The 144,179-nt window shown below is 40.9% G+C and overlaps 3 protein-coding genes across 5 annotated transcripts; 2 read left to right on the top strand and 1 right to left on the bottom strand.

The window, feature by feature from the left end:
* Positions 1 to 33,487: 33,487 nt before the first annotated feature.
* PPP3R1 (protein phosphatase 3 regulatory subunit B, alpha) lies at positions 33,488 to 102,661 on the top strand. The gene is made up of 6 exons (XM_067565275.1): positions 33,488 to 33,743; positions 66,218 to 66,257; positions 89,526 to 89,702; positions 94,936 to 94,995; positions 96,259 to 96,443; positions 100,486 to 102,661. The coding sequence occupies exons 1-6, from the start codon at positions 33,501 to 33,503 to the stop codon at positions 100,531 to 100,533; spliced, it is 753 nt and encodes a 250-aa protein (XP_067421376.1). The 5' UTR covers positions 33,488 to 33,500; the 3' UTR covers positions 100,534 to 102,661.
* A 4,154-nt stretch (positions 102,662 to 106,815) lies between these two features.
* PNO1 (partner of NOB1 homolog) lies at positions 106,816 to 117,072 on the bottom strand. The gene is made up of 7 exons (XM_067565270.1): positions 116,747 to 117,072; positions 115,243 to 115,392; positions 111,926 to 112,009; positions 111,081 to 111,141; positions 109,383 to 109,500; positions 107,948 to 108,018; positions 106,816 to 107,229 (listed from the first exon to the last, which is right to left on the bottom strand). The coding sequence occupies exons 1-7, from the start codon at positions 117,011 to 117,013 to the stop codon at positions 107,162 to 107,164; spliced, it is 819 nt and encodes a 272-aa protein (XP_067421371.1). The 5' UTR covers positions 117,014 to 117,072; the 3' UTR covers positions 106,816 to 107,161.
* A 71-nt stretch (positions 117,073 to 117,143) lies between these two features.
* On the top strand, positions 117,144 to 133,788 carry DNAAF10 (dynein axonemal assembly factor 10). Of its 3 annotated transcripts, none has more exons than XM_067565271.1 (8): positions 117,144 to 117,451; positions 121,545 to 121,645; positions 123,328 to 123,458; positions 125,128 to 125,229; positions 129,387 to 129,502; positions 130,033 to 130,167; positions 131,777 to 131,874; positions 133,001 to 133,788. In XM_067565271.1, the coding sequence occupies exons 1-8, from the start codon at positions 117,260 to 117,262 to the stop codon at positions 133,203 to 133,205; spliced, it is 1,080 nt and encodes a 359-aa protein (XP_067421372.1). In that variant the 5' UTR covers positions 117,144 to 117,259; the 3' UTR covers positions 133,206 to 133,788. The 3 variants fall into 3 exon arrangements, with proteins under 3 accessions (XP_067421372.1, XP_067421375.1, XP_067421374.1); XM_067565274.1 differs by lacking the exon at positions 117,144 to 117,451 and adding an exon at positions 120,437 to 120,459; XM_067565273.1 differs by lacking the exon at positions 117,144 to 117,451 and adding an exon at positions 120,615 to 120,652.
* The last annotated feature ends 10,391 nt before the right edge of the window (positions 133,789 to 144,179 follow it).

Raw genomic sequence — 144,179 nt, 5'->3', positions numbered from 1 at the left:
TGAGGAGTAATTCAATTTCAAGGACTTCATTTTCATATGTAACTGAGAAGCCTAGAGAAGTAATTATGCAAAGAATTAATGTCTGAACTGAAAATATATTTGAAATGGAATAAAAAGAGAGCTCTCTTGGATAACTAGTCACCAATCGAACCTCAGGTGATGCGCAGCTTTAACTAGGATCAAACAGCTTGAAATACTTTGACAGTACAGTAATCAGCTATTGTATTCATTTTCATAATAGCTCCTCCCACTGCTGTCCCTTGGTGAATCTCTCTTTACATCTCAAAATTCAGTGATGTCAAGTCAAGAGGGAATAAGGCTTAAGCTGTACTGTTCCCAGCATCTATCAGCTAAGGGGTTTTATATTCCCTTTGGTCTAGGTTCTATTCCAATGGGTATATTCTTCTCTAATGTGGCTAATTCTCATGATCATTAATGGGAATAACACATGCACACAGAGGGAAGAATATACCCCCTGAGATTTGCTGTAGTAGTAATTTCAAAATATCAGAGTAAACATATTTTGTATGTGATGTTGAGTATGCCAAGGCACTAGGTTCCCATGTTGTTTATGAATTCATCATGAGTTTAAATATTTATGACACAGTTTGAATTCAAACTGCCAGAGCCTATAGTTTTCAGTTTTGTAAGAATTTAAAGCATGGCTCTACTCTGAATAGCAACTATGTTGTTGTTGTTCATTATTTATATATTCCCAGTCAGGAATCAAGGCCCAATTGTGCTAAGCGCTGTACAGACATGAAGTAAAAAAGACAGTCCCTGATCCAAAGATCTTACAATCTTGATTTATTACAAGTCATGTAAAAATAGCACCTTCCTACACAACAGAGCTGTTCCTTGTATGCACTCAAAGTAATAATACAAAAAATAAAAGGTTTTTTCTGCTTTTTCCTCTTATTACTTCAGAACCAAAAGGCTATGAGAAGGAGCTGGATTTGTATTATGTAGTATGTATCATCAACAGAATTGCTAACTTGGGCCATGTCTATACTAGCGCTTATGTTGGCAAGACTTTTGTCATTTAGGGGTGTGAAAAACACACCCCTGGACAACATGAGTTTTGCCAACTTAAGTGCATGTGTGCCCAGCACTGTCGGCGAGAGACACTCTCCCACCGACATCGCTACTGCCGCTCCTTGAGCTGGTTTTATTGTGTTGATGGGCAGGGCTGTTTTAAGACCTTCGCAGGCCCTAGGCACACTTGCCTTTGTAGGCCCCCCGATTGAAATAACTAATTTGATTTCAAGCTATTAATATATAGTTTTTTTAAATAAAAATAAAAAATTATATATAAAATTTTTTTTCATAGGCCCTGAAAGTTTTGTAGGTCCTAGGCACTGTGCCTATTGTGCCTAATGGATAATACGGCCCTGTTGATGGGAGAGCTCTCTCCCATCGACATAATGTGGTTAAACGAGTGCTCTTATAGCTGTATCAGTACAGCTGTGCCACTGTAAGCTTGTAAGTGTAGATATGGCCTTAGTTTCAACTGCAGGTCAAATGCTATCTTCATTTACACCTGGGTAACTGAAGGCTGGATTTGAAGTCAATACAATAGCAAAGATGCAACTAAGGGCAAAATTTGGTCTGCTGAAACTGAGTGTTGATCCATGCAACTAAGAGAACAGTTTGACTTTCAGATCTCAGGTTGGGTTTGCAATGACTAGCAATTAAAAAATGCTGGTAAACGGAATACATTTTATATAAATATAATTGAAACATATGAAAAATGGAATCTCCCAATACCATATTCAAAATCATTTTTCAGAGTAGAACTGGGTGTTTAATGTCCCATGTAATTTAGAAAACATAGAACTCAAGAGCATCTTTCCCTAATCTCTGATGATTAATGTTGCAAAATTGTCATTATGTAAAGAGAATTTAAACCGTGGCATGTTAAAAGGATACGAAAAACCAGACAAAGAGCAGACAGTATAGTTCCAGAGAAGACTGTGAGTCCATCATATGATGCTAAGCACCAAAGCAAGACTGCCTTGTTTGTATAGCTCTTAATAGGTCACAGTGGGAAAAGGACAGCTGTGTAAAGCTGTCTTGGTTATCCAATTTTTTCCCTCTATAATTACATCAGTTACTGGTATTTCATAAATTGAAATGTCCAGAGTGGCAACAGAAGCTTCAATTTGATTATTGATAAATCTTAAACATAGTGAGCATATAAAAATTCATCTTCATTTGTGGGATTCTGGCATGCAGCTGAGCCCCTAGATGAAATGTGAAATGACGCCAAGTAAAATCCAACCCCAAAAGTCCATTTTGTGAATAACACTAATTTTTTTTTAATCTGTTTGAATTGACTGAGTACAAGGACTTTAAAACAAAAATCAACATAAAGCTATCCATTTTGGCTTATGATTTACAAGGAGCTTGTTTTGCCAACACTTGCAGTTGAACCTCGAGCCCTGTTGTAGTTGGTTCAGAAGATAGAAACTAGTCAAACTGATTTTTTTCCCTACTTGAAAAACAAAGACTAGGATTTTCAAAACTGCCAAAATATCTTAGGTGGCTTTGAAAATCTCAGTCTAAAACTACAAATACTTGAGTAGATATTAACCACAAAACAGAAAAAACACGATTGAGGCATGATGTAACCTAGGACTGAGATCTGAGAATTCTTTGGTGTAATCCCAGCTCTAACATTGACTGGGCAAGTCAATTAGGACATAATGTTCAAAATTGTTGCCTAAAGTTAGGTACCTAACTTCTTGAGGTGCTGAGTATCTGCAGCTACCATTGACTTGAATAGGAACTGCAGGTATTCAGTACCTGTGAAACTCAAGCTACATATTTAGGGCATGTCACACTACAAAATTAAATCAATTTAATTTAAGTCGACATCCAGCTGCCCCAGTAATTAAGTCAGTCAGGCGTGTCCACACCATGCTCATTGTGTCGGTGGAATGCGTCCTCCCTAGCAGCGCCTTCATCGATGCACGGAACAGTGCACTGTGGGTAGCTATTCCACATTGCAACTAACTGCAGGGGGGTTTTGGGAAGGGCTTGCAATGTCTCATAGGACCAAAACATCGTAGCAGGGAGAAGGAAACATGACTGTGACCTCCCATGCTGCAGTCTCCTCCCTCTCTCACACGCTATCAACAGCAAACAACCCTTTTTGCGCCTTTTTTCGAAAGCCTGGCTTAGCCGTGCATACGCTATAGCCTGGAAAGCGTGGACCCCACTCTACTGTACACTCCTGTTGTGAGCATTACAAACACCATGTGTCTTATCCTGCAGTATTTCCAGGACCGAGGCAGGAGCCGCCACATGGAACAGTGCAATGTCATTCAAGCATCCCTGCTGCAAGTCATAGAACGAAACTATTCCCAGTTGCTGCGGGCAGTCGCACAGCAGCTGAATACAGTGGAGCACTCTTTTTAGTCCTGGTGGTGATTCTGGGCAATGTGCAGGACATACTGGATGATTTTGTCACAACGGGGTTCCTTAACAGCGCTGGGGCTATAGATGGCACACATATCCCTATCTTGGCACCAGACCATCTTGCCAAAAAGTACATAAACCAAAAGGGATATTTTTCAATGGTATTGCAAGCGCTGGTGGATCACAGAAGGCATTACATCAACATCCATGTGGGATGGTCAGGAAAGGTGCACGACGTGCGCATCTTTAGGGATACAAGTCTGTTCAGAAAGCTGCAAGCAGGAATTTTCTTGCCAGATCATAAAATAACCATTGATAATGTTGACATGCCAACAGTGATCCTAGAATACCCAGCCTACCCATTGCTCCCCGCATAGGCGTGCGCACAGGATGTGCCGGGTGTGCCCAGGCATGCCCTAATGCAGGGGCATCATACATACCTTTTTTATCCAGCCCGCAAACCTTTTTGACATGGCCCACGGTGCCGTCTCACTGTGTTTAAAGCTGCCACCGAAAGAGGGTAGGGCGCGTGATCTTTCAGTGGACGGAGCTGTGAGATTTTTCGGTGGATGGGAACACGCTGCAATCTGCTGCCGAAATACCCTCTCTTGCATCATTTCTCGGCAGAGACTATGAAGCGGAGATAATTTCGCCGGCGGGTAATTCAAATGTTGCCCGCCAGTGGAATTGAGTTTGACACCCCTGATAAAGATTCCCTAGGTGCACACCCTAAATAAAATACCCTGGGTGCACACCCTAATGAAATGTGCTGTGCATGCCTATGCTCCCCTGACTCATGAAGCCATACACTAGTCCCCAGGACAGCAATAAGAAGCAGTTCAACAATAGGCTGAACAAGTGCAGAATGGTGGTGGAATGTGCCTCTGGACATTTCAAGGGTCGTTGGCACAGTTTACTTACTAGGTTAGAGCTCTGTGAAAGCAATATCCCCATTGTTATCGCTGCCGGCTGCGTGCTCCATACTATTTGTGAGGCAAAGGGAGAGAAGTTTCCACAGGGGTGGGGCATGGGTGCGGATAGATTGGCAGCTAATTTTCCGCAGCCAGATACCAGGGCAATAAGACAAGCCCAGCAAGGAGCTCTGCGTCTCCGGGAGGTTTTGAAAACCCATTTCAGTAATGAGCCATAGTAATGTGCACTGCTTACCTGCACTGTGGCTTCCCATACCATCCCCTCCCTTGCATCAGTTTCCTTGTACCTCTTCTTCCCCCTGCTTGGAATAAAGAAAGAGTATTTCATCCTTAAAACATTGACTTTTATTGCACAAACACAAAGAAAGTGAAATAACAGGAAAATAATTTAACCTTGGGCAAACAGTGTGATAAAACTGGAGGACTGGGCCAAAAGAAATCTGATGATGTTCAGCAAGGACAAGTGCAGAGTCCTGCACTTAGGATGCAAGAATCTCATGCGCAGCTACAGTCTGGGGACCAACTGACTAGGCAGCAGTTCTGCAGAAAAAGAGCTGGGGGTTACAGTGGACAAGAAGCTGGATATAAGTCAATAATGTGCCCTTGTTGCCAAGAAGGGTAACGGCATATTGGGCTGCATTAGTAGCATTGCCAGCAGATCGAGGGAAGTGATTATTCCCCTCTATTCGGCATTGGTGAGCCTGCATTTGGAGTATTGTGTACAGTTCTGGGCCCTCCACTACAGGAATGAGGTGGACAAATTAGAAAAAGTCCAGTGGAGAACAACAAAAATGATTAGTTCCAGAGGGGTAGCCGTGTTAGTCTGTATACAGCAAAAACAACGAGAGTTCTATAGCACTTTAAAGACTAACACATTTAATTTCTGTAGGCATAAGCTTTCATGGGCTGTAACCCACTTCGTCAACTCTTGGGTTTTTTTTTTGGTTTTTTTTTTAATGATTAGGGGGCTGGGGCACATGACTTACGAGGAGAGGCTGAGGGAACTGGGCTTATTCAGTCTGCAGAAGAGAAGAATGAGGGGGGATTTGATAGCAGCCTTAACTACCTGAAGTGGGGTTCCAGGGAGGATGGAATTAGGCTGTTTTCAGTGGTGGCAGATGACAGAAGAAGGAGCAATTGTCTCACATTGCAGTGTGGGAAGTCTAGGTTGGACATTAGGAAAAACGTTTTCACTAGAAGGGTGGTGAAGCACTGGAATGCATTACCTAGGGAGGTGGTGGAATCTCCATTCTTAGAGGTCTTTTAAGTCCTGGCTTGATAAAGCTCTGGCTGAAATGATTTAGTTGGGGGTTGGGTCCTACTTTGGGCAGGGGGTTGGACTAGATGACCTCCTGAGGTCCCTTCCAACCCTAATATTCCATGATTCTAAAGCAGCTAGTCTGTGAAAGCACAGAAATCTTGTTCATCAAAGGTCTTTGCATGGCCACCTTTTGTTCTTAGTACCCTCCCCTGGTGATGAGTAGAAAGCATACTGCACCTTCCCCTCACCACCTCTTGGAACGTTTGGAGTAGGGAACTGGGAATAAAGCGAAGTTTGCAGGCCATTCTGCAAGGGCTATAGAGGAAGTCTAGCCTGAAGCTATTTTCTTGAAGCTCAACCAGATGCCTCAATGTGTCTGATTGGTCCTTCATAATCCGCAGCATCTCATCCTGCATGGCATGCTCATGATCTTTCTCTCCATTTCCATGTCCAGTTTTTCAGACAATGAAATCCTTCAGGCTCTTAGCTCCATGTCAGCTGTCCCAGAGGCGTTCATTATCTCATTGAACATGTCATCACGTTTTCTCTTTTTCCACCTTCTAACATGCAAAAGCCTCTCTCTGCTGGTGTGGAGGATGTGCTGAAGACCAAGCTTTCCACTCTAAGGCACGCAAAGCACAAGGCAACCATTTTCAGTGCATACCCTGGGTCTAGTGCATGGTTGCTATTTAAAAAATCTCTCTCCTAGTTAAACTCAAATGCAAGCCAGAACATAATCAATATCCCTAGGTATTCAGTGAACTGGTTTGCTGTTCCAGCCAGGATGAGTATGGCCCAGAGATATGGGTGACCAGCCTGGTGCTGCAGCTTGTGGGAAACCCACATCAGGAGCACAGGTGGACAATGTCCCCCTCCCCACTCGCTTAGCAACATCGACGTTGCTTTGAGACCAAGGACCAGATGGTGCACATCTTCAGCCTCCCAAATTGCAGTCTTTGTCTAAGGCGTCTCAGGGGGTGGTTGCGGCCACAAGAGAACACAGGAAGCCCATGAGAAAATGCTGCAAGCATCTGGGTACAGAGCTGGTAGATACCTGGTCCTTATGCTGCTTAGCTGTGTATTGTAATGATGCCAATACAGTTAATACTGGCGTTGTGTGGGAAAGTGTCCCACTGGCGTGGAAGAAATAATGCAGGCCTCCCCATAGTACCTCCATGGAAGTTTCCTAGAGATCTCCATGGCGGATTCCCAGGCCATCCCTCTGCACATCAACAGTCTCTTCCGGGGGTTACCCTCTGTATAGCTGGAGCGGCCATAGGGAAGCAGGTGCCCAGAACGCTTCACTTTTTCTTCATATTAAACATAAAAGCTTGTAACACCTCCAGTTTGACTGGAATTACAAACTCACCAGAGGTGCCTTCCCCATCATCACGCTTGGCCACCAGGCTGTCCTGCGACCGCCTGGACTGCTCCAGGGTTAAAAATAGCTCCTGGCTTTCAGGAGAATGGATCCCCTGCTCACCTGTCTCCCATTCTCCTCTTCCTCTTCCTCCTTGTCCATAATGTCTTCATTGTTACCTGAGGTGGCCCAGGACGCAGAATCCTGGGAGGTATCCATGCTGTATTTGGGGGCCGTAGTGGGGTCACTACTGAGAATCGCATGCAGCTCATTGGAGAAGCGGCATGTCTGTGGTGCAGAACCAGAACAAATATTTGCCTCCCTTTTCTTCTAGAACGCCTGCCAAAGTTCTTTGATTTTCACATGGCACTGCTGCATGTCCCTGGGGTAGCCCATGTCCCACAGGATCTTTTTATAATTGTCTCCGCTTCTTCAGGTGGCTCAGAGCTGTGCCTGCACAGACTCTTCTTCCCATAAACCAGTAAGATTCACCACCTCCTGTGTGCTCTAGGCTGGAGCACGTTTGGGGTGTTGAGTCACCATGATCAGCTGGGCAGGTGACCCCTCCACACTGATCAAACAGGAAATGGGAATTCAAAAGTTCCTGGGCCTTTAACAGGGGAGGGGCTGATGTGCAGCAGAGTTGAAAATGATCTCTGGAACGGTCACAGCAGAGCATTGTAGGACACCTCATGGAGGCCAATTCAGTTGACTTAGGCCTGGTCTATATTGGAGCGTTTTGTCGACAAAAGTCAGCTTTTGTCAACAAATCAGTGCTAGTGTACACACTAGTCACCCTCCTCCCCTGCTAACAAAACTGCCGTTTTATTTCACAAAATAAAACCACCTTGACGAGAGGCGTAGGGATCATGTCGGCAGAGCTAGGGCCAGGCATAGTCAGTGTAGACACTGCATCCCCTTATAGCAGTGGTGGGGCTGTCATGCTTGTCAATGTTATCACTCTGCCAGAGCGATGAAATTGACAAGAAAGCTGGAGCTGCTCCCAGCTGGGAGCTGTGGGAGAAGCCTGAGCTGCTGCAAGCCCAGGGCGGCTGGTTCCCGGGTCCCGGCTCGCAGCCAGGACACAGCAGTGGGTGGTTGCCACCCACTGCAAGCTGGGACCAGGCAGGATGCAGGTGGCTCCCAGCTGTGAGCTGGGACTGAGCGGGACGTGACAACGTGTGGCTGCCACGCGCTGCGAGCCAGGATGCGGGCAGCTGGGGCCCAGGTCCCAGCTGTGAACCAGGACCAGGGCAGCTGCCACCCAGTTGCCAGCTCTGAACCAGGACCGGGCAGAACGTGGGCAGCTGCTGCCCACGTCTGGCTGGAGCCCAGGTCTAGCCTCAGAGCCGGGAGCTATGCAGGACGTGGCTGGGACCGGGGAGTAAGGGGGCAGCCCACAGGGAGACCGGGAGCCACAGAGCTGGGTCTCTCAGCTCCCCACACACTACCCCTTAGGTTGGTGGAAGTGCTCCTGGTCAGGATGCACTCCACTGATCCAAGGAGAGCAGTGCTATTATTATAGCAGTGACTGAAAGTCAACATAACATTTGTCAACAAATTTTTATAGTGTAGATAGGACCTTACACAATGCTGCGCCTACACTGCCTCTGTGTTGACCCATACACATGGATTGAAGTGCCATGCCTCTCGCAGAGGTGGAATAATTAAGTCGACGTTACAGGCAAGAAAGGTCAGCAGAAGGGACCTAGTAGTGTTAAGTATTATTAAGTCATCATAAGGCGGCTTCTGTTGACCTAATTTTGTAGTGTAGACTAGGGCTTAGGCCTTAGGAACCCAAATTAGAAAACTGCAGTTTTAAACTCTCTACATCAGTTTCCCCACCTACACAGTGGAGATGATTCTCTTTTTCTCCATAAGGTATTTCTAAGATATCTATTACACATGGTTGAAAAATCATAATTTATTTTTCACAAGAAATTTAGGGGGAAAAATTGAAAATTTCTCCTGAAAATGTTTCAGACTAAAAACTGAAACAAACCCCCAAGTAAATAAATCCATAATTAAAAAAAATCAGTTTTCAAACATTGTTCTCAGTAAATAATTTTGGATTTCTGAAACCAAAACACAACATTTTTTACTGAAAACGAAATCAAAACATGAAATTGTTAAAACAAAAAACAGAATCTTTTACTGGAAATGTTTTGGTTTCTGATTTTTCAATTAAAAAATGGGCAACATTTTGCAAATTTTCAGCAAAAAATGTATTTTGGTTAAAAAGTCATCTTTCATTTAAAAAAAAGATTCAGAAAAAAATCAGACAAGCTCTAACGTCTATCAACTTGATATCTAAGAGCCACTCCAGATTGCTAGGGTGCCCTAGAGATAGCTGATTAATGCTAGGAAGTGCTTTGAAGAAAAGTGCTGTATAATTCTGAAGTATCTTTTTTTCACTGTATACAATTTTAAAAACATAAAAACTCCATTTGGTTTCTTTGAAAAACTCTCTTTCCCTGCCTTTTACCCTTATCCATATTCCACATCTGCAAAAACCGGTTGCTGGCAGGACCCTAAACAAACTATATATCTGTTCCTCACAAATGATCCAAAATACAAATGAATTTCTTTAAATTTGGAGAACAAGTTCCTTTGCTCCAATACAGACCCTTTCTGCTATTCTAGTATAAGAGGGTCTTGGTTCAGGGAAGAGGGTATGTCAGAGTGGTACTGTAACCCTAAATGGCATAATGATTTAACCAGTCCCTAAGAGCCCTGGTGATGTGGGGAGGGACAGGATAAAGGTGGTATACACCTACTTTTGTCTCTTCCCTGCCCCTCAATTCCCCAACTTCAGTCCTGCACCAAACAGGACTCTCTGGATCTGAGGAGGACAGCTGGATGGAGGGGAGGGATTTTGAAAAGGGGAAATAACCCCCAAAAATCAGGTTAATTTTATTAAATTCAAAGTAAACTTGAGGATATGGAGAAATGAAAGTCAACATATAGACTTCCTCAGAACATAGAGATTTGTTCGCTTTTATACATAAAATTCACATTATGCTTTAACATTATTACAACATTTATGATGCTTTGCAGTGCTTCTTATATTTTGAAACTCTCCAACCATTGAAACTGTCTAGTGGTTTTATAACCCAGTGCAACATTATTTACAGTATTTGACCAGCATGGTAAAAGAAAGTTTATACTACACTCTGTTTGAGCTTCTGCCATCCCTAGTTAATTTGCATCTGCGAAATATCAGTGTAGAGGCTAAATTATTCTGCAATTACTGTACTTTAAAATGTAACATTTACATATAAACAGAAGACAAAAAAGACTGCATGGACTAGAAAGAAACTTAAAAGTAAGTAGCTCTACAAATAGAAGACACTATTAAAATACAGGTAGAATTAACAAAGAAAAATACAATATAAAAAAATGAATGGAATGCTTTTAGGTTCTTGGTAGGCTATTGAATAAACTTGAAAATTATGTTAATCTTACAGCAGAGAGGTCAGAATTTTTTTTTCTGTTTTTTCCCCAAGAAACCCCTCGCCCATGCACACACATGTGCCTTTATGGCCTGACCCAAAGTTTGCAAAAGCCCATGGGAGTCTTTCCAATAATGTCTATAGGCTTTGAATCAACCCTCTGAAGAACAATATTGAAACAAAAAAACAGCCAAAAAGGCATTTGGTAATGAAAAAGGGCCATGCCCAGTTGATGAATGGCTTGAAATCTCATTGAGCCCTCTGGGATTTTAGAGTGCTCGGTAGATACCTTACAGGAACAGGCCCTAACTTCTATTATCTCTTAAATTCAAAGATTGCCCAGTGTGTGTTAAACCCTTCACTGTAACGTGGCAGAAACTGGGCACATTCTAACCACACCACAGGTTTTTTTTTCTTCTTTCATGCATGAAGGATTGAAGATTGTCTTGTTACTGTGCCAATGGGTGATTCTTTCCCCTCCTTTTTAAAGTATATTAAGACTCATAATAGGTGACGCTGTGATAGCATTTGAGACTGGAACTGTCTATCCACAGAACAGACACAATGACAAGGCAAGCTTAGTCACAGATCCCTGCCAGTGTGCCTTCCCTCTAATCTGGAAGGACCAGTGTAGGGGTTGGAGTGTAGTTCAGTCTCCATATCCATTCAGTTGTTTTTACACCTCCAGGCAGATGGCCAACAACAGCATGATTCTTGTTTGTCATGGGTGCCAATTGTTTGTGATGTAGAGACTTTGCCTGCTGGAGCTGAACTGAGACAACCAACTCATTTCATACGGGCTACTACAAAAAACTTACAGACACTATTTGCTTCAAACTAGTAACCTAGATGAAAAAAGATCTGTAGAGACCCATTCCCTGTATCAGTCTCACTGCTGATATTTCCTGACAGCTAAGTTTGTTACAAAAACAGGGTTCCGCAGGTAGGAAGTGTTCTTTTTTCAGTTATCTGCCCTTGGTGGCTGCTCTAATGGAACTGTGAAATATAACTGCCGCCAACAAATACTCTGATCTGCTCGTGACCCTGTAGTGTTTCGGCCCATCCTCCACTCTCTCTACCAGGCTCCTGTATAGCGCTTCAGCAAGAGTTTTAAAGTTCAGTCATGCAGTAGTACACATAACCCCAGCAATGAGTGGAAGTTTGGCAACAACTCTATTGCAAATGTAATCTGCAACACTCACAAAAGCTTCATAGCCAACAGCAATGAGAACGCCATCTGTTTTAAAACTCACACTGTACACGGTGATTTGGGACCGCAATTTGTGGGTGTGAATTGTAGAAGCAGCATGCATTGGCAATGTTAGGCAGATGTTATGTTCAGATGTCTAAGTACCTGACTGTGCTCCTAAATCATGTACTGGTACAGGGAAAACAGGCCCATAAATAAATGGGCCTACTCACAGTGCACATACTTAAGCACAGCTATAAGTCTTTGCAGGACAAGGGGCTTTGATGTTGAAATGATCTAAATTGTGCCTGAAACTAACACTGCATCATAATTCTGCAGGAGATAAAATTAAGCCCTTCCTGTTAACAGTTGAGGATAAGTATGTTTTACAAACTTAATCTGCAGAGTTTTGTTCAGTACAATGTAGTTATAACTCAGTTAAATAATGTACTATATTATGAAGTATTATGTAGTGTTATACTCAATTTAATATAGTAGCTCAGAGAAGTCTAAATCTATGACTTGCTTACAAACATGCTACAGAAATAGTTAAATACTGCAAACACCCTTCTCATAAAGGCAAGCTACATTCAAGGCTTCTTTGAAAGCAATTATTTTGTGGGTACAAGTACATAAAACACAGACAGAGTAGCAATGACTAATGAATTGAGTGAAGCAAAAGAAAACAATCTTTTGGAAGTAATGTCCTAATTAAATACTATCTGGCTATATTTCACTGTGTATCAACAGAAGCTAGATCAGAGCTTGGTTGTACTATTAAAAAAAGTATTCCTTTCTCAACAAGAAGATTTCAGACTAACCAGTGAAGTTACACAGCTCAGGAATACATATGCTGGAGTCACAGAAACTAACACTATGAAATTAACCTGTTATGATCCTCCTCTAATTCTGAAACTGAGTAAATATCTGATCTAATGCCCACTGAAGTCAGTGGGGATTTTCCATAGACTTTGATGGGTTTAAAGTCAGGCCCTGAATGATAGGCACTCAGGCCTTGATTCACCAAAGAAGGTGTTTAAGTGTTCAGCAAAGCACGCTGACTTGGGGGGTCTCATTTACTATGGCCCTGAGCTAGATTCTCTCTTCAGGAAAGGAGTTGTCCCTGTTGCAGGCAGATGTTATTCATATTTTAAACTTTGTAAATGTCAAAAACTTGTTACTTTTAAAATTATGAATGATCTTCACTCTATTACTCATTAGTAAATTAAATAAACTCACTAAAACCTAAGGCCAAATGTGGGTGTGTAAATTAGGCACCTAAGATGAAAATTGAACCATTTATATAGGTCTCCAAATATGAACTGAGATGCGTGGCTTTCTGCATCCCGTTTTTAAAATGTTGGCCTAAGAGAAAGTGTGCAAGAGATTACTGAAACTATGCTGACATTTATGCGTTTATATTTTGTTGTTTAACAAGGTTTCTACAAAAGCTAAAATAAATTCTGATACAAATAAAAGCATCACACTCTTTTATCCATGCAGTCTCTCAATTGTAGATTATCATTTGTAATATACAAGCCAAATATTTTGAAATTGTAAACTCACGCATATACTAAAGAGGAGATTCTCCAGAAACCCTAAGGGAGTTAGAGAGTCAGTGGGACTTAATCCTTTAAGATCTTTAATGATTTAGGGAGAGATTTTCCAAAGAGCTGAGGCCAGATTCTCAGCTGATGTATATTGGTGTAGCCCCACTGATTTCAATCAAACTATGTCAATTTATACCAGCTGAACATCTGGCCCACAAACTCATTTTTTCCCCCAACTGCTAATGGGTCAATAATTATAGTACAAGGAAATCTCGTTTGCCAGGCGAACCATCTACCAATAAGCTTGTATCTGGTGAATATTTTCTTCTCTTTCGGTTCTTTTACCATGCTCTTCACCGTGGTATTTGTGCACGGATTGGTTTGGCTGAATTTATTTATTTTTACAAAAATATAAGTAAATCCAGTTTGAAAACAGGACAATCTGAACCCATAAAACATTCACCAGAACTATCTAGAAATGCTTTAGTTTAGGGAACTGTTAAATTAAGATTAGACAGAGAAATGATTTCATGGGCTGAATGGCTGCAGATAGGAACTGCAGTGACAGAAATCTTATCCAATAACACTAAACTAATGTCTTTTAAGCAACAACAGGAGGAATATACATTACAAAATAAAGCTCAAATATTGCCAGCTGATGAACTGCCTCATTTCATTCCATCATGATGTCTCCTGGGCAGTCTTCTGCTGCAACTTTATTTTTTGCCAGAATGTAAGATTTCACTTAAGGCCAGATTTAGTCCTGGTTTCTAAAATGTTTCACTTAGGCATTGTTTTACCCTATGTAAACAATGTATGTAACTATGTATGTAAACAAACCACTAATGGATTCACTGTTAAAAATTTAAGGTGAAATCTTGTCCCCATTGAAGTCAATGGGGCTAGGATTTCATACTTAGTATGAAAACTGTGCATTCCTGAAGGCAAAGACGCTCTCTTCTGTGTCTTCTGTAGCACTGAATACACTGCCAGTATGGAACAGGTAATAATGAAGAACCAGTTGTACAATTTTGCACCAAGAAGTGGAATGTAATTGTGAAATTCTACAACAATATAACAAACTCTTTCAAGTGTCAGCGTTTATACAGGGCCACATTCTGGTGAGCCATTATTCAAGTTGAGTAATAGTCAAGTCATCCTAGTTTCTACGCAGAAGTAAAGTACTGCTCAGTATGAAAAAGAATGGCAATATCAGGACAATCAGAATCATGTCTACACATTTTTGGGTGCTTCAATTTTTCATTTTGTTTGACCCAAAACAAAAAATTTTGATTTTTTTCAGTTTGTCAAAAAAAAAAATTGCATTTTTTGAGTCCAACCAATTCCCCCCCCCCCCCCCCCATTTTTTGGAATTGCCAGCAAACTGAAAAATCAGTGATTTGCCCAGTTTGAGTTGTGAATTGACCATTTTAAACTCCTTATTATATCCTACAACATGGGGCAGAATCTGTGACATAAGCAGTAACACATGCAAAATTATGTATTCATCAGTCAAAATAAAGGCTTCTGTGTATTTTTCAGGCCTTCAGAACACAAAATAAGGGTGCACGTTGGGTGATGGATACATATGCAGGGATGGGTTATTGCTCTAACTTATGGATTTATTATTGGCATTGCAACAGCCTCCAAGTGCTTTGAACATTGGTATGAAAGACTCCAAGAATTGCTGTTTTGATGACAGAGAGTTTATTTTAATATCTCACTTGGGTAGCTTTCAGCCCAGGCTCTTCTCCTGTTAATAGTCTCTATTGCTTTCTAGCACTTTTTCAGGCAGCTTGATCTGCCAAGTAGCATTTCCTTTTCAAGGGGCTGTTCCCATGGCCACTCAGATCTGTGCAGGAACTGGGAGGCTTTGAAAATGATGCAGCTCAGTGATCTGGGAGGATTTTTAAAGGCTTATTATTCTCTGCAGTGGAGCCATGTCCATTTCAATGGCTCTGGCTGCCAACATTAGTTACAGACAAGCAGTTTTGGACTATACTCAAAGAGCTTTGAAAGCGTTCTCAGAGAGCAGTCCAGACGGAGACGAGAGCAGCCCCAATAGAAAATTCAGTTAAAACTGGCTCATTCCTCTCAGCCAGAATGGCATGGTTAAAGCCAGCCACAGTCCACCCAGCACTGTGTAGCCAGAGACAAATAAAGGGGGGAGAGATTCTCGCATTTCAAGCTCTGGATGAATTACAATGGAACCTATTTACAGTTAACTCAGGTATAGAGGAACTCCACCTAATGAAGTGGAATGAAAGTCCCAAATTACTTGCGACTCAGGTCCCCTCCACACAACAGCTAGAGCCATATAAATGGTTGAAGTACAACCAGCTAAATCAGTTACACAAACAGTATTTCTACCATCACTACTGTGTACTTGTCCACAGTACAGTAGCACTCTGCTTAAGCGTACCACTAGGCACAAATCCCAGAATGCAGTCTAGTTAACAATCACATGTGTACACGGGGCCTCATAATCAGACAGTTTTCATGGTTGTTTGAGGTTTTTGACCTGAGCTTAAAGATCATCTTAATCATAGTTTGGAGTCTGTCTTTCTAGGACATTTCCTGTTGAAGATCTGGAATCTAGTACAGCCCCTAAACTCCACTACATGTTAGGACAAAAGTAGATTTTTTTATGTTAATTCTTAGGCTTTTTTTATGTTAGTTGCTTAGTAACTGGAACAGCTGGCAGACTGTCTTTGAGACAAGAGCCACATACATCCTCTGAGGAAAGCAGTCTTATCAGCCAGAGACACAGGTACACACAAATACCTAATCTTCACAAGTGAACAGCCCCATCGCAAAGCTATTGGTGAAATACTCTTGGGCAAGTCAAAACAGCAGAACCTGACACAGATAGTGGTGATTTATGGCACAAACCCTGATGGTATTTCCAATAAGCAAGGCAGATTACAATATGGAAATATGCATCCTTCAAGTCCAAAGCCACAAAGAAATTCAGTGGACATAGGGAAGGAATTATGGTCATAATACATCAAAAGGACAAAAGAATGGCCATACTGGGTCAGACCAATGGTCCATATAGCCCAGTATCCTGTCTTTTAACAGTGGCCAAAGCTAGGTGCTTCAAAAGGAATGAACAGAACAGGCAATCATCAAGTGATCCATCCCACTGTCCACTCCCAGCTTCTGGCTAGCAGAGCTAGGGACACCCAGAGCATGGGCTTGCATCCCTGACTACCTTGGCTAATAGCCATTGATGGACCTATCCTCCGTGAATTTATCCAATTCTTTTTTGAACCCTGTTATAGTTTTGGCCTTCACAACATCGCCTGACAATGAGTTCCACAGATTGACTGTGCATTGTGTAAAGAAGTACTTCCTTTTGTTTGTTTTAAACCTGCTGGCTTGTAATTTCACTGTGTGACCCCTGGTTCTTGTGTTATTTGAAGGAGTAAATAACACTTTCTTATTCACTTTCTCCACACAAATCACAATTTTATACACCGTATCATATCCCTAGTCATCTTTTTTCTGAGCTGAACGGTCCCAGTCTTTTTAATCTCCTCATAAAGAAGCTGTTCCATACCCTTAATCATTTTTGTTACCCTTCTCTGCACCTTTTCCAATTCTAATATGTCTTTTTTGAGATGGGGTGACCAGAACTTCATGCAGTATTCAAGGTGTGAGCATACCATGGATTTATATAGTGGCATTATGGTACTTTCTGTCTTATTATCAACCCCTTTCCTAATGGTTCCTAACATTCTGTTAGCTTTTTTGACTGCTGCTGCACACTGAGCGGATGTTTTCAGAGAACTATACACGATGACTCCAAAATCTCTTTCTAGAGCAGTAACAATTAAGATAGACACCATCATTTTGTATGTATAGTTGAGATTTTATTTCCCAACATAAATTAGTTTGCATTTATCAACGTTGAATTTTATCTGCCATTTTGTTGCCCAGTTTTGTGAGATCCCTTTGTAACTCTTCATAGTCTGATCTGGACTTAACTAACTTGAGTAATCCATGGGGGACGCCATCATTTACCTCTCTCCATTCTGAAAACTAACCATTATTCCTATCCTTTATTTTCTTTTAACCAGTTACTGATCCTTGGGAGATCCTTCCCTTTTATCCCATGACTGCTTATTTGGTTCACAGTCTTTGGTGAGGGACCTTGTCAAAGGCTTTCTGAAAGTCCACTATATGCACTGGATCACCTTGTCCACATGCTTGCTGATCCCCTCAAAGAATTCTAATAGATTGGTGAGGCATGATTTCCTTTTTCAAAACCAGTGTTAACGCTTCCCCAACAAATTGTGTTCATCTGTGTGTCTGATAATTCTGTTCTTTACAATAGTTTCAACCAATTTGCCTGGTACTGAAGTTAGGTTTACCAGCCTGTAATTGCCAGGATCACCTCTGGAACATTTTTTAAAAATTGGTGTCACATTAGATATCCTCCAGTCATCTGGTAAAGAAGCTGATTTAAATGATCAGATACATACCACAATTAATAGTTCTGTAGTTTCATATTTGAGGTCCTTCAGAATTCTTGGGTGAATACTGGCCCTGGTGACAATTTGTTCCAAAGCCTCCTCTTCCGACATCTTGATCTGGGGCAGTTCCTCAGATTTGTCACCTAAGAAGAATGGCTCAAGTGCGGGAAACTCCCTCACATTCTCTTCAGTGAAGATCAATGCAAAGAATTTATTTAGCTTCTCCACAGGGGCCTTATTGTCCTTGTGTGCTTGATTGTCTAACGACACCATTGATTGTTTCACAGGCTTCTTGCTTCTGATATACTTAAAAAAAATTTGCTGTTAGGTTTTGAGTCTTTGGCTAGTTGCTCTTCAAATACTTTTTTGGCTGCCTAATTATACTTTTATACTTGACTTGACAGAGTTTATGCTCCTTTCTATTTTCCTCAGTAGGATTTAACTTTCAATTTTTAAAGGATGCCTTTTTGCCTCTAACCACTTCTTTTACTTTGTTGTTTAGCCATGGCGGCACATTTTTGGTCTTCTTACTGTTTTTTAAAATGGGGTATGCATTTAATCTGAGCCTGTATTATTGTGCTTTTAAAAAGTTTCCATGCAGTTTGGAGGCATTTCACTTTTGGGATTGTACCTCAATTTCCATTTCACTAGCTTCCTCATTTGCATGTAATTTCCCTTTCTGAAGTTAAATACTATTGTGGTGTCCCCTCCCAAGGATGTAAAATTTTATTATATTATGGTCGCTATTACCAAGCAGTTCAAATGGCTGAAATTTAGTATTTGTTTATGCACTTCATTTCCATTATGGCCCACAGAGCCTTTTTTCTTGTGGATATCTGGAAGACACAGATGTAGAATCTTTTACCCCTTCCTGCTCTGGGATCTCCTATGTGAAGGAGAGACAAAATTCAGCCTCTAGCAATTTTTTGCAAGAGGGATCCCTAAAAAGGCTTAAGTGACAGAGTGGACTTGGGTTAGAAAAAACTCTTCTCTATAATTTAAAACCTATTGGTCTTCAGTAATTCCATTTTATGACAGTAGGGAAAAGGAAAAGAGGAGGGAAAAGCATTCACAAGGAGAGTTAGTTTGAGGCTCCCAAACCTCAGATCTGCTGCATCCTATCAGATTTGATGATTTTCTCCAAACACTGTCTAAGTTGAACAAGCTGAGGCATAGCCCTTCCTGTGATAAAACTTGCCCTTTTGTTCAACTATGTCTGTGTCCAAGTATAATCCAAGAGTTGTCTAAAGAGTCCTTGCCTTTGGCAATGGACAATGGTAGAACATCTCTTAGCAGAGGTAGTATACAGATGTAGAAATCTTAAAGTAGCCCTTGAATCCTTTTGTTTTTGGAGTGAGTTGTCAGTTTTCCCATTAAATAGGTCTGAGCCTTAAAAATGCAGATCATCTGATAGTCTGATCATCTGATAGCCAATGCAGATAGTCTGTACCTCTGCAGGAAGAGAAGACTTCAGCCATTAAAAATCTTATCAGGATCACAGTCTTTGTCTCTGATTTTGGAAACATTTTAAGTGTCCCTAAGTAAATGTTTTGCTGCCTTGCTGGCCCCGTTACATAAAATAGCCTTGGCCTTCTTCTTGGGTCTGGTCTACACAACAAGGTTTGGTTGACATAAGTTGCCTTGTGTCAACCTATTTGTGCATAGGTTACCCCCAAATTTGTCTCCTGCTGGCATGAACGCCCCACATACAGTGACAGAGTAAGAACACCTCGCCAAATGGTGTTGAGCTGTGGTTGACGTCGTGTGGTCGATGCAGTTGGAGGTGACCACTGACAATCCTCCAGCAGCTGTCCCCTAATGACAGTGACTGCTCTGGTTATGCTTGTGAACGCCACTGCTCGAGGGTTACACAGACTAGAAGCCACCACCCTATTTCAAGCCCCTGCATATTTTTGAAAAGCTTTTTACTGATTGCCCAGTTTGGCAAACCACACCAAGCAGCTCTCTCCCTCGTTGCATGCAACTACCCAACCGACTGTTCCGGCTATGTGCTCTAGATGCACGCCTGCCTGGAGCAGACAGGAGGTATTGGATCTCCTGGGCTGGTGGGGAGAAGAGGCTGTGCAAGTACAGCTATGGATCAGTCACAGAAATGTGAACATCTATAAAAAGATTACACAGGAGATGCAGGTGAAGGGGAACGACAGGGATCAGCAGCAGTGCCACGTGAAAGCAAAGGAACAGTAGCAGGCATGCCAGAAGAGCAAGGAGGCCAACAGTCAACGTGGTGCTGTCCTGCAGACCAGCTGCTTTTACAATGAGCTGCATCACCAGCATCTCGCAGGCCACTGTGGATACCTCTCAGGAACCCAAGACACAGACTCTTGCCATAAACAGCAAGAAGGAGGAGGGACATGTGCTGGTGGGGGTCCAGCTGTGCCACAAGCTAGGATCTTATTGAGACTCCACCATAGTCTACCCCATCCTGCCCACCAAGCACAGACAAGCCCAATCCAGGGGAAGGAACTTCAGGTAAGCATGTGCAGCATTCTCTTACAACGTGTAAGTGTAAAGATGGCGCCCAGCCCAACCCCAAGTTAGCAGATACAAGTATCTACTTTCATTGTTTTGCTCGCAGGAGAAGAGGTAGTGGTCCAACAAACAAAGGTAGAGTTGTGTGCTTTTCGTTTCCCTGTAGGATTAGGCAGGAGGGGCCCTGCGGAGCAGTTTATGTACACAGGGCTGTCCCTTGTATCTTCCTGAGAGATCTTTATGAAATCTTCATGGGAACACCCTGTAATCCTCTCGCACAGGTTTCTAGGGATGGCTGCCTTATTTCTTCGTCCACCGTAGGGCACTTTCACATGCCCTTCCACAATGACTTCGGCAGGCACAATTACCGCCAACAGGCTAATGGCTTGGGTGGCTTTGGGACACCAGCTGCAGTTGTGTTCTCTGGGCCTTTGGGACCCTCAGGAGGGCGATATCAGCTAAAACCACCCCCCCCTCTGGAAAATAGTGCCAGTCCTCAGTACTATTGCATTGTACTCATAACCAGGGAAACAGGATCCTACATTTTATTTTTGTTTTATGCAACCGAACAATTCCTTCAGTTCCCTGCCCCTCGGAAGGCCATGCTCACTCTGTCTGTAGCTGGAAAGTGGTGCTATGCAGAAGCGTTCCAAAGCTGAAGTATCATTTAAGCATGCCTTATTAAAAGCTTTGCTGGAAATAAGGTAAATCTGAAACTTATCTTTCACTTTCCATTGTGACTGTAAATACAATACATCTGGCTGCTTTAGTTGTAGCTGCTGCTGTTGTAGACCCTTCCAGACCTGCAGAAACCTGACCCTGATGTTGCATCTGACCATGAACAGAAAGCCTGGAGGATAAATATAGCAGACAGGCTGGAGAAGGAAGGAGCAGACAGGAGAAGGGAACAGGAGTTTCAGCAGGGAAATGAGAGGGAAATGCACCAGAACGTAATAGGCCTTCTCAGGCACCAAACACAAATGCTTCAGACTGTTGGCCTACATGTCCAGCAGTTGCTGTCTCACCTCCCTTTGCAGTCAATGGAAAACTCCATTTCAGCAGCTCCCTACAATCCCCACTGTTTCAGGGGGCATTGTGGTTTCCATCCCTACCCCTCCACTCCAAAGGATGGTAAGGAACCATAGGATTAGAAGGTACCACAAGGTTATGTAGTCTAACTCCCTGCCAAATGCTGGATTTGTTGTGTCCAAGCCAAGGGTTCTCACAAGAAATTTTTGGGCAGCCTCCCAGTGTAGCCACCACCTCTTGCTCTTACCGACCACTCTGACAATTTTTCTTAAAATACTTAATTAATTTTAGGAAAAAAATAAATATGCACATATGTCCAAATCATTGTAATTTATTTATGTAGGGATTTTTGCAGACTCAAAAATAATGTACAGTTGTCTCTATTCTTTACTGGACCTAAACAGAATAGAAACATAAATAAGGTGATTTGCATGCTTTTGTCTTTTTGTTGTTTCTTTTGCTTTTTTGGTTGCTTTTTTTAAAGGCCTGCTGCTATGAAAAGTGATATTTGTATGTTTGTTAATATCACTTTTTGCAACAGACTTACTTTGTACCCTGGCTTGCTGTGGCTGAGTAAGTCCTGAGAGGCAGTAGGGGGCCAGGGGCAATGGATGGGGGCTGCAGGACACAGCAGAAGCCAGGGGGTGAGAGACTAGAGGGAGGGGGAGGGGTTAGGGAGGCAGCAGGGGCTAGGGGTGATGGGGGGGGAGGGGAAGGTAAACCTGGGGCTGGAGCCTGGGGCCAGTACCCAAAGCCCGGCAACTGGGGACTGGAGCCTGCCCCTACACAGCTGAGGAGGGCTGGAGGAAGCAGTGAGGGCCAGGAGTGATATGCGTGGGGGTGAGCCTAGGGCTGACTACCACCACCAGGAGGGCTGGAGGAAACAGTGAGGGCCAGGAGTGATATGGGTGGGGTGAGCCTAGGGCTGACTACCACCACCACATGGCTGAGGACCAGAGCTGGAGCCTGAAGCTCCCTGGCCAGATCCCAGGGTCCTGCCACTGCATGGCTAAAGTCTGGGGCCAGAGAAGGCAGCAGCAGCCAGGGGGGATGGGGAGAGGTGGTGAGTCTGGGGTCAGTACCTGCCACCGCATGAGGGGGGCCAGGGCTGGAGCACAAATCCCTGCAGCCAAAGGATGGAGGCCACTGCCACATGGCCAAAGCCCGGTGCTGGAGCCCAAAGCCTTATGCTCGGAGCTGGCAGCAGGGGCCAGAGGTGATGGGGCACGTTGTGAGCCCAGGGCAGGGGGCATGAAGCCCCATACCTGGAGCCTGCTGCCTGCCACCCCAGGACGGAAGTCAAAAGCCTAAGCGCCACTGCCCACAGGAAGGAGGGGAACTTCACACCGGGTGTCTGCTCCTCCAGTGTTTGTGGATCCAGAAGGGGGCAGGACCCAACACCTGCTGGCAGCTCCAGGGGAGGTGCCACAGCTTTTTGGAAATAAATTCATTTTTGTTACATCATAACATACTAAAGAATGCTTAGCCCTACTCAAAGCACCCCTTACTTGTAATAGAACTGGACCACACGACTCATAGGTTCCGTGAAAACCAGTAATAAGTTTAAATGTACAGTAAGCACTGCATAATGCATAAGTTCATTAAAAGCATGTTATATTCATAGATGTACATCAAGCACTACACAATTTTAACCCTCAAAACTTCAGGGCCAGGTAGAGCACTGTTCAGCACAGTAAATTACTGTGGCTGACTATTAAAGTTCTCTTGTGAGGCCCCCGTCAGCTGCATAACTCCACACTGAGCTCTTCTAATGCCTCTTGTGGCTGGCTGTTCAAAGGCAGCAAACAGCCGATCCACCTCAGCAGCAACTTTCCCCACTTTGCCTCGTAGATATTATGCAGGACACAAAAGGTAGCAGTAACCACTGGAATATTTTTCCTTACCGAGATCTAAATTTCGTGAGTACACATTGCCAGAATCCCTTCAATCTACCAAAAGCACATTCAACTGTCATTCTGCATCTGCTGAGCTAGTAGCTAAATATTTCCTTAGAGCTCTCAAGGTGTCCAGTGTAGAGCTTCATGAGTCAGGGGAGGAAGGAGTAGGCTGGGTCACCCAAGATCACTACTGATAGTCAACATCAGCCATCTGATGGTAATCTGCTGGTTGGGAAAAAGGGTCCCTGTCTGCAGTTTCCTGAACAGTCCTGTGTTCTTAAAGATGCAAGTGTCACATTATCCCTGATCAGCCCATACTGACATCAGTGAAGCATCCCTAGTGATCCATCAATGCTTGCATAACCATAGAAAAGTAGCCCTTTTAGCTGATGCACGCTGTGGCCAGCTGGGCTGAGGCCAAAATAAGGATGTGCATGCCACCTACAGTTTGGTAACTCCACTGCTACAAATGCATCCACCATGTCCTATACATTGCCAAGACTCACAGTCCTACATAGCAGGACACAAGTAATGGTCCTACACACTTGCATGACAAAGGCCCCTGCTGTAGATTTCCCAACTCTAAAATGATTTCCCACTGACTGGTAGCAATCCGGCGTGGCAAGCTTCCACATTGCGATTGCCACTCGCTTCTCAAATGTCGATGCAGCTCTTATTCCGGTGTTCATGCGCTAGAGGGCTGGGGCAAGCTCAACACAGACACAGGAATGTGGTATTTTGCATCCAAAAGTTCTGCAGACACTGCTCATCACCCCGAAGTGCATTACGATGCCATCTCACCACTCAGTGCTCATTTCTCAGGCTCAGAAGCAGCATTCCACTCTCTCAGCTGCTCTGTGGCCACCACCAAACAACCTTAAATTATTTTTTGCTATATCCGCTAATAAATTAAATCTTCAAAGAAATAGTCATGTCCCCTGTTGTTGCCGTACTTCATGTGGTTTTCATCCTGTGTTTGCAACATTCATGACAATAGTGCAAAGATGTACGGACTTCATACTTCTGTCAGAGATAGCAGACAATGAAAAGTACCACAGATTTGTAAGAATTTTTTTTTAAAAAGGGCAAAAAACTTAAGGGATATGGATGGCATTATGGGAATTTGACCTCTTGCTTCACATGTGTGGCTCACGTGTCCCACAATGCAGTGAAAATTCCTCAAAAGCCACCGCGCCAGAGTGTGGCTCATGACATACTGGGATACCTACCCCTGGTATACTGCACTCTGCATCAACACAAGCACTCCTGGTGAGTATGCAAAGCACCAATACAACAGCCAAGTATGCATTCACATGAACTATATATTAACTGCAGAAGCTTTAAGTTAATGTAACTTGCGTTGACCAAAGCTTGGCCTTAGCCTCTTCGGGCAACTGGTCCTACAAAGGAGTAAGTTTATCCTGGATGGTATCCGAGGAGTAGGATTTCTTGCCCAAAAGATTGTCTTTTAGAGCACAACCAGAAAAACTAGTCCACATATATATTTAATGAATTAGAGAAACTACCATAGAACCTAGGATAGGATGTGCATAAAACTAACACCTTCTTGATACATGTGGACTTCCCTCTTGGAAGTTAAATGGATTGATTCAGTGCCAACTTTGCCATGGCACCAAAATATATTTGTTGATAGTCAGAGCTACTCTCTGTGGTGGCTTGAACTGGAGAATATCAAAGAGTGTGTTCCTTCAGTCACACTGACAATTCAGCCTCCACAAACTTTGTATTTATCATAGCATCCAAAAGACACACTGCTTTGTGGCTCCTCTTCCTATGAAGCGCCAGGGAAGAACCATGGGGCCAGGAAGATAAGTCCTTTGAGGACTCCTTAGGTCTCTCACCTGAGCTTGGGGCCCTGGGCAGCATGGAATTCAGTAGCGGAGTCCACCCCTTCTGATCATCAGAGTCATCTTGGGAGAACAAGACCTGGGTATCAAAGAGCAACTTGATGGCAGCTTGCCCTTGGTGCCTGAAGCTGCCTTATGGGACCTGGATGCAGAGTCCCTCCATATTGGGCACTTCTATAGTGTTGAACCCACTTGACTCTAGGTACTGAAACTGACAGAGCAAGATTGTAATCTCAACAGAATCCACCAGGTGCTCAGCACTAAAGAATGATATCCAGATTGCTCCCACACGGTGATGAAGTTTGAGACAACTCTGAGGTCCAACAAATCTGAGTGGTGAATGCTGTACGTATGGAACATCTCTGAGACTTGTGCCTCTCTGAGGCAAAAGCAATGTCTGGCATATTCATTTATTGATTTGACCATATCTATGATGGAGTAGCACAGCTTTGAGCTGGTAGACTTAGCCTCCCCTATCCCAAGTAAGAAGAGGGACTCTGCAGAGAACAGGATCTGCAAGGACAAACAGGGCTTAAAACTTGGCAAAAAATATTAAAAATAAACTATAAAAAATAAATTCCCTGTGCTATCACCATCACCAAAAAGGGAGACTTATGGGTAGTGACAGATAGTTACTTCTGACTGTAATTACCAATAAGTAGGTAAGTGGCATTTGGGTCTATATTCCCTTACAATTCCCTGAGCTAGAACTATAAGAACATAACGGATGCACATGCAGCTCCAACATACAGTTCTATCTAGAAAGTCCCCAACTTGCACACCAGGCCTACAGTGGGGATCCCTACAAACAACATTCAAAGAACAATAGATATTATTTTCTTACCACTCATACTTTGGCCTCAAAAGTGAAATGCAAACATTACCTTTGAATATTTGCATGCTTATTACAGAAATAAGCATGATCATGTTGTGACTTTATTGTCCTTGTAATGCTTTCAAAGAAAGTGAAATACTGCATTTTTTTTTAAACGGTAAAAATGAGAATGCTGGCATAATGAATGGAGACTTGTAAACGATATGAGTGTTGAGGCCACAGCAATCAAAGTTATGGGAAAATGGAATACTAGCTTAGATTCACAGAACAGGCATGCAAATCCAGGATATTTACTCTACTATATAACAGATGGCTTTCATTAATGGGCATTCTAATATATTTCAATTTTGCTAACAATAATTGCTACTATATTACACCTAGTTAATTCCATATAAATCAAAATGCCTTTTAATATTTCTCTATTTAAGTCAATGCAGTACTTATTTTTCATGGATTTCCAATTAAGTTACCTGGCAGTGTATCTTTACTGAAGTCAACTCAATTTATTTTTTTACTAATTTCCATTACTTTGAATCAGTCCTAATCAACTACTATTCTGGGCATCATCCACAACCGCCTCGTCTCTATTTTATATTCAGAAGCATCTTTGTGAGACTGTCTATTCACTGTGTTCAGCAACTGATCACGCTGCATTATTCCCCTTCAAACATTTTCCAACCTCTCCTCCATTCCCTAGAAAGCAAAAGAAAGGTTTTCAAGTTGGTTTGCAGTCTTAATTTTCCCCTTTTGGAATAGCTTCAACTCGACTTCCATTGTATTTCACAATAAACCAAAAAACTAAATGGTTGATATTTCTCTCACTGTCTCTTCCAAACTTGGGACTGTCTGGAACCTGAATCAGTCAGTTCATACAAGTAACAGTGCCACATCCTCAAACAAGATTGCGCAAGACTGGTGAGGAGCATATACTGAAAGTCCACTAGTGGTTTGCAGTACCAGTGACCTCCCTCTGCTGTGTGGCCAGTTATTGTAGGCTAAGATTTAGTACCTTGACAAAATAAGATGAGTCTCTGCAGGTAACATGTAAGAGTCTGGCTACACTAGCCAAGTGCATTGCTGAAAGGACAAAGCGTGAACTACTGACTGCAATGTTTCTCCTATCAATTTTAGAAAAATTGATGTGTTCCTTTCCTCTGTGGTAGTACCAGGGAATTGAGACTCCCACTGTTCTTGGCACAGCTCTCCAAAACAAGTGCTTTTTGAAAATCAGCAAATTATAACTGGCTTCCCACCAAAGATGTGCAATCAATCACCTATTGTTATAAGCTGACAGGCAATTGAAGTGGTCACAATAAGCCATTATGCCACCAACAACCCAGTCTCCAGTTCCACTAAAAAACTCAATGGTTTCTCCAAAGGATTGTTTCCACTTGTTTGTTCTGTGGAACCAGCTATATATCTTGAGGTGCTCCACCCACACAGCTTTGGGAATAGAAGTGGAGGGTGGGAGGAGCACTTTTCTCCCTCAGTTGATTTTAGGCAATTTTGAAGCCGTGTTTAGGTTAGATACCTGAATTAGAAACTGGTTAAGGTTCTAAATAAAGATTCTAAAGACTTAGGACAGGAAAAGGCGGAAATGGGGGCAGCAGGATGGATTTAGTGAAAATCCTACAAAGCCAAGCCAAATAATAGTTTGTAAATACCACCATAGATGTGGAACACTATGGTCCTAGCACGTACTATGGTTAAATGAATCTGGAAGGGAAATAGATTTTCCCAATTTAAAAAAAAAAAAAAAAAAAGCCATATTAACAATGTCCCTGACAATAAAACTGGGATGTATACCAAAAGTTTGCTAGCAGACATCTTGTTGTAGATTATGGTCGTCTCATCTTTCCTCTTCCCATACTCTAAGTGGAATGGACACAACCAAAAGACATTCACAGAGCAATCAGGAAAATATTAGGATAGACTACGTTTTTATTTCTTTCTGCCAAAAAGAACAGAAAATAAAGCTGCTATTTGAGATAAGTTTGAGCTACCTTTTATTTTCAAGTCCATTTGTGGATTTAAAAATGCTGACTGAAATATATTGTGTATATAGATGTGTTTTATAATCTATTAATTTCATTTATCTAAATTGGATTTGTAGAAAAATGGCCTGTCAGTTTTGTTGACTGAATGCATGGAAGCTGCCTTCTAAGTGCACTGAGCTGTGGCTAATAGGACAGCACCAATATATATACTTTAACATTGGTGACATTTTCATTTCATTTATGCTCTATCCCTGGAAAAATGCTGCCTTATATTTTAGCTGGTAGATAAAGAACAATTTCCTTCAAAGCAGTATGCAGTAAGATGACTAATTGTTTCTTATACAATGGTAAAGGTGAACAGTAATGCTTACTAAAAATAACTATAAAAAGCTTTAAAAGCCAGTTAAGAACTTGTGTATTCCTAAAAATGACTGACATTTTAGAACATAACTGCAATGACTCAAGAGTTCACCTGCTTTGCTGGGAAAAGCTGTTTAGGGCCCTTTCAGGGTCACAAGAGAAAATCATCTAATTAGATGGAGTCCCAGGTCCTGCATTAACTGACAAGTAAATGCTCCATGACAGGCAGTTAATGGCAGTTGTGAATGAGGTGTGAAGAGACGAGATACAGGGTAAGAGAGAAGCCCTATTTTTATCCTGATTTTTGGTTTAACTGACAATCAGTAAAACCATCCAAACCACAACAAAAATAAATAAATTAGAATCATTGTCTTAACACCACAAAAATACTGAAAATATTTATTTATTTACTGCTTGTCTACACAGACCAGTAATGCACACTTTGGGGTGTGATTTCTGAAGTGCACTAACATGTTGCATATTAATTGGCCTGTGCAGACTCTGCTGGTGCACACTAAACGTTCCCAAGTGCACTTTAATGTAGTGCTGCTTGATATAATACTACATTAATGCACACTAGGGAATGTTACAAATATTGCTCATTATAGCAGTGTATATTGTAATGAGTAATATATAATATACACTACAAAGAAAAAGCTCAAAAAACCCTGATTTTTGATTTCTACATAACTCAAAATTTGCTAAGAGATAACCCTCTCCCAAAAATGAAACAAACATAAATAAGCCCAGGAGAAAAAGGATCTGATCAGAACAGAAGGACCAGTATAGACAATGGACTTTATTCAAAAAAGTTCAAAATCTAGATACTGATAATATACCCCATAGTAAGTTAATTAAGGAAAAAATTCAGTTATGTAAGAAAAAAGTAGAGCTAGATTCTAGTTAGATAAGCAGTCAGGAAGATGTATAGGGTAGCTTTAATTAAAATGAATATTCATGTTTTTCTGTTGTATAATTTATTAAGTTTAGTAGGCAATTTTTCTGCAAACCGCCTCTTTATTATTAATGTTGTTGAAGAGCCCCAATAAGCACAGAGTTAACTTTTGTATTAGCTCTGTGGATGGACATTTTGGTTAGAGGATAAAATACATAACTCAAGTTCAAACTGGAATAAGTATTATGCTGCAAAGAAAACTTACTCAGAACCAAGCAGAAAGTGGTAAGCAATGGAATTCTCTGAAGCTTGTTTTAAAAATATTTTAAAATACATTTGCAAAAATACTACCCCAGAGTAACATTCAGGTACAAAGGAACAATACAGTGAAAAATATTAATGAGTACAACTCAGTGTTTAGTACAGTGTTACAAGCACCTGCACCACAAGTAAACACTGATATTGTATTTTTAACATCTTATAAAAGAGCAGTAAATACACTATAGAAAAGCGAACCACTAAATGAACAAAAGAACTATAAGAAAGAACAAATTATAAACAGATTAAAAATAGCCAATGTGGCTCAACACACACACAACAGCAAAACAGAAAAAGATACTTCACAATTAGTTCATTTTAGCATTTGCTCCATTTGTCTTTGTGTTGAAGAGCTTGTGAACTATTAGCTATGACAACTGTACTACAGGATTAAATGATAAATTTGTAAAAAAAGGTTGAACTCTTGTTAATCTTACCCAAATAAAGTTAAGAATCTTAAAGTTAGTGTATTCCTCATTTACACCATTTGCTTATCTCTCATTCCATTCAGGTTGGGCAATAAAATTAGGACTAGACTACACTACAGAATTTTTTGGACAAAAGTCAGCTTTTGTCAAGAAAACAGTGGAGGTGCACACACTGAAATGCTCTTCCCACCAAAGTAACTCCCCTGCTATGCTGACATAATAAAACCACCTCAGTGAGAGGTGTAGGGCTTATATTGGTGTAGTTAGGGAGAGGCAGTGTCAGTGTAGACACTGTGTTTCTTACATCAGCTGTTGTCTGTCATTCTTCTCAATTTCAAGCCAGGCATCTAAAGCTCAGCTGCTCCCCTGGAGAACTAAGCAGCTGGACCTCCACCCGGCTGAGAGCCAGGCAAAAAGCCCTGGGCAGCTTCCCCCCAGTTCCTGGCAAAGAACGATGAGAGGAGAAGCCCAAGTGACTTTCACAACCTGCTAAGAGCCTGGGCAGCCATGTCAATTTCATGTGGGAGCAGGCTGGAGAGGGTGGGACAAGAAGCCCAGGCAGCTGGACCCTGCTCCCTGGGGGTCAGAAGCCTCAGGTGGCTTCCCCCAGCTCCCAGCAGGGAATGGAGAAGCCCCAGGTAGCTTCCCCTAGCTGGGAACAGGGAGTGGGGGCGGGGCGGGGCAGGGCAGCCCGCTGGGAGCCTGTGTGGCAGCCAGGCTTCTGGCAGGGAGCTGCCAGCAGAGCTGAGAGACTTCCCCACACTGCCCCTCTTAGGTCAGTGGAAGCACTCCTGGTGAGGACACGCACCACCGACCCAAGAAGGGTAGCATGGACATCAACCACCGCAGTAATTAACGTGGTGGCCGTAAGTCAACTTAAGGTAGGTCGACTTGTCTATATTAGGAAGGTAAGGCCTTAGACTAGTCAGATTAATTTTCAAATGACAGTCAGCATCTAGTCAATTTCATTTTCCTGATATTCATATACTAGGTAGAGTTGCAGCCTTTAGGGATGCAAACACAGCAGAATTTTAAGTTGAAGCTAGTTTTTTCTTTGGAATTTTAAAAGAACCATTGAAACATTTCTATTGATCTTCAGTTTTGTAAAACAAGTCTGAGGCCTAAATTTCTCAGGGGCAGCATTGCCATGTAAAACTGTATTTTGAGTAATAGCATTACTAGTAAAATTTAAGATGATTTTATTATCATCTATGTTATAGAATTTGGATTAGCTTACAAAACCACAGTTACACAAGCATACAGCATCTACTATCATGACAATCCGTGTCTGACAAAATATGAACACCGTAACTCTCATAACAGATCAGACCGGTGGTCCATCTAGTCTAGTACTGATCTTTGACAGTGACAGGGCCAAGATTCTTTAGTCATCCAGGCATTTCTTGATTGTTTGCTTGTAATTCAGAACCTAGAAATGGATGAGTTTTAAAAATCTTTTCTTCCATCAACACGGAATTTTGTTTGTCACCATACTACCCATTCACTTATCTTTGTTAGGTCCTTGTCAATTTCCCCACAGTCAACTCCGATTTAGACAAACCTCTAAACTGAGTCAGCCACATTTGCCACCACACAGTTCGCCATCTTTCTCAGAACATTAACAAATCTTAAACATCACTCCTACTATGGAACCAACAGTACCCCAGTCTTTTGCCATGTAGAAAATGGTCAATTTATTCTTACTGTCTTTTAGCCAAAAGTGTCTAATCGATGATAAAACTTCGTGTCTCCCCAAGTGATCTAGTTTCCTCAAAAATGTTAACAGACCTTTGCAAGAATAGCTGACCCTTAGTTCCTCTTTTACTGCATTTGCTCACCAACACCTGATTTCAAGATTCTAGTTACTTCTTGGAGAGTTGACAAATTGGCCTCAGGCCTAAGCAGTAAGAGTGAACACTTGGGGCCCACTGTTCCTGCATTGAGTCATAAACCAGCTCAGTCTCCCACTCAAATAGCAAGACAACAGTGGGGGACAATTCACTCCTTTGATAACAGGCTAGATGGGGAAGAAATTTACAGTCCAGTTTGGGGACCTTGCTTACAGTTATAATCCTGCAAATCATTAGTTTAGCCCTAAATTAAATGATCTCTTTAAAAAAAAAAAACCCAACACCTATCCTCCTGAATTTGATAGGATTGACTTGTATTCTCCCTGCAGGACATATGCACTGATCTGAAAGTCAGATATTATAAAACAAAACAAAAAAATCAAACACCTGCAAAATGACATCAGTGTAACTGTGTCAGCATGACTATGCTTAAGTATAATATATTACTATGTTGATATCCCTTATTTCATATCTCTACCTCATTATCAGAACCATGTCATATTGTACTGATAGGCAACACAAAATGTTTTGTTCCACAGAACAAATGCCATAAAGTGGCAGCTGTAACCTGCAGCAGCTAAAGGAATGCAAAGTAAAGCCATTTTACTTAATATTTCACTTCACCCTTCATAAAGTCTTATCTTTAAAAAGCATCAGCTGGCCTACTTACCACCTTACAGTATAAATAGGTCATTTCCTGAGGGCCAGTCTTAAGCATGCAAGTAGTCAGTCCTAAAAGCTGGCCCTGAAAGGGTTATAAAAGCTGCATTTCCTATATTATTTCACATTTATATGGCACCACTCATTGTAACTAATGTGTAAGTTCTTCAGGGCAAGGAATGTCACTTTGTAAAATGCCATATAAATGGTAGTGCTATATAAGCACTTTTAGGCATAATGCCACTAGTCATCCAGTAGCTCAGTAACATTAGTTTTGCATAATTAATTGCATTAAATATCAAAGACACACTGAAAGCAGTTGGCCAGAAATAATACAGGCAAAATATTATTTGGGTGCATTTCAGCATGAAGAATCCATTGAAGTGTTACCATAACTGGTGGCAGCCAGCATAACATAGGATTAGCTCATCCTTCTCGAATCCACACTCGGAAGGTAACCTCCACTCTCAGATCCCTCCTCATGTATACAGAAGTGGGCGGCAGCTGAGTAACTACCTCTGCACCCCCCTTAGTCCATGGATTCCCCAGGCCAAGGACGCCAGATAAACCAGCTGGGGCGGGAGAGGTGGTGATGGCTGCAGAGACCATCACTCCGTAGGGTCCAAAGATTATTATCCCCTCCCAACTAGCCAGCATCAAGAGATAAGACAGGCTTTAGCCGCCCACTCTCTTTAAGGGAGCCGGGCAGAAGCGTTGGGCGGAGCAGAGGCCAGGAAAGTCTCCCCCAAGCGAGGAGCGAGCAGAACAGCAGCACAGACCTCTGCCGCCCTCAGCCCCGCGGAGGGGCCCGGCTCCCCCAGAGATGAAATGAATCGGGGGGGGGGGGGGGGGGGAGGTCGGCTGGGTGGGTGGACGGACGGACGGAGGCCCGGGGACGTGCCGCACCGCTGGAGCTCTGCGGCACAGGCTGGGGCCAGAAGCCCGGGGGGTGGGAGGGAGGAGCGAGAGCACCAGCTCCCCACGGACCCTGGACCGGGGGATGCGGTAGGACTCGGCCGGGCAGCCACAGCCACTCCCCCGCCCCCGCGCAGCAGAGCGCCACATGCCCACCCCGCAGCCTCCATTTTATACACCCCCACGTGACCGCCCGCCCACCGCCCGCTCCGGCTGAAATACGTGCCGTCAGGCGCACTCTCTCCCCTCTTCCCCCTCCTCCTCCTCACGTATGCAAATGAGCCTGGGTGGCGGGAGGGGGGAGGTGCCCGGATGTTGGCTGCTCCGCCCTATGCTGGCGATCGCAGCTCGCTCCCTCCCTCGCTCGCTCGCTGTCTTCTTCCCTCCCGCGCGGCGAGGTTGCGGGTCAGCGCGCGAGCGCGAGCGAGCCACTGCAGCGAAACCGTCGGCGCGGCGGGACTGAGCGGGCGCGGCGCGCGCGGGCCAGCGACTGAGGCCGGCACTCGGCGGATCCAGCAGCTGCGGGCAGGCTCCCGACACCCACCCGCCACCATGGTGAGCAGCCCCCGCTTCCTCCTTCCTCCCCCGCCCGCCGGCCGGGCCCCCTGCACCGGGCCGGAGGAAAATTCCAGACCCTGCCTCCCCCCTGTGGGGCCGGGGCCGGGGCCGGGGCCGGGGCCGGGGCCGAGATCGAGCGGGAGCCCGGACCGCAACGGCCCACACCAGCCGCCTCCGCCCTGCTTCCCGCGGGACCGGGCCCTTTCTCGCTGTTTATCCCCGCCCCCTCCCCGCTCTGTGCCCGGGCCGTCTCCAGATACTCCTCCCGTCCCGTCCCCTCCCGACCCCCGTGCTCGGAGCGCTCCGGATACCGCCTGACCCGCTTGCCTCCCTTAGCCCGGGCCGCCTCCAGATTATCCTCCCCGCCCGCCCCTCCCCCCCACCCCCATGCTCGGGCCACCTCCGGATATCCCCTCCTGGTCCTCTCCCCGCCCCCGTGTCGCCTCCGGCTACCCCCCGTGCCCTTTCCCGTGCTCGGGCCGCCTCCAGCTACCCCCGCACCCGGGTCCTCCGGATACCTCCTATTCCTGCCTTGTGTCCCGGATAACCTGGAGGTGGCCACCTCCAGGTTATCCCCCTTCCTCTCCCCTCCGCTCCCCAAAACCTCCTGTCTCCTCCCCCACAGTCTTTTCCTGCCACCTTGTCAGTCAGTAACAGTCCATCCCCCCCTCACCCCCGCATCATCCCCTGTCACCTCTCCCCGGTCCCTCCACCAACACTCCTCTTTATCCCAGCCCCCCTTCCCCTCTTTATCACGTGCCAACAGCCACACACCACACTGCTCATCTACCTTTATAGCCCCCCTTCAACACCCCCAACCTCCGAGTCCTCAGGCCCCCTCCCACCTCTGGAACAGGATTGAAATCTAGGCTGCTGTTCATCTGTTTCCCAGATGTAGCCCTGCGTTTCTGTGCAGTTGCTCAGTGGTGCTGTTTGGTGGTGGTTATTTTGCAGTCTTGCAGGGTTTTTTTTTTTTTTTTTTGCGCTTTGGTGCAGCAGCGTTTGCTCTTCATGTGCAGACCGGAAGGCTGCAATGTACGTTGCCTGTGGCAGGAGACATGCCAGATAATACAGACTTTATTGCACAGGGTTGAAAATCTTACAGTAACTGTGATCTATATGTAGATTTTTGGATGTTGTAAGAAGGTTCACGATACTGTATATCATGGTGTGCATGAAGAGGGTTGTCTTTTTAAAATCATGGCGATTTAAATTTCCCTTTTACTGCCATAAAATTAATCCAGAGATTATGGTATCCAGTGCTGTAGTTTTTTACGTCGACGCTAGGGGTGTCTCCTGCTTACCGCTGATGCCAAGAAATCAACGCCCTTTTTAATAAACATTTATTTTATCCTAACTTACTCGATATCCCTGGCTGCAGCGTGACCGCCGTCAACGTTTCAGTTTTGGAACTGGGAAATTCATACAGTTTGAGCTTTTTATTCCCAGCTCTTCTGCGGTTATGTGCAAAACCAGCTGTTTATCACGATTGCATGTTAAATCTAGCAGTGTGTGTGAACCAGAAATGGATTTCCTTTTGTTTTTATTTTTAAAACCCAAGAATTTCCAACTTTCCTTTATGCAGCAAAGCTGTAGTAGAAAATGATGCTGCGTGTTTAAACTGATCTTGTAATTGTGCCTTTTCCTTCTGTTAGAAATATTTTGTTAGGGAAACTTTAGAGGGTTGCTTTATTTTGAATTGTGTTTTAAAACTAGAAAGCTGCTGGACATTTGAAATACATGGGCAACACTAAGACTATCAAATCGTTGTCCCTTTCTTGTTCTGAAAAAGTGATAGTGAAATCAGAACTTAAAAACAAAACAAGCCTTTACTACTTGAAGCCATGTTACCACTGCATTACTTCCATAACTGAACAATATGTAGCTTTCGTTACATTACAATTATATTAATGCAGTCCTTAGCAAAGATTGTATGAGAAGGATGTTCTTGAAGTTTTTTCGGATGCTTATTAATATGCACAAATTGCAAGAAAGTGTTCATGAATGATGAGCTGTATGTTAGTGTGTCTATGAAAGGTCTTCATGTGCATCTAACTTTCACTGCCTTGATAGTTCTATCTTAGGTCTGCGCTAGAAACTTTTGCCAGCATAGTAATGTTGGGTGAGGGTGCTTTTTTATGACATTTCTATACTAGTAAAAGCCTTAGTGTATAAACCATTATACTGTTTTAAAAAATGCTTTGCTGGTATAGTTTATTTTGCGGGGGAAACTAGTATAATAAGTATACTGGGCAAAAGCATTTAAAAACAAATTTTTTTTTGCCAAGATAAGCTGCATCTACACTAGCAGTCCTTGAAAACCTTTTCTTGTGTAGACTTGACCTTTAAATCTGAAATCTGGATAAAATTTAAGAATAGATTAATTTGAGACATAAAGATCAGCATAATTTAAACTGCCTTTCATTTTTAGGGGAAAAAATGAATATACTTTGTGATTTGGGTGCTTTCACTGCAAGAGACCAAAGTCTTAATTTATATAACCTAAGTTCATATTTTATTTTTCAGTTCTAACTTTTTTTTTTTTTTTTTCAATAATAGGATGATGGTTTTCAGAGTTTGAAGTAACCTTTCTCTTGTTTTCCTGCAGGACCAAAGTACTGGCAGTTATAGTGAACAAGTGGAGGTGAATGTATTGTAGTGTGTATGATAGGTAGCTTTATTCTAAGATTTCATAGATACAGCAGTGCCTTCTGGCCTTACTGATAATCTGGTCTGATCTCCTGCATAACACAGACCATAGGACTTCCCTCAATTAGTTCATGTTTGAACTAGCAGATATCTTTTAGAAAAAAATCCACTTCTGGTTTGAGATGTATTCTGAACGTAAGCATTAGTGAGAGTGAAAATAGAACTACAATTCTGAAGTACATTGAACATGTTAGTATAGCAACTTATTTAAATATTTTTCTAACAGGCACCTAAATAATGTGATGGGTGTATTACAGATTGCTTGAGGCAGTGTACACACCTATATTTATCAGAGTTCCAGACAATATGGTCTGAGGGGAAAATTGCTTTAATCAGAGGGAAACAGTACTGGGGAGTTATATAAAAGTAAACTATGTTGGTTTTGGGCAAACATGTTGTTAGGACAAGTTATACTTGATGTTTCTTGCCACAGGGACATTTTTTCTAGCTACTTTTTTGAGCTTTATAGCTGGAGAACAGGAAATGTAAGAATTATACAGAAGTCTTCCAACTGGATATAACAATATATACACATACTTTTAATGAAAAAAAATTCAGGGCATTGCAGCAGATGATTCATTTAACTCTTGATTTCTGTAAAATCTGAACCTCATGATTGTCTATCCAGAGGTTATGCCTGCCTTTCCATTGGTGGTGATGTGTCTACCATAGACCATCACTTGAAGATGCTGGCTAGCCATAGAAGAGAATCAGTCATGAAGGGGGTCTAGAGTTCACATAGTGAAAAATTGTAAGCTTAAGTTATTAAGCAAAATTACCTCTTAGACTTCTTCGGTGAAGGCTTTTGCACATTTATTAAAGGATTCTTACTTTGAATATTACCTTTAAAGGGCATATTTTCTGAGTTTTCTGACTAGAAAGTAAATTTTGCCAAGGAAAGAAAATGAGGATTATGCCCTTTACATCATGATGTCCAAAGAATATATGAAGGCTTGACTTTAAAAGAAAATAAAAAAGTCAACTTGTTTTTTATATGAGAAATATAGGTTCTATCTAGGTTGGAATATTTTAATGACCGTAGAGCTAACAAAATAACATCACAAAACCCAACAGAATAAAAGCTGAGCAGTGGAGGGGATGGAATTTTTAGTCAGCATTCAAAAATGTTAACTTTTAACACTTATTTAACTTCAATGGCTGATTAACATTTTGGATAAAGGAAATGTTTGTGATTCAAAACCCTCTTTCAGTTAAGGTGTTAGCAGGCACAGTAAACATCAGACTTCCCATAGGTTCTGCAGCAAAATTTGGGAAGGACAGCCTTAACACTCCAGATATTTTTAAGGTTCAGTGGGGGGCTATTTGATTCAGAGAGGCTTTAAAGGAGTATTCTGACAATGAGCCATAGTAATGTGTGTTTCTGTAATACGTTGAGCCAGGCATTGTTTTCTTGCACTGTAGTATGAATTTTGTAATGATTGCTCTGTGTGCAGTAAAGTAACAATGTAAGTGCACCTCTTGGCACTGTTTATGGATTTTATAAACATATCTACACTACAAAATTAAGTCAGCTTAAGTTATGTTGATGTTCATCCAACTCTGTAATTAAACTGCTGTTGCATGTCCACACAACACTCCTAGTGACGGCAGAGTCCATCCTCTGTTGGTGCTCTTGCATCGACAGAGAGAGCAGTGCACCATGGGTAGCTATCCCACTGTGCAACTTGTAAACATCTGCTGCTGGATGTTCTGCAGGTATGGGATGATGAGTAATGGCTAGCTGCAGAATGTTTGAATGTGCAAAGCCACTTTTCTGGAACTGTGTGTGGCGCTCACCCCTGCCCTCCGGCACAGGACACCAGAATGGGAGCTGCCCTACTGCTGGAGAAGCCAATGGTGATCACTGTATGGAAGCAGGCAACACCAGACAGCTATGGATCAGTTGCAAATTGGTTTGGAGTGGGGATTGCAGTGATGCAAGTGTGCATGGCCATTAATCATTACAGTCCTTCATAGTAGGAGTCTCTGGGCAATGTGTGTAAAATACTGGACGGTTTTGTGGCAATGGGATTCTCTAACCGTGGTGGGGTGATAGATGGCACACACTTCCTCATTTTGGCCCCAGACCACCTTGTGACGGAGTACATCAACAGAAAGGGCTACTTTTCTATGGTATTGCAAGTGCTGGTGGATTGTCAGGGAAGGTGCATGACACACACATCTTCAGGAACACTGGGCTGTAAAGAAAGCTGCAAGCAGGGACTTTCTTTCCAGGCCAGAAGATTTCAATTGGAGATGTGGAAATGCCAATAGTGATCCTGGGAGATCCCGTCTACCCCTTGCTTCTGTGGCTCATGAAGCTTTACACTGGCAACCGTGACTGCAGCAAGGAGTGCTTCAACAACAGACTCAGCTGGTGCAGAATGACGTTGAATGTGCCTTTGGCTGCTTAAAGGGGCACTGTTGCTGCCTCGTTGGCAGGTTAGACCTCAGTGAGGAAAATAATCCCGTGGTCAGAGCAGCCTGCTGTGCTCTGAGTAACGTTTATGATGCTAAGGGGAGAAGTTTTCCACAGGGGTGGAGTGTTGAGGTGGATCAGCTGGTTGTGCTAAATACCAGGGCTGTTGGAGGGGCTCAACAGGGAGCTATTTGAATCTGGGAGGCTTCAAAGGAGCATTTTGACAATGAGCCACAGTAATGTGTGCTTTTGTAATGCACTGAGCCATGCATTGTTTCTTGCACCGTAGTATAAACCTTGTAATGATTGCTCTGTGTGCAGTGATGTAACAGTGCAAATGCACCTATTGGCATTGTTTATGAATTCATTTTCTATAATACATTTTTATTCAACACCTATGCAAACATTTCTATCTTCTGGAAGGAACATGAAAATCATGAACACATATGCCAGTGATGCTCTTTCAGCTGGGTGTATGTCCAGCTGTCATTGTGAAACATCTCCCTCAGGGCGGTCTGTATGGGCTGCAGGGGGAGTCGAGCTTGGCTGTGTTCCACCTGAAGTTCAGTCAGGGATCTCAACATGTCTGTTTGCTCCCTGAGCAGATTTATCATTTGCTCCCGCCCCTGTCTCCTATCTTGACTATCCATCCACAGTTTGTCATTGATAATCTCTCCATGCTCTCTGCACACAATCTGAAGTACCAGAAAATTGCAGCACCGCCCGGAACACGTCTCCCTTGCTTCTCTTGATTAGTCTCCTTATCAGATTGAGTTGCTCAGCTGGTGTGCAGGAGGAGATCCTCAAGGGCGCATCTGCAGATGTTAAAGAAACAGTAGAAGCACTTTCGTAAGTGCATTCACACCCTTGATCCAAATAAGTTAGAAACACGACTTTCTCACTTTCCCTTGGCAGGCATACAACATGACGGGAGCCCCAGCCATGGTGAGTTTGGCCCACGGGAGAAAGGAGAAAGATGGGACAAAGGGTCGAGTGGTTTCAGTGGGGTATCACTACACACACTTAGGGCAACTATTCTGAATGCTGGCACAATTTTCCACAGATGGGGGTGATAGCAGCTGATATCTCGCTCCTGCGGGTAACTGAGAATGCAAGGGTGCAACTCTTGCGTGCATGTGGTTACAGACCAGGTCCGTATGCAGCTCGCATATGTGCTGCTATGATGCTTGCAGAAGTAATTGCCGATTGGCGCGGCAAAGTTTCCTATCACGGGAAGAAACAAGGCAGCCCTCCAAAGTAACTTTCGGCAGAGGATTACAGATTATTTCCAGGAAAGTTTCCTAGAGATCTCGATGGATTCCCAGGACATCCTTGTGAACATAAACAAGCTTTTCCACTGGGCCATCTCTGCCTACCTGCACAGGGGAATGAGAAGCAGTTATAAAATTTACCTATGTTGGTTATTTCAATCCCTATTCTATCCTAATTAAAAAGGCAGAACATTACCACATGTCTCTGGTTTCACTCTGCTGGTCACTGTTTCCAAACCCCGTCCCTCCCCCCCGAAGTATCCATGGGGTTTGTGCAGTTAGGGTCACCGTCAAGGATGGCATGAAACTCCTTGTAGAAACGAGATGTCTATGATGTCATACCAGAGCAACTGCTGGTCTCTCTTGTCTTCTGGTACACCTGCCTCAGCTCCTTGATACTTGCATGGCACTGCTGCATGTCCTGTTTAAAAATCCTTTGCAGGTCACTTTCAATTCATGTAGTGCAAATTTTAAAAAGAACTAAATTGTAAAGATGAAAGTTTTGTAGCTTCCATCTAACTTCAGAAGTTAATTGGATGTTTGAAGAACACTTTTTATTCAAGGGCTTATTTGTATTATGGTTGCTAGAATCCATGAAGAACAGGATTTTGTAGCTTCGGTATGCTTCACTATTAGTAAGAGAATAATTTTTTCTATGGTTACCTCCTTTGATTTGTTGAGTGTTGCTAAAGAAAATAACATTTTCTGAGAGAATACAAACATTAAGTGTAGGTGAGGGGTAAGCTTTTGATCCATTAATCAAAGTGCTTCCAGGTTTCCTTTCCAGTGAAATAGAGCAAAACTTTTATCCATAGTTAAATATTAAAACAAATGTTTAAAAGCAATGACCACAGTTCTAATTTCAGGTTCGGGTAGCCTTGAGTTCTTGATTCTCCTGACCCCTTTTCTCTCCTGGAGATCCCATTTTGTGAATTTCTCATGTTGGATAATTAGCATAATTGTTCTCTATGATCATGCTGTTCTGTGTCGTTTAGCAACGAGTTCACTTAGTGGTATGCTTCCCTATTTTTTCTACTTTTCCTCTTGTTAGTTTATGTGCATTTCTTTTTTTCCCCACACCTATTTATTTCTGTGCATTAGCTCTCTCCACAGAAAGACCCCAGAAGCAGAGGTGGTTGATTGTGTTTTGCTTCCTACACACTAATCTTTTCTCAGAAGCATCAGCAGGAACAGAGTAAGAACTACTGTTCTTGAAGCACAGCCATAATCAAACTCCTTTGCTTCTGGAGGAGTTCTGAGGGTGGAAGAAAAGATTGAAATGAAGGTTGTGGGGTACACCAAGGCGGATTTCTGTATGTTAACCTAAAGGAAGGAGGGAAACAAGTGCTGCTGCTCATTGGATGTATTGTTGAAAAAGTTGAAGCAAAATTTTGTGATGAAATAAATGGACTGTGTTAATTGCGGATTCTTGATGATAAAGGCGAAAGGATGGAAAAGAAGTATTTTAGTAGATATCACAAAAAGATTTTTATGCAGTGTAGTTGTAGCCATGCCTGTCCCAGGATATTAGAGAGAGATTACCTCACCTATCTTGTCTCTCAAAAGTTTTGATATTTATACATGTGGAATTTGAAAGATCTAATGTGTTAGACTTAGCAGCTCTATTTCTCTTACACGTACCATACAAGCTAATCTTCTAACACTTCTCTCAGTTTGGTAAGAATTGTCCTCATTTTGAGGCAGAGAGGCTAAATGAGTTGTCCAGGTACATAGAAATAACTTTTATCCTTTAGATGTTAACATTGGTATGTGATCCTGGTATTGAGATGCATTCCTGTCTCTGGGGAAAAGATAGCAAGGCTAAACCAAATGGCCCAGTAAGAATTTGAGGTCTCAGAATTTGCAAATCATTAGGGCTAAAAATCCACCTTTTGTGCCATTGGAAAGCTGCTGTTCTCTGTTGTCCAGTGGCATAAAGCATGTGACAAGCTATGAGACTATAAACTTTAAAATCGTATAATTCATACTATCATCTCGCTTTTTTCATTTTACATCCAACATGGGTGCCACGTAAAGTGGCCGCTTTCTTGAAAGATGAGATGTAGAAACTAGTGTCTCCCATTGTGTGAAAGCAATTTTGTATCCAAGTTGTCAACAGCCTAAAGAAATGATAACTTCAGCAGTTTAAGATATCTGTTTAAAATAAAAGCCTTATTGAAGTTAGGGATGTAAAAATTAGTTTAATAAAGAATCTATTTAAACGTTGTAAAAATAGAACGTTTAAATGGTTAAATGCCTGGGGGTGGGGAGATCGGTGCAGGGCTCAGCTCCTCACTGTCAAGCCAGAGCTTCCGAACTGCACTTCCCGCGCCGTCATAGCTGGACAGCTCTCAGCTCTCACTCGTGGGGAGCTGAGCCCAGCTGCGGCTTCCCCTCCCCCCACCTGCCCCGGCTCTGCACGTTCAGGGGGAGCTGCGCTGGGCTCCGTGCCTCCCCAGGAGCAAGAGCTGCCCTGCTGCAGCTCCTCCCTCCAGTTTAAACGGTAATCAGCTGTCTAAAATGTTTCAACAGCTGATTAAAGTTTAAACGTTTAGGCTTTTACATCCCTAATTGAAGTGGGGAAGAGCAGAGCTAGATGAAAGCCAAAATATGTAAATTTAAGGTCTGATGTCTTGTGATTTGTCAGAGCTAGATGTGTTTCAGTTGGACTAGTGACCTTTACTGTTGTGGACCTGGAACAATGAATGATTAGAGAATTTAAGTTTTCTGTCATAGCAGGTTTAGAATTTACCATTTCATGGCTTCCAGTCTTGTACTTGAACCACTAGGTCACACCATATATAATGGAAAATTTGTGGATTAGTTTGGTCACCAAAAGAAATTGCTATGGATGATGGCAATAGAAATACTGAATATCAAGGAAAGTTTAACTTGTATTCATTTTTATTAGTTAAAGTGCAAATATTGTACCTTTGTTTTTACCACAGTCTGTTAACATACATAATTTCCTAATTGGATTTAATTTACATTATTCTGTGCAATGAAGTGAAAACGAGCATTTTTCTAGATTACAGCCAAAAGTGTCTTCATGAATAGATCAATGTTACATTCTAGACATGGGTTGTCTGGGAGCTCTTGATGAGGAAAAAGGGCTAAAATACAGCTCATAAGAATGAAACAAGCTACCAGAAAAATAAAAAAGGAAAATATCCATGCACCTCAATATTAGTGAATTAAAATACTTAAAAAGTATTAGTTGCATAGTGTCTAAGTTGAAAAAAAATCAAAACAAGCAAACTTAAACTTTATGCATAAGAGAAGAGAATATTTGTAGATTTGAGATACTACAGTTTTCCTATTTCATTCATCCTAGCTTTAAGATCTTAGAAATTCTCCTATCCAAAATTGTCCATCTTTTTCTCCAATTTAGCTCCACAGCAGTTTCTTATATCAACTTGCTTCACACAGCTCATCTTCCTTCAGACAAGAAATGTTTTAAATCATTACGACTCTGTTCTTAACTGATCTGGAACTTCTGATATGCATAACATAAGTGTTTGCTCTCTCTCCTGAATCTCATTATCAACCACTTATTTTCTAAATTTTTCACCTTTTTGGATCATTTTATCTGTTAGTGTTTTGTTTGTGTGCAAAGTTTAATAAAAATAGTTCATCTGTTTTTGGGTAAGAATGGAAAAAATACTCCCCCTTAAAATGATTAGTTTTTTTAGCAGCTGGACAGTCAAAATGGTTGGGGGTAGAAAGCTAATTTTTGGTGTTCATGCATTTCTCAGCAAAGATAATTGCTGATTTTCATTTGACAGTTATAACACATTGAAAATTTCATACCAGGGATGCACAATAGAGTTTACACTGGACTTTTAAATGCACTTTTACACTATGCAGCTAAGGAAGGCAGTGCTGTGTGTTAATGTGGTTAACTTAAGTGTGGGTTAGGGAGGGCTATGTCTGACTTACCAATGATTTGACAGTTGTTTGATTTTGTGGTTAGTTAATGCTCTGCATCAGGAGTAGAGAAGAATCCTCACAGTTTTAAATAATACTTCAGTAACTGATAACCTTAAATAATACTTCTATAGCTCTGTTAAAGAAATCTTGGAAACCCTTTGTATGCCTTGGATAACAGGTCAGTATTGCTCCTTAATAGCCAACAAAAATCTTGGTTTCCAGACTGCAATCAGGTTATGCTACTTGGCAAATTCAAATTTGTGAAGTATTTTGTGCTGATGGTCGTTTTAAGCAAAATATTAAGTGTAGCTAAAGAGCCAGGGACTAAAAACCCAAGTTAAGTAGGCAATATGACCATTTACAAAATATTTGGCAAGGTCAATTGGAAGATTTGACACATGTAAGCATTATAGCATTGTGTCAGATAAGTAAATCAGGAACTGAAAAACTCCAATTACTGTAAGGTAAGCCACTGCCACAGAATAGGAGTTAGATAAAAATACAAGGGTGAAAGGCCCACCAGCAAGGTCCATGGGCAAATGCCTTGCTGAAAAGCCCAACTACTGGAAAAGGAAATTTTACTGGGATTTCTATCAGAATATAGTTTTGGAACTCAGTGACCCAGATGAGGGAGGTTCATCTTTTACATGCGCTTTTGGTTAGGTATGAGTATCTCTTTTAAATTTGAAACTCCACTTCCACCCCCTCACTCATGCTGGATAGGAGAAGACCTTTATCTCTTCTCCCTGCTTCCAGAACTTCCTAGCTGCTATGAGTGGGACAGACCTCTGCTACTGTATTCACTTTCCATTCTCCCCACTTCCCAATGAATAACTCCACTGTGCACCACTGATGTTTCTCTTGGCCTATTCAGATTGCTATGGCAGCAAAAGACTGACATAACACTTGACAATTTCACTCCTGACTTTAGGATTCTGAATGGCAGTACTGAAACTGATTGAGTCTAGTCAGTTGTGTTTTTTCTGGTCAGCAAAGTTATGAACAGCAGCAGCAATGAAGGAGTTGTCTTTCTAAGGTCTGGTCACCTTAGAATAACTCACTTACTCATTCTGATTTGCTAATTCACATCTTATTCATGTCTACTCCTGTGACCTCCCAAAGTCTCTTTTTTGAACTTGTCTATACTGGATATCTTCTCTCTGTCATGACAGACCTCTGCTGGCTTCCTGTCCACATAGTTACCCTTTACAAAATTCTTTGCTATGCTCTACAGAGCCTAAGTGCCTGTGTTTCTCAACTACCTCACTGATCTTCTCTTTATATAACCCTCTGTTGCTTTTTGTGATCTGCCTTTTCTAACCTACTCATGTATCCATTTTCTAATTTCCAGTTGTAGATCAGTCCTTTGCAAACACAAGACTCTATAGAGCTCCCCCTTTCAAACAGAGCTCAAAATCCACCTTTTCTCTGCCTGATGTTGGTAAGCACTCAATCATTTCCTTAAATAGACACTCATCATTATCAGCCCTTCACATCTCTTACAGTTATCCTCACCTCTTTTTATCCTCTTCTAATTGGAAAAGGTACAGAAAAAGGCAACAAAAATGATTAGGGGTGTGGAACAGCTTCCATATGAGGAGAGATTAATAAGACAGGGACTTTTCATCTTGGAAAATAGATGACTGAGGGGAAATGATGGAGGTCTATAAAATCATGACGGGTGTGGATAAAGTAAATAAGGAAGTGTGCCATGCACCTCCACTTTCTAATGGTGACTCAGACAGTGAGCCAGAGGAGATTGTCTCTCTCCACTCCTCTCATGCTCCCTATGATGCCCGTTATCAAGGGGCTCCTCAGTCAGACCCTCAGCCTGCTCCTCCACAACCAGGGTATAGCCAACCATGGGCACCACCACCGGGCTCTATCGCACCTCCCAATGGTTCTGCTGGGATCCCTGAGCAGCATGTAAACCTCACACCTCTCAGGCTTCCAGCCTGACTTGTTGTGAGCCCCTGAGACGTTCTCCTTTGGCCACGGCATTCAGAACCTCTGAACCACCATAGGACCATCACAGAGGAACAGGAGGGCGGATTAGAAGAGGAAGTGACACCAAGAACCAATGTCTCTTCCTCCTCTCCAGATTATGCAGTGACGACACCGCCACCATTCTTGGCTGATGATTTTTGGCTTTTTCCAGGACTTGGCTAAGAGGGTAGCAGGCACCCCATAGATACCCTTGGAAGAAGTATAAGATACCTATCACAAGCTCCTTGACATCTTCTCGTCCTCCAGAATTGCCCTCCTCATCAATGACCTGGACAGCAAACCCCAGCATTGGTGACACGTACTTGCAAATGGGCTGATTAAAAAAAAAAAATAGTATGTTTCAGCTAGGGAGATGTGATTCCCTTTTTTTCCCCCTCCCTCTGATTTTATTGTTGTGGATGCACTAAACTCTCAGGGCTCCCATCACTAAATGTGAGCTACCCCATATGATAGGGATTGGAAATGACTGGACCTCTTCAGGAGAGAGGCTAACTCTTCTTCCACATTGCAATTTAGAATTGCAAATTATCAAGCATTAACGACGAAATACAACTGTCAATTATACAAAGCTCAACAATTTTATTGATCAGCTTCCAGAGTCACACCGTAACTAGTTCCGAGCTATTATCCATGCGGGACAATTAGTGGCCAAAACAGTGCTCCAGTCAGCCCTTGATGTGGCCGACACAGCAGCAGTACAGTGGTTATATGACAGGTGCAATCAAGATGCTCATTTAGCTTTCCTTAGGAAGCGCAGACAACAGTAGAAGACCTTCCCTTTGAAGGCACTAAACAGTGTGCCGAAAAGACTGATGCATGCCTCCATGCACGTAAAAGATTCCAGGGCCACTCATTAGGGATCTATATTCCTGGACTAAAAAGAAAGTTTAGTCCAGGACCTCAACACAAATCCCAAACGTCACAGTTCTCAACCCAGTGCTTCTATGAGCCTCAGAGAAAGAAATCCAGGTTCTCCAGACATAAACCATCAGGCCCACAGCCTTCCATGTCACAAGCATTTACCTCAAAACCTCAGTTTTGATGTGTTGGTTGAGGCGTTGACAAACCATTTCCCTCAACTGCTGCAGCTGACTGACCCATTTGGTTGCTGACTGACCCATTTGGTTACTCACTTGCCCAGTTCTTCAGCACCTGAAAACATCAGACCGATGGATTCTGGAAATCATCCGCAGTGGGTATACCATTCACTTCACCCCATAACACCCTTCCTCGTCCCTCTTCAGGGACTCTTCTCACAAGAGTCTGTTACAACAAGAAATAGATCACCTCCTCTGATTAGGAGGCATAGGTTCCTCAACATCTGCTAGGTAAAGGTTTTTATTCTCTTTATTTCCTGATAGCCAGGAAGAGGGGAGGTTGGAGACCCATACAGGGCTCTGAACAAATTTGTCATAGCTCTGAAATTCAGGATGGCCACACTAACAGCAAAATTTGATACTGGACAGTCTGTCATAAGTTCTCACATGACCACTAATTGGAGTTAAATTCAGCAGTGCTTCATGATCTGGAGATACTGACAACAGACATGTTCGCTACTTAACTGAACAAGAAATGTCCACGCAACTGCTCCAGAGCAGGCATAGGGCAACACTCCTTGGGCGATGCTCTCCTTCTTCTGTGGGACATGGACCTTATTTATGCCTTTCCCCTGTTCTCTCTACTATTGAAAATCCTGTTAAAGGTAAAAAGAGAGAGAGCAAATGTCATCTTCATTGCTGCTACCTGGCTGAGGCAGACATAGTACGCTTACCTGGCGCAACTGGTGGCATGCCCATCGATCTCTCTCCATCCCACTTCATACCTCCCATCCTAGAATGAAGGATATGCTCTCCATCCCAGCTTGCTGATACTCCACCTCAAGGCCTGGCTCCTTCATGGTTCCAGCTCATAGAAAGATCCTGTTCTCAGGAGGTACAGGAAGTGCTACCGCACAGTAGAAAATCTACTACACATCATACTTATCTGCAAAAATAGTCCGGGTTTCAGATTAGGTGTGATTCCCAACAAACTTTGCTGATGCCCGTTTCTCTCCCAATGGTCCTAGACTATGTACTGTCTCTCAAAAAATCAGGGCTATCTCTCAGTTCATTCAAGGTTCACCTAGAGGCAATAGCAGCCTTTCTCCACCAAACAGAGGGCTACTCAGTGCTATTGCACCTGACCACAAAACGATTCCTATGGGTTATAGTAAAACTTTTCCCACAACCCCGACATTCTACTCCCTTATGGGACCAGAACTTGGTATTGAAAGGCCTGACTTAGACCACCCTTTGAACCTATGGCCACTTGCTCGCTTACACACCTTTTGATGAAGACGGCTTTCCTGATAGCAGTCATCTTGGCTAGGAGAAATAGCGGCTTTGATGGCACATCCCCCCTACCCAATTTTCTTTCTGGACAAAGTTATGCTCAGACCACATCCAAAATTTATCCGTAATCTCCCCATTCTATAGGAACCAATTGATTCACCTTCCAATTTTCTATCCCAAGCTTCACCGTGACAACAGGGAGGCTTTATTACACACATTAGATGTCAGGAGAGCCCTAGCCTTTTACCTGGATAGGACAAAGGCTTTTATGAAATCTCCTAAACGTTTCCTCTTTATTGTGGAAAGATCTAAAGGCTCAGCAATATCAGCCCAGAAATTCTCCGAGTAGGTCTCGAACTGCATTAGGAAATGTTATCAGATCTGCAACGTGGCCTCGCCAGACAGCATTTGCACACACTTCACAAGGTCGATCTCTTCATCCGTCGCCTTCTTCAAGAATGATTCTATTTCAGAAACCTGTAGAGCGGGCGACCAGGGCATCCATCCACACCTTCGCAGATCATTATGCGATCACTGGGGACTCTGCCTCCGATGCCATCTTCAGCTCTTCAATATTGTCATCTGTAGCTGACTCGACTCCGAAGCCCCAGCCCTCCAGTGGGGATACTGCTCCACAACCCACCCTCCTCCACTCTACTTCGGAGTTCTAGTCAATGACTCTGTGTTAGAGAAGGAACTGAGGGGAGTTAGCTCGTGTGTGCTGGCTGGCCTCGTGGTGTGGAATAAGGAGAGACAGTGAATGTGTGGGCCTAATGGACTTTGCTGCCAAAGTTCTCTGATCAACAGTGTAGGGATGCAAGCAAACCTAGAGTTGAGCACCCATAAGGAGACACATCTCAAAAAACTATCATTACTGCACAAGGTGGGTAACTTCTTACCATTTCTTGGAAAAATTCCAGATTATTGTACAGAAAAAAAAATCAACATGTTTATATAATGAAAGTGCCTTTCTTTACAATACCATTTCTGCTACATTGGAACAAAACCCGTAACTCATCAGAATTCCTATCTGATCTAGAGGAGTGGAGGAGAGTTTTTTCCTCTTGAAATTGAAAGTTCCTCCTGCTTTTATGTTTGCAGAATCTACCACATCCTCCCTCTGCCTCTGTTTTCATTGAGGAGAACATATGTTTTCTCTCTTGCTCTCTGTTTAGAGCCTTTGCAAAACATTTGTTTCCCCTATGAAACAGTTTTCCATTCCCCCTCTCCCCCCAGGAGCTCTGTATTTGCAATGAAGTGCTGTGTTTGAACAGACTCTTGCCACCAGAGGTTTTACCCTCCACCATCATTGTTTAGTATCCTCTTTCCTTTTCATACTGCCAACAGATTGGTGTTACTCCAAGGGGATAGCAAGACACTTAACACAGACTTGTCTCTGCTTCATCTATCCTTCATTTGTCTTCAGCACTGTGAAATTGCATCATTCCACAAAGCTTGCGTGCAAGTTCACACAGGAGGAGAACTCCTTGCATGGGTTCCTACCCAACCACCATAGGTTTCCATTTGTTCTGAAGTCAAGTTCTATATTTTCATAGGTGCTAAGCACCCATAATTGGGGTCAGATTATTAGGAGAGCTAAGATCCCATTTATGCACTAAATGAAGTGGCCAGATTTTTAAAAGTATTCAGCACCTGGTAGTCCTTATTGAGCTACTTGGTGCTGAGCACTTTTGAAAATCTGGCCCAAATTTTCTAGGATATCATGGTTACTCTAATTGAACTCATTCCTTTAATTTGCAAACTGTCATGGCCAGAGCGTGCTGTCATTCTGCCAGATAGAACTGTTTGTTATAAACTGAATTGAAGTGATAGTCTGAATACTAGTACACTTGCCTCAATAAACAGAATTCATGTTGCCCATTGAGAGTAATAGAGAAACTTGTCAGGTCCCTGCTCAAACTTAGTGAGTTACACCATGGAGTTCAGTAGAAATCTTGAATGTTTTTTGAGAAGGCAGCAGTTGCTTGCACTTAAATTAATGCTTTAGCATAGCTCTTTTTCTGCCTCCACCTACTGTTTGGCAATTATAGCACTTTTTTTTTGGATTGGGATAAAGAAATGTAGCAAATAACTATTCAGTGATCTTGGGTACTGCAAAGAATTGGGTACTGCAAAGAATTGGGTACTGTATGTAGACTAAGGATGGACAAACTAGTCCATGCAATATTTTAAAAAACTACCCAACTGTCTCCAGTCATTCAAAACCAAAACTGTTGTTGGGATCTGTTTAGATAATTAATCAGCATTTTTATACCACTTTTCATCTGAGGATTTCCTAGATCTGTACAAACACTAAGTCTTAACACTCCAGTAACTGTCCTCCTACTCCTTCTCTCTCTAATTCTGAAGGTTGAGGGTCCAACAGAAATGATTACCTCTAAGTTGGACTCAGGTCATGCTCTGCTGCTTTGGGGCTTCTTAGAATAGCTACTTGACTCAGATGACCCAAAGCCATTCAAATTTTACTTGTGTGTACAAGTAGTTTGGTGGTGGAAGAAACCCCTGAGCAGTGTGGGATGTAAATAGAGCACAGCAGAGACTACTGGTCAGCTGCCAGCCAGAGGGACTTGCAGCTTCCCTCAAGTTGGCTGCCAAATCCTGAGCATAGCCATGACTGAACTATGGATAATGACGAGAGAGAGAACTGGAGCCTGTATTTTTGGAGAAATGTTCCACAAGAGGAAAAGTAATGGCTTTATGAGGAAACCTTTTGGTCTTAATAGGTATTCTGATAGGCTATTAGAGTGATTGAAATGTGCCAAAACAGTTGACCATTCTGATAGGCTAGATGACTATCAGAATGGTCAACTGTTTTGGCACATTGCAATCACTCTAATAGATAGGTTAAAGCTAATAGTCTAGTGGAGGAAGCAGATAGTCTTGTTCTATGAAATGTGCTAAAAACAGCTGTAGTACTCTTTAGTGTACTTGCAAAGAGCAACAATACCAGAATGCTGTAACAGCTTTAACTTGACTTGACCCTGACTGTAATCCTAAATCCTGCAATCCCCTTTGCCTTGGTTCATTATCTCTGATGTCTGCAGTTTAAATGCTGTGTTCAAGAGGTATTCATCTTTAGTTGAATTCCTTCAATACTGAAGGTCACTATTAGGTGTTTCATTTATAGAGAGCATAATGAACAAATTTACGCTACTCTGAGGATTGTAACCCTTTTACAACTGAAATCTTTTACTACTAAGGATAAGTTAAAAACAAGCTTATCTTTCCTGACAAAGGTTTCCTTTATTTCCAAAAACATTTTGTGAGCTTCCTTGATTTTTTTTCTGTTGCTTAGTACTAAGAGCTGAGGTCCACATTTTCATCTGAGAGAACCTTGAAAAATAAGTGATATCTCCAAAAAAGGGAAGAAGTGAGTGTTTATATGGAATGCTATCAACAGCAAAACTGTATTTTAACCCATTCCTTGTAATATTTTAGTTGTTAGCTTGCAGTTTTGAGATAAGATTATAGATAAAATGTATCAAGTAATGAGAAGACAGTTTAACCATTTAGATTTGGGTACACTAAGAAGAAACTCAAGGGAAACTAAATTTATGAATATTACAGAAAATGTTACTGTGGTAAAAGAATATAGGGTCAAATCTTCATCAGCTCTGTGCAAGCATAGTGGAGTCTACATGTTCTTGCTTTTCTGTGCCCCAGAATGGTGTCCACTATCAAAAGTTCTGTGGGTGCATGTGGGCATGCTGACATTGCAGTCTGTCTTGGGCACATATGCAGATTTTGGTGGTCACAGAAGAGGTTAAGAGCCTTGGGTGTGCCATGCTAGTCTATTTAATCTTTTAGAAAGCCCTGGGTGGCCAGAGAGCACCAAAAGCATCCCTTAGCTCTGTTGAAATGCACTATAAATAGGTTGGACAACCATACATCTTAACTGAATAAAACTTTACTAACATAATTTTTTTAACAATTCACAAACCAAATTGTCCATTTCCCCCCAGCTCCTCCTCAAAAAAAAAAAAAAGATAAGCAGCACCTTGGGTCTCACAACTGAAAGACTAAATAGAGGAAAGAACCTTAGTTAATGTTTAAGCTAGTGACATTGTTGCTAAATAGATACGTTTTATTATGTTAAACTTCATCCTTCTACCCCCCAATGAAGAAAACATCCAGTTTACCCTCCTGTGGAGCTCTAAGTACCACTGATTCTCCTTTCTCTGTTTTCTCCAAGGACATGTACTGTCCTTGGGAAATTACTGCTACACAAGGAACAAAGAGGATGGGGAACTGGCTAGGCAAGCACCAGCTCCCTTCACAGTTTGACTCTAATCACGTCTGGATTCTAGAGGGAAACAAGATGAAAAATGTTAATGGCAAGAAAATTCTCACAGTATCCAGCTGCTTTGGACATCCTTGACCTTTGGTTTTTCTGGGCACAAACGTGGTAAAAAAAACGGTCCTTGTTGTGTTAGTTAATAATCTCCTAGTGATGGCCAGGAAACAAGTGTCCATTCTGATATTACTAGGTCTGGTAATCGCCTTCACTACTGTTGATCACAGAGTGTTGCTTACTTATTTGTGATCTTAGGAAAGAATGGATGGATCTGGTTTGGAGTGGTTTTGATTTTTTTATTTTGATTTTGAATAATCCCAAAGAATTGTATTGTAAATATCAATCTTGTGGGGTACTGCAGGATTCCAATTTATTGTCCGTCTTGTTTGAAGTATTTATGCTTTCAGTATGTCGAGCTCTGCTTTGTCACCATCTTGACTGACCCAGCAAGAGCAGCTGAAAGTCTAACCACTGTCCGATAGAGATTGATTGAGTGCTGGCTGAAGCTTAATCCAGACAAAACAGATGTATTTGGTAAACTAGAAAAAAAGAAACCCAGAAAATTTGGCAGAGTTTGTATTTGCCGCTAAGATTGATGACATTCAACTGCTATTGATAATCCAGTTTTATACCTTGGAGGGTCTGCCTAGACCAACTGCTGCCTTTAGGAGATCAGGTAGCAGCCATAGTAGAGAAGGTATTTTACCCTCTGTACCTGTCTAGAAGAATACAGCCTATCTTTGGATGCAGTTCTTGCTACCTTAATCTATGACTTTTGGACTTAACATTAGATTATTTTGACATCCTGTACTTGGAGCTACATCATGTAGGTTTAGAAGATAGAACAGATCCAGAATGTTCTTGGTAGACAGAGGAATAATGTATAGAACAAATGACATACATTTTCTGATATCTGTGTTTGTTACCTGGGAGCTTCTGAATAGATTTTAAGTTATTTTGTGTAAATATAAAGCACTAGATTGTCTGGACTATCTGAAACTTCTCTTTCCCTGTGATTATAATACTACATTTTCAGGCAGGGGGGCACTGAAGCTCGATCCTCCTTGAGATAATAGGGAGGGCGTTACTATTCTCTAAAAGGTTCTCAGGGTTCCGCTTCAAGATAGCGGATGGAAGGAAAATCTAAACTGTCTTGAGCTCTTTACAAAAACAATGTATTCCTACAACTCCTCTGTGAATTAGGGAAGTATAGTTGTCTTTTATTGATGAGAATAATCAGGTATGTAATAATGACTTGCCTGTGTCACACAGGAAATCAGTTACAAATTTGGAAATAGAGCACAGGTCTCCTGACTTAAGTTGTGCTTCAACTGCTCTTAGAGCAAAACTGAAGCACTGGCAGTAGCCAGTCTGCCCTACCTACAGCCTCAGGGTGAAAACCTCTCAAATGTTGTTCTGAAGCCATGAGTCTGAACAATTAACTCTAGTGTGAAGGGAAGATAGTGTGGCTGGGATTGATTTGTGGTCATACCTTTTCAGTGCTGTGGACCAGATATTAGTTGTGTGGCACCCTCCATGAGCTACATACAGAAATGACATCCTCCATGAAGCGTCATCTTGCATGTACAGTGCATGCAAGGTCATGCTTGTGTGAAGGATGCCATTTGCTCTACAAAACAGAGCCCTCCATGTGGTGTCATCTCACATATAGGATGCCATTTTGTAGAGCAGGAGGAGAGGGGAGAACAGATGCATTCGGGGCCAAATGGAATTGTCCTGCGGGTTGTCAGTTGGATCACTGAAAAAGGTAGCCCTTGGCCGCCAATAAAACTTAGTTTTAATCTCTATGCTTTTGTCTATAATTTCACTCATTGCTTGATTAGATTGTAATAAGCAATTTTTGAAGAATCCTATTTCAAATCTTTTGATTAAATAACTCATTGAAATGTAACAGCACAGATTGTACACTCCTCAGGGCAGAGACTTTTGTCTATTTGGAAATCACAACAACATCATCTAGAAAAAGGGGGACCTACCCCAGTATAACTATTATTGTGTGACTTTCTGGTCTCCTCCTTGTTCAATAGTACAAGCAGGCAGAGTCCCTGGAATGATGACACTGGTGTGAGCTCAGTAACTATGGAAGATGATTTTTACTGTCAGAAGGTGCAGATGCAGCTCTCCTCTTGCTTCTGACTTTGTCTTCCCCAGGCAAGAAGCACACTGTCTTCCCCCTCTTACTCTCAGCATTGTTTCCTGGCTCAGGAGTCCATCCATTCTGGGAGGAGCCACATCCTTTAGGAGCTATCTGTGAATGTGCCACACACAGAGACCCAGCCAGCACAGTAACTCTTCTACAATACTTAATAGTAAAAGAGAGAACCTACTGGTAAAGATTTTAGTAAGACTATTACTATTTTTGCAATTTGTTCTCTTAGGGTATATCTAGACTGCAATGTAAGCTTGAGGCTAGCCCTCCTTGTTTCTGCACTGCAATTATACTAACTAGAGACTCAGACCCAGGGTCCCAGGACCCTGGAGGTCTGAGCTCGAGTCGATCAGGGACCGTGGATTAGAGCCCTATTTCTCTGAAGTATAGATGCAGCCCTGCCTGACTCAGGTCCGGGCAGTTATCAGGAAGTATCCCAGAATTCCATGAGACAGCTTCCTTAGTTCTCTCTATCCCAACAATCTGTAATCCACTCAATTGAAAATGGAATCCACTCCCCCTTTGCAAATGGCAACAGCTCAGGTCAATGTTAACCCATTCTGTTCTGATCACCAATCTGCAAGCACGCCATCAGAGAGCTTCCTGGGTTTGCGATGGAGAGCAAATTGATCAAGCCTTTTGCAAAGCGAGCTGCTTCCTGGTAATGTGCAGGGTGTGCAGTAAAGTTTTTCTACAGTGCACCATAGTTCTAGGCTTAGAGCAGCCACATTTCAGGGGAGCGGGAGAGGGGAGAACTCCAGAGACTCTGGGGTTTGGTTACTTTGACTCAGATCTGGGCACTACAGTGTGGGCACCAGAGCCCTAGGTACATGCGTGGGTCAGAAAATTCTTAATCAAGTGTTAAAAATAAAATGTAGGTGCTCAGGTCCAGGGTTCCCTAACACAGGTCAGCTGACTCCAGTCCCACTAACCCTGGACTTACATTGCAGTGTTAACAGTCTCTTAGTTACCTGAGTCTAGTAATTTATTAAGCTTGTGGTGTGGTCATGACATATCTTTCTGGAAATAGAAAGGATGCTAGGAAAACTGGACTTAACGTGTTAGAGAATTTAAATAAAATGTTGTACACATTCAGCAGGAGCACTTAGCTCACAATTGATATTTTGTCCTTGTATTCTCTTTCTATCTAAAGATCTCAACATTAATAGGTGGTTTGAGGTACCCATTATTTCAGTTTATGGATGTTGCAGTCTATTGTGGTGGTCTCTCTTTGCATATAGTAGGAGTGTGTTATAGAGCAAACAGAGGCTGCTGCCTGTTATGCCTCACCGAAAAGTGAAGAGTTTTGGTTCAAATTTTAATCTGGTTGTCTGTTTCATTTACACCCTTAACATGAGGCAGATTTTACTGGGATAATTCCAAAATTTACCCTTACTGGGAGTTTTGCCATCTTGATCAGATTTCTATTGGCTTGCTTTGAAAACTGATTCCAAGAGCATTCCTGTCGAGATAGTCAGCACTATAGATGGAAGATTGTCTTTTTTCAGCCTCAGACTTACATTTTATGCACTCTTGCTATCATCATGTTCATTCACTTCTACAGTCTACCACAGAGGGAATGGCTACTTGAGGATTTATTGCACAGCAAGCTAAGGAGTAAACCTAGAACACTGTAGCATGCTTAGCACTTGCTCCATGTGGACCCTGCTGTTGTGCACTGAAAGCGTTTACTAACATACCGTTATAGTAACGTGTGCAGTATGTCAGTGTTGGCTTTTGGTGCACAGCAGCTGTAGGGTGCACATGGACATATAGTGTGTGTCGTGCTGGATGCTCTAGATTTTACACCCCAGCTTGCTGTGCACCGAGTTCTCATGTAGATGGGAAAATACTGTATTAGAATATAGAGTACATTCACTAAGATGGTTGCATAATACTGGACAGGAAATGGGATACAATCTTACTCCAAGGATGATCTCATATTCATTCTTCAAAACTGATAGAAAAGGAAAAAGCTATGCCTTATTAGAGTCCTTCAAAACTACAAAGTGATAAGATTTTGTCAGAGTAGTATACAAATATATTTTCAGTGTTTTTGATGGAAAGTTGGAATTGTGGTAATAGTCATTCTGCCTCATTCTTCCTTAAGTCATTCTGCCTTACAGGATATTAAAAATAATATTGATTTAAAAAAAACTTCACACTTTTGTAAAATATGTGGTATATACAAGATAGCGTAGCAGGAATTTGTTATTGGCACTCAGCTGGGGGGACTTCACACGATACAAATAAATATATATAAATCTAACTAGTTGCAGGGCAATATTGCCTGATATATGTTGAATCATAACTCTTTATCAACTATAAATATAGTACAGTTATCAAAATGGAACAGAAAACCTTGAGTCTGATATATATTAAAATGGAAAAACCCAGAATAAGTCATGCTGACCAATTAGTAATATTCAGCACAAAAACTGAGATGACAGACAAACCAGAGAGTGAATGGGGAGGGAGGAAAATGCCTTATGCGCTGCCCATTCCTCCCCAGATTATAGAAACTACACTCACACTGAATCACCAACAATAAACACTAGAATAAAGCTTTTATAATAAGTGATAAGGAATAGGGAATGTCTCTTCATAAATCAAATGGATTTGTCAGCCTTCCCTTAATTGTTCTCAGAGAAAACGCAGAAAAAACTCATCTTGCCAATTCCAAGAGGAGATAGCATTTAAGGCAGATTCATTCTTCCCTGTGTTTGAAACACTCTTATGTGCAGCAAGTATTTATAGCCCTTTTTCTTGGGAAGTGTAGATACTCTGCTAAAACTCATCACCAAATAAAACTAACAATGTACAGTTAAACTTTTTTCTCCGATTATAAGTCTTGGTAATCAGCTCATTCCAAAAATATTTGTTTGTGAAGTCCCAGCTCCTGGAATCCAGTAATTAGGGTGAGAATCTCCGCCCTTTCTAAAGAAGCTAAGTTTCTAGCCCTTAAGGTTGCAGTGGAAAGCTTGAAATGTAACCCTAAAGGCATGGAAACTAGGGGACAAATAAAATGAAACCATCATATTATTTTTTAAAAGTCTCATCGTTTTTGAATACTTGGGGTTGGTAATACCAAAAATGTTGCATTGGGGCTGTACAAAGTGCATTAGCATCCTAGTCACTCCATCTCCAGTACGAGTATGGCGTCTCATGGTATAAACCATATTGGTATCCTATATGTCTTTTGTATGGTTTGTATTAGGAATAATAGATCTCAGATCACTGGCAGCATGGATATTTCTAGGAATTGTATTCTTCTATGACTTATTGATATTCATATTGATACCGTGTTTCCAGACTCTTCTCAGGTCAGAATGTGACTTCTCTGTACTGAACAGTTTGTAGATATTGGAAACCATATGATCAGATTTAACTATGCTATTTCTGGGTTGGGTGAGCAGAAATGTTGCCTAAAGACTTTCATTTCCTTCTTCTTGCAACCTCTTAAGTGCAAATGTCTTTATATCTGGTGAGCCAAATTCACTGTGTACCTTCTAGAATGATTTTAGATGTCCAGGCACACTTTCTCCTTTTTCTTTTCACTTTTGTGTGAATTATAATGTTTCCCCCCACCCTCTGTTTTAAGTGCTCCATTAACCTATGTGAGTGCATGGGCAAATTACTGTGGATGGAACTTCAGGATATTTGATATTTTTAACGACTGGGTACTAATTATTACTAGGTTACCTACAAAATACAGAGTATTGTAAATCTGTATGGCTTTTGTAGGTGCTATTGTAACTTTGCAGATTTTCACTGGTGTCTAGTTCACTTCTGGATAGTTCACTACAGTCTGGTTATAAATAAGTTTTTAAAGTTACCAAATTTTTATTCAAGTTGTGATATGGTTATCTCCATTCTTATATTCACACACCATGGTAAACATATGGTTCCTAACTATACAGATGTTTGACTTGGCTTGTGAGCAAGGCTCAAGTATGAATGTTTTACCAAGCATTTTCTGGGCAATAGTGTCTTCATAGCAGTAACCAAGTACCAGTTTTTTAAAACAAATCTTTCACTTCCTGCTTAACCATGACAAGCCTCATTTTGCCACTTCAGTGCAAGTTTTGCTGGAGAGTAGAAATCTTGTGCTACTTACTACTAGCGTACTTATCTGAAATGGAGAAATCACGAGCAAATGAAGACTATCCAAGCAGATCTTGACTTGGTAAATCAAAATGTGGAAATGTCAGTGTGACCTGGATCAGTATCAACCGTTGCCAAGTAAAACTGGTGGCAGTCAAAATCTGGTATTGCCATGTGCAAGACAACCAGAGTTCTGTACTGCTTGGATCACCTGCTGCTTTTGTGAAAAAATGTACAAGTTTCCTGCACCAGACTGGCATTGTGGTCTACTTCGTAGTTGAAAGCTTTGTGACAACTACAACATATGGAAAAGGAGAAGAAAGAGGACTTTGGTCATGACAGGTAGTATGTTTAATCTTTAATTTGATACTGTGGGAAAGGAGTTCAGGAAATAAAATGGGGAGAGGGGGAATCAGGTATTTTGTGCTGGATTTTGTGTGTTTGATGATATGACTATTGAAGGTGGCTTGCCTGCAAGACTCATTGATACTGGGCTGCCAACCTCCATTCTCCATGAAAGACTTGTCACTGCCATTGTTATACTGACAGTGGTGATGGGTGATGTCAAACACCTTTCATGTGGACCTGGACATTGAATTCACCTGGAACTACAACCCTGCTAATATTGTAAAACAAGATCCCCAGTCCTCCTGATCCCTCAAACAGTGACATTGACCTGGTTGCCAACTCATTGATTTGTTGCACTTTCCAGTGCTGCCTTTGGGAGGTGTGGAAACATATGCAAGAAGTATTACATTCTGTATGTTGACATAGACCCATTGTAGCATCCAAACACCGCAAGTGAAAAAAGTACAAACATCGATAGTACTATATTTCATTTATCTGAGTAGCTTCAATATATAAAAGTAGCGGCCTACACTGCTGTATTGAAGCAGTCAGTAATCCTAAGGCCATTTGCTGCTTGGTCAAGTAAAGATAAACTCATCTTGCTTTGGATCAACCTTTAAGCTGTTGCAGAGACCATATTGAATCTCAGACACCTACTCTTTAGTTCATGAACCAAACTAATACTAAAAGCCTGCTTGCCACTGGTTGAGATAATTCACCGTTCTGGCCCATCAGGCTTTGGGCATAAGCAGTTATCAAAGCATTTAGTAGAGTGTCAGGGTGTACAAATAATCTCTCATACTTAACATCATTTTTGGGACAGAGAAATTTGAGATAGGGCAGCCATAAAACTTGCCTGGTTTGTCTGCATTAAAAGGCATTGAGGTCAGAATAACTTTCATGAAAGCATTTATAAAAAGAAAACTAGTTAATGGATTGTACTTTTCAACGCTTTGTTCAAGCTTCTGACTAGTTAATACAGAAACTTGATGGTTCACACAGTGCAGCAAAGTAGGATATAATAAAATATTCTTAGAAAATTTTTTACAACGTGTGTTCTCTTGAAAGATAGTGATACACATTTTAAGGTAATCTTTCCTAGTTAGGAGACTATATAACTGCCTATTGTCTTGGGAGTTTGCTTATTTTTCCCATTGTACCTGCCAGCTGTAAAGTTTGAGTTTTTTACAAGTAGCAAACTATCTTTGTTTATCTTGCTGTATGGGTGGAGTCTTTTCGACAAGTCATCCATAACTAATTTGCCTTTGAGCAGCATGTGGCAAATCATTTCCAAAAAGAGAGAAATTGTGGTGCTAACTCTAAATAACTGCCCGAGGAAGGGAAAAAAAATCAAATAAGTTTTTGTAGATAAGGTGCACAAGAGGAAGAATAAGTGGGATAATTGAATATCCTCTATGGGGGGGGGAGAGGCCCAGCTGCAGAAGGGAAGAGAGGGGATCAGAGATTGCATGTGATGTTGCAATTGATTCTTAATACCATTTTAGCCATGGTTTACAAAGCCTTGGTTCATCAAAACATATACTCCCAGTTTGCCTACTTCTTTCATTCTTTCTTTACACTTTTTGTGCTGCTTGTACTCTCCACCTTTGTACCTGATGAACAAGACAACATCCTTATGGTATTCACAGCTGTGAATTGTCCATATGTGGATTCGTTTTACAGTTTTTAGAAAATTATTTTTCTGAGACAAGTTTCAAGATGTAATTTATGGTTCATAGATTTGCCACCTGTTGGAACTCAAGCAGTTGGATAAACAGTTGCACCTGGGGGATGTGAGTGAGCCATCCTGTGTATATATTGAGCTGTCAGGCTGGCATGTTAGAATCCAGTTACACAAAACATGGTTCTAATGTAGATGGGGCCCATTTTAAGCTAAATCTTCATACTTTTGAAAAACTGGAAATCTTGCTTTTTGGGTACTATAAGCATTGTCCCTTGTACTTGGTGGCACATTAGACTTGAACTGTGGTAAAATCTCCCAATGTATGTAGCAGTGTGTATGAAATAAATGAAGTGTATTAATAGAACTATCTGAGGAAGCTTGCTCGATACCTACGTGCCCTTTTACTTGCATCATTTTAATTATCACCACTTTAAGTAGCCGCTTCCAGATACCCGATTTTGGATGGCAGTAGACCTAACTGGGAAATAATGTAGAAGAAGCGCCACATGTTAGAGTACTAGATAACTTGAGAAAATGGCAAAGAATTTCAAACCTCTATCTCTTAGCTTGATTTCAGAACAATAGTGGAACAACTGTTCATTTGTTGATGTGAAATAAGTTGGTGGTCCAGCTCCTACTGGACAGGTGTCCAAATATTACATATCGTTATTTGATGGTGGTTTTAGCATGAATAATTCAATTGTGCATTAAATTATATAAACTTATATTTCTAACGATAGCAAGTTAACTATTATTAAGAACATTGGATAGTATGAATTTCTGATTTGACTGTTAAAATATCAGGCATTAAAAGTAGACTTGGCAAATTTGCACAAGGCACGTGGATGCCCATTAGAATTATAAACCTGTGAATTAGCAAATAAAGAAAAGCACATTTACTGCATATTTTATTTAGCTTTTATAGTTCAGAATATACTATAGTGCAGTATATTTTATAAAAGAAATAGAAGTTTTAGTAATATTAAATCCTACTCTAGTATCTGCCATTAACTCTTTGAGATGCAGAGAGAGTGCCATTTTGTATATGAAGTATGCAGTGTGCAGATTAGCAAGAATCCAATGAAACTGTTCTTTCAAGAAGAAAGTATAGAATACCATGTGAAAAAATTCTACATTAATCTAATTTTCCTCTTGTCAAAGATGCTCAATAGTATAGTATCTCATTCCTACTATGTGTGTCTTGCCTGATGCCAACACCATCACACTTGGAAAATAGTCACAGCAGTGATTGTTAGAGGGAGAGAGAGCTTATAACCTCCATCCATGGACTAAGAGCATCAACTCTGTAATTCACTTAGGACTGGTCTAACTACAAAGTTTTGTCTACAAAATTCAGCTTTTGTTTACAAGACAGTGGAGGTGTACACACTTAAATACTCCTTCCACTGATGTAACTCCCCTGCGATGCTGACATAACAAAACCATCTCAATGAGAGGTGTATGGCTTATCTCAGTGTAGTTAGGGCAATGCAATGTCAGTGCAGACACTGGCTGTTGGCTGTCATTCTTGTCAATTTCACAGTTCTGTTGGAGTCATGAAATGGACAAAAAAGCTGGGCAGCTAGAGCCCAGCTACCCCCGCTCACCTGGAGAGCTGAGCTGCTGGACCTTTGGCGAGAAGCCTGGGCAGCTGGACCCCGGCTCCTGGCGGGGAACTGGGAGGGAAGAAGCCCCGGGTGGCTTCCCCCGGCTCCTGGCAGGGAACAGGCTGGAGGGGGCAGCTCACCCGGGAGCCTATGGGACAGCCGGGCTCCGGGCAGGGAGCTGCCAGTGAAGTTGAGAGACCTCCCTACACTACTCCTCTTAGGTCAGTGGAAGTACTCCTGGTAAGGACGTACTCCATGACCCAAGGAGGGTAGTAGGGACATGAGTCACCACAGTAATTAATGCAGTGGCTGTAAGTCGACCTAAGGTAGGTTGACTTATTTTTGTAGTGCAAAGTAAGGACTTGTCTACACTATCTGTGACACCACAGTGCAGAGTCTTACCTCACCTGCACCTCCACACATTATTACTGTGTTATTTGAGGGACAAAACAGAAAGAACTACTTATGTTATTGGTAGGCCACTTAATAAAAACCATATTTTAAAACCATTTCTCTTTGCATTACAATATCAAAATAAGCAGCTATATTTGTCTTCCTTTTTTTGGTTGGGGGAGAATTTAAGTTAAAATGTTTGTCCTGTCTAAGCCCTAATAATGAATCAGATTTAATATTTAGATTCTTGCAAGGTAGTCCATGATTGAGTACTAAAATCATATTTTATGGACCGAAGTTCTGCCCCATCCCTTCCCCCAGGCATGAAGTAAGAGGTGTATACTTTAGCAGCTGTTACACACAAGTTAGTTTGGAAGCTTTTGTTTTCTGAAGAAGAGGATATAAGGGAGTAGGCTGACCAAATACCAAGTGCAGCAGAAAGACCATTTTGCTAGAGATCATAAAAAAAAAAAAAAAAAAAAAAAAAAAGCCAATTTTTCATAGGAAATTTTGTGAATATAAGAATTCAATGGTATTTGCACATCAGATATTAGCAATAATTAATTTTTAAATGATTACTAATAAGAATGAAAAAATAATTTTGATGTACTGTTAAAATCAAATTGATACACTCTGCTCTGAGATAATTAATTTTCATTGTTTAGGCATCTGGTATTCTGGATAAGGGACCCCATACCTTTGTATTTGTCCAAGTCACAGGTTTACTGGCAAGAATATGAACCTCAGTATGAATAGCTTTTGCACTTACTCCTGAAAACCAAGCTCAAAGTTTAAGATCTTTTTAAGAATGCACTAGACTTTTGGATTCTCTCAGGGAATGAACACTCAACACAGCACAACAGATAAGTGATTAATTTTTAACTACCATATATTTTATGATGTTTAGCAAATATTAGATATAAACCGGATAATGTGATTTACAAGTTCTCTTGTCTTCTTTCTAGATACAAAAGTTCCAGTTCAGGATAGGTAAGCATTTTTCTCCTTTCTCAATAGCAGCACTAGTTTTACAGAACATAACTTTGCTTAGTTGAAATTCAGTCTTTGTTTTTTGTTTTTTTTTCCGTCCAGTCCCTCCAAAGTTTACCATACTCCTTCATGTAAATAATTATTAAATTCTTTTCATTGCAATTAGAATATGCACCTAGGTATATTTACTCAATTTATTAATTTAAATAACTCCACACATTATCTTTCCTTATAATATTTCTCATGTCTCAGAAATGTTTTATGTTTTTGTTGCCAGATTGATTTCTGTTGTAGATACCAGGATTGAATTTTGTCCTAATCCATAATGGGTTCAGAACAGTCTTTTAATGCAGTTAATACATGGGTGTATTGTACATATAAGTCCACTGTGTTTTTTAATACAACTTTCTCCTTTAATTTACAGCCTTCCAGTCTGGTGTTTTTCTTACCACTTCATGCCTCATCCTTTAAGAATGGCCTGTCCGGATCCTCTGGTTCCTGTTTCTGCCTGTCAAGATTTTCTTTGGTTCTGTTTCCCCACATTCCCAGAGATCTCTTCTGCATCTTTTAGGCTTTGACTACGTATATTTTACTCTACATTTGTTTTCCTAAGTCTTATTGTAGTTCCACCAAAGGTCTCCCATGTAGCACTGACAGTTCTGATGTTCCTTTGAGGTCCTTGCTGGTGAAAAATGTACCTTCATGGAAGCTTCCCTGGACTATGAATCACACTTCTTAAATTGTTTTCCCGGTCCTAACTGTCCCTATTTAAATTTTTATTCCAGTTCTTTATCTTCATAATATAAGCTATAAATAGACATTTAGGGAGAAAATGAAGGATACATGTTTAACTGATCTATAAAAATTAGATGGGCATAGAGTGCTTTCTAAGACAGAGTGGGGGAAAATAGCAAATATATTGCTACAAAAAGGATTCCTCTTAAAGGAGGACTTAGGATTCATGAGATGTTTGCTCCACTCCTTCCTCCTATTATTGACATGCACTCACACTCCCAAGCTAAATGTAGGATTTCTTTTCCATGAAGCAATTTTCTGTGGCCTCTGAGTGATCTTAAGTAGTCATTCTCTTCCAGAGTGCTGAACTGGTTAACGCTTCTCAATCCACTGTTTTAAAGGAGCACTGTCATCTTCCATTTTTTTAAATAGTCTAACTTTAAATTTATTACATTTTCTGATGGAGAGCTCTTTAAAAACAGTCCTGAAATTATTTTTAAAAATCCCTTAAATTTTGTATAGGATTTTTCTACTTCCAAGCTTGTTTATTAAGGCTCTTTACAGTTGTCCTGTTTCCCACTTGCTGACTGCTGAATAACCCTGATTGTGCACAGAGTGTTCAAATGCACGAAGTGAAAAATGTGTGAACCGAAAAAAATGTAACTTTCACTTTTAGTAATCTTTTTGGTGTTCTTACTACAGTCATTACAAAATTCGCAAATACACTTTTTAAGTTGACCATTTCTAAGATTCTGTTATAGCAAATTTAGTTAGTTTTTAAAAAATTCTTTGTTTTATATTCCAGTCTCTCACCATGGTGTTACATCAAGATATTACTTATGTATTTAAATCTCAATATATTAAGACATTTCCAATCTTCTAAGGAAGAGAATAACCATTTGTGTGCTTCATTTCTCCTATGAATGGCTTTTTTGTGTGTATGTGGAGGATGTGGATGGGGCCTGTTCTAATACTATTCCACAGTTGAGCAATGTAAGGTTCTCCATGTTAATACATTATAAGGACGTGTATTCCTTTTTGTGAATCTAAAATAAAACTATAAAGCACCTTTTGTGTGAAGTTTGAATCATTTACATTTATTTTAATATAACCTGTCATAAGCACGTGCACAATAGCATATAACATGCGACTTAATGTTTAGGATATAGGCTTGGGGTTTTACTAGCCACTACAAACCTCTTGATAGATATTTTCGTGGAAATACCATTGCTATCCTTAACTGTTAGAAGTTCTTCTCTTCCGCATGATAACCAGTTAAAATTTACTTTTGTATCTGTTGATAATGCAGAATTATGTACACTGACAGTAATCTGTATTTAAAAAAACAAACAAACAGAACACACTATAATGTTTATAGCTTCATATATAAACTTTAACATTGTTAAAATTAGTTCTTCTGAGCTTGCTTTGTCACTAATAAAACTTCTTTGTTTTTCAGGGAAATGAGGCAAGTTATCCTTTGGAAATGTGCTCGCACTGTAAGTCCATTCTTTTTTGTTATAATGATTCAGCTAATAATGTGTTTTTATGTGTGTGTGAAAGAGAGACTGACTGCAGTGTAGTTGTGTCAGTTCCAGGATATTACAGAGACGGGGGGAGGATGGGTAATATCTTTTATGCTCTCTCACCAACAGAATTTGGTACAATAAAAGATATTACCTCACCCACCTTGACTGACAGACTGATTTTTCCCTTTTATGGAAAGCTTGATAAAAACTTTTCTTCTGATTCTTTATTGTTCGCTCACCTTTTGTCTTAGGCCTGGTCTATACTGGCTGCAGATTTCAGCGGCAGTCGACCGGAGATAAGCTACATATAGTAATTTGCGTATTTCCCGTCAACTTCCTAATGTCTACTTACTGCGGCATCTCCACTGTGCCGATGGGAAATGCCCTCCTGTCGACGCAGCGCTACGCTTTTTGCCGGGATGGATTTACAAAGTCGACTTCCTGGTTCGATTGAGCGAGTCTTCACTGCCGCTCAGTCGAACCTGCAGTATTGATCCTGCACTACTGGCTGTGCTGCCGACAGTTTAGACATAGCCTCAGACTAGATTGTAAGCTCTTCAGGGCTGGGACAGTCTTTTACAATTCCTATCATAATAGAATGCCTATCCTGGCCATAATACACATGCTAAATAATAATAATAATAATTTGGCTGTTCAGGATAACCAAGCATAGAGAAATCATTTTCCAACACATTTCGCACTAAGTGAAAAAGTACTTTAAAAAAAGGCCTCTGTGCTAGTGCCTTTAACATGTTACAGGAAATCCTTTTCAAGTGGTAGTACACGTGTATTCCACTCAGGTGTGCGTGCACCCAGCCTAACAGTACCCATAGAGACTTGTTCAGACTCTCTGGCCTCTTAGCCATCCCCCTGCTTATTTAAGGGCAGATCCTTCTCATTGCCCAGGGATTAAGTTGGAGTGCTCAGTGTGGTTTTTATGTCACGCTGTGTTTCACAGTGTTTCTGATTTTTTTTTTCCTGGGTAGAGTAGTTAGTAGTACCCTTGGGTTTAGTTAGATAGATAGGATTGCCTGGTGTGATGCCCTTACCAGTGTATAAACACTGCCCGTTACGTGTAGTAGCTATCCCCAATAGTGATTCCCACACTCACTGTTGATTGTCCATTGGGGAAGGGCACATTAAAGAAAGGAGCTCCATCTGCATGTCCTTAAAGAAAAGAACATTGGTGGTCAGAGACTGCACTTGAAGCAGTACCTTCTTGAGCAGGCCATGAGGTCTGCTGTTGGCACTGGGGACCTCCACAGATCATTGGGCCCCCCCAGAGGGCATCTGAGCCGGCGAGGGTGGTAGGCCAGTTTTGGATTCCTCTCCTAGGAGAAAGGGGAACCATTCTCCTTCTTCTGGTCCTTCTAGTAAAAAGGTCTCCTACAATGAACTGGGGCCATTCCAGAGCTGGGATGGATTCCTCCTTCCCTTGTAAGGTGAGTGCAGGCCAGCACTGTGATTCATCTGATATGTGAGCTAGAGCAGGGCCGTCTGAGCTCTTTGCTAGCAAGGCAAGAGTAAGTGGACTCAGTAACATTCACTCCAGTACCATTTGTGAGACTTCCATTGAGTCTGGCACAGATGACATCAGTGTGGGCACAGACAACATTGATGTGGCATTGACTGTTTCCATGCAAGTGGCATATCAGATAGCATTGGACTTGCTTCCCTGTCTTCTGTTCCTGACTCTCGACTAGTTCAGGAACGATCAGATGTGGTGGCTTCTTCTGTGTTCCAGGGCTTGTTGCATACCTGCTGTTGTTGGCACCATCTTCTGTGCCTGTTCCAATTCAGGGTAAAGAGTTGATATCTCCTGTCTTTTTGGTACTGAGGGGTTTACAGTGCAGGTGCTATCTTTGGTGCTGAAATGACTGTGGTACATGCTCCATCTGTGGGACTGATGCCGGCTTTGATTTCAGTACCTACATCTGCTCTGCTACCCAGTGTGAGTTCAAAGCCCCCATCAGTACTTAAAGCATTGAATGTTTTACCTTTGTTGGTATTGATGTGTCCTTGTCTTCTGGACTTCAGATGAGGCTGGATGCTTTCTTGCCTCTCCCAGGGGATGGCTCCTTCGTTGCCTGTGGACTACTTGGAAGGTTCCTCAGGGTTGAGCTCAGAGATGTCTTCCTCATCTCCCTGACCTTCTCGGTATCATTCTTGAAAGTTATCAAGATCTTGTAGTGATCATCACTGGTACTGAGATCAACACTACTCCCATAGCAGGAATAGTGTTCAGTGGCCCAGTTTCTACTGGCCAGCAGTGCTGTGCCCCTATCCCCAGGGGTCTCTTTGGAACCCTGGGATATGTGCAATAGGGTGAAGTCCTGATCATCTGCTTAGTCCAGAGTAAGGTCATCTATTTTGCTGATAGCCTCCCCTTCTGAATTTCAAACACTGCAGCCACAGGTGGGGGTTGTTGCTCCTGCTGAACTGGTTCAGCCTGAATCATTGTTACAGGAACCACAAGAGATTCCACTGGCTCAGCTTCCTTCCTTCTCTTCATCACCAGATAACTCTGCAGTACTAGATTTCTTCCTCCCCTGTACCTGAGGATTTTAAATGGCATCAGGACTTCCTGAAGTGCATGGCTTCAGACTTCGGTATATAGGGTGTTTGTTCAGAACACTTTTAAGTTGCTGGTTATTCTCCAGTCCTTAGCTCCATGGAGAGTGGTTCTCTCCATAAATGAAGTGATCATGGAACCTGCCAAGACTCTGTGGAACACCCAGCATCCTTACCACCTACAGTGAGGCATACTGATAAGACATACTGTCTGCCTATGCACTGTTTTGAGTGCTTATTCTTGCATCCAATGCTTAACTCTTTGTGAGAACAGCAGCTAATGAGAGGTTAAGACGGGAAATACAAATTGATACCAAAGGACAAGGACTGTAAAAGATGGGACTTGTTGAGGAGGAAAACTTATTCTACCTCATCCTTACAAATGTGCATTGCTGAAATATGACTTTATAAATTGGGAAGCTATGGCAAAAATTACAGATCATTTGCAAGAATTCTCCAAGGAGGAGCTTAAGGTTTTGTTGCAGAAAGCTATCTAGTGGTGAAGACATCACAATAGTCAACTTTGGATATGGTGGATGCTTCTAGAGTTATGGCCTCTGCTATAACAATGAGAAGGGCTTCATGGTTGCAGAATTCTGGTATAGCTTCTGAGTCCAACAGATGGTTGAGGACTGAGTTACTCATTGATGGTAGCTTTTTGTTTTTGGACAAAACTTACAAAAAAGTTACGTTCCTTTAAGGACTCTTGAGCTGCATTGAGTTCATTGGGTGTTTTTACCCTGGCAATAAAAAGGTGTCCCTTTATGGGGCAACAGCAGCAATATCACCCTCAGCAGCCTTGTAGGTTGAATTATCCCTCTAAACAGAATTTCCTCAGAAAGGGAGACGAGTCATGTAGAAGAAGGTCTTCTGGTCCCAATTTTAACCAGTCAGTCTGTCCTTCTTTATTGTCATGCAAGCAGTCAATTTGATATTCTCTCCAAGGTCGACATTCCACTCATTGAGGTTCAAGTCATCTCTCCTGTTTGGGATAGACTATCCCACTTCTACAGGGCTTGGAATCGTTCATGACAGACAAGTGGATCTTAATCACTATTGGACTGGGTTATGCCATTCAATTTCTGTTCAGTCCCTGTTCCTACCCTCTCCCTTTCCAGCGTCTCCTCATGAGTCTCTGTATCTGCAGCAAGTTCAGGCTGTCTGGGCTTTGGGAGCCATAAGGAGGTTCCTCTTCAGAATTTGGTACTTCTTCATCCTCAGGCCCAAGGGAAAGGTGAGATCTATCCTCTATCTCCACCATCTTAACAAGTACATCAAAACACGAGATTCTGCATGTTTACTCTAGCTCAGTGATACTCAGCCCTCAGTGCTTCAGGAGCCAAAGTAGTGTTCAGGAGCCACAGTAGTGTGAATTCTTTGTTTCGTTTACTATAGTACTATATTATTCTCACAGCAAATAAGTTAATAACTTAATGCAAGTTGATAACTTATTGGTTAATAACGGAGCAAAAGCATCCTGATAAGCTAATAACTTTGATTGGTTAATAATTAAATCACAGTGTTTTAATATCATGTGCTGCAATGAGCTGCAGGAGGCACATTGAAGAGCCACTTGTGGCTTGTGAGCTTCAGTCCCTGTTACTGCCCTAGCTATCGTTCTCCCTGCATTGAATCACAGTGACTGGTTTGCTACTATTCATCTTCAGGATGTTTACTTCCATGTAGTGATTATCTCAAGGCACAGGATGTTTCTGAGATTTGTGGTTGCAGGTCACTATATCAGTATGTAGTGCTTCCCTTTGCCCTGTTTTTTGCTGTTTACAAATACATAGCTGTCCTCTGGGTATTTACCAAGTGCATGACTGTAGTAGCAGCGTGCCTCAGAAAAAGAGGAATTCATGTCTTTACATACCGGGGCAAGTTAGTGAGTTGACATCTGCACTGTTCTTTGAGATGTGGGTGCAGGTGCATATTATGCTCAGGTGTGTGAGCCCCCAGTGCACTGAAGCTGAAGAACTTTGCCTAGCAGTACCAGTAGGAGTGGCGCATGTGCCCTTTTTGGCACAAAAACAGTTATCATACAGTGTAATTGTAGCCTTGTCAGTCCCAGGATATTAGTGAGACAAGGAGGGTGAGATAATATCTTTTATTGGATCAGCTTCTGTAGGTGAGGGCTTGTTTTCATGTACAGCACTACAGTGGCACAGCTGCACCAGTGCAGCTGTAGTGCCTTAGTGAAGACACTCCTATGCTAACAGGAAAGCTTCTCCTATCAGCATCGTTAATCCACTTCCCCGAGAGGTCGTAGCCATGTTGGCAGAAGAAGCACTCCCATCAACATAGTACTGTCTACATAGGGGTTAAGGTTATAACTGTTGCTTGGGTGTAGATTTTTCACCTCCGCCTGCCAGTCCTCTCTGACCCCTTTCTGACAAATGACCAGGTAATGCGGGAATTCCTTTTGTGAAACTTCCAGCTCCTGTTTCAGGTCTCGTTTTAAATCTACCTGGCCATTTTTGTTTGCTGCAAGCTCCTCCATTATTTGTTCCACCTTGAGTCATCAAGAATACGAGTTCACAATCTGTCCTGGGGAATAGGATCCAGTTCCAACACCAGTTTTGATCCCAAGCAGCTAGTCAGTTTTTGGGGCCCTGGAGCTGTTCCAGTTGGAAGTAGAAAGGGATGGAGTTTGTATTCTCTTTGAAGCAGTCTTTGTTATATGCAAGACATGTACAAAGTCCTTCTCCAAAACAGGAGGAACTAAGAACAGAAGGTGCAGTTTCTAAGGAGCTTACAGCTCCAAGCCTCTTTAGCCAACACCAAACCCAAAAGTGCTCTCTCTAGCTTTTCTGACAGTCACACTGTGCTCAGAGAGCTCCTGCTTGGCTTTCTTGCTTTTTTCCGTCGCCTTTCTGTTCTTGTCTGTTCTTTGTGTTTCCTTCCCATCCTACCCCCATAGAAAGCACAAACAACACTCAGCCAAAGCTCCTGGGCAAGTGTTCCAATCCCTTTTTGTCTGAGATGGGGGGCTTCTGATTAACTCATTCTGACAGTTATGTTAGTTGAAGGGTGTGTTCACACTCAATCTAAGAAATTTGTGATCCAGGCAGTCCCCACTACATCTCAGCATAACAGAATGTATGAAAAATAATTACAACAAAAATCAAGCTCATATGTCTAGGGTTTAGGTCAAAGGATGGCAGGCATTAACTAGTCAAGAAGGATTCATTTAATTCTATCTTCCATTTTGAAATACTGGTATTTTCAGTTGGTAAATGAGCCTGGGATGTAACCAGGCTCCTAATATTTGGCATTTATTCAAAATTGAGATCTTCTGCCTGAGAAAAAGCTACTAACACTTAACACTGGCTTATACTTTGTGAAAATTTTATTTGAATCAGGTTATATCAGGATATCAATATGAAAGTTTTATCACTGCAAAAAGCCATGAAGAAAACTTAAATTTTACAATACATTTTATTTCAGTATCTGAGACTAACATCTATTTTCTGTACTTAAGAAATTGTAAATGGCAATCTGAAACCATGAAAAGGATTAAACCAGCTGTGTGTAAGCATATGCAAGACAAGTGGTTGAATGCATTCTCAAGGGCATTATCTTTTTGACATTTGACCAACAGAGGCTGTCCTGGTTGCTTTCTCTGAAACATTATATGTGTGTATCATACAAGACTCTGTAGAGGTGAGAGCTTTGGCTGAAGGTCTCCTTTATTTTGAGATCTCTGCAATCCATTCTAATGAGAAACTTTTATCTTAAATAGCTTATTTTTAAAATGAATCTCAGGGCATATTTTGTTCTCATCAAGCTTATCCTCTAGCAATATTTTGGTAAAATCCATGTTGACAGACTGAAAACTACAGAGATTAAGATATTTTGCAAAACTGCCACCTTATAGACCATTTACTATCATTATCTTTATGCTGATATTTAAGAGTGCCTGAAATTTAGGCTTCTAAATCCTTATTTAGTCATCTTAAATGTCTGGATTTTCAAAAGTGTGGGGTACTCTTCAGTGAAGAGATGCCGGATGCTCAGCATGTTTGAAAATCCAGACTCTCATTTAAGGTGCCTATGTAAAGACTTAAGGCCTGATCCGAAGCTCATGAAAGTTAGTGGGAGTCTTTCTGTTGATTTCAATCAGGTTTGGATCAAGTCCTTAAGAATCTAACTTTAGGTCACATTTTTTTAACATTGACCTTACCATTTATGGAACAATGGCCATGTAATTACTAGTGACTATCGGTAACTAGCAAAATATTATTATAGTTTTTTGAGATACTTTTTATTTTTACACAGATGTAAAGTTCTTTGCATGTCTGTGTATTTCTGAAGTGCTTGGCACTGTAGTATCTTGACACTGATTTGCATGTGAACAGACTGCCAGCAACAAAATTGTATCTTTAAAAACTTCATGGATCCATGTATTGATTTTCCTCTCTTCACCATGGTTTCAGAGCAAGTCTACATGGCATGTTACTGCATTAAAAGCCAGGATGTGAATCTGCAGCACGCTAGCTTGCCATGCATTAATGTCCTGTTATGACTAGTACTATGTTCTTTTATGTAAATGATAAAAATGGAAAGTTAAACTACTGGGCAGATAATACTGTAACAAGTAGATGGCACTGAGAATTAAAGACAGAAAGATGGAAATAGACAAAAACATACTTCACCTAGAGCAATTCTTACACTCTGCATTTTTTTCCCCTTCTGTTTTTTTTAAATAGAGGCTTTGTTTAAAAATATTTTTTAGAATGTGAAAGCATTTCCAAGACAATGATGATTAAATGTTTAAAGATACTATTGGAATTTTCTATCATAATGTTTGGTGAGAAACGCAAGCTTTCGAGGTTACAAAGAGCTCTTTTTTCATTCTGGGAAATGTACTAAGGGCTTAACTACAATTAAAATGCAGCCAGCAGCAGCTGCACTGCTGTAGCACCTCAATGAAGACACTACCTACATGAACAGGAGGGATTCTCATGTTGCCATAGGTGGTACTCGTCCCCGAGAAGTCTGTCTCCACTGTGGGTTAGGTCAGTTTAAATTACATTGCTCAGGTGTGGATTTTTCACACCTAATTTCCTAGTGTAGACCAGACCTCTGTGTCCCAGCTAAATAGAGGTTGTTTAGCATAAGTAGTTAATGGGCCACTTGAAATATGAATGGTCCCTTGAAATGTGTGTTAACATCTCCAGTCGTGGTTGGGATGTGGAGGTGGAAATACTCTGGATTTATGGCTTATCACTAAGGATATAATTCTGTCATGGAGGCCACAGATTCCATGATTTTCTGGGACCTCCATGAAGTCTTCTGGGGCAGGGCTGGAGGAGCTGTCAATCTGGGGCTGCCAGAGGAGAGGCTGCTGGAATAGTTGACCAATAGCCAACCCCAGCCCTGAACAGCTCATCAGGGGCTATGCCCTAGGGCCCCAGTGGTGGGGTTGGGTCAGCCCCCTTGGGGCTGGAGCAGCAGCAGCAGCCCCTGCCACAGGAGCAGTGATGGAGATGGAGTCAGCTGCAAGCCCCGGCAACGATTTCTTTGTCCCCCCTACCCTCAGAGTATTTTTAGTAAAAGTCAGGGACAGGTTGTGGGCTTCTGTGAATTTTTGTTTATTTCTACGACCTGCCCCTGACTTACTTAAAATACTCATGACAGAATCTTAACCTTACTTATTACAACAACCTATACCCTAATAACCCTCTCACCCTCGGTTTCCCCCTCCCCCATCTATAACTGGAGAGGTATTAATAGGCCACTTCACCTTGAATGGTCCCCTGAAATATATTAGCTACTTACGCTAACAATCTGTTCCACCTTCTATTTAGCTGGTGAAACTCTGAGTACATTTCCCAGACCTGAAGAAGAGTTCTGTGTAAACTTGAAAGCTTGTCTCTCTCATCAACAGAAGTTGGTCCAATAAAAGATACTAACTCACCCAACCTTTGAATTTTCTGGCAGTTTAAGAATTTTTTTGTTTGTTAAATTTGAGCAAGTAAAAAAGAATTTGTTTATTTTTTAAAAAAACACTTTTCCTGAGACATGCAGTGTATAATTATAACCTATAAATTTGCTGCAGGGTATGCTTAGTAATTAAAATGATTATAGACACTTATATGAATAAGACTAGCATATACAGTTACACTAACTGGAAATGGCAATTATAAGAGTTTTATGCTTGAGGGCACAGGCTGATCAACAGTTAGGATAATGAAGATATTTCTCCACTCTCATGGCTTAGTATTGCCCAGTTGCCAAGAACAATTATGTTGTCCTCTCCATGCGTTTCTCTGAAGAATTCGATATAAGCTGATGCCAAGCTAGACTGAACACTAGTCTGGTTCTGATAATGCAATTAATCAAACTTTCAAAATATAGCTTGAAAAGTTTTTCAATTTAGGTTATAAAACCTTTGCTTCAAAACTTCAAATTAATTGTTTTGGAACTGAGATTTAGTAACTATTTTTGGTACAAGCCCTGTTGTTCAGCATGTGTAATTTAACCCGAATCCCAAATGAACTGAAATTTACCATACAATCAACTAACCGGTATGGAAAAGGAAGTGGTTTTAAGGGGTTGTTCCTCTTTGTTTAGCCACACAAATGTAAAATACGTTTTTCCTACTTTCAATTTTTAAAAACTCTTTAAAAAAAAAAAAAAAAAAGGTACTGTGAAACACTGCATTACTGCATACTGAGACCTTTACTATTAAAATAATAATAAACAGGACTCCTGGTATTTAGAAATGGGGTTGAGAGCCCTTTGCGTCTAGATTTCCAGTTCAAAGTTGAACCTGGTAAATAGTGGCTATACGGGAGGAACATCTATCTTTTTGAACTTGGAGAGTTCAGATGGTTCGTCTGACCACTGTTTTATGGTGTCAGTTACCTTCTGACTGATGGCTTTGTTTTCTATGTTTCAGCGAAATGTCTAAAACCGAAGGAATATTCTCAAACCCCACTCCATCTCCTCTCTCTCCTTTTCATCTTAGATTCTTGCCTCCATTGTCCATAATCTTACCATGGCCTTGGAATGATAACTTTTCTTCTTTGGAAATTTGCCCCTTCTTTCTAGTCAACATTGCCCCAGTATGTTCTTAGAAAATTCATCGTCAATGTGGGTAACTGCAGATCAAGACTGGTTGATTTAATACTGGTCTTATATTACCATTTTCTATAAGAACGAAGAGCATATTTTCAAGTGTACACAACAAGTCAATGACAAACTGTTTAGAAGGTCTCTGCATTCAGTAATAATAAAAACATTTTTTAGAATGCCTCCTGGAAGGATGTTCCTGCTACTCATCACAGGTTCATGGTGTGTATAAATTGTCCAAGACAAAAACAGATTCTGGTCACTCTCAGAAAATCTTTGGATCATATTTCCTTTGACAATAAATTCAATCCCTTTATTAGATATGGACAGGAGACATCCTTTTTATGCAGGTTGTCACAAGATACCTATCAGACATCTTGCTGGTTGAAGTTGTTTAGCTGTTTCCCACAATTGTTGCAAATTGGATTACATGTTTCATTTAGCATTCTTTAACTGTTTGAGAAGCCCATGAAAAAGTATTTTGTGGTGTTCTTCGAATAGTGTCCCTATGGGTGCTCCACTGTAGGTGTATGTGCATCCCTGCGCATCTGATCGGAGATCTTTGGTAGCAGTGTCTGTTCAGCCCACCAACATAATAAAATGCGCTCTCTCCTCCTTGTGCTCTGCCCTTGAAGCTAATTAGCACTGTGTGGGAAAACCACCCTCAGTTCCTTCTCAGCCGCCTTGGCTAAAAATGGAGCCATTAGCAGTCTGTTTACGGATACTTTACTTTTTAGAAATTCGTTCTTAGCTAGTTTTAGTGTTTTCTTCTTTGGGCTAGTCTACACTTAAAACTTACAGCAGCACAACTGTATGGGTACAGCTGTGCCAGTGTAAGAACACTTGTGTAACCGCATTATGTCGATGGAAGACAGCTCTCCCACCAAAATAATAAAACCACCTAAATGAGTGGTGGTTGCTATGCCAGCAGGAGAGCATCTTCCATTAACATAGCACTGTCCGCACAAGCATTTATGCTGGCAAAACTTCATGTTTCACACCCCTGAGCGACAAAAGTTTTGCTGGCATAAATGCTAGTGTAGACAAGGTCTTAGTCTCGTAGGGTTTCCTTTAGTTTTTTTCTCTTCCTGTTTGTTTGTTTTTAAATCTTTTTGCTTTACTCTTTTTTCTCCTATACTGGGGATTGCCCCCAGTAAGGGGCATGCCCGGCTCGCCCAGGGTTTAAGAGGTGCCTCTGCAGTCTATTCCAGGAACGAATGGGCATTCCTGCTGTGTCCATTGTCTTGGGGAGAGCCATATTCCACAGAAGTGTACCTTCCGTCAGCAGTGAAAAAACCTGAAACTGAAGCTGCTTCTTATGGAGGGAACTCTCCAGTCTGTGTCTGAACCGCACCCAGAGTCTCTCATGTGACATGAGTCTTCTCTGCAGACTTCCATCTCCAAGGCCGGTAAACCAAGGAAGTAATCCTCAGACTCCCCACACAAGACCTTCAAAAAGGTCCTCGTCATGTTTAGTCTATTCAGTGCCGATGGCACTGAAGGCGTCTAAGCACAGATCGCGTGGGTCCGGTGTGACAGACATCACTGGTACTCCTAAGGACCCCATGGACACAGACACCAAAGTAGAAGTACTGCCAGTCAGGGACAGGTTTGGAGACCATGATGCATCTTGAAGATGGCGTCAGTACAGATGCCCTCAGTACTGATGACTACAAGGCAACCATCATCAGACTGCACAGTGCGTTGAAGTTTGCCTGCTCTCTTGATACCGCCAACTCAGTACCGGCAACCACTGACTGTACCAATTACTGTGGCGCCACAGGAATTTGGGAGGTCCTGTACCGTCACTCACTATGCTTCCTCCCACTACCAACCTGGGCCTTCCTAGTCATATCATCGATCTGGACTTTAACTCCTGGGGTATGACCAACATGGGCTCAGCCTCCCATGCTTTTTCCACTGCCTGAGTGGCCCTTTTGGGATCCATGGGCAGCCTATAGGCACCATGCCTCCTGGGAGTCAGGTGTTATACACCAAGAGACTGCAAGGCAGTCCCTCTCAGCCACCATCTCCAGAACCTGCTGAAGAGATCCTGGAGCAGCAGGAAGTTACACCATATACTAAAATCTGTTTCTCCTCTCCAGACGAGGCAGTAATGCCCCCTCCACTGTCTATGGCAGATGATTTTAAACTCTTCCAAGATCTGATTAAGAGGGTGGTAGATACTTTATAAAAGACACTCACCATAAGCTGCTGGATGTTTTACATACATCTTCCTCTTCCAAGATAGCCCTTTCCATAAACGAGGTGCTTTTGGACCCAGCTAAGCTTATATAGCAAATGCCAGCATCGGCCACAACGACATGCGAACGGACCGATAAAAAGTATGATGTACTTCCCAGGGATATGAAATTTCTTTTTTCCCATCCTCTGCCTAATTCCATCATGATAGATGCAGTGAACTTCTGTGGCCAGCAAGATCATTCCAAGTCCACCACTTACAGGGATTGTAAGTGTCTTGATTTATTTGGACAAAAGGCCAGTCAGTACGGCGGCTCCAGTACTGGGCACATCTTGAGCCCCAGAATCCCACTGGCACCAACCAATGCAACTCCGGTCTCCGTATCATCTCCATGGTTTTCCAGTGGAGAGTTGGATTGTGACCAGGAGGAGGAGGTCGTCTACCTTCACTCTTGCTATGCTTCCTCCCACAACCAACCCTGGACCCAGCTACACTTATATGGCAAATGCCAGCATTGGCCACAACAACATGCAAACGGGCTGATAAAAAAGTATGATGTACTTCCCAGTGATACGGAATTTCTTTTTTCCCATCCTCTGCCTAATTCCATCGCGAAAGATCCATTGAACTTCAGTGGCCAGCAACATCATTCCAAGTTCAGCATTTACAGGGATTGGAAGCGTCTTGATTTATTTGGACTAAAAGCCTACTCTTCTGCTATTTTGCAATTCGGCATTGCAAACTACAAGGTCTTAACAGGAAAATATGACTACATGAACTATGTCAAACTTCACTCCTTTATTGACCATCCCCCAGAATCACAACAGGAACAATTTTGAGCCATGATCAACGAAGGGCAGTTAGTGGCTAAAACAGCACTCCAGATAGTGCTTGATGCAGCTGATACAGTGGTCTGGTCCATATCAACAGCAGTTATGATGCGGTGAGCTTCCTGGTTGCGTATTTTGGGCTTCCCAAAGGAGGTGCAAACAACTGTCAAGGACCTTCCCTTTGAAGGTTCTAAGTTGCTTCGTGAAAAGACCGGTGTGTCACTCCACACACTTAAAGACTCCAGAGCCACACTTTGGTCATTGCGGATCTGTATGCCTGCACAAAAGAGAAAATTTAGTCCTCAGTCTTCACAGACTGCATACACCAGAGTTCCCACCACAATGCTACCATGAGGCATAGAGAAAGAAATCCAAATTCCAGAGGTGCAAATCATCAGGCCCCCATTCTTCAACATTTCAACCTACCCTTCAAAATATCAGTTTTGATATCTTGGTTGAGGCCCCGAGAGACCACTCCCTTCGACATCAGCTGCCATTTCCTGAACCTTCACCTCCCTTAAACTTTTCCAAGAACTGACTAAGGGTGGTAGATACCTCCCCGAGAGGTATTTATAAGGTAAAAGACACTCACCATAAGCTGCTGGATGTTTTACATACATCCTCCTCCTCCAGGATAGCCCTTCCCATCAAAGAGGCGCTTTTGGACACTGCCTTGCTCTGTTCTGCCACAACTAGGAACGCATAACATCCGACAGATGAGTTTTGGAAATTTATCTCCGATGGGTATTCAGTCCACTTCACCTCCATCCCCCAACCTGCTTCCCTATCCCTCTTCAGGGACCTTTCTCACAAGAGACAGTTGCGACTGGGGATAGATCACCTCCTCTGCCTAGGAGCCATAGAACCTGTCCCTTTGCATCTCCGTAGCAAAGGTTTTTACTCTCGATATTTCCTGATCCTAAAGAAAAAGGGAGGCCGAGTACTGGACCTCAGGGTACTGAACAAATATGTCAATGCTTGAAAATTAAGGATGGTCACACAAACTCTCTGGAAGAAAGAGATTGGTTTTCGACCCTCAACCTCCTGGACATGTATTTCCACATATCGATCCTACCATCCAACAGATGATTCCTCAGATTTACTCTGGGTTAGGACCATTACCAGTACAGAGTACTCCCCTTTGGCCTTTTGTTGGCCCCCAAAGTATTCTCCAAGGTCCACTCGTAGTGGTGGCTCACCTACATACCCAGGTTATTATAAACTACCCATACTTGGACAGTTGTCTTCTCAGGGCCTGCTCCTTCGAAGAAGCTCTACAGGCCACCCACAGAACTGTGGGTATATTCACAAATCTGGGCCTGCAAATCAATGTCCATAAATCAACCTTAGCTCAGTAATGTTTGGAGCTTATAGGAGCTGCCTTCACCTCACTGAATGCAAGGGCGCTCTTTCCACAACACAGATTTCACAGCCTGTCCACGTTTATGGAGACAGTTCAAGCCAGCTCTCAAACTTCGGCCAGATATTTCCTCCAGCTTCTGGGGCACATGGCAGTTGGTATGTTTGTAATATCTCATGCTAGACTACACATGAAGTGTCTGAAGACGTATCTGTTTGGCTTGTAAACCTAGCTGAACTGTTAGACAAACCTCTCTTCATGTCTTCTAGGGTCAGACATTCCCTGGATTGGTGGAAAGATCCGGTAAACGTTTGTACGCAGGTCCCGTTCACTCAGCCCTCTCTCCCAACATTATTTCTCATTATGGACGCCTCCCTCATGTGTTGGGGTGAACATCTCAACAACCTCACAACTTGGCAAGTCGTCGCCCACAGAGGCGACTCTCCACATCAACCTCCTCAAACTCAGGATCATCAGGAACGCTTGCACTCACTTCCTCCCACTGCTCAGAGATACGCACAGGAAGGTCATGACAGACAACATCATGTCCATGTACTACATAAATCGTCAGGGGGTGCCAGATCATTGTCTTGCACAAGAAACGCTAAAGCTCTGGAACTGGTGCATTTACCAGAATATTCTAATATCAGCAGCCTACCTACCAGAAGTGCAGAACACAACAGCGGACAGTCTTACACAAGCTCTTACACAACCATGAGTTGGAACTGAATCCAGCAGTACTTTGCAGCATATTCTGTCAGTGGTGGACACCAACAATAGATTTGTTTGCTATGTACCTGAATAGGAAATGCCTACACTACTGTTCCAGGGCTGGCCTCAGACAGCACTTATTAGGTGATACTCTCCTTCCTCCATGGGACAAAGGCTTTCTTTACACCTTTCCCCTCATTCCCTCTGTTGTTGAAAGTCCTGTTAAAATAAAAATAAAAAGCAAACATTATACTGATTGCTTCCACCTGGCTGAGATAGATGTGGGACCCGACCCATCACAGCTGGTGATGTGTCCACCAATCCCTCTTCATCCCTCTCTTTATCTCCTCTAGCAGAATGGAGGACACACTCTCCATCCCAACCTTCAGATACTCCAGCTGAAGGCTTGGCTACTTCATGGTTCCAATGCATAGAGAACACCTGCTCTGAGGAGATACAGGAAGTGCTACTACACAGTAGGAAATCAGAGACCCATTGCACTTATCTACAAAAGTGGACCACGTTTCAGGTTTGGTGCAATTCCAGGCATGATATCCTGACATCCGCTATTCTTCCTGTGGTGTTAGATTACATACTGTCTCTCAAGAAGACAAGGAGGGCTATCCTTGAGTTTACTTAAAGTACACCTCCTGTCCATAGTGACTTTCCATCAACAAGTAGAGGGATACTCAGTTTTCTCATATCCAAATACAAAGAGATTCCTCAAGGACATAATGAACCTCTTTCCCCATCCCAGATACCTCTCCAAATTTGGGGCCTAAATCTAGTTTTAAAGAGCTTGACTAGACCGCCTTTTGAACTCATGGCTGCTTATTTGCTTACACACCTGTCAATGAAGACAGCATTTTGAGTGGCCGTCACCTCGGCAAGGAGAATAGGGAAAATAATGGCACTTATGGCGCACCTCCCTTTTACTGTATTCTTTAACGACAATGTTATTCTCAGGTCACACCAAAAGTTTATTCTTAAAGTGCCCTCTTCTTTTCACATGAACCAACCAATTGACCTTCTAACCTTTTATACTAAGCCAGTGGTTCCCAACCTTTTTGAGTGAAAGCCCCACCAGTTAACACTAGGTAAAATACATGCTTCCTCCATGTCCCGATCCACTCCCTCACTGACCATAAGCACACATAACCCCTATAAACACATATTGATGATAATAACACTAAATTACATTCATAATAATAATAAATTACTCTTACCTGAGTAGGAAGTTAAGCCTTGTCTGGCACAACCACCACTGCACGCCATGTGTGGCCCCACCTCTTACTGTCCCTCATGGACTGAGGGTAATGGAGGCGGGCCCTAGCGGGTTGGCCAGGGCTGCTTCAGGCTCCCACTGACTCAGGGCTGCTCCTCTCTGGCCAGGCGCCTGGCTGGTGCGGGGCTGCTCCCGTGCTCTGGACAGAGTGGAGCTTGGGTGAGCTGCTTCTTCACTCTGGCCGGCGTGAGCTCAGGAGGTCTGCGCCCAGTTGGCGTGGAGTTAGGGGGCCTGCTCCTCTACTCTGGCTGGCACAGAGCTTGAGGCTGCTGTGTCCAGCATGGAACACAGGGTTTAAATGACCTCAATATTACTGAAGCCTCATGGTCCCCCTGTAATCTTTGATGCCCCCCCCCCCCCCTCCTCCTGGGGGTCTCCCACTCCAGATTGGGAACTGTTGAACTACAGTATATATTTTAGGGAGCATGGGATGTGACTCCAGCTAGATGTTTTGTATTTGATATTTTCCTGCAATTATAAAATAATTATGCTATTGTAATGTTTGCTGCTTGTGGCAGTTGGTTCACCGATGCTCACGCACCAATTTGCTATTTGCAGCCTGACTTGGTAGTCTCTTCCTTATTTTTCACTTCTGTCTCAGACTTCCTCTTCTAAAGAGAAATCATTCAAGCATTTAATGTCCCAAGAATGGGGATTTATTGCAACTATTACAGATAAATAATTACCTTTTCTCCCAAAAGAAACTTCTCTCGAGGTACAGGGTGTAGTAGATCCACACTCCCCCATCTTTCACAAAGTTTGAGTCATGTGTGTATTTGTTAATGCTTTTGGATTTTCAGCTGAAAATCACTGGTCCTAGAAGTTGTTGCACCCCTTCTTTAGAGGTGAAATGTGCCACTTCCTGGTAGCTTGGAAAACTCTGTAACCCTTGGAGAGTTCTGGCTTGACTTAGACTGGGAGCATGGATTTAAGCATGAGGATTTACTAATATTTACACCTCTGGCAAGCAATTATATGCAAATAATAACTTCTTCTTCCTTGACTGTACTTTCTAAGTTGTGTTATACGGCGGGGTCAGATTAGTTAATCATTATGGTCCCTTTTGGCTCTAAAAATCTGAATTTCTCTTCTGTTGAAGTACAGTATATATTGTATTTCATTGTTGCACTGCCCATTTTTCCTTGCAAAAGCTCCATGATAATCTTCTCTGTTAAGAAATTTTGAAACAAGTCATGTAACCTAGCATGAATGATAATTTTCTACTTTTAAAATAGTTTTCCCCACTGGGTCTTAGAAAGTCTATCTTGATGCTATAATGGTTAGATACTTATAGTGTATACGTTTGTGGAGGAGAGATTCTTGTCTGCAAGAATTTTAAGAAAGCATGGAGGTAAATGTTACCAGATAGACTAAGTATTTCTTTGCACAGTTTCTCCCAACCGTCAAATGGGCTTTTATAATACAACTGCTTTACTGCCACCCATTCCCCCCCCCTCCAAAACCTGTGCCTAACCTACAACTTTAGATAAACTTTCTTAAAGAAAGTTTAAAAGACATTACTTGTTTCTCCATCGTTCTTTCCTTAACTTTTCTTGTTCTTCAGATATTCTTTTTAATTTTCTATTTCTTATCACCCCTTCTGTCTGTGTATTTGTTCTGGAATTTCAGGGTTGCATTTATATTTTCCACTGTTTCTTTTTTCTGTACTTTTTTTTTCATTGTTTTAAAATCCCAGTTCTTGTATTTAGCCTTTTACCTGTAGCTCAGCATGTTTTAATGTTGCCAGTCTTCATATGCAGTGATTTCTTATGGGGTGCTCTATTGTGCTTTTTCAAATATTTTGTTTGGCTTTGAGGAATTTTACAATTTGAATCAGGAATAGGGTGTGCGCTTGTGTGCTCATGTACTTTTTGTTATCACCCAATATGTGTAAAATGTTTAAATGAATGTTCTTTCCCCCATTTATTTTTTCATTGTGGGGTGGCCCTTGCAGATAAGGTTGTGCCAGAATCAATTTGGAATCAATTTTTCAAAGTGCTCTAAGCACATTCTAAATACATGGCCTGAAAATTGCTATGCCAGTTGAAGTCCTGGGATAGGGTTAGTGGTGCAAATTTCAGGTCAGTTGGTCAACGGGTTCCCAAGATACAGGTTTCCCTCTCTTGCCTCCCCCCAAAGAAGGCTTCTATTTAAACTGTGTTAGTTCTTATGACACTTTATTGCCCACAGATGGTGGTGACGGGGGTGGAACTATGGACAGGAGCTAAATAAAATCTATATTGCTGGCTGCCCCTGAATTCAACTAATGACTGACATTCCAAATAATGGATATATTGGCACTGTATACAATATAGTTTTCATTATTTTCTCTGAAAACCTAGCTGAGCTCTTGCTGCTAGAAGCAAAAAGTTAGTGAACAAAATCTTTGATATACTGATACAGAGTGGGAACATACAGTCATACCTTATCTATGGATTTTATCAGAGGAACTGTTTTCAGTAATTTGGCCAGTTGCCAGGAGTACTTTGCTTCCCGTTCCTAATCTGTTAAGCCTTTCCGCATAAGCGTTAGTATAAAGTGATGCAGGCTATATGTGAGGTCCAGAGTGGTTTCTGTGCAGCTCTGCCAGCATTGTTTGCACTGTAGAGCTGATGAACAGCATGGTCCTGGCACTATCGAGGGGTGCTAGGCTGTACAGACACACACCCTAGATACTATTCATTCTAAGCAGAAGATCATTGGCAGGGGGGAATGCAGCATGTTAACAATCCAAAGCCTAATTAAATGAACTGGTACTCAGAGCTGCTTTATTTACCTTATATCTCTTTCCAGTTCCATGTGCTGGCAGCTGAGGAAGCAGTTCAGCATAGACAAGTCTACAGATTGTACAATGGCTGTTTAGCATGCTTTTGCAGCCCTGGAAGCAGAATCAGACCTGTCAGTACTTGGCAGTAGGGGAAAAATTCTATTCTAGAAGAGCCTGTCATTTTTTTCTGCCTCCATAGTTGCAAGCAGTTATCCAGACTTACTGCTGCAGAACCTCAAGATAAACTGTTACCAAACTTTTTTTTTTTTTTTTTTTTTTTTAAACTCTGATCTGGCCAAGTTGGTAGGGACCCAGGATTGCCTGTCTAGACCTTGTTCTTTTCTCCCACCTTGCTCAGAGGTACTGAGGCTGTGCCTACCCCAGCTACTACTTTCCTTTTCCAGGACTTGTATTGCTACTTATGTAGTGATGCCCCTGGCTGGGTTGTCTGTGAAGACTGAAACTGGGATTTCTGGAGAGTATGGGTCTCTACTACCTAAGCAAAAGGACCATATCTCTTGTCTTGGAGGTAGTAGTAGACTCAAGCCTCTACACCTGGTCCAACCAATAAAGGGACACATAGCTACAGTGTGTATAGTGTGTGGTACAATCTCCTTCTGGCCAGGAAAGCTTGTTTGCCATTTCATACATGCACAGCAGTTCAAATGCCCCGTACAGGCCACTACTTGTAATGACACTGTTCGTTGGATTGTCTTTATAGATTGAACCCAGGACCTCAGTCTAAAAGTGTGAGCCTATGCAGCTTGTATTAAAGGACACCAGAAATTAGCAGACTCAGAAGTCCTTTATGTGGTCCAGCCTCTAGATGGGACAAAGAGCCATACTTATTGTGGGTTGCACTGACAAGTTAGACATGTAGATTGGGACTTGTGCCTATTCTGCAGACAGGCATATGTACCTGAATTGGGGAAAGAGAAACCATATATCTCAAAACTCTGCATTAAAAAAAAGAGAGAGAGAGCTCAGTAAGGTAGCTAGATCATTTTGAATATAGAATATGGAAATATTCTGCATGACTGCATGAACAAATCAGTGGTGGTCACTGCATTGACAAAACTGTGAGATCCCTCAGCTCTCTGCCAAGAGATAAGAACAAGGTACGCTATTGATAGATGTGTGCCAAAGACCCTTCTGTGTGCTTTTCCTCCATTCCCGCTCTTCTCCAAAGAAGGGAGGGATGTCCCTATGGGCTCCCTACTGGCTGAGAAACCAGTTGTCCTTGAGACGGGGCAACATGACACAGATACACTCAACCACTACCAAATAGAGCAGATACAACTTTTGAGGTATCACCATTGATATAAAAGTCATCAGTTTAAGAGAAAAATATCACCCATGCCACTATCCTAGGATTAACTTGGTAGAATAGGATCTCAAGGCATCCAGATGTAAAAAAGTTTAAGGACAGAATCACTAATGCATCCATCTTTGATGCATAGGGCACTTCCACCAAGACCTCAGTCTTCTTCTGGTCACTTTTACTTGCCATATTTTTATGAACTACTGAAGGAAGATCAGTCTTTTTTCCCATTTTAAGAAGTGGTGACTGGACAGACAGATTGCAGAATTGCAACCACAGTTTTACATTTTCTACAACAAAGCAACATTGATCATGAATCAATCTTTTATTCCCAAAGTCAACACCAATTTTCTGTCAGTTTCAAGTGATTGTATTGTCATCATTCAGTCCTAAAGCTTTTTCCTTTAAGGAAAAGGCATGCCCTGCAATGGCTGTCAGAAAGGCACTTAAAGTGATTTAAAACGTACAAGAACTATAAGTCCATTCCATAAGTCTAAAGTGATCCTTATTTTAAGTCATCCTGCTCTTAAAGGCAAGAAGATATCAAAATCTATTATCTGAGAACAGGGCTGATGGAGCAAATCTGAGATACAGAAAGCCCGAAGAATGTTATCTCTTGCTGTTGTACGATTGCCAACAGGAGAGCTCTCCCGGCATAGAACATCTTCACCAGATGCGCTGCAGCAGCACAGCTGTATCGGTGCAACTGTGCCATGCAGCGCTGTATGTATAGACATGGTCTAAGGTACATGTGCAATTATGATGATCAGAGTGCAATCCAGACGAGTGAGTGGCACTGTCACCCCTGCTCTTCAGCTTGGGGAGCCTCACAATGCTTTGCTGCTGTAACTCACAACTTGGACTCCTCACAAACAGCATGCAGGTTACACCCTGCGTGTCTGTGCATAGACACAGCCCTTGTCCAGCAATTCTGACTCCAGCAGTTTGTCAGCAAACACCAGCCACACTCTGGTGTGTCCAGCAGTCTTGGTTACTAATTGCAGGGTGACCCCAACAAGCCGCCCCAGTCCTGGATTTTCCCCAAAAATGTATGTTCTGCATTCTGCAGCCCTCTCCTGAACAGTCCAGGTATATTAGGTCTGTTGTCCCTCCAACGGAATCAATATACAACAGTTTGCTGCCATAAGTGGAGTTACCCACATGGTTGATTTTAAAGACAACACTGGACTAGTTGTAATTAAACAATAAAACAAGTTTATTTAACTACAGAGAGAGAGATTTTAAGTGAATACAAGTATAAGGCATTACAAGAAGAAATGGTTACAAAGAAATAAAGATAAAACGCTTTCTAAATTCTACGAACTAGACTTGGTTCAAAGTGCAATTCTTACCAAATGCTCCCAGCAACCGGGCTGACCAAATTTCAGGTCAAGGTCTTCTCCCAAAGTTTATAGGCAGTTTCTTTTGTTGTCTTAGGTGGAAAAAAGAGAGATGGATAGGGAGAGAGAACTTGTGTTTTTGCCCCTCCCTTTTATAGTTGTCACCCTTTGAAATTGTTTTAGGGTTACCCCTCGATAAATTTCATTCCCATTGTAAGCATGGAGACAGAGTCATTATGAAAGAGGTTTCATGCTGTGGTTTGCTGAAATGCAGATTTGCCTTGTCTCCCTCTTGCTGTCTCAAGGACTTTGTTTGCTACTTATATGTAAATTGAAGTAAACACATTCTTAAAAGACCTGCTTGACCAGTCCTGCCTAATCTGGGCTATATAGGTTTGAACATATGCTACCAACATCATTCAGAAGGAATTCATAACTTTACATACAAGGTTGCTACACATATTTCTTCACAATGCATATGTTGTATAAAGATTATTACAATAGTGTGTAGAGTGTGAATATAGGGATGCAGTCGGTCACAGTAATTCTCAGCCAGCACCCTGCACAACGAGCAGAGCACTTAGTGGTATTTCCAATAAACTCACTTTTAAGAAAAGCACAGATAACTGTTCCTGTTATAGTAACACAATGGCATTCTTAAAAAACATTTGTTCAGATTGACAACTCTTGTGGAAAAATATGCAAAATATATTGTTGAAAAATCTCAGAGTGCATCTAATGTCAAATATTGTATAAAGTGTGGTTCTAAATTTTGGCTACAGATAATTTAATGAAAGGAAATATTTGTACATACTTGCAGAAGGTCTGTTGGTTTTATTTATTTTATTAGAGCTATTTCTGTGATAATCACCATACTATTTGAAGAGTTGTTATCAAAGTCTGTCTCACTCTAACAACATTGCTTTAAATTTTAATATGATTGTGATAAAGTGGGCTCTTTACCTATGTAGTTTATTCTGTTCTTCCATTGACAAGGCTGCTGGATGGGTGGATAGGAAGGAGAGGTTCTGTTTTTGAGGTTGATAAAGAAATTTTACCCTTAGTCTTCTAAAGCCTATTGCAAGATTTTAGGGACAAAACTGCAGTGGCTTTGCTGTGGCCATCAGTCTTTTTAACTTTGTATGGTGAAAATATTAAATAGATTTCCAGTATGGTAGTAAAATAAGAGTGTATTTGGCATGACAAAGTAACACTGTTGCTTTTTGTTTTACATAAACTAATAAAAACGTAATTGCCTTTCTTTAAATAAGTCTAATAGTTTACTACTACTTGTTTAAAAAAAAAAAAAAAAAAAAAATCATTAACAATTTTTTTCAGTTGTTTAAGTCTTGATAGGATTAACTATAAATGAAATTACTCTGCTTTCAGATGGAACCAATCACTAATTTGGCTTCCCTATAATGTAGAAGCCATGTGACCATAAGTAAGAATTAGCTTAACATTAGCAATCCTTTAAAGTCTTGAGTCAGCATACCTTAGTTATAGTGAGTCACAAGATTAAGTGTGCTATGGCTGGTGCAGGGGAGAAAATTGGTAAGTGGATTTGATAGAAAACATGGCTTATCATAAAAGCTTTTCAATATAAAAAGTGTTTGAGATTATGGCTATAATATAACTTTTGCAGAGATGTGTAATAATTGTAATACTGGAATAGAAATTGAATTAAATATATCAGAGCAAACAGATTATAATTAAGTAACAAATTTGTGTAATTTGTGAAATTCTGAAAACAGGTTTTTTTTCCCCCTTTAGTTGATGCAGATGAGATTAAACGGCTAGGAAAGAGATTTAAGAAGCTTGATTTAGACAACTCTGGTTCTTTGAGTGTGGAAGAGTTCATGTCTTTGCCCGAGTTACAACAGAACCCGTTAGTACAGCGAGTAATAGATATATTTGACACAGATGGGAATGGAGAAGTGGACTTCAAAGGTAAGATACAGTGCTCTATAATATCTGATGTTAGCATTTTCTCAGAAGATCTGACTCTTGCAAGCTCTGTTAATTTTTGCTTTGATGTAAAAAAAAATAGAATTAATTTTGTAAGCACAAAATGGGTGAAATCCACATAGAAGTTTGATACTTTTATATATTAGAAATAGATAGCACCAATTCCTGTGAATGTGTATATAAAATGGACTTAAATGTATTTATTCCCCAGTGCATAACCCATAACATAGTTTCTGTTGGTTTAACTATTTTGTTTAGTCATCTTTCTTTCTTATTCTATTACTGTGCTTTCATCCTTGATGCTCATTTTAGTGCATATTAGTGTAACAATATTTATCTTGTCATTCTAAAAACTATTTTCATCATTAACATGAAAATGACATGATGGGAGGGAGAGAATTACAAACGTGCAGGTTCAGTTTTACTTCACTAAACTTTTAAGAGAAACATGGAACTAGCTGTAGCAATCTTGGACCCGTTAGTAGGCGTCATGGAAGATAGGTGAGTTCCCAAAGGACTGGAGAAGGGCAAATATAGTATCTGCCTTTAAAAAGGGGAACAAAAAGGACTCGGGCAATTATAAACCACTTTGCCTAACTTCAATACTTAGAAAGATGCTGGAACAAAAAGGTGGGTGCACAGCTGGCTTAAAAAAATCATACTCAACAAGTAGTTATCAATGGTTTGCTTTCAAACTGAGAGGGTGTATCTAGTGGGGTTCTGAAGAGGGTCAGTCCTGGATCTAGTACTATTCCATATTTTCATTAATAACTTGGATAATGGAGTGGAGAGTATACTTATAAAGCTTTCAGATGGCATGAACTTGGGAGGAGTTGCAAGCACTTTTGGAGGAATGGATTGGAATTCAGAAAGACCTTGACAAGTTGGAGAATTAATTTGAATTCAACAAAATTCAATAAAGTGCAAAGTAGTTCACTTAGGAAGGGAAAATCAAATGCACATCTACAAAAATGGGAAATAACTGGCTAGGTGATAGTACTGCTGAAAAGGACTTGGGGTTATAGTGCATCACAAATTGAATATGAGTCATCAATGTGATGCAGTTGCGAAAAAGGTTAATATCCTTCTGGGGTGTATTAACAGGAGTGTTGCATGTAAGACATGGAAGGTCATTGTTTTAATCTACTCAGTACTGGTCAGGCCTCAACTGGAGTACTGTGTCCAGTTCGGGACTCCACACTTCAGGAAAAATGTGGGAAAATTGGACAGAGTCCAGAGGAGAGCATCAGAAATGATGAAAGGCTTAGAAAACTGACCTATGAAGAAAGGTTACAAAACTGGGGACATTGAATCTTGAGAAAAGAAGACTGAGGGAGGGACCTGATAAGTCTTCAAATATATTAAGGGCTGTTTTTAAGAGGATAGTGATCAATTGTTCTTTATATCCACTGAAGGTAGGACAAGAAGTAATGGGCTAAAATCTGCAGTAAAGGAGATTTAGCTTAGATATTAGGAAACTTTCTAACTATAAGGGTAGTTACTCTCTGTAATAGGCTTTCAAGGGAGGCTGTGGAATCCATCATTGGAGGTTTTTAAGAACAGGTTGGACAAACACTTGGGATAGGTCAAGGTTTACTTGGTTCTGGCTCAATGCAGGTGGGTGGACTTGATGACTTCTCAAGATCCCTTCCAGTCCTACATTCATTTCTATGATTCTATAAATATTTGGATTTAAATAGTTCATTTTTAATGAGAAATAAGTTCCAATTTTTTATATACCCTCATAATAAAAAGGATTTTTTATTGGAATATTTCCTAAAGTTCAAGTTGTTACACAATTATCTAATCAGAAAACAGCAGAAATAAATGTGTCTAGATTACATCAATACTAGACCAAGTTTCTTAGACCAGTGTGGTAATCTTTCCAGGATAATTTGCAACACTTTTTGTGTTGCATACAACATAAACTTCTGTGACTAAAATATCTTGTTTGTGATATTTTTCTATGACAGTTACTTAAGATTGAAAATTGTTTTTCTCTATAAATTACAGAAATTATAGAATTTTTGTATTTGCCATTTTCTCAAACAAAAAAGAAAGAATGCTGATATCAACAAAAGCAAAATAAATTTCAACTGAGTTCTAAAGTAAGAGATTAGAGAAGTATGTTATTTGAAATATTGTTGCTCATTTAAGAGAGGGTCAGACGCTGAGTTATTTCAATGCCAAATTATCAAATTTAATATTTCTTTAATTTAGGGTCAGATCCTCAGAGTGGCAAGTTTTCTTTAGCTCCCATTGAAATTAATGTAGCTATTTTCAGGATTAGACTCAAAAAAGTCTTTTCTAACTTTTTCCTATCTGATTAGAATTTACCAGATTTCAATTGTACAGATATTTGATCAATAAAATAATTCAAAGAAAATAGTAAACATGACGTATGTTTCAAGCTGTTACTACAAAACAGTTTAAAAAACAAAAACAAAAAAACCCCAAAACAAATTGTAAATTGGAATGTTTGAATTTTAAGACCTTTTTCCTCAATGGCATCCTCCCAGAACTATATAAACATGGCACCTAATAAATGTGAAGATACACTTGTTAAAACAACATTGCAAGGGAGGGTTACTATATTGTTCATGTGATTATGAACTCTGATAATATGGTTACCAAAAGCTGTAACAGTATAACTAGTATGTCTGATTTTGTATCATAAAATGCATCCATAATGTGTCTTGTGGCAGTGAATTCTGCTGTTGCCCTCTGGCAATGTTTGGTGACTTATGTAAATGAATGGTGGTCTTAGTTCAGTTTTTGCTGAACAGAAGTAACCACCTCACAAAAAATATCACTGCTGGCAACCTTGCACTGCAGGGCAATGTGAGGAAATCTGCATTGCTTCTACTGTGTTCTACCTGTATTTTTTCCAGAGAAACTCATTTTCTGATATCCATCTAGCACCTTTCACAAACACAGGGGGGGAAAAGGTAATTTAATCACATTACTTTAGCTGTATTAGATCTTCTGTTCACTCTACCTATACATTTTCAAAAATATTTAATTAAACTAGTTTGGTGATTTTTCTTGTTAAAATGAAAACTGTTTGGGATTTTTGCCAACAAATGATAGTCAGTATCTCCATTCTAATGGTAGCCTTTGTACTTTTTTCTTTACCGTATTTTAGCTACAAAATTCTTATAATTAAGTCAGCAACTTGCCTTCCAGGACTTCAGAAAGTCCTGCTCTGTAGCCTGACCCTACCTTCCTTTATATCAGTAGTTCTTTTGATTCTTTGCTGTTACATGTGAGTAAAGGCTGCAAGTTCTGGCTCTGGGAATTGCATGGGAATTTCCCATCTATAAAAAGGAAAATAAGGACATCTTAACTTCAGTACCCAGAAAGATAATGGCACAAATAATTAAGCAATCAATTTGCAAACACCTAGAAGATAATAAGGTGATAAGTAACCGTCAGCATGGATTTGTGAAGAACAAATCATGTCAAACCAACCTGATAGCTTTCTTTGACAGGCTAACAAGCCTTGTGGATAGAGGGAGGCGGTAGATGTGGTATATCTTGACTTTAGTAAGGCTTTTGATACTGTCTTGCATGATCTTCTGGTAAACCAACTAGGGAAGCACAACCTAGATGGACCTACTATAAGGTGGGTGCATAACTGGTTGGAAAGCCATTCCCAGAGAGTAGTTATCATTCACAGTCAAGTTGGAAGGGCATATCGAGTGGAGTCCCTCAGGGATCAGTTTTGGGTCCAGTTCTGTTCCATGTCTTCATCAATTATTTAGATAATGGCATAAAGAGTAAAGTTTGAGGATGATACCAAGCTGGGAGGGGTTGCAAGGGCTGTGGAGGATAGGATTAGAATTCAAAATGATCTGGACAAACTGGAGAAATGGTCTGAAGTAAACAGGAAGAAATTTAATAAGGACACATGCAAAGTACTCTACTTAGGAAGGAACAGTCAGATGTGCACATACAAAATGGGAAATGACTCCCTAGGAAAGAGTACTGCAGAAAGAGATCTAGGGGTCATAGTGGATCACAAGCTAAATGTGAGTCAACTGTGTAACACTTGCCAAAAAAAAAAAAAAGCTAACATCATTTTGGGATGTATTATTAGCAGGGGTGTTGTAAGCAAGACACGAACAGTAATTCTTCCGCCCTGTTCAATGCTGATTGGGCCTCACTGAAATATTGTGTCCACTTCTGGGCACTACATTTCAGGAAAGATATGGACAAATTGGAGAAAGTCCAGAGAAGAGCAACAAAAATGATGAAAGGTCTAGAAAACATGACCTATGAGGGAAGATTGAACAAATTGGGTTTGTTTAATCTGGAGAAGAGAAGACTGAGGAAGGACATAAGTTTTCAAGTACATAAAAGGTTGTTACAAGGAAGAGGGAGAAAAATTGTTCTCCTTAACCTCTGAGGATAGGACAGCATAAAGCTTATACTGAGCTTAAATTGCCATAAGGATGGTTTAGGTTGGACATTAGGAAAAACTTCCTAACTGTCAAGGTAGTTAAGCACTGAAATAAATTGCCTAGGGAGGTTGTGGAATCTCCATCATTGGAGATTTTTAAGAGCAGGTTAGACAAACGCCTGTCAGAGATAATGTTTGGTCCTGCCATAAGTGCAGGGGACTGGACTAGACAACCTCCTGAGGTCCTTTCCAGTCCTACGATTCTATGATTCTGTGGTTTTGGAGTTTGTATAATTTAATAGAAGGTGTCATTTTGTTAATATTCACATTTATTCATAACATTCTTTTAAATACTTTTTGTGTGTCTGTTTTATCAAAAATATGATCACATTAATGTAGTCCAAGATGAAATTTATGGCTTGACTCGAGATGAACTGAACACACCACAACTCCAGTTGAAGTCAATAACAGTAGGAGTTTCAAGTCCTTATTTATATAAATTGTATACCCCTGAAAGTCCAAGCTCTTGATTATTTTAAGTAACTGTTGATACATATTAGTACTGTGGGCACAGTATTTGGCTTGAGATGCTTCCTGCTGAAAGGAGCTAGAGATGCCTTCCTAAGGATGTGAATATACTATTCCTTCTCAAGGTAAGCTGTGTTCTAAGAACATTCCCAATGTTGACTTTAAAAAAATTGTTTTTTAAAATTTCTGAATATTCTGGTTTCTCTTTGCAGTAAACAGGGCTTTAAATATATATATATACACACTGCTGATTTGTAAATGCTTTTCCTGCCCTGTATTCTTCAGAATTTATAGAAGGAGTCTCCCAGTTCAGTGTCAAAGGGGATAAGGAACAGAAGTTGAGGTGTAAGTACTTTGATTTTATGACAGATTTTCTGATATTTTTCAAATGTAGTTTGCTTTTAACAAAACACTGGAAAATCACTTTTTCCTCCTGGGATGCATGTTCTTTGACAGAAGGTTACATCAGACAGGACAGGTTGGAGACTATCTTGAAGGAGTTGGGACTCCTCTAACAGTTGAGGATGTCACTGGCACCTTCACAAAAAGGGCTGAGCATGCTGTCTAAGCAGCATTGTTGCATTTCCTACTGAATGAGCAAAACAAAGTCCACGTGCCTTTTAGATTAAAGGAATTACGAGCAATGCACACGATTTTGTTTATGACAGTATGGAAATCCAATTTTATTTTTGCTTATCCAATAAAACAAAGAAATACTAAACTGTTCCTGCAAAATTTTGACAATGTATCTTTCAGAAGCATAAACCTTTGCTTTTCCTTTCAATCCTTATTATAATAATACCAAGATGTAATATGGATGTAGAAATTAAAGTTGTTTCTGTGAAATATTAAAAAAACCACTCCCCTTTATCATCCTCCCTCCCCCCAGATTTAGATCATGTCCAAACAGCTTGCTGTAAACTGACCAATTGGGGTGTTGTCTTTAATATGAGTTTTGTCTTTAATATGAGTGTTCCTGCATATCATATACTACTTGTTGTCTGAATTTTTTGTTGCTTAATTTTGTCAGTGTTAGTGGAATACTTTTCCACTCAGGGTTTGTCTACTCTTAAAATACTACCGTGGTGCAACTGTACCTCTGTAACCCTTCAGTGTAGACACTACCTACCCTGATGGGAGGGACTCTCCCATTGGTTTAGGTAATCCATCTCCCCAAGAGGCAGTAGGTAGGCCAATGGAAGAATTTTTCTGTCGACCTAGCATTGTCTACACAGGGTCTTAGGTCATATTAACAACACCAATCAGGGGTGTGGCCCTGACCAGTGTAGTTAAACCATTAATTTTCTAATATAGACCAGGCCTGAGTGTTAAAAATCTCTCATACCAAAGGCTTAAATAAATTATAGTAGAACTGTTCACTGGACTGTGTCTGATCTAGTGGGATCGTTGTCTCCCAGAATTTATAAACTCAAGACTTAAAAATCAATGTAACTCTTCTGAAAACAATGCAAAATCTTTTTTTCTCAGTTGTGCATATAAAATATAAAGTTATGTATCTGCCTTCTGATAAGTGTTCAATCTAATGGAAATTATTTAGTAGGCAGGTCATAGTTACTATTGATTTTTCCTTTAACTCATTTTCTACAGTTGCTTTCCGGATTTATGATATGGACAAAGATGGATATATCTCCAATGGGGAGCTCTTCCAGGTGCTGAAGATGATGGTTGGGAACAATCTCAAAGACACTCAATTACAACAGATAGTAGACAAAACCATAATTAATGCAGATAAGGATGGTGATGGAAGAATATCCTTTGAAGAATTCTGTGCTGTAAGTATTCTCTAGGGAAAGATATTGATATTTGTGTTTTACATATAATTTTAGGAAATCTAGTTTGACCTAAAGAGACTGGTTTTTCCAATTATATTTTATAAAAAACCATTGCTGTTGTCTTACAGTAAGTAAAATTCATCTTAAAATAGCTGACTGCATTATTCAGGATGCAGACTTTTCCATTTGACTCAAACCTGTCTATAGAAAAAATTATCAAAATATTGTGCTGCAAATACAGTGGAATAATTTTTGCATCCTTTTTGTTGAGATGTATAAAAACTGATTGAAAACTACCCTGGCCTGGGAATTGCTGTATGGCAAAAGTAAACTTCTAGATTGAGGAACCAGAGACAGGTGCCTTAGATTCCAGGCTTTCAAATGGTAGAAAATGGTGGTTCCAAAACCATGTTTGTAGACCATTAATGGTCCATGGATAGTTGGCTATCCTTGTTTCCAGCAGCAAAATTCATTAAAAGTAGATAGAAAAGTACTGGGTTTTTTTTATTATTGCCTTTTCATCTAAGAAGCTATTACAGTTTGTGATCAAGGACGGGAAAGGTGGGGCTCTTTACAAAAATATGGTCAGTTAGACCCTGAGCATTTGAACAAGAATCAGCCAGCCCAGCACCTAAGAGAAACAGTGCTCGGTGCCACTTCAGAGCATTGGCCTGCCTTTACCAATGTCCTATCTCTAGTGCTTCAGAAGAAGGAGATTTAAAAAAAGGGAAAAAAAAGAAAAAAAAAACCCACCCCTCCTAGAATACACTGGGGTTTGAAGAGGTGAATCCGTTCCTCACTTGTGCCATTGGCCAGCTGCAATCCTAAAGCATGAACTTTAGGATCATAAGAGAGAAACTGGAAGTGAGCTGCTGAGCTCTGCCCCCTACATTCAAAAGCAACCCCATCATGCAGTTTCACTCATAGATTTGTCGTGGTCTTGCAAACTTGTTTGCCCCCACAGTTCCTATTGAGAGGCACCTCACAGCTCTGATGGTCAGAAACTTTCTTCTAATTTCCAGCCTGCATTTGTTCATGGCCAGTTTAATATCCATTTGTTCTTTTGCTGACATTGTCCTATTGTCCTTGAGCTTAAATAGCTCTTCACCCTCCCTGATATTCCACCCTTTTCTGTCCCCCCCGATACAGAGAGCAGTCATCCCTTCAGCCTTCTTTTTGCTCAACTAAACAAGTCAAACTCTTCATCTCCTCTCGTACAATCCCTTGAGCATTCCATTAGCTTTTATCTGCACCTGTTCCAGTTTAAATTCATCTTCCTTGAACATGGGTGACCAGAATTGTACACAGTATTCCAAATGAGGTCTTACCAGTGCCTTGTACACTGACATGAACATTTGTCTCTTTCTACTGGAAATGCCTCTCCAACTACATCATAAGATCACACTTGCCTTTTTCAAAGCCGCATCACTTTGGTGACTCATAGTTATCCTGTGATTGACTCTCACCTCCCCTCCCACAAGAAAACTGCATAATATACTAGTTTGTATTGCTGGTAAGTGGTGGCACAGCAAGCACTAAAATTACTTTCTGATTAGAGTCTTTCTCAACTCAGATGTAATGTAGAGTGGCACTGTGGTCTAGTGAATGAATAAAGCATAATCCTGAGACCCAGAACTCTGGGCATTTCTGGTTCTGCCATGTATTATCTCTGTCTTAGTTTTCCCATCTGTAAAATGAAGGTAATACTGTACTTCCCTGAGGAAGCATGGACAACCTTTAAAGCCAGAAACAAATGCTTTATACCAGTGATACTCAGATCTGAGTGATTCAGGAGTCAAATTAGCAATCAACATTACCCAAAAGTGTCACAGTGTAGTGTAAATTCATGGTTTCATTTACAATTTTTTTATTCTCACAGCATATGACTGACCAAGTATTCTAAAATTGGTTAATAACATAGTAAAAGCATCCTGATTGGTTAATAACTTAGATTGGTTGTTAATTAAATCACAGTACTTTAATATTATGTGCTGCAAAGAGTTGCAGGAGGCGCATTAAAGAGCACTCATGACTCCTGAGTCTGTCTGAGTTTCACTGCTTTATACCATCTCAGTGCAGTATAACTCATGTGCTTGGTACAACATCCTTTGCCAAAAATGTCACAATTGAAGGGATGGATGGATATAATCATCAGAATGACATGATTTTATGAGATAGATACTTCATGCTCTGCAAGAGAGCTGGTGGTGCTATCTTTAGTGGACCAGTATAAATGCACTCGGGACCAATAAACTATTCTAAGCACTGGTCCTAAAAAGTGGTGAATTTAACCAAAGAGTTATAAAAAGAAAATTAATCAATTGAACTCAGAATTTTAAAATTTATTTAATATAAAGTAGCAGTGTGTTTGACTCATGATGTGTCTGATAATCATATCTTGGTAATTGGGGATTTTGAAGCATATAACATGCTCAACTGTAAGAATGAATTAGCTTAAGAATTTATATTTTTCTTTTTTTAAAGGAAAGTAGTAAATTATACATTGAAATACAAGTGGTTTTTACAAAAACATATTGAGGAAAAACTCAAATGACCACACATATATGTAAATATGTATGTGTATCTGGATTTTATTATATTTAAGTTGATATGTGTATGGAGGAATGTAAATCTGGATAGCTTGATATAGTGAAAAAGTATTGCGCACATGTATGCTCTTTGTATGAGGTTATAGCTTCAGTTCAAATAGAAATAATTCATTTTCATTAAGTACGGTGTATGTGCTGATTGCAGACTTTGAAAACACAACTTTTTCTTTTACAGCACCTAGAAACTTTCTTAAAGGATGAAAATCTCCGTTTTTCATGCTCCTTTAATTAAAAAATGGTCACATGGAATTTTACTAAACTTAACATATAAAATGATTGTATTCTGGACTAAGACCAGCATTAGAAATACAATTAGTAAATTTTCCAGTAATTTATATGCATTAGTAAACCAGAGCTTAAAATTAGTTCTCCCCTCAAACGTGACTACAACAGTGCTGCCAATACATATTTAAATGGGTGATGTCTCTGTTCCCTTTACCTTTTTCACATTTGTATTCTCTTGTTCTTTATTCTTCCATTGTATATATACATTGTCCTCATCATTTCTTTTAAGTTTTTCTGTCCATTTCCCCTCTGCAGTTTGTGTTCTCTCCTTTCTTGAGTTTCCAATTAGTGTGGGTTTTGTCCATGTTTATTTTTTCCAGTTTTGTTCTGTTCCATACCCCATCCATTCCTTTCATCCCACCTCTCTCCATCTCTGCCTCCCTTCATACCGTTGTTCTTTGCTTTCCCAATTGTTTTTCTCTCACATTTTTGTTAATTTTGATGTCCTCTACCTTTATGATAATTTTTCTTTGAATCTCTTTCCCTTGTTTCAGCTGCACAGCTTTCCCCACTTTTCCTTGCACACCCATTTCAGCTGCTCACCTGCCACTCTCATTTTTGCATCTTCCCTTAGTTTTCTGCACACATGTATCCTGCTGTTTTTGGAAGCTCCCACACACCTTTTGGATGCTCCCCATATTTTTGTGCACACCCTTTCTTTTACCAAGGATGCCGGTGGGCTTCCCTGAGCTCCTGGTTCCTCATGGTGACTTCCACAGGTTTAGTTTTCAGTCCATGACAGTTTTCCTATTTAGGGAGGCTTGTCTGAAAATCATGCTGACAAATTAATTCACAGGCCAGTATAAATGGATCTAAGAGAGCATAGGTTGGTATGATTAATTCTTTCTTCTGGCTCTCTCACTGTGTGAAAGGTACTAACATAGATTCTCTTAAACTTAACCTACTTGCCATAACTTACACCCCTTTTTATATGTTGCTTGTGAATTTAGCCTACTTAGTCTATAGGAGTGTAAGCTGGTGTGGAGAGGCCAGGAAATAGAGTTGCAGCAGAAAAAGCAACTGATTGGAGGTGGGACGGTGTTAAACATACATCTATTTGCATCCTCTTGTTTATGTGGTGTGCTGTTAATATAATTTTACTAATTCTTAGTTCTCTTAACTTTAAATGTTTTTCATTCCCGTTTCAGGTTGTAGGGGGCCTAGATATCCACAAAAAGATGGTGGTAGATGTGTGACTCTTTTTAGGGCACCACCCAACACTTTTGCTTTCTTCTCCATCTCTGAAGATCTGCTCAAGACGTCCAGCAACGCTCTCTGTGTATTTAAATGGAAGTATTTTTCTCTGTGAAGCCACATTTTCCAACATGAGCCTCATGAAGCCAACTAAGTGTTATTGAACTTTATTCTCTCAATAACTCAGTGTAGCACTTTAAAGTCTGAAGGACAGCAAGATGGAAAGAGCATATCAGTATGGTGGAGAAAGGGAAAGGGGTTGGCTTTTTAATTTATTTTTCTTCATCTTTTATAACAAGGAAATATCTATCTATATATATGTGTGTCTATTTATATATAGATATATATGTAGCTTTCTATATGTAGTAGTTAGATGGGCTTTAATTTAATATACTTGATTCAGAAACAAAACTAGAGTACAAAGTGCCAAGCAGAACATCAACAGTTCAATATATGGATATACATCCTTACTTTTATTTCACACAGTTTTATATATATATAGTAGAAGAATGTAAAAATTTAACGGGGTGTTAGATCAACTGTTTTCCTTTTCCTGTGACTGTTCAGATGTTTCTATATATTGACTGGCTGACAAAACATTGCTTCCTGTTAATTTACCTTAATTACATTTTTGTAACACAGGAGACTAAGTTTATTTATACCTGTTAATATATTACCAGGGACTATGTCTCTTTGCTAAATAACTTGTAGTACAACTCTGCTTAATAGTATGAGAAAATATAGTTTAATGCTAATGCCAAGAACTAGTCCTTGTGTGCATGTAGTAACTGCACAACGCTTATATGGTCACTTCATTCTGTCACCTACTAACTGGGAGCAGTTGCATCTATTAAATAGCCCTCAGGATATATAAATCAGCTGTGAGATTCATTTCAGATACAACAGCTGAAGATGTTTGATGCATTCATGATTTCTCTTGTGCTTAGCTTAATGAAATTTAGGATTGATATAATTGTGCAGGATTTCCATTTACTTACTTTATACATTGCTTAGTGAGATTATAAAATGTTTCTTGCCACTAAATTTGTTTCAACCATAATAGTTTCCCTTCTTCATTTAAAAAAGTACTACAGGTAGCATAAATAACTGGTAATATTTTATATATATATATCTATATCTCTATATATATATGTATATAGGATTCATACAGGGGGAAAATCTTGTTAACCTATGCCATAGAGAAGGAGGAAAACTTCATATTATCTAAATTTATACCTCTTCCTCTTCTCCAGTCCCTCACTTGGAGAATTATTTTCTTTTCTATATTTGTCCATATCATGATTTCTAATTGATGGTAACTTGATATATGTGTGTGATATAAAAGTAGCAAGCCATGTTTTACAACTTTATATCATCCCTTCCCTTTTCTGCAATGGTACTATTGGCTGGAAGAAAAACACATTTACTAGATTTTTAGAATAGTACATCTTTCCTGGATAGCAGTTTTTCTATTAAAAAATGTTTTATCATCAGCAGTGGAAAGGGCAGGTTGTATGAACCTACTTAAATGGAGCACCTGTCTGCCATAGCTGTTCCTTCAACTGAGTGCTGCACATCATGGGCTCTGTCTGTGAGAGAGAAATCCAGGTGCTTGGTGTCCTTGCATGACATGAAGTTTTGCATGTAGATCGAATTGAAATGTTCCTCTTGTTTACATAATTTGCATAATTTAAAAAGATAATGTTGCCAAACTTTGGTAAATGTTAATGTTCAAACCGAAAATCTCCACTACATGTAACTTTCTTCCTCTGGATCAGTACGTGGCTTATAATCCCAGCCAGTGGTTGTATCTGTTCCATTGTCAACTGCCATGTGCTCTGCTTCAAGGGGGAACTAGTCTTTTGTGAATTTTTTGTACATAAGTATTTGTTACAAACATTTTAGCAAATGCTTTCAATTTCTCTTACTTGCTTGTGCATATCTTGGCTGGCGTTATAGAAAATAGTGTTAATGTTATTTCCTTATTGGGGGGATGGTTTTTTTAGTTTGTGTGGGGAAAATGGTTTATGTTGAATGTTTAGTTTTTCCTCTGCATGCTACATCATATATTGTGGGAACTATAGGAACCTTCATATTATACGAATAAAAAAATAAAATATTTGAACCTTGCCATGTTCTAAATGTTTTCCTTGAGCTTCGTGTCAGGTGGCTTAACTTTATATTTTTAAAAATTAATATTGCAGAACTAAGGATTCCACATTTGCTGTTAGTCTAAAGAAATTGGTTACTAACACTATAAAATTCCTGTTGAAGCTGTGTGTGTCAAAAGATGCAAGCTGTTAATGGGAACATTGCCAGTCTTCCATTTGCAGTGTTTCAAAGCCACCTACTTTTTTACTGGGGCACATAACTTTATAAAGGCTATTTATCTCCTATATGTTCATCTGCCAATCCAGAGGACATTAGAGAGACAAGGTGGGTGAGGCACTACCTTTTATTGTACCAAATTCTGGTGGGGGAGAGAGACAACCTTTTGAGCCATACAGAGCTTTGCCTCTTAAGTCCCACCTACATGCATGGAGACAGCTCAATTACCTCAAATGTTTTTTGGTGGTAAAAGGAAGCTCTAACTTATGCAAGGATGACAGGCGTTTTGGAATGATCTTTGTCCTCAGAGGCAAGTGCACTATCCCCTCCCCTCCTCTGAAAGCAAAGGAAGCCAGACAATTGTCTGATTTCTCACTACTGAAAAAAATTCCTTGGTCTAGAAGCCATTTTACTTCATCTGTAGCCTGTTTATTTCACTGTCCTTGGTGTGCTACTTCAGAATAATCCTCCTTTTGCAGTAGGCTAGCCCCCAAAAGGAGCATATTTTGTCTTCAGTGTAGCACCCAATGCTAGCTTTACAGTAACTTCCATTCAGTGCACACTTACCTCAGGAAAACTCCTGTCTGGCACCATAGCTATTCTTTCTACTACATCCAAAGTTGGTGGTGTGTAAAATGCAGAAGTAGCCTTTTAAGACTAAATTAGTCAAGTATAACACTTAACTCCCACTTAACCAGCCCTCATTGGTTTGGGGCAAGGATGTCTGAACTCTCTCAAAAGGGCAGTACTAATGTATATAAAAGATAAAGTTGCAGAACAGAGGCTTGGGATGAAGTCTGGCCACAGAAAAGTCTTCCAACTGCAACTTTAAATCACAACTCACCTACATATTCAAATTATTATGGGGGGGGGAACCCCTTAGTACAGGCTTGGTTGTGTTTTGCGTACCTGATAAATGGGAGCAGGTGCTTGAAGTGCAAAAGACTTAAGTGCATACATACCCTATTAAACTATCCAACAGGTTACACCTGTTCATTCTCTGATCACTCAGCAGTATTAACAGCCCAAGCACCAATGGCTTCACGTGATTGAATTTTTGAGGGGAAATCTGCTACTGTATTGATGGTGAGATGCTGAGCATCAGCAACTCCGCTGCATAACTCACCACTCCAGGAAGCATTTATTGAACTAGAACCTTGTCCACTGGGTAGGGTCACTGTTCTATTTAAATTGACTTAAAAATTGAGCTACAGTAAAACCTCAAGTTACAAACACCTCAGGAATGAAGGTTGTTCGTAACTGAACAAAACATTATGGTGGTTTTCAAAAGTTTACAACTGAATATTAACTTAATACAGCTTTGAAACACTCCTTTGCAGAAAAATGCTTTTCCCTTTATTTTTTGTAGTTTGTTTAACTCAGTACTGTACTGTATTTGCCTTTTTTTCTTTATCTGTGATTGCCTGATTGTGTACTTCTGGTTCCAAATGAGGTATGTGGTTGACCGGTCAGTTCATAACTCTGGTGTTCTACTATAGTTCAATAGTACAGCTTTCACATACAAGGCTCAGGCAGGTACACTCCTCCCTCTATCTTTATACATTCAGATGGATGGTACAGGTCTGAATACCATTTTAAAATGTGTACATTTGAACATGGAAAACATTTTTAGGATGCTCTATTTAATAGAAATCTCCTTTCAGAAGAGTTTATCATAACAAGGGTGACCTGTTCACAAGGGGGAAGTATTAGTCTGTTTAATAAGGAGGTATTTGGCTGGTTCATTGTTGCTATAAAATTGTAAGTTCTTTATTACATGTAGGACTGGTAGCAATACATTTGAAGGTTGCTTGACACTTCCTAGATAAGACCCTACCTTCAGTTGTCCATATCTTTGCCACACTTTAGCTGTTTGGGCAGAAAATTCCAGTGCCAGGGAACAAATCTCACCTGTAACTATTTTGGAAGGTTTCATGCAAAATGTTTCGGCTGGTTGTTTCAAGAACAAGGTTAGTTAGAATTTCATTGAGAAGCCCTTGCAGCCCTATACTTTGAGAATGGAACTGCAATTTCACCAAGTTACGATCCTCAAAAAAAATCTCTATTTTCTCACGTTCAGAATGAAGCAGCTAAAATTGTACCAAGCATGTTCTATTCCTTTTGCTCTTACTGGTGCCTAGTGGGGAAGCTACTTTTCCCAGCAGCTGTGGGCTGGGATTGAGGGCAGGCAGTGGTTCTCAAACTTTTTTTGTAGCAGTGACCCCTTTCAGCCAGCAAGCCTCTGAGTGTGATTCCCCCCCCCTACATTAAAAACATTTTTTATATTTAACACTATTTTAAATAACCCTCTTTAAAATGAATTTACTTTGTCATGACTTAAAATAAGACAAACATTTTTATTGAATTATTATAAGCAAAAATGTTATTTTTAAAGTTAGTTTAATACTGGGAGGGGGCATGAAGAAACTTTAATATAACTTCTCACAGCAGAAGTATTAGCACCCTATTGCTACTTGCTTCTGTACTGCTGCTTGCCACACACAGTTCTGAAGGCAATGCTGCAGCACAAAACTGCAGAAGGGTGGCAATGCCATACTATGCCACCCTTACTTCATCACGTTTGATCTTTGCACTGGGAGGGGTGGCAATAGCCCCCGCCTGCATGTCTGACTGTTAAATTATAAATTAACTTTTGTTTTGCTGGTCTCACTGTTCGGATTGGGCTGTAGTTTAATGCAATTCTTCAGCTATTGAACAATCAGGCCCTTGTCTTCAGTTCCAGCTTTAGTCAAAACAAACCTGCGTGCATGATACTATACTCCCCAGAGTCCAATTTCCTTAAAGTGGTGATAACGCAAATATCTGTTTAAGAACAATGATTGCTGCATTATATTTACAATACTTTTTTGAAGTAAATACACTGTTGTGACAGATTAATTTTCTAAAACACTAGATAAGTTGTATTTTATAGCAGTTGCTTTGTTTTGTACATGTACTCATGTCCCTTAGTTTAAGAACCCCTGAACTAGGGAATGGAAGTGAGAGCAGGGAGTCCCTCTCCCCTATGATCTCAGTGATGCCCCTGCTGGTGTCCAGGTAGTGTGGCAGAAGAAGCCACCTGAAGCAAATACCAAAGGGACAAGAGTCAACCTGGGGGAAGGAAAGGAGTAGACAGATGAGAAGCTAGGGCAGAGAGTGGGAGTTGGGATTGGTGATTGACCTAAAGGTTCCAATTGCTCCTGAGGACCTGGTGTGGGAGTTAATGTACCAACCCTAGAAAAATTCAAGTTTGCTTTTAAAAAAAACCTAAATTACATTAAAGCCAGGCACTCAGGATAGGAAATTCAATAGTTAAGCTTGCCACCACATAGGTCTCAGTAGTCCCTGCATGAGGTCTTTCCTGTGCTGCTATGGGACCAAGGAGAGTGGTAGGCCCAACTGTGCCTTATTTTAACCCCTTGTCTCCACTGTAGTAACTCAAGTTGCCCCCACATCTTAAACCAAGCACCCAAAGTTTATCATCACAAGGGTGTATCATCTCTCTGCCTCAGTCCTGCATGTGTAATGTGGGGATAATACCCTCCTCACCTCACCAAGGCATTATGAAAATAAGTTGTTTGTGAAGTACTCATTCTGTAGCAATAAGCACCACAGAAAAGCACAGGAGGAAATTGTCTTTGGAGCTAGGTTTGAGTAGCATGCAGGAAATAAAGCTGGAGGGTCCTACAGCAAACAATGTGGAAACAAAATATTGAATTGCTGGTCAGTCAGAACCATCAATCCTGTGCAATGAAGGAGGAAGGGGTTCTGTGAAGAACAGATATGCAGCTCCGACATGCACAGGCCCTGCTTCTCCCTCCTCTATGAATTTCATAACAATCAATGAAGGTGATGTACAATCAAATGAGTCCGACTGCTAACTACGTTTACACAAATCAAGAAATCTGAATGCATGAGTTTACGATGCTTCCTAACAAGTCACTTTCTTCAGAAACCAAGGAACAGCCCTGCTCATCAATATGCTTACTTTAAGGGTAAGAGTCAGCCAAATTAATCATACGTTTGATTAGTGGTAAAGCATGTAATCTTTAATGAACACACACGAGGGTTTAAATTAAATTACTTAAATATTGTGTCAAAAGATCAGACATTATGCCTGAATGATGAAAGACTGCAAAAGCAGCCCTATTTTCTTCTAAGCTTCCCAATCAAGTTAAAGGAGGCTGAGCACCTGTATACTTCATGCAGAACTTATTTCCATACACATTAGCTATGTATTAAGATCTTCAGCCACAATTTCTGTATATTAGGATACACAGTCTTTAATTAGAGTCCCAGCTCTTAGAATCTTTCAGCTGCTCTGCTTGCCACAGCCCTAATATTGCCATAAACTTTTGATGGAGGGCTTCCTGTAGAGAAGACAGATACATTATTATAAAATGGTATTGACAGATTATAACCATAAGCACAAACTCTGGTTTACGATTAAGGCTATTGTTGAAACCTCAGTGTCAGATTCCAATATAAAAAAGAGCAGCTATGTTTTGGTGAAGCTTTGCAAATAGTTGTAAGAAAACAGACTTGCTGTTTACAAGTGATTTTTCAACACAAATCATTCCTAGCTGGAGATGATTATTAATAGTTATCAGATTGGCAAATCAGATATCGGACACTAAGGTTGTGCTAATTTTTCAATGTACCTGGTATTATAAGAGTTTCAACTCATCCATTTTAGCTAGTTCTATACAATGGAAGCCAGAAATAGGAAGTGTCACCAGTGAGTGCAACCCTGTATGGACATTCAACACTCCATTCCCTGCTCTGCTTAAAGCACAAAGTTGGGAGGTACACAAACAGGGAGCAATCCTGCTATCTTTACTCTGCAACAAATAGAATACCTAGGAACAGAATCGCTCTCCCAACAAGAGTGAAGGAAAGATACCAACACAGCAGCAGTCAAGAACTAGGTGAGTAAATAGTAACAAATGAGTTCAGATTTAGAATAATCCTCTAAAAATAATTAAGCCCCACTTAAAGCAGCAATGATTGCAGTTTCCCCTTAAATATAGATCTTACAACAAATCAGTGTTTTCACACCATGGTCTGAGGTTAGTTAACAGAGCTTACCTAAAATGAGATTGCAAATGGCTGTTCGTGCCATCTTAATATTCTGAAAAGATCCTAAAATATGAACTTTCCTGTAAAAGCAACCAAAACAAAGTTATTTGGGAAAGGTTTTCCCTTTAAGCCTGTAGTTTACTTAATGTTACGTTATTCAAGTGAATTTGAGATTCAAGGGTTAAACTCAATAGATCTTTAGAATCCACTTGTACTTTGCTGCCAGTCTTGCATCACTAATTACAACACTTGTTACAAGTACAATTGAGTTAGTGTTTTCTTTTCACTTTGCTACCAACAACGGGTGGCATCTCTGTCCCATATTTGCTGATACATAATTTATTTCCAATACAAGTTAGGATTAGCTCATGTGATGGTGCCAAGTTTGACTTGTTCTGTGATGAGAGCAGTTGTAACCAGGTTTAATAGCACTAACTGGAGGAGAAACTGACCTGGAAGTCCAAGAGCCCACTTCCCATTAAAAGACAGTAAGCATCCTACACAACAAATAACTGAATGCTACCCTCTACCCTTTTGAATGAAACTTGTGCATGTTCACATTTGCAGACACAGACTATGATCTGCACTTCCAGTTATCATATGAAGCTGCATCTTAATACTCAGACCTTCACCTGCAGTTCATTTAATGGGTACAACTTGCATCTACAAAAAGAGGGAAGAAGCTTGGCTGCACTCCCTCTGGAAGCTTATCCTTTAAAATCTTCTCAAACATGGAAGCATTAGAACAAGTCCCTATCATCCTCTGGTCTTATCTACTTCTCTTCACCAGATCATTCCATTGGGTAGCGCAGATTTAGTCCTAAGTGGGGCTACTTTGTGCTTCACTTTAAACATATATTTTCATGTTTTAAGCACCTTCCATCTTTATAACCAGACTAGGGCTACCCATTATGGGTACATTATCTTTCAAATTTCATATCTATCTTCACTGTTATTGTTTCATTTTCCTGCAATTTAGGAAGCTTATAATTCTTGGGGAACACCATTCAGCTACCATCAGAACATATCTTCCCTACACATTCAGCTTCCAGCCTCCAGTGATGTTGTCTCAGATGTTGATCCTACTATTGGCCCTTAAGGAGCATTCACTTTTCATTACCATGTAGGCCAAGAATTCAGTCAATCACTTTGAAGCTGCTAGCATTCATTGGTTTGGGGAGCAAGAATTTTGACTGGTCCCCATCAAAGTTCATACATGATGAGGCAACAGAACTGCCTACAATGTATTGTTTGGGACAGGGTGTGTGCGTGCACATGTGTGAAGAAGCACATTCTATTATTCATGTAGAACTGTCCCTACATTTATATGCCCAACATGACATTCTGGGTTATTGCACAGAGGGAAGGAATCTATGAAGGATCAAATACAAGTTTTAGGAATTGCACATTGCCTAAAAGTTAAATATGAGGAAAGTCTACTTACGAGTCAGCAAGAACTATTCGTGTCCTGGTTACATTTTCTATAGTGAACTTGGTTTTTCCACCTTTTCCTGCAATTCTTCCTATTGCTCTAGAAAGGTGGTCTCCTTTCAAAGGCTTGACTAAAGCAGAAGGGAAAAAACTGTTTCATTCGCAAATAGTAATATGTATTTCTACAGCAGCTTTCAGGGTCTTTCAAATCACTTTATGAACATGAATACGTTTCAAAATACCTCTATGGAGATAGGGAAACACTACACAGGGATTATTTTACTCAATACACTGGGACAGCAACTCATCCCAGAGGTAGCTGTGTTTCAGAGTGAGTATAGTGATCCCTATGTAAAAATGTAACAGGAATCACTCCTCAAGTGATTGGGAAACAAGGACCAATTCCCGAGTGAGTTGGAGGAGGATCAAAACAAGAGGGTGTAAAATTAACATGCTTGTGTAGAACAGAACTGAAATTAGAAATATCTAGGTTCTTATACCACCTTTATTCCTTAGAATCTGAGCAAATTCCATTAGTGCATTAAGCAAACTAAGTAACATCAGTCAGTTGTGGTTTGTATCCTCTCCCCAGGGGGAGAACAATACTGTTGCAGGATAGTGTTTTGTAGTGATAGAGTTTATTTTGTTGTTGTTTGTTTGCTGCTCCACTCAGCATTTGATGAGTGGAGTCAGGTGTGAGGCAGATAATGCCAAAACACCATTACCATCTCAGTATGTATTCACTAAAGCATGCAGAATGCCACTTTTCAAATTCACTACACATTTCCTCCACTCTACTTTTATCAAGGAGAAGGTTAGCTACAACATTAATTGACAGAAATAAGCAGCAGAGAATAGAAATACAGGCCTTCATAAACCAGATGAGAATTAACCTGACAAGTCTGATATGCCGCTTGTAACACTGAACAAAATTTTTGATGTTTTAGGAGAAAGGCAACTGTGCCACCATCATGCCCCTAGCCAATTGTGTATTGCTGTATATAGTAGTAAAAGTTCTTTCCTGACCCACAGAGTAAGCAATTTATACCCCTGAGAATTACTTGCTTTTTCAAGATTGCATAAAAAGTGTTACTAATCATGTTATCCAACCCTTTAAAAAAAAAAAAAAAACACCAAAAAAAAAAAACCCCACACCTACCAAAAAAAATCAGGTACGGCAATGCTGACCTCCCACAGCAATGAACCACACACTACAGGAAGCAATATTTCTACTAAATAATTTTATGTTTACCTGTCCGAAATTGAAATGAAAGGTGTCACTTGCCTTTGAATTCAGAATCAGCTTTGCAATGCTGCTTATTTTAACGAAATACCTCCACAACAGATGTCTATTACTGCACGCAATGTTTAAAAAATTGCAGCACACATTTGCGAATTCTCACATTGCTATTTAGGCCCCAAGCTCCTTGGGACAAGTCTATTTTATTTTGTACAGCACTAGGCACAGTGCCACTGCTCAAATGTGACATGAGTCCAATAATCCTCATGACACACTAGAATGACCCCACTTTTCAGCTAAGATGTAACAGGCAGTGCTGTAGTGAGGTCTCAATCAGCCTGCTGCTTTTGCAAAACACGCTATAGTAGTATATCATCAAAAATACTTAAATTCAGTTATATACCACTTTTGGGGAGAGAACACAATGGCACCTAATGCACTATTGAAAGTATTGCAACAGAAGACACTTACCGTCTGTAACTTCAAAAGATTCTAGAAAAAGGTCATCTAACCTGACAAGAGCAAGAGCATCCTAAAATATTAAAAAGATTAGGTTATAACACTGCAGAATACAGACAACAAACATGTTTAAGAGTCTGTATCAAACCTTTTTTTGTTTAAGACGTAAATAATAGAACAGATTCACAGAACGGCTTCATGTGAATGTATCAAACAGCAACAGCATCAAACTAATTCACTGAAAAATTAGTTGGGTACAGCCTATGTTCCTGTATAAGGAACCCTGCAGTTTAATTACCTATCACTCTCACTCTACACCCAATATACCCACCTCCTACTGGAATGTGCATACACAGATCAAAGACAGTACTTAACCTGAAAAATTAAAATGATGAAGCTGGTCTATAACCCTGATAATCAACTCATAACTTACCTTAAGCACCAGAATACCAAGTATTTTTTAAACCAAAAATCCTTTAAAACTTAGTGTAAAAAGCACCAGATGGTCTGATTCTTCTTCAAAAAGTTATCTTACTCAGAAGTACATGATGGATATAAGCAAAATGGCAAAGTCAAACATACATATCTATGCCAAAAAAATCAGCAGAAATTCAATCCCTTTGGTGTGGTTTAGAAATAAAATGTTTACATAACACACACCCCTCTCAAGCTTTACAAAGGCAAATTTACTGTACCATTGTGTTGAGCAACTAGATAAAACCTGTGTCCCATAACCAGCATCCCTGTAGGAAGCCTACACAGAAGCCAAGGATTTTAAGCCAGCAGGTTTCTATTATCCCCACTTACACCACAATTTAGACTAGGTGACCAGTGCCATCTGGCTGCTGACGACTCACCTCAACTTGAAATCCAAGAATAAATGCTTTCACAAAGTCAGCTGCTTTCGTCAGAGCACTTAGATCTTTTGTCTCTTTACAAGTCTACAAGATAGATAAATGAAGTTGTGTGAGAGAGAGAGAGAGAGAGAGAGAGAGAGAGAGAGAGAGAGAGAGAGAGAGAGAGAGAGAGAGAGAGATCAGGACTTGAGAAACTCACCTAACATCTACTAGCCCAAGAACTAAGTCTACTCATCAGGCTGAAATACAACAGTGCTCCAAGCCATTCCACCTTCTGTCTGATTTACTGCTTGGGTCCAAAGATCCTGGAATTCTGCTGCGTTAACACTGCCTTCAATTAATACTGGCCCTCCACAATGAGAATTTATGTTGCTACCCAGCCCAGTCAATCAATGCTGGGCAGTCTCTCTCCCCACCCAGTCAGTTTATGCCCGACAGAGTCTCTGCCAGAATGGTGAGGGACTGTGGTTTTCCTTCTGGAACAAACTCCAAGCGATTCCAAAACAGAGCAGCAAGATGAGAAGCAGAGAGGCACTACACAGTTTAACGACCACCACATGTCTACCAGAGTATATTAGAGAACTTGGATTAATGGAATCCTCGCTATCATCTCCTTCCAACACAGGGATGCATGCATTGGGACTCCTGGCAACACCTAACAAGGATGCACCCAACAATTTTGGCCAGGTTGAGTTTAAAGTTAATGACTGGACATCCATGAAAATTTTACCTAGGGATGTGGTGGATTTTCCATCATTTGAAGTCCTTAGATCAAACTGGATATCTTTTTAAACATATGCCCTAGATCAACAGACTTCATGAGCTTGATAGAAAAGTTGCTGAGTATGTCATCCAGGAGTCAGTCTAGAATTACAGTGATTCCTTGGGGCCTTATCTATAAATTTATGTGATCTCAGAATGACACACAGAAATGCAAGTCTGGACAAGAAAGTAGGTCAAGAGTAGAAAGGCAGTTTTGTGAGTCATCAGCATAAAGGTGATAGTCAAAGTCATGAAAACATGCAAGGAAAAAAAGGTGACCAATAAGGGAGCCTTGTGTGACCTTCATCAAAATCTGAAGAGGAGACTAAGAGGAAGACCCTCCAAATGAAACACTAGAGGCAGAGCAACGCAGGAGGATAACCACAAAAGCCAACAGCGAATGAAATTTCGAGCAATTAAGATAGCCAACTAGTCGAGGAAGATGAGCAGGGAGAACCTTGACAAATCTCATGACTTGAAGTACATCATTAAAGAATCTAGTGACAGTGGGAGCTCTGTATTCTGGGGGCTTTTTTTCATCTCCTCCTTCTGAAGTATCAGAGATGATTTATGGCTGGAGATGGGACAATGGACAGGGTCGGCCAGTGCTCTGAGGTGCACTGAACACTCTCTCTCCAGTACTTAGCTAGATGGTTCTTGCTGACTTGATCAGAGTCTAACTGTTCACCATATGCAGGAATTCACCCTCAAGTGAGACTGGCAATGACCTTGCGGATTTTTCCACCTTTCTCTACAGCATGTGGGTACAGGTCACTTGCCAGGATTACCTGGGCATCTCACTTAATCATTTCCCTGTCGTTGTAGGGAGCCCAGATATTAGAAGGTATTGAGACGCATCATTCTCTCTCTGTGGCACTAGCAGTCTAGGCTGCAGTGGGCTGTAATATTTTGATCTAACTTCGATTGTTGGGGTCAGTGTGCAGATGCCGGGAGGTGTTGGTGGCTGGTGATACACAGGTCAGACTAGATGATCTGGTGGCCCCTACTAGTCTTAAATGCCATGTCTTTTATCAGAGTGTAGTGGGCAGAAGTAAGACTGGGGGAGAGGGTCTAGGATGGAACTGGAAGAAAAGAACCTCACACACTGGCTGCAGGGGAGCGTGAGTTCAGAGATGTAGAGGGAAAGAGAGATTCAGCAATAACTTCAGAGTGATATGGGATCAAGGTGAGCGTCTTTTTTCCTATTTATATTTTAAGATTAGGGAGACCAAATCATGCTTGTACTAACCATGGAAAGAACCAAAATATGTATTGGGGGGGAGGGAGGAGAGGTTAAGAGACAAAAAGAGCTGTGGTTACTGGAGCAGATGGAGGAGGAAAGCAAGCTCCAAGTCTCAGTGAGAAGCAGAATGTGCTGGGGCTCACAGAGGAGATCATACTGGATTTTATCAGTGTTTCCTTTGATGGTGGGAGACATCCAATGTTTTTAAAAAGGAAAACTGATTGTACATTTTGTATAACATTTCAATATGGTTATCCTCAAGAGATTACAGCAAAAAAGTAAGTAATGCCCTCCTCTAACCATTTAAACACATTTTATAGTCTCACAAAGTATCAATTTATAGATCTCCAATATTTTTCAAATTAGATGCAATTAGTATGTTTACATAAGATCTATGACCAGGTCACAACTGTCAAAAAAACCAAGACATTGTATAATAAAGACATTTTTGCAGGCTTTCCTACTTTAAGTGTTGTAGTGACCATCATATTCAGAATAAGATTTACTGATAAGGGAAGGAAGTTACCAGTACCTTCCGCATTTCAACCCTTAAATTTGAAAATAGGGCTTTTAAATATTAATCTGGAACACAGCTTGATAAAGGTATTACAGCATGCTATAAATATAGTTACCCATGTGTCAGAGGCTTAACACAAGCTTTGAACAAGCTGTTAAAATTTGTTAATCTGCCTAGGCAGTCAATAAGAATGTTAGTAATGGCTCCAACTATCACTTTCTACATCCCAAGTGACTTGAGTGCAGTCCATTAGACAGAAGGAACACATGAGCTAAGGAACTAGGATTGCTTGTCTGACATGATGAATAAAAGTAATTATGGGATTTGGCAGCCCAAACACAAACTTGCTAACTCAAAACAGGTACGTAAGTGTTATGTAGCTATAACTATTTACAAAGCATTGCATCCTGCAATAAGATCTAGTGGTTGATGGCATCCAAGACTGTTCCTGTTCCAAAACGGATTTTTTCCTCCCTTACAGTGATGTTAGATTAGAGAGAGAAAAAGCCTTTGCAAGTGAGCATTGCCAGGAGTGAATTCCTTTCTCTAAGTTTTATTTATTGCTTTATGAGGAAAGTAGCTGACAACAGCTAAGTTTTATTTTGATCCCATATGTTTTACAAGGCTCTACTTTAGTTTCATATAGGTAATAACTGGGATCTAGTTAATTAACATGTTTTTGTGCTACAAATACAAGAGATAAGAAAACTTCTTTTGTTATTCCTAAATTATATTTCATAACTCAGTTGAACTGAGGTGTTGCATGAAAACACAGGGAAAGAGTTTTCTTCTTACCTTGATTTCTACATTTCTTGTTTTTAAATTAAATCTGATTTGAAGTTGCAAGTGTTCTACAATAGGTGTGAATATTTTCATCCAGTTCTCTTTCAAAGGGGTGTATCTGTTTGCTGGTACAGGAATTTTCCTCATTTCATCTTTTCCATTCTAGAAAGAAAAGGAAGTTTAAGTAGTGTTACCACCATTATGACCGTTCTTGCCAAAATACAGCCTATCAGAGTGCTCAATCATCAAATCATCCTTTTGCCTTGAAGTCACTGCACCAATGAAATAAAAAAAAAGATAGAAAAAAAGTATCAGAGACTCCAAAATTTAGAAAGTGCAGTGCAAGAAGTTTTATACCAGTACTTTACTTATGATGGATGAGATTAAGTACTAATATTTACTAGGAACAGGCAGTACCAAGGAACTGAAGAGTTACTATCAAGTACTTTTAAAAAGCCAAAACTTCTTCCTGCAAATGTTTTTTCCATCTACTCTTGCTTAGGCCTTGTCTATACTAGCACTTATGCCGGCAAAATTTCTGTCGCATGAAAAAAACACACCCTTGAGCAACATAATTTTTGCCAGCATAAGTGTTTGTGTGGACAGTGCTATGTCAGTGGGAGATGCTCTCCTGTTGACATAACGCGGCTACACAGCGCTCTTTCAGTGGTACAGCTATACTGATACAGCTGTGCTGCTGTAAGTTTTAAGTGTAGACTAGCCCTTAGCTTCAAAACAGTTCTCTTCGGTTCCAAGTTAACAAGCAGCTTCACTGGAGTTAGCATCTTCACTGGAGAAAACAATGTGTCTGTGGAGATTATTATAAAACAGTAAACCTACTATTTGGCTAAAGGAACCTATAGAAACATTTTTTAGATAGAAGTGTGATTTTTCAGTGGACCTGTCATTCCTAATATTACTTTAACTGAATGATGATCAAACGTTTGCTTTTTTTCTAGTTTACTTTTGCATCAGACAGCATGCTACTGGTTTCATTGGTTTCCCCTGTACAGTTCGTGAGCAGAAACCAAAAAAAAAAAAAACCCACAAAAAAAGTTCTGTAGCTGCAAAGCCACAGAAGTTTGCGGGAGGACTCAAGACCGGGCCCTAGGCTGCCAGACTGGAGAGGAGGTCAGTCCAGGCCAGGCCAGAGCTGCGCGTCACTCGCGCTGGGTCGGAGCTCAGCCGGTGTTCCAGCGGCCTCGGGCTCTGCACCAACAGGCCGGGGACCTGGGCACGGAGGCGGGGGGGAGGGAGATAGGGGAGCTCCGTGCCCTCAGCGCTTGGCTCGCTGACCCCGAACGGGAACCGGGTGACGGTGACAGCAGGACGGGCAGCGCGGGGGCTCCGGGGAGCCGCACCCTCCACCCGCCTGGTACCGTTGAATTCAAGTCCAGCGGGCAGGGCCTGTCCCCGCCACAGCCCGGCAGAGGCGCTGAGCAGCCGCGCGGCCCCAGCACCCCCGGAGACCAGGACCGGACCAGGCCCGGGGGTGGGGGAGGGGGGCCCGGCTCACCCTGAACGCGTCGCCGGAGAGCGGCGGGAAGTTGGGCCTCTTGCCGGGCCGGGGCTGCCCCGTGTCCATGCGGGCCCCGCCCTCCTGCTCGGCCGCCCGCCGCTTCCGCTTGCTCCGCTGGCGGACCCTGACGAAGCCGCCGCCGGCCGCCTCCGCCGCGCCCTGGGTCTCCGGGGCCGCGGCGGGGCGGCTAGTCTCAGCCCCTTCCTCCGCCGGCCCCTCCATGCTACACCTACTGCGCGTGGGCACGGGCGGGTGTTCGCGCATGCGCGCGGCGGACTGAGGGAGGCCGCGCACAGGCCGGAAGCACGGAAACGTCACTTCCGCCCTCCGCTTCCCAACACGCCCCTCCTCTCGGGGACCTCCCCTCCAGTGCCGGCGCCTGAAGCAGGAGCAGGAGGGCGGGCTAGACCCGGATGTTACCGTTGGGCGCTGCGCCGCCCCTGGCCGCACGTGTGCACGACTGATCGCCAGAGGCCGCGGCGGCGGGCGGTGCGGGGGCGGGCGCGCAGCATGTCGGGCGCGGGGCTGCTGGAGAAGCCCCAGGTGATCGCGCACGTGCAGCAGTCGCTCAACTACACCGTGTTCGAGTGCAAGTGGGTGCCGTGCAGCGCGCGCCTCCTCTGCCTCGGCAGCGTCCCGCGCGGCGCCGGCGTCATCCAGCTCTACGAGCTGCAGAGCGGCCGCCTCAGCCTGCTGCGCGAGGTGAGCGACCCCGCCTCGCGCCGCCGACCCCCCCTCGCCTGCCCTGGGCGCTGCCCACAGTAACCGCTGCGCGTGTGTGCCATGCCCCGCCCCCCGTGCGCGCGTCTCTCTGCTGGTCTCAGCCCATGGCTGTTATCGGACCCGGTGTCTTTCTCCCCCTTCCCCCCCCCACCAACTGCCCTGTGTTACTGTGTGACGGGGCCAGGCCGCGGCCCAGTCCCCGTCCCGTCGCTCCGGTGCACCCAGCTCCCTGCGGGCTGGTTGCTATAGCAACGCGGGGGCCCGCGCCGGGCCTGCCTGGAGTCCGCAGGGGAGCCCAAGCCTGCCCCGGCCCCCCCCCCCCCCCCCCCCCCCGAGTGGGCTTGGCAACGGAACGGACAGGTCAGCCGGCCTGGCCCATGGCAGGGTGGGGTGGGAAGCACAAAACTACCTCCTTCCTTTTTAAACACGGCCCCACCGTGGTGAAGATGCTGGGAGCCGCTGGGTTGTAGGCTGTAAATATGACCCCTGGAGAGCTGCAGAGAAGGGTCCCATTTTCCTGCCAGTTAAAGATGGAAAAGCTCTGGTAAGACAATCAGTCCTTCAGCAGGGTACGTGAACCCTGGGCAGGGGCATTGCACTTCATATGCTACATTTTAATGGCACCTTTTGTCTCCTGTGATCCCAAAGTCATCTGGTAAAACATGTAGCAGTGACATGCAGGCACCACTGGATGCTTCCAAATGGGGACGGGGGAGGAGGGAGACTATTGCCAAGGTAAAGAATGTAAACAACAATCTTTCTGGCCACCAGAAAGAAGCAAAAAAGAGCATCACTGAAAGAAACTTTGAAGGGAATGTTTAAAATGCGTCTGTTTCAGTGACAGGTCTTCTTACATTGACCTTTCCTAGAAATTGGCTAGCTTCATTTCTCACTTTGTGTTGCTTGTACAACAGCATGCAGACCATATGGTGGGAGAGTGCAAAGAGAGGGTGAAGGAATGGTTCCACTTTAAGCTCTTTTTTAAAAAGTTTAAAATTTTCCTTTAAACAGCTTCAATGGCATTTTAACATCCTAGTTAGTTAATATAAAATTCTTTTCTCCCTTCCCCCCTTCCCCCCATTAAAAGTAATACATTAGAAATGTAAAAGGAACATTTTAATTTTTTTCTTTATCTTTTAAAAGATTGGTCTGACTTCTTACTGTTCAACTCAGGATGGCAGAAATCTTCTAACATTTTTTTCCTGAGTTGAGGCTGAATGTGGTGTGGTTTTTTTCCTTCTGTAATTAGAATAGTACCTTCTTGTTTCATTTGGGGATCTGAAGGCTTTTAGTAGGCACCTTGCAGTAGTGCTGGCTGCTAATTTGTTTCCTGAAATCAGTTCAAATAGCATTTTTTGATGTATGTAGATATGAATGTGTTATCTAGTACACTGTTCCTAATCGTGTTTGTTTGATTTCACATCTTTTTTACAAATCAGACTGTACCTCATTTGAATTTTAGAACAGAATGTGCTGCATGTATTTCCACCTCAGTCATGTCACCGCCTCCATACAAGAAAAAAAAAATCCATACGCCTCTTTTATCCCCAAACTAAAACATGTATCTTCCAGCCCAATATCCTTGACCTAACATGCTTCTCACTAAATCACTGAGGTTCCTCTAACTGGCAACTTTTCTGTCCATCACTTTTGGGAGGGAAGCGGGGAATTCCACCTCCCATCTAAATGAATTTCTGTCCATTATTATCTCACACATGCACATAGCTAGCCTGAAGATTTTGGGGATGTTATTGGGATACGCCCAAATTTAACTGCTTCCTTGTTAAAAGGGATTGGGGTGGCTGAGTGTATTTAGGTCTCAACAGACTCTTGTTGTGTAGATGGAACATAGTGCTCACATTATTATTTGGGGGGTTAAAGCTCCAGCTCATGGATTCATGTGATTGTGAGAATCTCCTATTTAATTTAAAATCAAAAGTTCTTAGCTCTCCTGGCTGTGGAGAAAATTTGAAAATGTGAACCCTGAAGGCTTAGGACCCAGAGGACAAATAAATAGAACTTCCATTTTTTTTAAATCTCATCGTTTTGGGAGTCTGATTCATGATTTTTGATGTTCCATTCAGTTTTAATAATCTTTTTGCATCAGTTTATTAGTTAGACTTGAAAACGATGTCTTTTCAAGTAAAATTCTCAAAACGGACTGTTTGTTTTAAATGAATGCTGAAATTCTCCTCCATGAGGTCCAGCACTTGGGCATATAACTAAGGACTTGCTGTCACTGTGCCTCAGTGGGTCACAACTGAGGACACCAGATTCAGACGACTGAGAATTGGGGCAGTCCTATCCCAGGTCACGGTGGATGATTATTCTTCCGTAAGCTATACCAAGCAAGTAACCTTCTGTCTCATCGCACTCACAAGAACTCAGAAAAGCATTCTCCTTAGGTATCCCAGCCCTTGTTTCACACCCCAGACACTAGACTTTGTGACGAGTGGTTCTTTAAAACCAATTTAATCAAATATAGGTTTCTTCTGATCCCAAGAGATCAGCCACACAATGAGGCCAGTATATAACTCAAATCTGACCCAATGATCACACTGCCTACAATCTTTAGTATCTAATAGCTAAAGGTTTATAGTTAAAATGGTCAAAGAATCAAATACATACAATCATTGCAAAGTTCTTGGATCAGGTTTATAGAAGTAGTGAAATAAACTGCTAATTTGCAAAGTCTCTGGAAATTACCCAAACATCTTGAGGGTCATCAGTCCTTGTTTAGAGCTTCTTTGTTAGGAATGCAGTCCAAAGAAATGAAACCGGAAATGAAGACGAAATGGAGATGTTTCCAGGGCTTTATATGAATACCTTCTTCCATGAGGATGGATGCTTTCAATCTCAGTTTATGGAAAATTACAAACCCAAGATGGAGTGCAGCCAGGCTCACATACCCTTTCATGCTTTGATGAGTCATAGGAGTAGCCCATTGCCCATATTCTGGCCAAAATGTCAACAGGAAGGCCCATCAGGTGAGGCTGGCTTCTTCTATGGTTTATTGTGAGAGCTAAGTGTCCTTTAATGGACCATTAACTTGCATAGTCCATTCAAGATGTGCTGTCTGGCTTCAATGCAGATTTTACCTGGTGGGTGTTACTCAGGAATACAGCATATATGTAGGATGCCAGTACATAGTCAATATCTATAACTTCAGATACAAAAATGGTATGTTATATGCATATAAACTCATATTCAGCAGATCATAAAGTTTCCATTGACACCTTATGTCATACTTTGTACAAGATCCGTTGCAATTATAGAACAGTGATAGCAACAATGTTATGCATGGTCACATTTTAATCCTACAACATCACAGTTGCATGCACCCTTGTCACATTATGAGTGATTGTAGGTATTCAGTCAGGAGCTACATGCGTAAAGAGTGTATGCAACATCATTGATAACAATTGTACAAGGTTTCGTCAATTTTAGGTAGCAGGTAGCTTTTTTAGGTTCACAGACTACTACATGAAGCAGCAGTTTTTTAAATTAAAGTAACCTTTGAGGCTTTACTAATCTGCAGTAACAACAATAGAGCTTCAGTTGTATAAAGAGAATTTAAGATATACAGGGACGGTAGTACAGGAACGTTCTCCATTTATAAGGTTCTGTAGGGATGCAACATAAAAGGCACATAAACAGTGTTGCTCCAGACTAATAGAAAGAATGTCTTAATTATCTCTTATGTTCATGCTAGCAGATCTCTGAGAAGAGAGAAAATTCCCTCTTCTTTATATTTGCAAATCAGTAGAGACAACAGCCTTTGTGTATCATTAGTTAGATAGGTAGAGAGAAGGAAAATGAGTGATTGTTTTTCTTAAAAGCTCATTACAATGAAATCCATTTTACTTTGCAGTGGTATGACATTTTAAAATCATAGAATAAGCTAAAATGTGGTATACCTTTACTACAGAATATTTCATTTGCATTTCATATTGAATATCTTATTGAAAGTTCACTGAAGCCTACTACTAGTCTGATTTCCAAACAGCTGCTTATCCATTGTGTGGTTTTGTTGAGATTTTTAATATGCTGACAAAGAATTTACCCTTTTTAGATTGAAAAGGCCAAGCCTATTAAATGTGGAACTTTTGGTGCTACATCTCTACAGCAAAGATATCTAGCTACTGGAGACTTTGGTGGAAATCTTAATATATGGTAAGAATACTAGGACATCTCAAGAAATCCCTTACTGTACATGATATACTTGAACTCACATTTATGTCCTACTTTATTTTCTCTATTTGTGTGTATTGTTATCTTTATTATAGTCGTGCCTACGGGTGGACCCCAGTCATGGATCAGATCTCCTTGAGTGCTAGCCATTGCACATACACTCAAACAGAGACAGTTCCTTCTTGAAGTGTTTATGTCCTAAGTAAAACTATTAAACAAATTAAGACAAAATAAAAAATTGTTGATTCATTTAAATCGTCTGTCTCCAGATAGCAGCAATCTGTTACTATTCCAAAAGGTTCCTCATGTGGAAAAAAAGCTTTTGAGTAAAAAATAACATCCATATGTGTTCTGGCAGTTTCTAACATGAAGTTTATTTTTAACATTCAATTTACAGTTTAGATTATCAACATTTTTTCCTTAATGTTTTGGATATTGTCATCAACATATTCAGATTAATAAAAATAGATAATTTTTGAACATATAAAAGGCAATCTTTACAGACTTTCAAAATAGATATTATTTATCTGATACAATTTATTAGCATTCTACCAAGAGACTAGTGACAGATTCCATTTCACTGAATATTAGGAATGGTGCTGATAGTGAGTGACTGTTAGTTTGCATGGTGGCTCTTTAAGTGACAAGGAATTGATGAAAAACTAAGCAGAATTGAAAAATAAGAACCTGGGGGGATTCCAAACAGAAGAGTATCAATAAATAAAGCACAAAGATGGACTTTCCTTTAAAGATGAAGAGCTGCAGGCATAGAATTGGTTAAGATGGATCAAAAGGGTCATCTTAACTTTATTTTCAGTGGGGATTTAACTACAAAATTTTGACCCTCAGTCCACCCTATTAAACCATGTTAAAAGTTTGGGAATGTGAAGATTCTGATTTTTTTAGTGTTGCCCTAGACTAAAATACTATGCTAAAATTTTGATACCAAATATATATCTGAGTAATACAATGTCATGCAATTTATAGGACAGTGAGTTTATTCTTAAAAAAATTAATTGAACAGTATATTTACTGCATAGCAGATATCCTCAATAACGTGTTATGTGACTCTTCCTGTTTGTGGGTGGATCAAAATCTGTATGCACTGTTCCCTGTTAACTTGTATTGTTGTAAGCTTCCAGATGTTTTTTCATAAATTACATTCAGTACCTAGATGTAATAGTCTCTCAAAGAAATTTCTGCTTCACAGAATTTAGCCAGCTTTAGTTGCATTCCGATTCCTAATTTTTTTCTCATTCAAACCAGTGATTCATAATGGAGGCCCTGTGCCGGACTGACTGAGATTGGCTGATTTTAAATGATTGACCAGGTGGACATAGTCGCCAGGGCAGATTCATTTGCATGGGAATAATGAGTCAGATGACTATTAGACATCCATATATTTTTTCTGAGTTAATAGAGAAGTTCTGAACAGCCTGAAAAGTAAATGAAATCATACACATGAATGGGGAAACAGTTTCACTCTTTTCCATTTCAGACCTTTCTAGAAGAAAGCCTCATGGTTGTAACTTTACTGTTGGCGTTTTGTTCTCAGCTCAAGTTTGAGCCATCACGTTGCATTTGTAGCCCACGTACGGATACAGCAAAGTAGAGCATCATGGAACACATATACAATATGCTGTCTGTTCTTTTCTGTTGTCTAGGAACTTGGAAGCTCCAGAGATTCCAGTGTACTCTGTGAAGGGCCATAAAGAAATTATAAATAGCATAGATGGCGTAGGTGGCTTAGGGATTGGAGAAGGAGCACCAGAAATTGTGACTGGGAGCCGAGATGGTGAGTTAGCGTGCCTTAATGTTCTTTAACCTTTACCGAGAAAATACTATTTGCAAGATTTGATTGGAGTTTATGGGTCCAGTCTGCACTGATTTTACAATAAAACTTTAAAAGATGCCTAAACCTATTGTGAACTTGGTTGTAGCAAAACAAGATAAAATACAGTTTAGTCAGCTCATCTGGGGCCTGGAAGTAATTGGTTAGCAGTAGCTTACCCCATTGGGTATGTCCATTGCCTTAATTTACCTTCTTCCCCACCAATCAAAATGCCACATCATTGGTGCTTTTGAACTAACTCTCTCTTTGTGGGGTCTGGTTTATCAACATAAATAATAATTCAACTCAAAATAAGTCTTCTAGCCCTCTCTCCAAGACTTCACAGTCCTTTCAATTCCTCCTACACTCTTCTTGATCCAGGGTCTCCAGCCTGGCCTTTCTTATAGACCGTCCTATCTGACCCATCCTGTGCTCAGCAGGCTTAGCCTTCTACAGGTGTCTCTCTCTTTACTAACTGACTAAGCCATAGGTATCTCCTATACTGTAGCCATGTCAGATGACTGTCAACAGCAGCTTTCTTACTTTAGCTTGGCTTGTCCTTCCTACAAGTCGCAGAAGGCCACTTCTTAAAGGGGCCAAGCCTTAGAACAAAGCTGTCTGACTCAAGGACGGCCACAACTACCCTTAAAGGGGATAGATGCCCTGTTACACATTGTCATGCCTTTTTGTATTCATGTATAAGGTAGAATGTTTTAAAGCCAGTTACAACTTTTTTTAAGCAGCTGCTGATAGTTATTACGGAGGAAGCTTCTATATCTACAGGTGGCTCCTGCTATTTAGCCCTATGTCATAATGAAAATGGCCCAATGAGGACTGAACTTTTTGTTTTGAAATAGTCATGGTTTTGGAAGCCAATGCAATTAAATGTGAGGGTGGGAAGGAGAGGGCAGTTTACAGTTCTGAGTGTCAGTGGGAAAGCTGGTTTGCTCCTTAAAGTTTCATTGATTGCCAGAGTTATTGATTGGTCCAATCCATTACCACACCTTGGTGATTATTTCTCTTAGCCTAGTGAATTTGGCAATATGAAGGTTGATCTTTTCAGTTGTGGGAACCCTGGCTGCCATCTGATATGGTTACAAGTATATTGCAACCAGATCCATATATGCTGTTTGTTCTATTTTGAGTTCAACATGCGATAAGGTTTTCACAGTTCATTTAGAGGCTGTGGCCAAAAGAAAGACATGAACATAACAGAGAGTGGGAGGGAAAGAATATAAAGCAAGAAAAATACAAACTATGGCAAATGAGCTGCGGAGCAAATGAACACATCATTTCCATGGAATGATGATAGTGTTAGAAAGAAGAAAGTTAGAACTTAAAGCAGATTGCATACAATTCTGTTTAGCAATGTGAATCATACCATTCCTTAGCTGAAATTGTACGAAGACTGTCTATCAGTGAACTTTTTAAAGTATTGATACAAACCTTTTTCCTCATTTCTGCTCTATTTTTTCTTTCCGTAAATGCAGTCTGCTTTGGTAGAGATAAAAAACATACAAATGTTTGGAATGACTTTCCTAAAGCAAATTGAAGAGCCTAGGCTTGCATTGGGAGAACGCATAGCATGCTACTATGTCAGTAATCTAAAATCCAGTGTAATTATTTATTACAGGAACCGTGAAAGTATGGGACCCAAGACAAAAAGATACTCCTGTAGCTAATATGGAACCAGTGCAAGGCGAGAGCAAGAGAGACTGCTGGACGGTAGCATTTGGTAAATTGATGAGCTTTTCAGTCTGTAACTCCCAAGTAATAATATCCATCCATCCAGTCTGCCCTGGAAGCAGGGAGGTGACAATCAAAACAAACAAATCATGACTATTTTTGTTAAACTTTCTGAGGGAGGAAATATGGTAATATCCAAATTAAACTACTTTCTGTACTTTTTAACCCATGCCATTCTTGCACTGCCTTTTCATTATGGCAAATGGCCAATTACTACTTTTCCTTTCTCTCAGATGGCTCTTCTGTGTTCAGCTCTTTGTGGGAAGCAAACTGGGCTTTACACTAAAGGCATATAATGCATCTTTCCCTTTTAATTGTGCATTTTCATTCAGAAATAGTCTGATCCTTTTGCCTTTCCTGATGTGAATAATCTTTACACATGCAATAGTCCTATTGACTTCAATGGGATAACTCACATGAGTAAAGATTATGTAAGTACCTTAGTAGCTCATACAGTAATTAAGTTTTGTATAGAGATCTCCATTGCAGATGCTGCTTCTCACTGCTGTAGTGTCCCATTAGCTTTTGCTTAGTATGTAGCTTAGTTATTCCTTGTCTTTTTGCAAAAACTTTCCCACAACCTCTAAAGACAAGTCTTGATACATACTCTGAAAGCAGTCAGGTTTGTCTTTCTGTAAGTCAGTCCACAGAAAATGGCCTCCTTTGACTTTGGAAAGATTAATCCTGGGATTTATAGCTGCATTGTCCAATAAGAATTTGGTTGACTCAGTGGATTGAGAGCCAGTCTCTGATGTAGCATAGTTCCAATTTAAGTGCCTTAAATAATGAGCAAAGTCTTGAACTTGAAGCTAATGGAATCAAAGTATCAGTTTATGTTTTCAGCATTTTTCTTTCTAAAGAGACCAGTTGCTGTGTTCTGTACAAGCTGGTATTTTTGGGTTCCTCCATCATTAGCCCCAGATTCAGTGAGTTAAATTGATCAGCCTGGTGATAAATGCTTGGATTACTGCTGTAAAATCCGTAGTATAAGATGTAGTTTTGTGGCAAGATAGTGGAAGGTATTGCTTATTGCTGTTGCTATCTAAGTGTTCAGAGTTAATGATGACTCCACAAAAGGCTTGTCTATACTTCTAGTTTTGCAGCTGCACCTCTGTAGCGTTTAGTCAATATGCTACTTAACAGAAGGGAGAGCTTCTCCTTTTGGTGTAGGTACTCCACCTCCCCGAGAGGCGGTAGCTCTGTTAGCTATGCTAACGGGACAAGCCCTTCTATCAACATATTGCTGTCTATGCTGGAAGTTAGGTTGATATAACTGTGTCACTCAGTGGTGTGGATTTTCCACACTCCTGAGCAACATAATTATTTCGACATAAGTATGTAGTATAGACCAGCTGTGATGTTCCCCTCTGCAATCTGGACTGGTGTACTGCTGTCCCCCTCACTCTTGCAGCCCATCTCACTCTGCTCTGCTCTGCTATGTGAACCCCCTACTCCTGGGCAGTTCATGCACAGCCTCCTGCGATGCAAACTGCTCCCAACTCAGTGAGCCTGTGTGTCTGGCCAGCCACCCATGGAATTATGCAATAGAATGACCCCAGCAAAGACACCCAATCCAAATGCCCACTGAACACTGCAAGCTCATAATTAGTTGGTCAGTTTAACAAAGAAATGGATATGCACCAGCTTTGTCGCTGTGTGTCTCTAACACACCTTATTACCAAATGCACTGTTTTAGATAAAACAAACATACATTTATTAAGAACAGAAAGATTTTAAGTAATTGTAAGTCAGAGGAAAGCAGGTCAGATTTGATCAAAAGAAAATAAAAGGCAAATCTCATTCTAAATTAAGTATAACACTTTGAGCAACCTTACAGTCTTAGATGATTCTCACAACAGGCTGGCTGGTTTGCCTCCAACCAGGCTCTCCCCCTGTGATCGACACTTCAGTTGCTTGATGTTGTTTGTAGATTGGAGTGGAAGAGAGCTAGCAGCTAAAATGTCCCCATTTTTAACATGTTCCCTCGCCCTTACTCTGGGGCCTTTCAGGGTCAAGTGAAAAACAATATCCGTGCATGGTTTTCTCCACATCTTGAGATATTGTGGTTCGTTGTGGATTTGCTTGTTGATATCTGAACTGGTCCTTTGTTCTTGGAATGCTGAGCTGGGTTATTCTATACAAGTTTTAGTGAAGTATGAATGGCCCTCCAGCTCTATAGAGTTTTGCCTAGATCTGCCAGAAGCCATGACACACATGTGAGAAGATGACAAAGCAAAGCTTCATATCCATACACATGACACTGCAACAAACATACTACTATAACCATAATGTTCAGCACATCATGAGCATTCCAAAAACATCTTACATGACATACTTCGCATTAAACAGTACACAATTACACTATAAGGGTGAGCATTAATGATATACAGTCACACCATAAGGGTGCATATGGGGGTGCTGTGTGTCACTGTGACGAAGTGCAGGTATTTTGGGGGTTTCCTCTGAGTTCTGTGTGCGCGCTGCAGTTTTCCCATGTTACTCATGTTTTCTGGTGATGGGTCCGATGGCCAGATCCCTTTGTCCTCCTGAGTTAGCCAGCTGGAACAGGTTGTGGCAGGTGAATATCAGGAGGAGTGGCCACCTTGCCTGGGAAGGAGACAAAGGACTGGGGAGGGGCTAGGGGACAGATCTGGGGGTAGCTGGTGGGGAAGAGGCCAGTCCCCTGTGAGGGGCCAGCAGGGAGGGAGCCCCAAGAACGGGGGTCTCCAGGTGGTCGCTGCTGTAACTTCTAATTAAGTTGCTAGCAAAGTCCTTCTAGGCTGTAATCCTGAGAACTAATAAACCCTTCTGACTTCCATGCTGGTTATGAATCGCTTCTGACTGCGGAGGCGGAGTGCATGGCCCCTTAGTGGGAGTAGGGCTCCCCAGAGTCCCAGCAAAGGGGGCTCATAAGGGCAGCTTGGGCGGAGCCAAGGTGCTGAACCCTCCGAGGCCAAATGTAGGAGACGGCTGCACTGGTGTGTGGAGACCCAGGGTGGCAGACTCCGATACACTAGAGTCTTGTCTGGCTATGTCGAGAGGTGTCTAGAGCATGATTCCTGGGGGACTCCTTCACAATCACACCAGGGCTAAGACCCAGAGACAGTGTACTACCTTGACAAATGATGTTCAGAGCCTTCACTAGCGTCTTATTGTTTCCCTTTCCCTTGAGCATTGCTTAACTCTTGCCTGAGTTCAGTCTGAGCCATCTGCTCTTCGCCCTGCTGCTAGTTTCTTTTAGACAGTGATGCATATGTGATATCAACTGAGGAGTTACGGAGCTGGGTGTCATCAATATATTTTTGGCAACAGCTCCTGTATCTCTCAGATCGTTTCCAAGAGGTCGCCTACAGATACTGAAGATAAGGAAGACAGTTTTGATCTCTGTGGAACTCCACATGTGCGTGCTTTTAGAGATAAGCAGCTTTCTGTCATTATCCCTTGGGTCCTGTTTGAGAAGAGTGATTCATTATAGTGTTTCACCACCCCCTACAGCTAGGTCTTGTAAGCAGGTCAGCAGTGCTCTGTGACGGAATGTGTTGAAGACTGCGGGGAGAAGGTCTACTAAAGCTGTCTCTGTGCCATGCTGTAAAGCACAGCCTGTGAATGTTTCAGAATATAGTCAGATACCTCATGCTTTTGGATTAGCTATGTGAGTAGGAGTATCAGGATCAAGCACATAATGTGTTGTTTAGAGAATGTTGTATTTTTAAATTGTAGGACTTAAATATATTAGAATATTTTTCTGAAAATTCATCCTATAGAAGCAGCGAAAAGTTGTCTAGTTTTCCAGGCACCAAAGTTTAATTGAATTGACGTGCATAAATTGGTTATTAGACCCAGGAACACCTCAGTAAGCAGACACAACCATTTCTGGAGGGGACACATATACGAGTGAGGTCGTGTGTGCAATTTAGGCAGGAATCAGGAGGATGAGCAGTTTGATCATTTTGTTTTAAAGGGTAGAATTAGCTATTTTGAAGACTATTTAAGAACCAGATCCTTCACCTAAAACATTAATTACAACATTCCAGCTACTGATTTTCTGGCATAAATGCAGGTTAAAATAGCAGACTTCAGTTCATGACTGTTCTATAATGTGATGGGGATAATTTTGTATACATCTAAATAGTTGTCTATTTCCAGGTAATGCCTACAATCAAGAGGAGCGTGTTGTGTGTGCTGGTTATGACAATGGTGACATTAAATTATTTGACCTAAAAAACATGTCATTGCGATGGGAGACCAACATTAAGAATGGGGTAATGTGTCATAAAGGCATGTTTTAATTTAAATTTGTAATGTGGAAGAATTAAAGGTACACTCTGTGTGTTTGAAACCTACTCAGAGTCTCACTAAGATTAAATCTATGGAGGAATTTTTCTTCCTTGGGCCAAGAAATCCTAGTTCATGGGTTCTTAGGTTGGGGATTATTCTTTTCTTTATGGCTAGATGGACATGGTCCTGAAACATTTTTCTTTTGTAACTTGGGCTCACAGTATAGAAGAGGTTGAGAACCATTGTCCTATTTTGTTTGTTTTCAGAGTATGCTGCAAGTCCTATCAGTTTATTCAGGTATTTTGATAGCATGCTGTTTGTGTGGGTTCAGGTTTTTTTTGTTTTTTTTTTAGATGATCTTATTGAATCTGGTTATGTCTTAAGTAAGTTGCATTCTTATTACCATTATAAATGTACCTAGAGATTGATTGACCCATATTTTACAGATCTAAAATAAACGTTTCTTCGGTGATAAGCTGAATTTCAGAGTGAATGTGTGTGTTTTATATTTCAGGTTTGCAGTGTGGAGTTTGACAGGAAAGATATAAATATGAATAAATTAGTGGCCACATCGCTCGAAGGAAAGTTTCATGTTTTTGATATGAGAACTCAGCATCCAACCAAAGGTTTTGCTTCCATTTCAGAGAAGGTATGGTGTAAAGGAAGGCTGTTCTTGTTAGGGAAAAATTTCATACGTACTCTTCCAAAGCTACTCTGGAAACATTGCAAACTTAAAGTTATTATATATAAGATGTGAGGAGGAGCAGACTGAGTATTCATTGGCAGTCATGTGATGTAATGACCTCCCCGATCGTCCACTGACTTAAGTGGATTTGTGAGTGCTCAGTACCTGTTAGCATTTGACCCTAACTTCACACAACATGAATCAATTATATGAAATGTAACATACATCACTTCAAGGTGTGGAAAGGGGGGCAGGCTGCCTGCCTGTTCTGTACACTGCTCTGTGGGAGACTCAGGCTCAGCTTCTGCTCCTGATCTACTCCTTGAGGAGGAAGGAGTGTTGTTATTCAGCAGAGTTTCCTTTTGTCCATTTAAGGCCAGGGTTTTTTGGGTAGACTTGGCCAGAAGGATGTTCACAACATGAGACATTGAGGAGGATGTAAAAGCAGAGAGACAAGATATGTGGAGGATGTCCACTGCTTGTGGGCCAGGGAGCAAATTTGTGAATATTGTAAGCAGATGTGTACCCTGGAAAGTTAATGTAAAAGTGATTGCAATCTAAAATGGTGGGACTTGTTGGAAAAGTAGATTTGAATCTTAATTATATCTCAAGATAAAATGAGTTATTCTGAGCGTGGTGCAATAGTGTTTATCTGTGGGCCCTTGGTGGCTCTCAGAATGAAACTGTCTAAGAACCAAGCAATTTGTGACTGGAAATATAGGGAGTGGAAGCAGGTCCAGGGAGAAGATCTTCTATACAGTGGTCTACAGAATGCAAACAATAGAAAATCCTTGTCCTTGTGGCGTCTCCCATCCTGCCCTCAATATCTCTTACCCACCATGTTATTTGGTGAAAATCCTGAATGAGTAAAAGTCTGACAATGAGTAAAATTCATTGGCAAAAGCTATGCATATTAATAATAAAATTGCTCATGTGACTGCTATAAATAAGAAAAAGGTCAATGTCAATATATTATTTTTAATTTGCTTGTTTTTGACATCATCAAAGCTTGTAATAGATTAAATGCATTAACGAGAGTACTGAGTTGGACTTTAACACTTCAAAATATTAACTGAGTTGGTGTGAGTTGGTGTTCATGGTAATCAAAACAAAAATCCTATCATAATTTGTGTTATATTAAACAATTCCTTTTGGGACACATGCAGAAACTTGCTTACTAGGTGAAATTTATAATTGAGGCCTTTTTTGGTTTGTTCTGCATCTTGCTATGTTTACATGATTTAAATTTGAATTTTATATTTACTCATTTTTGCATGGCTTTTGTAATGTGTTTCATAGCAAATTCTGGTAATTATTGAAAAGAGTCAGAGGTAGCATTAATAATTATCATTATAATGACTATCTCATACCTGCTTATGGTCTTGCAAACACATATGCACATGCTTAACTTTACTCACATTGTTAATCATGCTGAAGGTGAATTCTCCTGTGAAGGCAACTACTAATGTGCTTAAAGTTACTGTAATCACTCACAGATATACTTATCAGGGCATAAGTCCTTACTTATGAGACTAATCTGTAACTAATTTTTGTCTAACTTGGTATTTATTAGGCTCACAAATCTACCATGTGGCAAGTTCGGCACCTGCCACAGAACAGGGATATCTTTATGACTAGTGGAGGAGCTGGGAGCCTTCATCTCTGGAAATAGTAAGTGTTCACTATCCACTCTAAATGAGGTGAAAAAATAACAATACTATCATGTATTGTAAAAAGTCTTCCTAAAAATGTGTATGGGTCCCACTTTCAAATCAAAGATGTATTGAGTTCCTTAAGTTACAAACAATAGGTTATTTCTCACACTATGGCAGGACTTGATAATAGAGGCTGGAAAAGTCCCTACTGTAACATAATTGGCACTGTGGGTTTACAACAATGATGAATTTAGCCCTTGATCTTTAACCTAATATAAACCTCATAATACTTAGCATTTTATGTATTCGAAGTTCTGTGCAAACATAAGTTTGTCACCATAGCAACTCCATGAAGTAGGTTAATATTATCCTTATAGTTATATGGAAAGCAGAGACACACAAGTTAAGCTGCTTGCCCAAAGCTAAAAACTAAACAGCTAGCAAGTAACAAAGGGGATGTTACAATTTGGGTGCTCATGTCTCACTACTTCATGTTCAGTCCACTAGCCAATGCTTTTTACATTTAGAATCTAATCCTGAGAGTCAAGGGGAGTTCATTGAGGATCCCCAGTCAGATCCTCTGTCCAGAGTGAGATGGATCCAGAGGACTGTACTTTGGATGTATATTCCCTACATGGCACAGAGCACTGTTTTGTGTTAACACTTTTCATGGTAGCACAGAGTGGGCAGAGGCAACAGATCCTCCAGTTTCATCCCCTGGCCACCCTCTCTTACTCCTGTGGGTGGCATATGTAAGCACCAATGGAGACTACTTCAGATGGAGTGACTCCATAGCCTGGAAGTGAGAGATGCCTGGCTTGGTTACTGGGGCTTGGATGTTGAGGTCTAAATTCATTCCTTAACACAGGGTTCAAATGGTGCAGAAGGCCTTATATGGATTTCCTGAACAGGGGTGAATTTCATCCCATTGTAGCATTTTATCCTGTATTCACATAAATTGACTTACCTGGATTAACTGTGATTCAGTATTTTTAGCACAGATATTTTCAGTCTCTCAAGGAAACAGAAGTCACCTTCTAATTGGACTTGTGAAAAACAAATAAATGATATTTCATGTGGTGTTTGTCTGTGATACATATAAATCAGGCTTTTTTTGGTTCTTGTTTTTTTCTTATTTGCAGTGAGTACCCTGCTCAGCGTTCAAAGGATTCTGAAGGAGTTCAGATGGGGGTTGCAGGTTCAGTCAGTCTCTTACAGAATGTGACTTTGTCAACACAGCCCATTTCTAGCCTTGATTGGAGCCCTGACAAAAGGGGTCTATGTGTCTGCAGTGCTTTTGACCAAACTCTGAGGGTATTGATTGTTACAAAGCTCAACAAAGTTTGACAGAAAAACTGATTTTCAGGGGGAAAGGGACATAGTCTGAGGTGTGTATAGAAGAGAAACTTTCTTATTTACAGCTTGAATGTCTCCCTTAGCAAAGCTGGTTTAAAGAATTAAAAAAACAGATCTTTCTATTGAAAGTTCAGATACATTGAGTTACAGTTGTATGACTACATGCTATGTTGCTGTGACTTGGAAAAAGTTGCCTACGCATAAACTTTTTACCTTCTAGAAATGTAAATTTATCTTTAAAATAAATATGCCTTCTGTTTAGTGTGTTTAAAATACTTGCAAGTTCAGAAGTTATTTTAAACTGTATTTTCTCAATGTAATTGCTTTTTTTTCTTCAGTATCACTAATCTGTTCACTCTTTCAGTACATTTAAACACTTATTTAAAAACTGAGGAATATTCAGATTTCAAATACTTGTTTAATGAAGGACTCTTTTCTTGGAGAGGGTATTCTAATTAAGTTGTTCAGCAAAATTAGCAGTTTTTGTTATGGATCATTTTATGTTTCTCTGTTCATTCTTAATATAATCAATTTGTTACACAGTATCCTATGAATAAAAATGTTTAGTGTGTTATTGTAATGTGAAATATATTACACAAGAAACAGAGATGTGGGGGAGGAATACATTTAATTAGGTTTGCAAAACTGGTTTTGCTGCAGAATGATGGGTTTCTGCCTGGTTTCTTCATTTTTGTTGTTTCCACCTTGAAAAGCTTTGTTCAGCAGCCAAAATAGTGAGGTTTTTTAAATTAAATTTGCCATAATATCCATAAAATCAATTTTTAAAAAAGAAAAGGGCCACCATCAAATAGAAATCTATTCAAAATCAAAAAAAAAAAATTAAGTCTTTTCAGGTACTGTGTCTTGTCTGAGTTTCTCTGCTAATTTTTCCTTATTTTTGTTTTTCTCCCCTTTTGTTGTCTGAAAGAGCCTCACAAAATACTAGGTGAAACTGACTATATAGGGGAAACAGTGAAACATGAATATACGCAATGCAGGCAAATTCACACAGTGAAAAAACTGGGGATAAGACCACATTATGTATATATGTGCATGTATAGTAATGTTTTAGATGTTACTAATTACAGCAAGTACAACAGTTTCACAGAAGTGGGAGGTGGTGTCCTTTTTAACCTAAACTTCCAAAAAACAAGATGTTTTGTCAGTGAGCTGCTTCCTATCTTCCCATTACTTGGAAATATGAAGCTGTAATAAATTTCACCCACTTGTGATTCCATGTAAGCTTGCACTTCTAGTGGATCCCAAAGATCACAGCATACTACAGAAGATGGATTTATGTCAGTGTAATTTCTTCTGTAAGATCTAAGGTTCCAATTTACTGTAAAATAAAACAGTGGTCTGATGACATTTACATTTGAAAATTGTCCATATAGAAGTTACAGGTGGAGCTGGTAGCGTCAATTTGTTTTAGAAAGTTTCAAGTAAAACCATTCAGCCATTTCTGAGAAAGAGATTAGAGGAAAAAAAACATTTTTGCTCATGTTAAAAATATATATATATTCTTATAACTCTTCTGCTGAGAAGCTCAAATACCTCCTTGCTTTGGAGCAGGGATTTGAACTTTGGCAAGGAGGTTGCACTGGTGTCAGGCATGTGCCTTTTGCCATACTGAGTAGGACTTTCCCTGTATTTGTACCTTTCCCCATTGTGACTGCTTCCTCCTCTTCCATGATGCCTGGGTGCCAGCAGGGGGGTATTAAAAACACAGGAGAGAGTCTCCCTGCCCTCGGTTCCTGTGCTTGGTGCCAGAGAAGTCCCTGCCTGTGTAATCTTAAGTCAGACCCCTTGTGTATATGCGTAATGAGACAGTCTTTAATCACATGATCACACAGTATTATTTCCACAGGACCCCAAACTTATTCAGTGCATAAGACGGATGGTGCTTTGGAAATGAGTCAGGATTGTGCAATGAATGATACTGTTTTCTGTAGGACCCCAGCCTCATTTGTTGCAGAAGTGGGAAGGTGTATAGTGAATGAGGCAGGGGACTATGTGAAGAGAAGGGATGGTCTTTTTTTTTTTTATTTTAAGGCAGTTGAATGCCCTGCTGGAGAAATGGATTCTATACATGCCTCTGCCACAGAGTTCCTATGTGATACTGGACAAGTCATTTAAACCAAATGTTTCATAGTTTCAAATTTCACAGCCATTAATTGTGTTTTCCTCATTTTTGAGTACCCAACATGAGACACCTGAGGTCAGATTGGGAGAAGTTCTGAAAGTTCACAACTACAACTGAAGTCAATGGGAAGCTGTGCTTTGAATATGTAAAATGCTCTAAAAATACTAAGAACTCTGGAATATTGTTGCTTACATGTTTCAAGAGGGGCATCTACAATTAGTGGCTACTCGACAGTTTTGGTCTTAATCTCTCTGTGACTCACTTCACTAGCTGTAAAATGGGGATAATACGAACAGTTTTTACAGTGGTGGTGTGAAGATGATAAATTTATTAATATTTTTGAAGCACTGATGCGTCCTGGCAGTACCCAGGGTTATGAGGCACCTGCCTCACGTGTGAGGAATCTTGTGTGTGCCTTCTGTGGATCAGCTCCCTGAAACCACCAGCCTCTAGAAAGACAATGCTACCTTGCAGGCCTCCCTCTCTCTGTACAGGTTAGTGAAAGTCCCACACCGGCCTCTGACTGCACCCAATACTGTCCCCAGCCCCTTCGCCACTAAACACTCTCAGAATTACCAGTCCTACTGTTCCCAAAGGGAATACAGTTCTACTGAATGCACAGCACTTAGATATATTTATAGTGAAAACACATTTATTTTCAAAGAACAAAGATTCAAGTGAGAGTGAGTAAGAATATTGGAAACAAATGGTTACATATAAACAAAATCATAGCATGATTTTTACAGACTAAATTTAATTGGTTATCCTCCTGTCAAGCTATTTATCTCACCCAAAATTCTCTCCAATGTTTTCAGCCAAGCCTGACTGAGATCCCTTTTCCATGAATGTAAGAATGGCCATAATGGATGGTCCATCTAGCCCAGTATCCTGTCTTCCCACAATGGCCAGTGCCAGATGCTTCAGAGGCAATGAACAGAAATGGGCAATTATTGCATGATCCATCCCCTGTTGTTCAATCCCAACTTCTGGCAGAGGTTTAGGGACATGCAGAGCATAGGGTTACATCCCTGACTATCTTGGCCATTGATGGACCTATTCTTCCAGAACTTATCTAATTAATTTTTTAACTTAGTTATACTTTTGGCCTTCACAACATCTGTTGGCAACGAGTTCTGTATGTTGCCTGTGCATTGTGTGAAGTACTTCCTTTTGTTTGTTTTAAATTTGCTGCCTATTAATTTCATTGGGTGACCCCTGGTTCTTGTTTTATGTGAAGGAGTAAATAACACTTTCTCTACACCATTCATGATTTTATAGATTTCTGTTACTTCCCCCCCTCCCCTTTCTAAGGTGAACAGTCCCAGTCATTTTAGTCTCTCCTCATATAGAAGCTGTTCCAGATCCCCTAATCATTTTCGTTGCCCTCTGTACTTTTTTCAAGTCTAATCTTTTTTGAGATGGACCGACCAGAACTGCACACAGTATTCAAGCTGTGTGCGTCCCATGATTTATATAGTGATATTATGATATTTTCTGTCTTATTAACTACTCCTTTCCTAACGGCTCCTAACATTCTGTTAGCCTTTTTGACTGCCGCTACACATTGAGTTGGTGTTTTCAGAGAACTATCCACAATGATTCCAAGATCTGCTTTTTGAGTGGTAACAGCTAATTTAATTCCTTCATTTTGTATGTAAAGTTGGGATTATATTTTCCAGTGTGTATTATATGTTGCATTGATCAACACTGAATTTTATTTGCCATTTTGTTCCCCATTCACCCAGTTTTGTGATCTCCGTTTGTAACACTTTGCAGTCAGCTTTAGACTTAACTATCTTGAGTAATTTTTTGTCTGCAAACTTTGCCACTTCCCTGTTTACCCATTTTTCCAGATCATTTATGAATATGTTGACAGCACAGGTCCCAGCACAGATTCCTGGGATACCCCACTACTTACCTCTCCCTACTGTGAATGCTGACCGTTTATTCCTACCCTTTTGTTTCTTGTCTTTTAATCCTTACTGATCCATGTGAGGATCTTCCCTCTTATCCTATGACTGCTTACTTTGCTTAAGAGCCTTGTTAAAGACTTCCTGAAAGTCCAAATACACTATATGCACTGGATCACCCTTGTCCACATTCTTGATGACACCTTCAGCAAACTTGTTGTCTACTACCTAGGTAAAAGATGCTGGAGTGTCTCTTCGCACCCCTAAATATACCAGCCCAGATCTTTGACATGTACCTTAAGATAGGGTGTTCCCCTACATTCGTGCTGTTTACCTCTTCCTGAAGTTTCCAAAATCCTTCATTAGCATTACATTCAGACTGATGAGTGGAGGCCCAGTGTGAACCATACAATACTTAATTTACATGTAAACAGATATTTCCTGCCTGAAAGAACCTGTTTTTCACCTTTGCCGGTGACCAGTCCCTAGACCCAGATCATAAAAACGCAATTTTCAGTGTGTATGTACAGCTCCTTACACAACACCCATACATATATTTTGCAATGATATTGATGGCTAGTGTAGCACAGGCTTTTAGTAGAGACCTTACATGCCTCTTTTTGGTGAAACAATGTAACTACCAGACCCAAAGGATTCCTGTAATCCTTGTGTGTGCTGGTAGCTGGCATCAAGAGGCTCCTGATCACAAGCACTCAGATGCTGTAGTGAGTGCTCCAGCACCTCTGAGGAAATAGGAAAGTAATTCTGTATTCAGTGCAGGGTTTGGATGGTGTACAGTAAAGAAGGTTTGGGGCCACATATTGAATGTGAAGGATTTTTAAAAAAAATAACGAATAACTGCTCATTGACTGAATGAGGCAGGGTTCTGGTGGAAAAAAGTAGTATGTGATCATGTAATTAAAAACTATCATAATGCATACACACAAGGGAACCAAAGTAAGGTTGTACAAACAGGCTGAATTCTGTCACTTCCTAGCTTTTGAGTGCTTTACTTTGTAACCTCAGTGTTCTGTGAAGGCCTGATCTATATTTAGCATTTAGATCAATCTAGCCATGTCACTCAGGACTGTGAAAAATTCACACCCCTGTGCACTGTAGTTAAGCCAACCTAACCCCATGTGTAGATGCGACATAGCTGTCACCTCTCAGAGAGGTGGTTTAATTAAAGTAATGAAAAAGACCCTTCTGTCACTGTAGGAACTGTCAACAGTTAGAAACTAAAGTAATTCATTTTTCATGCCTTCAAATGTCAAGGTATATTTAAGAAGCACTTTTAGGCCATTAGTGATTTAAAAGAAACCCACTAGGACAAAAGGAGTAAGACTAGACTTCGCGTCAAACAGTGAGACTACTCAGCAACGAGTGATAGAATCATGGGGTTCGAAGGACCACAAGGGTCATCTAGTCTAACCCCCTGCCAAGATGCAGGATTTGTTGTAGCTAAGCCATCCAAGACAGATGGCTATCCAGCCTCCTTTTGAAAACCTCCAGTGAATGAGCTTCCACAACCTCCTTGGCAGTCTGTCCCATTGTCCCACTGTTCTTACAGTTAGGAAGATTTTCCTGAGATTTAATCTAAATCTGCTATGCGGTAGTTTGAACCCTTTGCCTCTTGTCCTGCCTCTATGGCAAGAGAGAACAACTTTTCTCCATCTTTTTTATGGCAGCCTTTCACGTATTTGAAGACCACTATCACGTCCCCCCTCAATCTCCTTTTTTCCAAACAAAACATACCCATTTCTTCAGCCTTTGGTCACAAAGCTTGTATTCCATCCCTTTGATATCTTTGTTGCTTGCCTCTGGATCCTTTCCAGTTTCTCTACATCCTTTCTATACATTGGTGACCAAAATTGGACACAGTCTCCGGCTGAGGCCTAACCAGTGCTGAGTAAAGCTGCTATCAACTCCCGTGACTTGCAGGCTAGGCCTCTATTAATGCAACCTAAAATTGCTTTTTTTGCAATAGCACCACATTGTTGACTCATGTTGAGGTTGTGATCCATCACAGCCTCCAGATCTTCTCAGCAATGCTGCCACCAAGCCAGTTATCCCGCATTCTGTATTTGTGCATTTTTTTTTCTTCCGTACGTGCAGCACTTTACATTTGTCTGTTGGATTTTATTGTCTATATCCCAGTTCTCCAATTTTTCAAGATCCCGTTGAATTTTAGCTTTTCCTCCAAAGTATTTGCAATCTCCCCTCCCCCCCGCTTTGTGTCATATGCAAATTTGATCAGTATGCTCTTTATTCCTACATCTAGATCATTAATAAAGATGTTAAACAACATCAGACCCAGAAGCGATCCTTGTGGAACCCCACTTAAGGCCTCTCTCCAATCTGACATCATTCCATTAATAGTTACTCTATTTGGGGTTGTTTAACCAAATATGTATCCACTTAGTGGTAGTTCTGCCAAGCCCGCATATCTCCAGTTTACTTATTAGAATGTAATGGGGGATTGTGTCAAAAGTCTTGCTGAAGTCCAGGTATATTATGTCCACCGCATTCCCCTTATCCACCAAACCAGTTATCCTGTCAAAGAATGACATTCTACAACTAGGCCTATTCTACACAACCACCTGCAGGGCAGATGTAGCCTAACATAGTTCTTTTGGATACAGTATTGAAATATGTCCATGATAGAAACCTTTTTAAACTACACTGACTGGCAAAACCCGTGATCCTAATCCCAAATGCCTTATGAATGATAAGAGAGAAGATGTACAACCACCTCTGGGCCTACGGAGAACAAAGGGAATAATGTAAAAGGAAAACATTTTTCCAACTTTATTTTAAAGATTAATTGCAGGAATGGGATGACATGGCACTGCTTTAAGCATGAATGATAAAGGCCAGCTGAAAGGAATGAGTTTGAGGAGAGATTTGACAGAGCATTGTTAATGTCTTGGCTATTTCTACCTGGTGGTGACTGGCTTTTTGAATGGATTCTAAACACAATGCTGATAATACTTTGCCCGTCTCTGGTGCTTACTTGCAGAGAATCTCAAGGCATGATGCAAACAGGGAATTCCAGTCCTATGACATAGGTAAGTGTCCCCATTTTACAGAGAGGGAAGTTCAGGTGCAGCCAAAGGCTGAAGTCTACTCCCAGGTCAGATATTGAACTTCAGCAGCACTCAGAAAGTAAAAACTTTTGCACTGGGAGAGACTTTTGACTGCATTCCAAAGTTTGTGGATAACACAGCAACAGAGAGAAGTCTGCACCTTCCATACATCTCTTACCTGAGCTGACTTGTATCAGCCCAGGCCTGTTACAGCAAAAGCTCCGTAATACATCCTCAGATCTTTTTTGTATTGCTTAAATAGTCCTTCTGTACCAACTACAGTGCTTCTGCAGTGTTCTTTTTCATTATATAAATGCGTTTAGTGATGACAGGAGGTCTGCAATTACCACATAAGCCCAGGATGACAGGAGGTCTGCAATTACCACATAAGCCCAGGATCGTTTAACATGCTTTCTCAAAACAAGACCTATCATCAAGAATTTTGTTGACATTCTGTGGGCCTGACTCTCCTCATCTACTATAAAGTCAATGGAGTTTCACTGGAGTGAGAGGAAAATCAGGCCCTATCCATGGATTATGAACTAACCCTTTCTGAATGCTCTTAACATTTTAGGTACTGTTTAAAAATGGGAAAATAAACCTTTCCTACCATATTTCAAAAAGTGTTATTACTTAACTGGGTTTTGAATGTAAAGCTGACTCATTTTTGCAAGACAAAGCCAGGGTTTTTCCAATTTTATGCATTAACAAGTAATTAGCTTTATTTGTGAGTAATCCCTCTCACCCACGCAGAGACAGCTTGAGGGGAGGCTTGTGCTACAAGGATGTACCATTTATTATGAATTGGCTGGTGGTTAGAAAAAAAATCTTTTTATTTGTAAAGTGAGCACATTTGATCCAGAAGCCACTGAGAAACAGTAATTACAGAACTACTCGATGCTATTTTTACCAGCATGCTAGTAGAGCCAGAAGGCATGGGTCCCTCCTCCAGGTCTGGCACAGCTTTTCATTGTGATCTTGGGCCACAAAGGTACAAACTCCTTGACTTTTTTGCTGCCCCCATTTTTGGTGCCCAACGTTAGATCCCCAAAATTAGATTTTTCCAGAAGTACAAAGTGCCTACCCCTCCAGTCCAGTAGGAACTGCACATTCTCAACCCCTCTGAAAAATCAGACTGTAGGTGCCTAAAATTGGGCACCTACAGTTGAGGCACCACAGGTTACAGATTACTTCTGAAAATGTGTCCATAACCTCCTTGTGCCTCAGTTCCTTCTTCTGGGGATAATGCTACCTACCTGGCAGCAGTGTTCAAGGCTAAATTCATCAGTGTTTGTAAAGCACTTTGAGGTGCTCTGATGGAAGGTACTATGGAGCGGCTATGGACACTATAACTAGTGTCACACAGTAAGCACGTGACTCCAAGCAAAAGGAAAGGAATAATCAAAATATATTTGGTACCCTGATGCTTAGCAAAGACAGCCTGTATTTTGTATATCATCATCATTTATATGTTTGCATTAATACAGAAATTCAGGAGAACTTCTTTGGGTTCAAAACCATTATATATATTTTTTGTGTTGGTGCTCGTCACAGGATGACTAATGAAGGTAATAGCAGTATAAATATATTTCATAGTTGTAAACAATGAAATGTAAATTTACCTGGAACTGTAAAAGAATTTTACTTCTGGCAGGGCAACTGCAGGTTTTACTCATGCAAATCCTCTCCTCATGATGGGGAATTCCCTTGTGACTTTACAATTAGAAAGCTTACTGTTTGTGTGGTGGTTGTTGCTGAAGACCCTGGACTGCCCTGTCCCCTGGTGGAGAAGCATGTGCACTGCAAATATTTATGCAGGACTTATGTTTTTAGTGACCGTCATAAAGGACGGATGTATTCACAGACTATTATTTCTAAGTTTGAATCAAGCATTTAAAAGTTTATTAAAAATCAAAGGCTGAAATCAAGAGAGGTGTGTCTCCATATATAAAATGTGCAGTGCTAACCTTTTGTGTGCCACAAGGACAGGTCCAGTGATTTTACTCTAGTTATAGTGTAGCACCTTTTTTCATTTTCAGACCCCTGAAAAATTTCGAAAGGAGGTGCGGACCCCTTTGGAAATTCAACCTGTGGTCCACGGACCCCTACCATACAAGTCATAGACTGAAAATTGACTGAACAGAATTAAACTATAAATGTTGCACATGCTCAGCACAGCATTTCATGCAGCATGAGAAAGGGCGCTAAACTGTGGGCTTCTATGGTAATGACAACTCTTCCGGGTTTAACCTGTAGGAGGGAGTATTCACATACTTTTGCTTGATCAGAAAAACAGAATGTCTTTTCTGGGATCTGAACCTCTACTTTTTTAGTTACCTTTCATGGACCCCTTAGACATGGTCTGAGGACCCCCAGAGGTTCGCAGACCATAAATCGAAAACCACTGGTGTAGCACATAGTGGATGCATATAGTCATGTAAATGCTTCTTCAAAGTATGCAAACTAAACATTGGGAGAAAGTAAAGGCTAATGAGAGCCAACTATCTTCCTAAGGTTTGAAAGATTTTCTTGCAAGGATAATATTTGGTGTTTCATGTCTTTTAGACCCAAATAATCCCTTCCACTTGCACAGGCAATATAACACAAGAGTACATTCCCTTGAGTCATTTTAGATGTCTCCCACCTCAGGATGCATCCCCTCACGTAAATGTATTGGGGACTTCCTTCTACTAGTAAATCCTGGCTGCAGCCCTGCTGTTAAAGCTAAGAGTGAGACATTTAAAAAGAAGCTACTCTAATTCTAAAATCTGCTTTTAGAAAGATTAATACTCATAACATTTGATCATAAGTCAAATGTAATAACTGAAAAAGTAGCACAAAGGGCTTTGCCTGTGGAAATTGAATCTATTTCTAATGTGAAATGCTTTGTATCAATTAGGCACGTTTTGTGAAACAGCTCAGAGCAGAGATACATGGAAAAATAAACAAGGTGAGTTACAGTGAGCTGGTTTATTTTTCTCCTGCACTAGCTGTTGGCTGTGTTTTCATGTATGTGGCTGCCTGCATCAAAGACAATACTTTAGGAACAATACAAACAACTTTAGGCAAAGCCTCTTCCGAATTCGGGTTATTACAATCATAATTAGAGCAAGAGCTGGTAAATTTTAACATTTGCAGCTGAGCCCTAGACTCTTCCGTAAACTTCCTGGGCTTTATGGTGACAAGAACTTGTCTTCTTTGTCCTTAACATTTTGTCTAATTTTAGATTATTTTCAGGGAAGTCACCCATAAGAGCACTCTGGAGATAGGGAATGCTCCTCATGGACAAAATTTGCCGCAAGCATGGGTAAAGCACAACAGAATGATATTTTTTTAAGGTTTCCTGGATGGCTTTACTCGCATATTTAAAAAGTTACTGGCTGGCTGGAATGGAGAGGAGTTGCTGTTAGTGCAGACACAGCCTGGTATCTCCTGATCGAATTTCCACCCTCTGTTGGCTTGCTAAACGAGGAACTCAAGCAGACCAAAAGTGGCCTCTAGCAGCTCAGCCTGCTCTATTTATAGTCACTGCCCCTCTTAGAGATTGGCGCTGAGCCTTTGCAGCATTGAGTTTGTAACACTCAAGCACGTTCTAAATGAAATCATAGCTGGCATCAGAGATGAAATGCACAGGGTCAAATTCTCTCTCTCATAGCCATGTGCCAGAAAGCCTCTGCCCAGCCCAAGAGCCTGGGGCAGAAGTTAGCCACCTAATTTCTGGCCCCTCTGAAATGCTATGGCTCTCCAGCAGAGGTCTTTATTTATGAAATGTACCCAACTGGAAATTATCCATGGTTCCCCAGGCAAATTATTCCTATTCTTAGGA

The sequence above is a fragment of the Emydura macquarii genome, unplaced genomic scaffold, assembly GCF_026122565.2.
Source record: "Emydura macquarii macquarii isolate MOO-44397 ecotype Brisbane River unplaced genomic scaffold, CSIRO-AGI_Emac_v2 contig_2676, whole genome shotgun sequence".
Lineage (NCBI taxonomy): Eukaryota > Metazoa > Chordata > Testudines > Chelidae > Emydura > Emydura macquarii.
Note: the sequence above shows the minus strand (reverse complement) of the source record. Positions and strands in the feature narration are given on the sequence as shown.

What these genes read in the sequence shown, in the direction of transcription:
- DNAAF10 (XM_067565271.1), top strand. Translation starts at nt 117,260, where the DNA reads ATGTCGGGCGCGGGGCTGCTGGAGAAGCCCCAGGTGATCGCGCACGTG. An exon ending in GCCTCAGCCTGCTGCGCGAG is followed by an intron (nt 117,452 to 121,544) that starts GTGAGCGACCCC and finishes TACCCTTTTTAG; the next exon opens with ATTGAAAAGGCCAAGCCTAT. An exon ending in TGTGACTGGGAGCCGAGATG is followed by an intron (nt 123,459 to 125,127) that starts GTGAGTTAGCGT and finishes TATTTATTACAG; the next exon opens with GAACCGTGAAAGTATGGGAC.
- PNO1 (XM_067565270.1), bottom strand. Translation starts at nt 117,013, where the DNA reads ATGCGCGAACACCCGCCCGTGCCCACGCGCAGTAGGTGTAGCATGGAG. An exon ending in ATCTTTTGAAGTTACAGACG is followed by an intron (nt 109,501 to 111,080) that starts GTAAGTGTCTTC and finishes CTTCTGCTTTAG; the next exon opens with TCAAGCCTTTGAAAGGAGAC. An exon ending in CGAATAGTTCTTGCTGACTC is followed by an intron (nt 108,019 to 109,382) that starts GTAAGTAGACTT and finishes TTGCTTTTACAG; the next exon opens with GAAAGTTCATATTTTAGGAT.
- PPP3R1 (XM_067565275.1), top strand. Translation starts at nt 33,501, where the DNA reads ATGTTGGCTGCTCCGCCCTATGCTGGCGATCGCAGCTCGCTCCCTCCC. An exon ending in TAAGGAACAGAAGTTGAGGT is followed by an intron (nt 94,996 to 96,258) that starts GTAAGTACTTTG and finishes CATTTTCTACAG; the next exon opens with TTGCTTTCCGGATTTATGAT. An exon ending in CCTTTGAAGAATTCTGTGCT is followed by an intron (nt 96,444 to 100,485) that starts GTAAGTATTCTC and finishes TTCCCGTTTCAG; the next exon opens with GTTGTAGGGGGCCTAGATAT.